Source organism: Cavia porcellus, unplaced genomic scaffold (genome assembly GCF_034190915.1).
Source record: "Cavia porcellus strain 051 isolate PalLab524CR breed Dunkin Hartley unplaced genomic scaffold, mCavPor4.1 scaffold_27, whole genome shotgun sequence".
NCBI lineage: Eukaryota > Metazoa > Chordata > Mammalia > Rodentia > Caviidae > Cavia > Cavia porcellus.
In genome coordinates this window covers 9,197,138-9,341,316 of record NW_026947510.1, presented here as the reverse complement: position 1 = coordinate 9,341,316, position 144,179 = coordinate 9,197,138, and the positions used below count along the sequence as shown (strand labels likewise).

Genomic DNA, 144,179 nt, shown 5'->3' with positions numbered 1-144,179 from the left:
CAATAAAAACAAAACAATGAATGCAATACAGGACTTCAAAACAAAATAATAGTAATTCCAAAATGGGTACCATAAAATATCTTATCACTGCATTAGCCATCAGATATAATAAAACCAACTAAGATTAAACAATAAAACCCAAAGAAATAAAACAATGAGAATGATACAGGACTTCAAAACAGATAATAGAGAATTAACAAGGTTACCACCTTCAGAAAGAGATCCCCATAGATGCCACACTGCACACTGCCATCCTCCAAGTAGATGGTCAGACTATGGCTTTAGGCCTGCAAAGTCAGTGAAACCATAAACACGACAATTGATAAGCTGTATTTCACCTCATTAGCTATCATCACAGCTGTGTCCCCCTGGACCAGCTGGATGCCCACAGAGGGTGGGTTGGGGGGATGTTGGCTCTTCTCGTCTCCCTGACCACATGCTGCAAGGGGCTGGTGTCTGGCTCTCCCCCGTCAGCCATGCATGTTGCCAACCCACAGGAGGTCTTAGCTTCTTGTTGACTTCTTGTTCTGTCCCCTCACCCCTGCAGTCTGTGAATGGCACTGACTTACAGAAAGGGCTGGTATCTGACTCTCCCCTGGTCAACCCACACATGGTGCCAACCTACACATCATTTTAAAAGTTCTATTCTTCTCACACTGAAATTCAGTGTTGTTCGTAGTTTATAACCTCCTCATGCTTAACCTGATCCTTTTTCTTTGCCTGTTACTCACTAAGACCTAATAAAGCTCACTTCATCAGTGTTTAGGAAGTAATGTGTCTTTCACTTATTTAGGCAGTTGAGGAGTATTTTTTGAATATTACTGTGGTCCAAAGTTACTCTGACTATATAATTTCATACTAATTGTGTTAAGATACACAGTCTTTAATTGATATACGCCATCATTTTCCTAAGAAGAACAGTTTTAAACCTAATTTTCTGTTTCTTTAAATTGGATCAGTGATCTTTATGCAATTTAATGTATTCACTGAGGCAGTTTGTTTAGATGAAATTGATATGGCTTCATAAATAATGTGGTTAAACTGGGTGTAGCAGTGCATGCCAGTAATCGTAGCACTCAGGGGGCTGAGGCAAGAGGATCATTGCAAGTTCAACACCAGCCTGGGCTTCAAAATGAGCTCAAGATCAGCCTAAACTGCACAGTGAGATACTGTCTATAAATAAATAAATAAAGTGGTTTTGATTTACATTCCCATCTCCAGACATATAAACAATCTAGTCTTTTATATGTGTTAAGTAAAAACAAAAATGAGCTTAAAGTTTCAAATTCCTAGCTCCAGAGATGCATAATTGCATAAATGCTTCTAATGTGTCCTGACAGAGAACTTTCTTGCCCTTTAGCTATAGGACTTAAGGTGTGGAAACCCAGAGAGAAGCCCTCATGTGACTGAGCAAATTACTATAAAGTTTAGCACTCAGCATGGACAGGTTTCTAATCAAAAGACTGGGATTCCATGGCTTTGGATGAGAATGTTTGGGAGGAACTGGAAGAACTTGGGGAAACTGAACTAAATACTGACATTAATTTACCAGAGGAAGAGATTTCTCAGTCCTCAATGCTAGAGAAATTGCCATGCTCGCCCTCTGTGTTCTATCAATTCTGCCTGGTCTATCAGTTCTGCTTGAGAAAACTACTTCTGCATTGGAAACAGTAATACCCTTCACTGACACAGTTACTGAGCAAGAAAATGCCAGCCAAAGTATCTGAGAACTCACCCTTGTTGTCCACCCATACAATCAAGCTTCAATCTCAGAAGGCTCTTAAAGGTGAGGTACATAGAGTTGTTGTTCATGAGGAGATAGGCTGTACTCCCAGATTTCACTGTGGGATAATGGAGGAAGAGACATAAACTTGGACCAAAGTGAGTTTCTTTATATGGGCCCACTAAGGGGATATCCTGAAGTTAACACCACAGCTTATGAGTTTAAAAAATGTTTCCAACAGTTTATTGGTTGGTTGCTGAAATAAGAATAAAAATGACCCCTACTGAAGCAGAAATCCTGACCTATCTGCAGCCATTTTGTTAAATAAAGTGGTCTACTAGTGTCAATAAAGTTTCCTTTTTTCTCCTGAGCTCCTGGCTACTGTTGACTCAATTTTTCCTGTAATATTGTTAGTTGGAAATTCCTGATATTCCTTGGATTGTTGCTGATGAGAGTATTCAAAGGCTAAGAGAAACAGGCAGGGTGGAGTGCCCTTTCCAGCTCAGACTTAATCATCTATCCTGAGAAGGCCTAGAGAATCTTCAGGAGTCTAGTGGACGGGGACACATAGTTATTCCTTCTAACACAAGCCTAAATTATTGCATCGAGCCTCATCTGCAACCAAGAAAGAGGTATAACACCTTTTGGACCTATTTGCATTTTCCTCACTTTGGTGTGTAATTTATAAAAATCTCCAAATATGCTAGTTTTGAGTGATGCTAAGATGAAGAGGCTGCTGTGCAGGTTGCTTTCCTACTTGGGCCAAACAGCCCAGCAGATCCATGGTACTTGAAACATACAGTGGCACACAGGGAAGCTCTTGGGAGCTGCTGGTAGGACACACATCTGAATCACAGTGGAGACTTTTGGGACATTGCAGCCCATCCCTAACATCATCTGCAAACAACTACTCTCCCTTGAAGTAGTGGTTCCTTGCCCACTACTTAGTGGAAACTGAATGTTTGTATTTTTTGTTTTTGTTTTGAGACAGGATCTCACTCTGTAATCCAGGCTGGCCTTGAGCTCACTGTGTAGCTGAGGCTGAATTTATGGTAATCCTCATGCCTCTCAGCCTCCTGAGCCCTGGAATTATAGGAGTGTGCCACCCGCACCCTGCCAGAAACTGAATGTTTGACCATTGTGTACCAGTCCCTAAGCTATCCATCAGTAACTGGGTACGTACTGTCTGCCCACCAAGTCATAGTGTTAGACATGTGTGGCAACAGCCTATCCTCAAACAAAAGTGGTATATACATGATCGGGCCAAAGCAGATCCTGTCAATACACAGTATAAAGGAATGCCCCATGCCTAGAGTTCCTACTCCATTTATAGTGCCTTCTGTCCCCAGCATGCACCTGTGGCTTCACTGAGTGAACCCTATGATCAGCTGATAGAGGAAGAGAAGTCTAGGAGATGCAGTCTTGCAGATGGTTCTGAACATTCTGCAGGCAGTGCCCAAAAATGGATAGCACCTTTCCATGACAGGCCTAAGGACAGTGGTGAGGGAAATCCTGCACACTTAAGACCCTCAGGTCATCCATCTGATGACAGACGTTCTGGGTGGGGGCGCGCAAACATGTGACTATATGTCAATTCATGGGCTGTAGCCAGTGAGCTGCTTGATGGTCAGGGACTTGGAAGGAATGTGATAAGAAATTTGGTGACAAGGAAATTTGGGGAAGAGGTATGTGGATGGACCTATGTGGTGAAATGATGCAAAGATATTTTTGCCCCATGTAAATGCTCACAAAATGATCGCCTCTGCAGAAGAGGACTTTAATCAGTTGTATAAGGCAGCCCCTTCCGTGGGTAGCAGTCTACTGCCTTCCTCAGCCAACACCCTAACTGGCCAATGAACAAAGAGCCCATGGTGTCAAGGATGGAGTATGTGCATGGGCTCAGCAATACCGGCTTTCACCAAGGCTGACCTGACTACTGCACTGCTAGATGCTTGATCTGCCAGTACCAGAGACTACCTGTGAGCCCTGGATAAAGCCCCACTGCCCTGAGGCCTGAGGCCGGCTGACCATTTGATCACATTAGACCACTTTTGTCATGGGAAGGTTATCCCTGTGTCCTTGCTGAAACAGTCACTTAACCCACGTGTGGATTTTCTTTATCTGCACATAATGCTCTGTCAACGTTGCTGTTGATGGACTTACAGAAGACCATCCATCAGGATGGCATTCCACACAGCATAGCTTCCGACCAGGAAATACACTTCACGGGCAAGAATGTGTGGCAAAGAGCTCAGGCTCATAGAATTTATTCGTCTTACCATGTTTCCCATCTTCTAATAGCAGCTGGATTGATAAGAGTGGTGGAATAGCCACTAGGCAATGCAACTACAGAGCCAGCAGGGTGGCAGTAACAGAAGGCTGTAGGTGCCTTAAATCAGCAACCAATATATGGCACTGTTTCTTTTATGGGCATGATTCATGAGTCCAGAAATCAAGGATTGGGATCCTGGATTTCTCTAGATTTGCAATCACAGAAAATCTGTTAAAAATGCCAATTCAAGACCACAGAACTGACATACACACTGAATTCCACAGAACTGCATACACACTGAAACTTAACTTTTTTTTTTTTTAGAGGAGCTTTAATGTGTGCCAGTCACCTTCTCCACTGCTGGGACAAAGCACGTGAAACACACAACTGAAAGGAGAAATGGGTTGCTTAGGCTGTTTTGGTGATTCAATCCACGCAGAGCTACCTGCAAGGCACAGGGTTTTGGAAGGGCATGGCAGAACACAGCTGCTTACCTCTAAAAACCAGGAGGCAAAGAGAGACCTGAAAAACCAGAGACAGAAAAAGGCCAGAGCAAAAATGTGAAAGTCAGGGTCGCCGAGCAGATCCCCAGCACCAGCTCCTCTGCCACAGTTTGGGCCGCCAGGTGCAGAGGGTGAGGGAGCCCCACACTGGGGTTCAGGGGCTAGAAGTGGCCCCACCCCACTGCTTCATCCGGGAGCGCCCAAGCCCCTGCCAGTTATCCCTTAGTCTCCTGGCCTCCGGCCTCCGGATAGCTCCCAGCGCTAGGTCTCTGCCACACCTTAGCTGGCCACGGCCAGCGCTCAGGTACCCTGCCCACCGTGCTTCCCAGCCAATCACATATCGCCGCCGCTGTGACCTCCAACCACAACTCCTAGCAACACGCCCAAAGCAGCTGCCCAGCTTTTCCTGCAGTCGGAGTTCGGAGTTGACCTGTCATTCACATTGCCCGTGTGTTATGTGTGTGTGCGTGCCTCTTCTTTTTGCTTCCTGAGGACTGAACTTCTCATTGAGCAACAGCCACAGCGCTTGTGTATTTGGAAACTGGGTCTATGTTGTGCCAGCTGGGCTGGAACTTGCCATGCCCCTCCCCAGCCTCCTACAAGCCGCTGGATTCTCAGCTGTGCGCCGCCACACCTGCCTCATGCCTCACTCTGAAAGTGATTCTGTGCCAGGGATGCCCACCTACTTCAAAAGAAAGAGGGTTGAAATTTAAAAGAAATACATCCATACACAGTGGTCCCTAAACTGAACAGAATGTGACTGTTAAAGCAGTTTTCCTTTCTGTTGGCAGTTTCTCCGCTCCTTGGGTGAACTGTATTATAACTTTACGGACTTTCAGAACTGTTGCATAACTAAGGGTCCTTTGAAATGTGACACTTTGGGCCAGGCATAGTAACACAGGCCTGTCACAGCAGCTACTCAGCAAGAACTTTGCAAGTTCCAGTTCAGCATGGTCAGTTTTGCAAGATACTGTCTAGAAAGCAAAGACCACAAAAAGCAAAGGGCTGAGAATGTAGCTCAGAGCTTACCTGGACAACAGAAAAGAAAAAATAACTGGTGACTCTTGTGATGAGCAGTGGCCACCACTGTGCCCTGCACTGGACACTGGCCTGTCACTCTGACTGAGCTACACACACTCCATGTCTGACAGCGCTGAAACACAGGAAGCCCCACACTGAAGCCATCACCTGGTTCTGCTCTCTAGCCATTTCCACTTCTCAGCTAGTGGCAACGGCAGCTTTCCTTGTGTGCAGTTCAAAATCACGAAGTGCAAGTTCTTACCCTTTGTGTATTTATTGTATGTATTATTTCATTCATTCATTCAAGACAGAATCTCCTTATGTAGCCCCGAACTCACAGGGCCTGCCTGCCTCCATCTCTCAAGTGCTGAGATTACAGGCGTATGCCACCAAGGCGGCTCTTTTTGTTTTTTGGCAGTTCTGGGGATTGATCAGAAGGGATGTTTTTGGGTTTAATATTATCTCTCAAGACAGGGTCTTGGTAAATTTCCCAGAATGACCCTGCACTTGTGATCTTTCTGCCTTACCTCCACCCCCTCAGTAGCTGGGATAACCAGCTGGGATGCCACGCTTGGCATTCCAGCCACCTTTATTGTCTCAGCTGCCACTCTCAAGTCATACTGAGGTGCTGGCTATATTCTAACCATTTATGTGTACACACAGAATTTGTAGAATCACTTTTTGTATGTACCCTTAGGAACAAAAACATTTCTCATTTGGACAATTATCTTTGTGTGGCCCTATAAATCACAGCACCTGGCTGAGGAATACTGCCCACCTGAGCAGTGCAGTACTGCTCAGAACTGAAGGATGTATGCTAACATATCACACACACTTCCGCTTGCCTGGTATTTCTCCCACTGTAGGTGCACTTATTTGGGGACTACTTATACCTGCATCTAAAACTATCAAGAAATCACAGATGTTGACAAGAAGTGACCTGGACAGTGTTAAAGGCAGCAAAGACTGAGTTTACTCAGCAGTGTTGACAAAGGAAGGACTTCAGCGTGGATCTGAGCCCAGCTGTGCATACAGAAAAGTAAATGTGGAAATTTATATCCAGGGGTCAGTGACTGGACAGCTTCTAAGAGGAGACCTCCAGTTCAAGGTGTCTTTTACTGAACTAACAGGGTAGCATCCAGCAAAGGCTTTACCACATTCTTACATTTGTGGGTACACTATGAAAGCTGGTATTGAAGAAGTCTGGAGCTTTGATCAAGGGCTTTCCTACATCCTTTCCATTTGTAGGGTCTCTCCCCAGCATGGACTCTCTGGTGTTGAGTAAGGCTTGAACTTTGATTAAAGGCTTGCCCACATTCTGCACATTTGTACGGTTTCTGACCAGTGTGAACTCTCTGGTGCTGAATAAGCCTAGACCTTCGATCAAAGGCTTTGCCACATTCTGCACACTTGTGGGGTTTCTTGCTAGTATGAACTCTCTGGTGCTGAATAGGGCTTGAGCTTTGGTCAAAGGTCTTGCCACATACCACACATTTGTGGGGTTTCTGCCCAGTGTGAATTCCCTGGTATTGAAGAAGTCTGGAGCTTCGATTAAAGGTTTTCCCACACTCTGCACATTTGTAGGGTTTCTCCCCAGTATGACCTCTCTGGTGTCGAGTTAGGTTTGTGCTTCCAACAAAGGTTTTACTACATTTCTCACATTTATAGGGTCTCTGGCCAGTATGAAGTCTTTGGTGTTGAATAAGCCTAGACCTTCGATCAAAGGCTTTGCCACATTCTGCACACTTGTAGGGTTTCTCGCTGGTATGGAGTCTCTGGTGTTGAATAAGCCTAGACCTTTGATCAAAGGCTTTGCCACATTCTGCACACTTGTGGGGTTTCTCACCAGTATGAAGTCTCTGGTGTTGAATAAGCCTAGACCTTCGATCAAAGGCTTTGCCACATTCTGCACACTTGTGGGGTTTCTTGCTGGTATGAACTCTCTGGTGCTGAATAGGGCTTGAGCTTTGGTCAAAGGTCTTGCCACATACCACATATTTGTGGGGTTTCTGCCCAGTGTGAATTCTCTGGTGTTGAAGAAGTCTGGAGCTTCGATCAAAGGTTTTCCCACACTCTGCACATTTGTAGGGTTTCTCCCCAGTATGACCTCTCTGGTGTCGAGTTAGGCTTGTGCTTCCAACAAAGGTTTTACCACATTTCTCACGTTTATAGAGTCTCTCGCCAGTATGAAGTCTTTGGTGTTGAATAAGCCTAGACCTTCGATCAAAGGCTTTGCCACATTCTGCACACTTGTGGGGTTTCTTGCCAGTATGGACTCTCTGGTGTTGAATAAGCCTAGACTTTCGATCAAAGGCTTTGCCACATTCTGCACACTTGTAGGGTTTCTCACCAGTACGGACTGTCTGGTGTCGAATAAGCCTAGACCTTCGATCAAAGGCTTTGCCACATTCTGCACACTTGTGGGGTTTCTCGCCAGTATGGAGTCTCTGGTGTTGAATAAGCCTAGACTTCCGATCAAAGGCTTTGCCACATTCTGCACACTTGTGGGGTTTCTCACCAGTATGGAGTCTCTGGTGTTGAATAAGCCTAGACTTTCGATCAAAGTCTTTGCCACATTCTGCACACTTGTAGGGTTTCTCGCCAGTATGGAGTCTCTGGTGTTGAATAAGCCCAGACCTTCGATCAAAGTCTTTGCCACATTCTGCACACTTGTGGGGTTTCTTGCCAGTATGGAGTCTCTGGTGTTTAGTAAGTCTGCAGCCGCAGTTAAAGGCTTTGCCACACTCCTCACTTTTGTAGGGTTTCTCCCTGGTGTGCACTATCATATGCTTTGTCAGGGATGGGCCTCTACTAAAGGCTTTGCCACATTCTTTACACTTGTGGGGTGTCTTGACAGTATCAGTTTTCTGATGTTCAGAGTATTTTGAATGAGACTTCACAACAGCTGAGACAGAAGAAAGTGATTATTATACCAAGAAAGTGAGGATTGCAGTACCCCATACAGCCAACTAGAGAGACTCTAAGGTTTAAGACAAGACACAGGTAAATCTTTTTAATGGGAAAACTACACACAAATCTAGAAAAGACATGTATTCTAGTCCAATGGATTGTTCCTTAACCTATACAGATTGGGACAAATTACTGCTTTGCAAATTGCTATTTACTGACAATAAACATCATGATGATTGGAAATATATATATGACAGATGACTAACTCTAGCTAATTAACCCAATAAATATAAGCATAATTTGTATAATTACCATCTTGTGCTTGCAACAGCACCTATATTTTATAGCACTTTTCAAGAACACAGTATATTAACTATAATCATCACGCTATGCAGTGTATCTCCTGGACTTCTTATGACAAGTTAACTGAAGTTCTGCTGCTTTCCATCAACACCATCACAACTCTCCCCTTAGCTACCACTTCATATATCTGAGGTCAATTTCTGTAGCTCAACATATTAACAAGATGCCAAGTTGACTATGTGTGTCTGGCTTGTTTCACTTCACTACAAGGATTGCATTACCCACGCTGAATGACATGGCAAGGCTTTTGTAACATGTCTTTATACATTCTAGTATTGATGAGAATTGGATTGAGTTCGTGTATTGAATAATGATACAGCACACCTGGCAGTGGAAATATTTCTTCAATATACTCATTTAATTCCCTTTGGCTTCACAGCCCACCATGGAATTACTGGGTCGTGTGATTGCTCCATTCTTCTTTTTTGTGGGGCTGGAGATCCAACCCAGAGCCTCACATACGCTAGGTAAGTGCTCTGAAGCTGAACTACCTCCCTACCACTATTTCCAAGGTCTTTCATTCTGTTTTCCATGCTAACTTCACTGATCTACAGCAAGAGGGCTGTAACGGAACAGACAACACACGTTACACAGCCTAATCAGGATAACAAAACATGAGATGGTAACCAAGCAAAAGATCTGCATTATCTAAAAATTCAAAACAAGCATGTTGAAGATTCCCGATTAGATCAACAAAACATAGAAAACTGAACCAAGACAATGAGACTATTAGCAAAGACATAAAAACTAGAAATGCTGTGGCTGAAGAATTCAATGAGAAATAATGCCTGAGAAATCCTCAAATATGAGGCAACAAAGGGACTGAAATTTAACAAGCTCAATTATCTCTCACTGGGATAAACAAGATGAGATTTAAACTAATGTGCATGAAAAGCAAAGTGTCAAAAGTCACAGAACCACCCTGAGAGCATTAGGAAAAGTAAAGTGTTACTTACAGAGCTTCTCCTGCATGATTTCCAGGTGATTTCTCAGCAGAAATCTTGAAATCCAGAAAAGATCAGGAAAGTGCTGAACAAATAAAAACTACCAACCCAGAATGCTGCAGCCAGCAAATGTACTAATAATTTTGTACCACTGAGTGAAGGTGCCTGAGACACCTTTAAGTCTGCTATGCAGTTTGAGAGGTGAAAGCATAAAAAACCATCACAGATGTCTGCTGGAAGGTGGTGTACAGTGCAAGCATGGCTGTGACCCAAAGCCACTGATATAACACTGAGAGATGCAGAGAGTGATGATACAGAGCTGAATTTTACCAGTTTAAAATAACCCCTAAATTTAAAGTACTTTCATAGAACCCCCATGCTAATGACACAGACAGACCCCTGTAAGATAATAGGAAATGAGACAGGGGTCAAGGTGCATCTCTACAGAAGTGACACAAAATTAAAGCAATAAGAAAAATGAGGAAAAATAGAAAACAATTAACAAAGGGGCAATATGAATTTCTTCCCTTTCAGTAATTTCTTTAAATACAAGTGATTCAACTCCTAATCAAAACAATAAAGTAGCTAATAACAATGAAGCTAAAAGACTCCAAATATATGCTCTCAACTGGAGATTCTTTTTACATCTAAGAACCCTAAAAGAACAGATATGTAAAGTTATATTATATAGAAAACTGATCAAAAGAGAGCAGAGTGAAGTTATAATTCTACAAAAGCACATTTTAAAACAAAACTGTCATATGAGATGAAATGTTAATTTAGGTAAAAAATTCTCACATCAGATAAAGGATGTCATATAAAGATAAAACTGCCACCCAATTATAATAACCTAAAACCATTACTAATCTGTCTGAAGAAACATACTCTAAAAAGTGAAAAATAGAAAATAGGATTAAGAGAGAGACAGACAAAGTGACAAAGATACAGACAGAGAGAGGATGAAATCCTGAATAAACACTGAGGCACTACTTCTAAAAATCTTTCTTTTCAGCTCTAACTACACACACACGAAGCATGGGCACTTTGAATACTGACACTCGGTGCACAAAGGAAAATTTCACACACACATCCACTGTAATTCCTGAAGCACTAGGATGAGACAACTCTAGTTACTAAATACGTAAGTGGCATTAGAGCAACTTCTTAATGAGCTCATTAACAGCAAAATCTGCAGAAACACAAAGGACAGGATCAGGATAGGGACACATAAGCAGGGGTAGAGCAATCAGATTGGGCAGCATCTGCAGGAGCAGAGAATGTGGCTGTCATCATCAATGTCCTGGTAATCACTACAGGGAGAAGCCTTGGCGGATGTCACAGGAGAGGGCCATCTGTGACAGCAAAAGCGATCAACCTTGGCTTCTGAAGTCATTTCCAGAGCTACATTCACAGAGTTAAGCCTGGCTTCAGGGCCACCATAGCCAAGGCGGTGGTAGCAGGGAGGGAGGTATTGAGGCACTGGAGGAAAGCAGGACACTGAGGCTCGATGGCAGAGAAGCCAGACACAGGAAATGCACAGCTCAGAACAGGGGGTTTAGAGAGAGAGGTCAGGTGCTTCTCGACAGGAAGTCTGCTCACCCCAGGCACCCTGAGGAAGGAAGCAGCACCTTGGCTGCAGCCAGGCTGCTGCAACAGCTCCCAGCCCTTCTACTCCCACCAGGGGGAGGAACACAGCGGATGAGACATTCACCAACCAGCACAGCAGACAGTGACAATGGTGAACACTGTACAGAGAAACTCTGTAGGTGCTGGGAAGTTGCAAACCAACACACTGCCCTGATGCAGGACCTGATCTGAGATTTGTGGAACTGTGTGAGCCAGCACTACTACAAGGAACAGGGGAGAGGAGATCAGACAGCTCCCCAAACAAACACTGTCCATCGCCCCCAAATATTAGCAGTGCTGTGACCACAGGACACTTGTGGTAGCCCATCACCCATGTGCATCACTGCAGGAACCCCAAACACCTGTTGCAGGATGCCGAGGGGCCACCAAGTTTGTCAGTGGGGAGCGATGCTGTGGGGACAGTCAATGAGAGAGGGCCATGGCAGAAGACAGAATGGTGCTCTAAGCAGATGGTGGTGGTGGTGGGGAACTGTAAAGGCAACTGCAGGATTTGCCAGGCAGGGAAAGGAGTGGGGACTAAGGAGAACTAGGCGGAAGTCAGGGAGGAGTGGACACTGGTGGCAGCTGCACCACTCCCTTCTCTTCCTGAATGACTGAGGTGGCAGGACCTGGGGCTAAAGGCAAAGGGTCACAGCAACTGTTCCCGGGGTGCGGCCCTCTGGATGGACAAGACTCCCGCTCACACAGGACACAGCAAGCCACAGGGTGGGGTGGCATGTGTGCGTGCGTGTCAGAGACCTGGGAGTGAACTCAAGCCTGCACCTCAAATGCAACTGTGAGGATGCTTTGACTGTGTATTTTTGCAACCCATGAGTTTCTTTTGTGCATCTTCTCTTTTCTTGCACTCTTTTTTATCCATCCTCTTCTCTTCTCATCCCTTTTTCTCTCTTCCTCCCTCCATTCATCTGGCAAATACAGTAGGTGACAGTAAGAATGAAGCAGTGCTTTCGGCTTCATAGTATCTTCCAGGGCAAGTCAGGGCAGCGCTCACCAAAACTGTACCTACAGGCTCCAAACTCAAGCCAATCTAGTCTGACCTTTTCACAGTTCCCTTAACCTCCAAGTACACCGCCCGGGTCCCTTCATCTTCTTCCACAAACATTCTCTCAAGCCTGCACACCAGCCCTTCACTCCAACAATAATAATTCCAACAGATTTCAACTGTTTCTCATCTACTGACTTTCTCTTTTATTTCCTTTTTTCTTTCCCCTCCATCTACACCTCAACGTACTTGTTAGTAATGCTACATTAGTCTGTCTGAGGCATTAGTCTGTTTGAGGTTGAAGTTGTTAAAACCTTTTAACACATGATTACCTATGGTTGGATCCATCTGATGATATATAACTGGTAAGGATCAATGATTGTGTCTGATACTATTATAAACTAAGTAGGCTTAGAGGTAGATAAATATCCAAATGTAATCAAAGCCAAGATTGCATCACTGGAATTTACATAGCAACTAAACAGATCTCTAAATCAGCAGCAAAGCTGCCTAATTAATCCTGAAGCCTTAGCACATCAAAATATGGGCCAACAAGGTGATAAATGCACGCCAAACTCCTGACCTCCCAAAAGCTGCTCCAAAGGGCATCAATGGGAAACAAATGAAATATCAATAGGTTGAATTATAAGAAGCCATAGAAGAAAAAAAGAAAGAAAGAAAAACATTAATAACAGCTCTAGAAGGCAGAACTGATGTACTCAGAGCTACCTTAAATAGTTCAAAGAGCAAAACGAAAGACAATAGGACAAGGACAATAGACAAAGGAAATAGGGAGACAGGTCTCTTACAGATGGAAAATGAGGATGCAGGGTGGACTGGGGTGGAAAGAAAAGGGCAAGAGGAAATGAAAAATTGTGTTACTGCCCACGAAGCACCTCCCCATGATGAATGTAATTATGTGCAGCATATATGTACTAAGAAACATTAAAAATGCTTGTGTGTGCTGCTTCACCCACTCCTTCCTACCTGGAGGTGTGGCTGCTCTCTTTTGTGTCTGTAAAGTCCAAGGATCTTTGCTTTGCTCCAAACAAATGATCAGATGGGGCTTAGAGACAGCGAGACCTGTTTTATACCAAATGGAACATGACACAAGTTGAGATTCTCCAACAACTATTAAAATGCTTCTCCTCCTGCTGTACTCAGGAGAAAAGGAAAGACAGTATGAAAAATTCTAGAAAATTATTTCTCTAAATGCTGTTTTCCAAAAGAGCTATTAGATTATACAGCAAGCATTTCACTTTGACATCCTGAGCTCAACTTTCAACTACTACTAAATCAAAGCCATGGGACAGAGAATGGCCTTTAAGATATAGGTCACAACATGTTGTGCCAGTGAACTTGCAAAATGACCACTAATCTAGCATAAGGGGTACATGACACCTCAAGAAATGGGGCAGGCTATACACCAAAATGAACAGCATGAACATCCTGTCTGTATCAAGCAACTTCTATTTTCTTTGAGAACTGGAATCTAAAATTCATTTACTAAAAGCAGAAGCTCCCAAGAAATGGTTCCAAAGAGAAGGAAATTAAATGTCAATAGTGAATCAGGACCTCTGCAGGGAATCTTCTCACCCAAGGAGGAAATGTTTCTGTAGTTCTCTAACATCACATCCCTATACAGAGTTCTCTGAACAGGGTCCAGGCATTCCCACTCCTCCAGAGAGAAATTAATGACCACGTCTCTGAATGTCAACAGCGCCTGAAAAAAAAAAGAAAGAAGAGAATAGCACACTGACCATGCAGTCACTGACAGAGCTCTTCATTTAACCCAATGTGAAATGAGAGATTGGCTTCTGACACAAATATGAGACACTAATTATTCAATAAAACACTTTAAAAACCCAGTCATGTTCTCTAAGATAGTACCTAAACCTCAGTAGAGTGTATATAAAAGACCCTTGAAACCAGGGTAGACACGACACTTTTAAGAAAATATAAAGTAAACTTAAGGCTCCGATGCAAGATAATACACTTTTTAGTGTGGTATTTATATTAAACAAGATAATCTATGTCTATTACTCAGGTGGAAAAGTCATGGTGAATCAGAAAGGTATTTCCAAATTTTATTGCTACAGCCCAGACTTAAGAGATATTATTAAATGCAGGTTGGATTGCTCTGGGGTGGGGCTTGAATTTCTGAATACACAGCAAGCTCAATAGCAATGCAAGGTCAGTGGTCTGGAAGACACTCTTGAACAGGTAAAGAGGCAGAGCATCATGTAAGAATTCTTAAGTAAGTGTACCTGAACCTTACGAAATGTATAGGATTTAATAACACAAGGAGTACAACAATGTTTTTGAACATAACAGTCAGAATTCTATTTTTTCTCATAACAATGCAGAGATACAAGAAAATCTGTAAGAATAGTAACAACATCATTTTTTCTTTTTTTTTTTCTGGTGGCTACCAGGAATTGAACTCAGGACCTTGCACTTGCCAGGCAGGTGCTGTGCCACTGAGCTAAATCCCCAGGCCCGTTTTTCCTCTTTGACGACAATGTTTTGTTAAACATCCTGTAAATGATAGAGCCATAGTTATATACACAAATTTATTTTATAAAAGGAACACACAGTCCAGAAGAACATGTCAGTGATAAAAGGTTCTTCCGGGCCTTCATAACTGGGATGAAGAATGGAAACATAATAACATGGTAGTGATACAAAATTGATCAAGTGTTATTTGTTTTATGCATACATAAAATGTTAACCATACAATAAAAACAGGATCTTTGATGTCAATGAAATACAGAAATATAGTCAATTACATGAAGCTTTAAAGTTTATTTGGGTATGAGGCTGTATTGAGACACTATAAAGACACTAAATTCAAGGACAGAAGCTAAAATAAAAGCTACACTGTAGCTGGGCATGGTGGCATATATCAGCTCAGCACTCAGGAGGTGGAGGCAGGAGGATCACCATGAGTGCGAGGCTAGCCTGGGCTACTTAGTGAGTTGAAGGCCAGTCTAAACTACATTGTGAGACCCTGTCTCAAAAAAAAAAAAAAAAAAAAAAAAAAAAAAGATACATTTTAAGTTTGATGGTTTACTGAACCTTTTTCCTTTCATTTATGATTTGAGTTATAATTCTGAAATTTAAGACTCTGTGAAATATGTTTTTCTTATTTTCTTTTGCTGAATATAATAGGAAGTAATAAAGAGGTGTAGGTGCCATGAAAGTGGGATAAAATTAAAACTTAAAGACTAAGTAATGCACCAGTATCTTCAATAAACCAATGTAAGAGCCTGCACCGTCAGAAGCACACTACAAGAGAAGTTTAAAAGAAAATAGCTTCCACATTAAATGACGATTCACGCAGGTTATTAACTACTGATAAAGAAGAAACCAGTTAGCTTTATACTGCAGAATCTGGCTGACAGCATTTTAACCAAGAGAACAAAGTTAAATCAGCCATAAGAGGACAAACGGGGATTCAGTGTGAGTGCACAGAAATGCTGTGATGTTAGTGGCTAAAACCAAACAAAAAAGAGAAGCATGATCTCAATCTCCTGGTAAAGAGCGTCACGTAAAGTTCCAGCTGTGCATGTCTCCTACAGTCCGTGAAAGCAGAGAGAATAACTTGTGATTTCTTCCCTTTTCAGAACTTCCCGAGTTATTCTGGGCAAATGAACACTCGTCCTGTTTAAATGTGAATCGCGTTCATTCCTGTGTGAACCCAGCTGTCCGGGAGCATCATCGGGAAGGAAGAAAAACACTGCGCGTTTCCTTCCTGCAGCGATATTCAAAGGTCCTTCCAACCCTCAGCGGGTGTCCAGATACCAACCTCTTCCAGGCTCATTCTCAGAAAGAAATCATTTCCGATACCGAAGGTTAGTTATTCAGCCCAAGAACTGTGTGTGGTAGCAAAAGACCGAAATGGAAGAAGGGAGGGAAGGCTCCGAATGTACAGGAGAATGTAGAGGAGTTAACTCAGTATCCTAAGAACAAATGTAAATAAGCTGGCTGGGAAAAACCTCTGCTAAGCAAGAGGATGAAAGCCAGAGTAGTCCGCTGTGCTCATTCTAAGGGTCTGAAGGCCCTGTCCTGCAACACATTTACCTGAGAAAAAGCTATTTCTTCCTTCTTCTCTTCGCTGGGGATCCCCCTCAGGACAGAGGAGTCCTGTAACCAAAGCTGCACTAGAATCTGCCCGTGGAGACCTCAGAGCACACGGCTTCAAGGTCCTCCCTGCAGCGGCCTGAGGTTGGGGGAAGTTTACAAGGGCCTCTCTACCGCTTATCTTTGTTCACACAGTTTTAAATAAGAAAGTTTCCCGTGTAAAGAGTCCAGTGAAGATAATGAAAGAAACTCAGTTTTCATGTCTGAAGGAGATATCAACCTTGTAAGGTATGCTGCATTTCCTCTCTCCAGAGGAAAAGTCAAACTATCTCCCCTTTTAGGTAACACATACACCAGTTCATTGACATTTCCACGTTAAGAAAGAACCACACAAAACAGTAAGTCACATGTGAACGTGTATAGGATCTGACAAGTACTGTCCTACAGGATTTCGTATTAATCTCCAATGTCCAGATAGGGATAGAGGACAGATTGTCAGGAATGTTTAAAAAAAAGAAACTGAAACTCATTAGCTCATCTACTACTCATTTTTGAGAAAATGTACACACTTTTCAAGAACTTTAATGGAAGGGAGATTCCGCTCCTCACAAAACTAAGCCCCGGAAATTCACCTGAAATCTCCTCCTGGATATGAGCACAACATGAGCCACAGTAATTTGGGAGAGAAAAATGGCGCATGATATACTACAGAGCTATAGTAACAAAAACAAAGAATAGAAAGCCAGGGGATGGGGCATGAGGAGGTGTACCCCGAAAAATAAGTAATAAAGCATGTGGGGACCAGCCATATTCGAGGTCTTTATACTGACCGTTCATATTTTAGGCCTTTGTCCAGTCTTACAGCTAGTATTAAATGCCCCTTTTATACAGATGTCATGTACACATGGTACAGCACATGTAAACATGTGTTGCAAAGAAAACATGTTGAAATTGTGAGAAAACAAAAATTTACAGAGGCACAAAAAATTCGTAACATATAGAATGAATGCAGATAGCAAAACTCATTGTGATAAAGACCACTGTACACAAATGTAATCTATAATATACTACAGTTTTCAACAAGCTTTTTTAAAAATTAATTTTATTGGTACACATTTGACACCCATAATAACACCCATCCTATTGTAGCAAATTCAACAAGCTTTCTTTGTAATTTTTTTAAAGCTTTCATTTTAGTAGATGGTACCAAAACACGAAAAACAAAAATTATCTAGGAAGTTAAAGACATACAGTAAAACCATCAGTTGCAAGTAACAAATACCTCTAATAAATTTTAACCTGATGAACGAGCAGCATCTTGCAGTATGAGCAGTATGTGATGCTGAACAGCACATGCTCACAACGGAGCCAATGACCCATCTCTGTCTCTCTCTCACTTTTGGGTTATGGATGATCAACTCCTGAAATCAAGAGGTTATGGAGGAGATCTCTTCTGCAGAGAAGGAGAAAAAGGCAGAGGATTTCCTCACTTCAAACGAGATTAGCAAGATGTGTAAAATGTGCAAAATAGTGTAAAATATTGTAGAGAAGCACCACCTGCCTAAAGCTGTAGCAGGGTGAGTGATGAATCTGTTTAACTCCAGTGCAAAGTCGAATTTCTGCAAAACTTTCCAAAGGAGTCAAAAGCAAGTGCCATTGGATAGGTTCCTCATTAAAGTTGCACAAAACGAAAAAGATTCCACTGAGCTAATAAACAGCAGTGATTCTGTTAGTGATAATGAAAGGTGTCTCACACAAAACCCTCTACTCCCATCTTCTTTAACCAGCCATGAAAGTTTTCAAAGATAAGTGCAGGTTAATTTAGTTTTCTTCATATTTTATATTATATGAGAGTATTGTAATCACTTTTACTTTTATTTATTTACATTTTATCTTTTATGGGGTGGTACCTGAAATCGAACTCAGGACTTTGCACTTGCCAAGTAGGTGCTGCACCACTGAGCTATATCCCTAGCCCTGTACTCATTATTACATAAACAGTATTTTGGGGATTGTGGAACGAATCATTTGAGTTTCTATTATTTCTTGTGGGGAAATCTGCTTTGATATACAAGTGCTTTGAATGACAAGCATGTTTCCAGAACAAATTATGCTCACAAACCAAGGTTTCCTTGTATATGGAATCACCCAAAGAACTTCTAAATTTTAAGAGTAACAATAACTACCATTATTGACACTAATGTATGTTATAAAACTATAGCACTATAAAAATAAAGACTAAGAAATTAAAACAGAAAATCACTAATAGATGAATCACATGGATGTAAGAACTGTCTCAATTGTTAAGAGCAAAATGCAAAAGGTATATATACCCACATATATCAAAGATAACATTTATTATAAAGGAATTAAATAGTCCCATCCATTCCTGGCACCAAGGAACAGATGTATGGAACACAAGTTTTGCACAGGATGGAGGAGTGGAGCGGTGGTGCAGGATGATTCAAGTGCATTACATTCATTCTGCACCTTATTTCTACTATTCCTACATTATACTATATCATAAAATAATCACACATCTCATCATAATACAGAATCAGTGTTTTTCTGTAACTAAATGGTCCCATGTGGGGGAAATGAGATATGTGTCTTAATTATATTCACATTTCAGGAGAAAATACCTGACACCTACAAGTTAGAGGAGGAAAGGTTTATTTCGTTCATAATCAGCTGGCTCCAAGGCAGGGCAGCGTGGCAGAGGAGAATCAGCTCATAGCACAGCTGGAAGCAGAGCTAAATCAAGGGAGGAGGAGGGGATACACTGTTCCAGGCCAGGTCCTGTGACTCACCTCTGCCCACCAGCTTCACCTCCCAACATCACATTCATCAACAAAACCCATCCAGTGATGAGAATCACATACCCATGATCCAAGCTCCTCCAAAAGCCACACCTGTGAGCACACAAGGATTTCGGGGGTTGCCTAAAGTCAAACCATAACAAGTGACACTCAAAGGGTGCTGCTATATCCAGTCCACTAAGTAATTTCATTGCAGAAGACTCTGCTTTTCAGGGACAGGAGGATGGAAATGGAGCTGGCTTCTCAGTGCTTTTGTGGTGAGCTCAGAGTATTCCACCTTGACTTTAATCCAGAACATATGAAGATTTGAAGTTGTCTCAAACATACAGTACTTTTAAGGCCACTGTTAAGATTTTTCCTCAAGCAGTTGATCTTTTTCAGCACAGAATCTGGCTTATTCACAAATGGGTTACAGAGCCACTCCTCTCCAGTTTAGGGGTCTGTTGTGTTCAAACTCTTGAAGGATGAGATGGGTAATCATGAACCAAATCTCCCAAAATCTCTGTTAACATCTGAAACAACAAAAATCCCAGTGTTTACTCTTAAGTCCTATAATTCTTTTGACTTTGAATGCAGCCACTTATCTGCCAACTGGAACACAGATGTCACTCTCCCGTGAAGTGACAGGTGGATTTTGTTGAGGAGGTTAACATGTCATACAAGTAGGTAAGTTTTGTGACCCATTCGGTGTCACTGAAATGTGCTAGCAGTGGTGACAGTCTTCTTAGAAGACATCTCTGGAATGGCTCTTGTAACTCAAGTTCTGTCTGGTGATTTACCTTTAGGAAGCCACCTCACTTCTGTGTATCTGGAAGGCATTTACATTCTGCGTTCATCTCTTCAAAGAACTACAGGAAGAGATGCAAGTTAAGGGCACATATTTTAATGTGGTTGGTAATTTCAATCACCTCCTGTAAAATGTTAAGTTCAGATGATAGTTTTTCACTACCAGCATTCTATGACTGGCAGAGTGGGTAGAGTTACATATAGATTGATCTCCTTGACCTGAGCAGCGAAGCCAGAAGTCATCCAGCCACAGCACTGCTCCATCTGAGCATACACAGACACAAAATGACCAGTTCAGTTCTGCTGGTATGGACTTATTCAAAGACTTAAATTGTATTGGCTGGCAAGAAAAATGCACATAATGTATCTTCATGCACATCCTTCTCAATAACAAATCACACAAATCACTGTGGCAAACAGATGTGTCAACCTGGATTGTGTACCACAGTGACTCATCAATCCTCTAACAACTGCGCCTCAATATCCTTTACTACCTCATCATTTTATCCAGCTGTGGTACTAGCTGAAAAAGGAACACATCTCACCTTTTGAACTGCAGCCTCCCTAAAAGTCTGTGCCAAATGTCCTCAGCAGTGGACAGAATCAACTGTTCATCAACAGGTTTGCTTTGGCAACACCAACACAACCAATAAAAAGAATGCTGTCAGTGCAGGCACATCTGAGGACGTTGTGGCCTTCAATAATTGCTTCTCTTATTCCTGTTCACGTTTTCTTTTTCATTTAAAAAACTCCAAAGGCTCATCCTTTAATGCGGGATAGTTGCCCTGCATGTGGTGGGTGGCATTACTGGACAGCAAGTCACCACATACTATACACAGCATGCTGGAAGAATGTGAGTCACTTGGTGCAATGAACCTCTAATTTTAGTAGATCTCTTAGCATTTTCTTTTAACTGTAGTTTTCTTTGGTTGGCAGTTTTAAGAGCCTTTTGTTGTTTTGTCGCTGGGTTTTTCCCCTTTTCCAAAGCAGCTCTCTAGTGATGTTTATTTCTTACTCAATTTGTTAAGGATTACTTACGTGCTTCGCAAACTGTGAGACAAGTACACAGTGCAGGAAAAGAGGCACAGGTGGAAGTAGTAAATAAATAATAGGTAGGTCCCACATGGAAAAAAGTATCAGAATCTAATTCAAAGATCCTACCAGAAACAGCCTGTCACTTGCTGCTCACTGATGGGGTTTGATGAGCCTGCAGGCAAGTGACTCTTTATGGTCTCTGTGCAGTCAGCCCTCTCTAATAATACTTGGCTATATTAGCAGCCCTTTCTCAATGCTGGCATCATATCAGGTGTTAAGACTCTCATAAGGAGCATATAAACTTGATGCCTATCGTATGCAATTCACAGAAGGGTTTTCCTTCCTATGAGAATGTGATGCAGTCCCTGACAGGAGGCAGAGGTCAGGAGTAATGTGGGTGATTGGAGGGTGGCTGTAATTACAAATGAAGCTTTGCTCATTTTCTACCTGTTCACCTCCTGTTGTGTGACTCATGTTCCTACAGGTCATGGACCAGTACCTGTGGACTAAACAACCCAATTATAAGGCAAGTGGTAGAGCTGGTGGCCTACCATGGGTGAAGTCCTGGTTTAACCAAAGCTCCAGGAAAGAACAGATGTTCAGGGAGAATGATATTGGGAATTCTGACTCTTCCTCCATCCACAGACATCATGAATGACCATCTACTCATACTTCAGGACCCTCTGAGGTAAAGTCATACCTGAGTCAAGAAACTTCTCTACACTGCAATTCAGAAACCATCTACAACAAACACCAAGGCACACTGGGCATAGATCCTACCTTTCACAATGTGCCATGTAACTGGAGAAGGGTTTCCAACATCTCACATCACCCTGAGGACAAAAAGACTGAGACCATTCACATAGCACTCAAACGCTAAAGTTTTGTATGGTTTGGCTTTTAATTCACCTACACAGCTAGGAGAGAACAATACTAGGTTTACACACACCTCAAAAAGCCAAAGGAAAAATGGTGGTTTCATGTGGTTACCTAAGCACTTGCACAAGCCTCATCCCTTGGGTAAGGACAGGAACCGGGTTAAAGTAGCAGGTTCCAGTTTCTCCTGGAGGGGGTTTTCCTGCCTGTGTTGCTGGCTGCTGTTGCTCACAGTTAGGCCCTGGTCAAGCCTACATCGGGAGTCAGTAGCACAAAATCAGTGGACATCTAGCAGTCTGAGTGGAGCGTAGCTCTTCCTCTAGGTTCAAATGCCTCCTGGACAGAGTCCGTCAATGGACAGAGTACCAGTGCCATAGTCTGACACTGTCAGAGGCCACTGCAGAGAAGAGATTCCTGGGCCCTTAACCTATTACTCATTAAAAGTATAATATGTGTTTTCATCTAAGATGCACAAGGACTTATAAGAGATTTTGCCAAAAACTCACTTTTATGTGGCCCTACAGATGCCCAATAGGTACCTACAAGGAACAAAGGATGACCTTCAGTTTCTATCATTTATTATCTTAAGACTTGGAATACACTATCTTAATAATTTTTCAAAATACACCAAAACGAGGTTTATTCTGCCTAAATTTACCCGGTCTACCTCATTTATTTCCAAAATTAAGGACATCATAAGAGTAACTAAATATGCAAGATTTACAGAGTGCCAATTTTACAACACGCACTTGCAGGCCCTCCCTGGAGTGAGGCCTAGACCCATCCAGCCATTGTCCCAAGCCCTGGGTCACCTTGGATCCCCAGAGAGCCTCACACACTATAATACCATCATTTTCAGGTAATAAAATTACCCTCCTGCCATGAGGATTCCTCCATAACTACAAATGAGGACTGAAATAATGACCAACCAGGCCCCAGACCACCACAGCACCTCTCAGCCTGATGCCCCTCTTCTATGGAGGGCGAGGCCAGTCCTCTTCCTCAGTAAGTCCCTCCAGCTACTCACACTCAAGTCCTCCTTTTATCTTCCCTTTAATTCAAGATCTGACTGCAATTCACACTGTCAATTTGTTTAAATATTCAGGGTCACTAAAGCAAGGGCTCAAATTAACTATCAACACTAATTTTAACATCTTCCTTTCAGGGGGTGACATCTTACACTTCCAAGCACAGGACACGGGAAGTGTGTAAGTGCCCACAGATCACAAACAAGAGCTTCTGATGGGTGTTCTGAGGGATCAAGCTCCAGTGGTAGTGGTAGTGCACAGAGGAGATTAAAGACCACAGATCCCTGTGCACGCCTGTGCAGTGTCCCAGTTAGTACCCAGTAGCCTGGATTCTAACAGACTTGCATCAGGAACTGAATGCACCAAACAGCAAACCTCCTGCACCTGGGTACAGGTGTAAGCTGAATGGTTATCTTAAAGCTGAAACATAACGAGTGCTCAAGAGGTCACAGATACAGGAAACCCTTGTGCAGTACAAATTTATTACAGCATTTTTGAAATAGTACAGATGGTCTCTGAAAGCTAAAGATAGAATTACGAGATTCAGCAATCAGTTCTGGGTGTGAGTGGAAGTAGAAATCAGTATGACAAAGCCATGGCCACACTCCCACCTTCACTGTAGGTGAGACACAGAAACGCACCAGGTGCATTTAGATGAAGATTAGCACAGTGTTGCTCCCAGTCCCAGGGCACCCAGCTCCCAGAGGGTTCCCACTCACACCTCAGGCTGCTGCTGAAGGAAAGGACCAGGGGCTGATGTTCATTAGACACCCAAGGGACAGGGACATGGCAGCTGTGGGCACCTGCTGTCAGCCTCTGAGGTCAAGCAGTCCTGAAACCCAGTTAAATACTGGGATGAGTGGCTGAGGACACATCATCCAGTAAAATTCCTAGCGGGAGCTCGACCCAAAGACTTCTGGTCAGAGGTGTCTGCAAAGGGAAGGCAAAAGAGGCACGAAGATTTTCTCAGGAGGCATCAACTGCTTCTTTTCTGCTTTCCTCCCATGTGAAATGTTCAAAATCAGAAAACTTAAAATATGCCCTGGACCGGGGCAGAGTGGTATCTGCCTGTGATCTCGGTTCTCTGAGCGGCCAAGGCACAAAGAGTGCAAGTTTTCGCTCAGCCCAAGCAATTTAGCAACTTAAGACTCTTTCTCAAAAAATAAGATAAAAGCCGGGGATATAGCTCAGTGGCATAAGTGCCTGCCTGACAAGCGCGAGGTCGTGAGTTCAATCCCCGGTACAATAATAATAATAAGTGGAAAGAGCAGCTCAGTGGCGGAGCACTACAGAGTTTGAGCCCCAGTAGAAGGCTGGGGGAGAGGGGAGTGCATCTTGGAGGAAAAGGACAAAACACTTGGTAGTCTTAAAATAAAGGCAGGGACCACCTGGTGGAACGCGCCATGCAGCCAGGCGGCTGGACCTGCCGGCAGAGTTTAGGGGAACCTGCAGCTCGGGCAGGGCTAGGCAGAGCCCCCTCCAGATCTCAAGCTCCCCTGCTTCCACTCAGGAAATCAAGTGGTCGGGACGCTCCCCAAGACCCTCGCGCAGCCGGGCTGGGGACTAGGGCTGGGGCCAAATCACCCCCGTTTTCAGGGAACCAAGCAGAGGACCCTGGGTGAGGCCTTGGCTACAGATGGCCTGGTCCCGCCACATCAGTTCGGACGGCTCCTAAACAGCCACGCCCCCTATTCTTAAGGCCACCCCAAGCTCACCATTTCCATGCCCCAGTGACCGGGGGTCCTCTTGTGGATCTCCCACCACGCAAAGGTGACAGCTGCCTGGCTGTGGCACAGCCATCCGGTACTCCCAAGAAGACAGAGCCAGAAGCCCTGGCTGGCATTGTGCTCCCCGACGCAGAAGCCTGCTAACTGGGAGAGCACACCCCCTTCAGTCTGTATGCGCTCCTGATTGGGTAATTCTCATCCTCAGGCTCGCCGGTGCCGTGATTGACAGCAGATGGCACCAACCCCCACGGTTGAATGAGACCACAGAGCAAATTCTTAGCTCCAGCTTCTCCCACCCGGTGCTGTAATTGAACCCAGGGCTTCCAAGGGGGAGCTACTTTGAAACTGGGCTTCCCCATATGGAGGGAAACGGCCACACTGAGAAGACACTGATATTTACCTTGTATATAACACTATGTCGATTCAGAAACTGTGTGTGTGTGTGTGTGTGTGTGTGTGTGCGCGCGCGCATCATTTAGAGATGGAAAGAATGTAACGATAATTATTTTAAAACCTCACTTAAACCAGTTGTGGTATCACAGGCCTGTAATCCCAGCATTCTGGGAGGCTGAGGCAGGAGGATCACAGTTTGAACTCAGCCTGAGCAATTTAGAGTCACTTTGCCTCCAAAAAGAGCTGGGGATGTAGCTCAGTGGGTTCAATCTCCAATGCTGCACGTACACACACACACACACACACACACACACACACACACACACACACACGTTAAATTTTACTTTAGTTTTACACTCTCTAGCCTTGTGAGGAAGTAACTTCAGCGTTCAAAAGGGAAGCATGCTCCTTCGACAGTAGTATCTAATCCCAATAAAATGAGAGAAAAAAGTGTAATTTAAAATTCCCAAGAATTTATGTCGAAACTTTTTTTTTTTTTTTTTTTTTGCACTAGTTATTTAACACTCTCCAGTGTAAGTCTCCACACATCTCAGTTCCCAGTGGCCACATTCCTGGCTTGAAAGCTATGATTCCTTTACCTTTCATAGGGAAAACACCTGAATACCTCTCATGCCAAAGGTGGGAAAACACCCCTCCTTGTGCATCTTTTTTTGCAGGCCCAAGAAGAGGACAAAATAGCCCTGAGAGAGGAAATAGTTCCAACTCCTGCTGGCATAGAATCAACCCCCTGGCAGAGATCACAGCAAACAAGGTCAACAGGTACACAGGAAGAGGGAGCATCCTGTTGCTCAGATTTTAAATAGATCAATAGGCTAACGTGTTTGGCAGTTTATCCTTGGACCTAATGATCACACTATGGATGTTGGTTTCTTCCTGTATTGTGGGTTCTGTGTGACTTGAAGCACTAACTGTATGTCTGCACATCTCCATGTGCTTCTGCATAACAATATTATTTCACATGAGATCCTACTTTAAATTAGAGAAAAAGGAAATCAATGCTAATAGGGAGTCTACTGTTTGCCATGTAACTTGTAACAAGCACATCACTGGATTCTGCATCCTATCTGTAGTGGATATATTGTAATTTTCAGTTGTATGCTACTGAGTAACAAACATTTCCAAGACTCATTAGCTCCTTCCTGCTCAACTGGACTCTCCATGGGGCCTGTCCTTAGCTGAAAGGCAACAAGGTAATTCAGCTCTGGTGGCTATGCACTGGGGTGCTGCTTCCTTCTCCTCCTTGACCACTCAAACTCCAGTAGATTACCATGGGCATATTCTCATGGAGGTGGACAGTTCTGAAAGCAAAAGCAAAAACATTCAAAACCTTGGCAGTCATAAGTACCAACCAAGTCCACTTTTAGAATCACAGTGCTATTCAAGGTATAGCAAATTCCGACAATCTGGGAACAGATTCTGTTTCTGGATGAGAGCATCACTAAAACCACATTTCTGAAATCAAGACTACAGGGAGGGATGAAGAGCTGCTGACATTTTTATACTCAGCATCATTGTGCCTTTTCTTGGGGATGAGGTTTTATGTGACTGTTCAAGACCAGCAACTTTCCAAAATTCCACAGTTATTAAGCAGCTGGGCTAGAACTCAGGATCAGTTCTTCCTAAACTAGAGCCCACACATGTCCACTAGACCTCATGACCCACACAAGTTCCCTTGTCTTTTAGGTGTAGGTCAGTGGCACTTACATAAAAGCAGGATTTGGGTCCATCTCGTACCTGTCACCTTTGGGATCTGCTTGAGACAATGACTGAAGCATCTGGTAAAGACTTGGAACAATTTGGGGGAATGGCTGAGGACTGAAATTAGGAAGTCAAGGGCTAATAATACATTTTTATCACTCATTGAAACTATATAAATCACTTGAAGCTATGTAAATCACTCCTGTATGTGCAAATTCTTTTCATTTCTTTTGGTATTTGTAGCTTATTTATGCATAATTTCCAACAAAAATGAAGTGAAATTACTATGCCTAAAACCATGTCTTACTGTGTGTCTTAGTTTTCTGTCATTGCTGAAACAAAATATGTGATGCCCAAAATTAAGCAAGGAAAGATTTATTTAGCTCAGTTTATGAAGATTTCAGTGCATACTCAGCTGGCTGCAAGGCAGGGTGGCATAGTTGATGGACAACCAACAGTTCGTGGGAGATATCAAAAGTAGTAAGATCCAAAACTGGGGAAGAGCAAGCCTAGATGGGTGGGGGTAGCACTTATACCTTTAATCTCAGCATGAGACCATGAACCAATCACAAACTCTAGATTCAGCTGCTTCTAAAAGGCCCGCCCCCCATGACTTCCTGAGGCTTTGGAGGACATCCAGACACAAATTATCACACCTTGAAGACAAGTGAAATATACAGGCCCCGCATAGACACCTAGGCTTTGATATATTTAAAGATCTCTTGGTGAACATAGTATAAAGTACAGACCAAACACCATGGCCTTAACTAACATCTTTTCTGAACTATCTGCAAGTTGTTTCTTCAGTGAGTGTAAAAACTTTTGTTGCTGCAAACGATTGCTGCTGCTTACCAGCTTTCCGTACTTAGCATTCTTTTCTGGGCCTAAACTTGGCTACTCATTTTGTCTCTGGTTTGGCCCTGTTCCACAAGGGCCCTTGCTATTTGTTCAGTGACGTGTGCTATGGGTTCTGGCTTCAGGCACTACCATTGTGGGAGAGCACTTTCCCAGAAAACCTGCTTCCTAGCATATTAAATCCATACCAGTCATCAAATTGAAGTGAAAATTGATGGATCTTGGGAGCTTAATGAAAGTTTAAGACATGAATAAATACCTCAAAAAATTAAAATCCACCAAAGGAAGATACAAATGACCATGCCATGGCACAGTCCAGAATTTTGCTGTGATTCTGAGTCTCAGGATTTTAGTGTAAATATTTAATATTCAAACATTTTTATTGCTATATAACATGCATACAGAAATACATGCACAAAATATTTATGTAAAGTTCAATAAATTATTACAAAATGAATACACTTGTACAGCCAAAAAATAGAACCAGCCTCTCATGCTCTCCATAATCACTTCCTCCCTCCTGCCTTCCCAAATACAGTGAAGATAAGGACTAACATTGTAGATCAACTTTGTCTTCTTATAAAATTGTTATATTACTGAGGTTGCACATTTGTTCTTTCATTCTGACAATTGCCCTTAACCCATGACATAACAGACACTTTCAAGTCTTTGCCTGCCATTTTCAGCATACTGTAATCCTGGACATAATTTGATGCCTGATTTTGACCTTATGCATTATCTTATCACACTCATTCTGCCATAACAAAAGCTTGAGATTGAGTCATTTATAAGCGACAGAAATTTATCCTTGGAGTGTAGAGGCTGGAAGTCCAGGATCAAGGTATTCATTGATGTGACATCTGGCGAAGCTCAGATCTGCTTCCGAGAACCTTCTTGCTGCATCACAGACAGCAGAAGCCAGCAGACTCCAGAGAGCCTGGGTTTCGGGTTCCCTTCTGTCCCTCATGGCTGACTCCTCACCTGAATGCCAAAGGCTTAATCCTTTGGCAGTGAGGATTATATTGAAGCATGCATTCTGGAGAAGATACAAATAGTCACACTATAAAATATTCAGTGGTGGAGGAATCTTCCTCTGACTCTCTGAGTTCTAAGGTAATTAAAACCTAGCATTGAGATCTTGGCCAATGAAAATTTATCTCTGTGCTTTTATGTTGTATGTTAAGAGTAGAGATGACAGGCCAATCCCCACTCCATTAGGCGAGTTCTCAGAATAAAGCAGGGCAGCCATCATCATAGGTGAGACACTGAGAGGGTGTGACACTGACAGGCACAGTGAATTAGATCCTGCACTCCACCCAGCACATTTTCCACCTGCCCACACAAGGGTCCCTAAGGTCTGGCTCTCTGCCCATGCCAGCAAGCCACACAGATCTAGATGCCTGAACTGAGCTGATGTCCTCCACCACAGCCTTCCATCACAGCCACTGCAGTGCAGCGATAATTGTTATGGTTCCATGGTTTCTGCAGGTAACCAGAGATGAACTTTCTGGCTGTGTCAGATTTCTGGGTAGGAAAGGAGTCTGGGACGCCCAGATTTTTGGGAAGGCAGTACTAGAAGGAAAGGAAAGGACCCCACACTATCTTCCCTCATAGTCAGGTTTCTTTGACTTCATATCTCTTCTAGGCTCTTCCTTGGTTGATGTAACAGTTTGAAGGAGACTCCACTTTCACCCTCATGATCCAACAATATTCCAAAATCCCCAACCTCTAAACACCAGGCATTTGAGGATGCCTGGTCTCACTTGCTCTCAGCAAATTTTTCCAGAAAGTTATCCAGCTCCTTCTCTAGAGAAAGTACTTTTAACTTTTATGCTGAGAGAAATCTTGGTAGACCAGTAACATTTTAGTGAACTTTGCCACTTGAAATAATTTTGCTTGGCATAAAAGCAAACTGCATTCTTCTGACTAATTGTAGTTAGAATAAGCACTAAGATAACTGATGCACAACTATCACAGTGTTGCAGAACTGGTACCAAAAGGAAGATACTCTGTACCAGGCAGTAGAAGGGCACAGTTTATGATGCCTGCAGGCTGACAGGGATCATTCCTGAAGCATCAGCCTCTAGCTGCAGTTAGGCTAGGGTTTATATACAGCCCATAAGCAGGAAGTACAGAAGCAGACAGTGTGGGAGTTTAGGTCAAAAGCCTTAGGCATCATTTACTAAGCAGGCAACTCTTGGGACAGGTTCGCAGGGCAGAACATGCTTACAGGCTTAGGAAGTACAGGTGGTGCAGTGGGGTGTGGGCAGCCTTATTTGCATTTATAGTTTTTGTACAGAATGAGTATGACCTTGTTGTATTTGCCATAATGAGCACATCCTATGGGCTTGTTGCATTAATCAGACACTGGAAGCTTAAAGTTTTAAATTTCTATTATAACACCACTGGAGAAGGAAATCCAACAGCTGCCTTCTTTCATCTCCAAAATAATAAAGTAGTGTGACTATGATGTGGACCTATATGAAATGGCATCTGTAAATGGTGCTGAAACCAAGATACTAAGATTCCTGTCTCATCCTAGACTTGGAAAATTCTTTAAAAAGTCCTAAAAGACCGAGATCTCTTCTCCCAACATATGCATCCGTGCTTCACATATAGTGTATACACTCCTCCCAGGTAGGCATAGATTTCTGCAACAGATTTGGCCTTTTAACATTAATATTGAGACAATCAGACATTGCCCAGCCTTTAGATGGGTGAGCTGGCACCTTCTCCTGCCTCAGGATTCCTAAGCTCAGTGTCGAAGTGTCTTATGCCAATTTTTCCCTTCACTTTCAGAGATATTCGCCTTGCCCCAACTGCACTGAACAAACCAACTGCATTGAACAAGCCAATTGCATGGAACAAGCCTATTATACCAGCGCATCTGTATTTTCAGTGTAACATGATGTCACTATCAAACTAAACATTTTTTGATAATCTATGACCAGTTGTTTAGAGTGACATAAAATGACAAAATGTATCAAATATTCTTGTACCTCAAAATGAGATATCTCAGACTAGAATAATATGGCTGTGAGTCTAGTTTGGAGACAACTGTCTTCACTACGGCAGTGTTTCTAACAAGGGCAGCTCTCAGAATGCAGTCCTTCTTGACTTCTTGACCTTCAAAGGCCTGGTTGTTTGCACTGCATATATTCATATCATAACTTTATGCCATTGGCATTTAAATTTTATTGGTTTTTGGCGGTAGTCTTTGTTTTTTCATTCTTGTCTTTAGTACATTTTGTGGCTGTTGGTGAGCATATAAAATATGGCAAGAAAATGAGAGGGCCAACTTTCAACCAAATGTATATTTTGAGATGGCCCAAATCAAGACTTACTGTTTTCATGGTCTTGGTTTTGGTTTTGTGTTTTTATGAGGGGGAATTGTCAATGGCCTCAAGCCCATAATCGTACTACTTCAGTCTCCTAAGTAGCTAGGCTTCCAAGTGTACATTAACATGCCAAGATCTAAGGTTTTATATTTAGGGTGTGCTGCTGAGATTTTCCCAGTGACTCTAATAGAATACATAGCCTATTTCGATCATGAGTTCAGCAGAAAGAAGAGATGGGGGCCTAGAGGTTACTTGCACTCACCAATCACTCTGCGATAGTCATCTGAAGAAGCCAGTACGTGACTCAGTGAGGATGTGAGGACAGTGAATATCATAAAACTACATCTGATGAGAGCTGGTAAGCAGGTGAAACCCAGAAGTACTGGAATTTGAAAGATAAGTCACAGAGGAATGGTGAGGTATGCCTGTAATTACAGCACTTGGGAGGCTAAGGTGGGAGGATGGCCATGAGTTCAAGGCCAGCCTGACCTATACAGTGAGTTCAATGCCAGCCTGGACTATATAGTAAGACCCTATGTTTAAAAAACGTAAATTAATTGAAACAACATTATTCCAGCTCAGAGCATACAGCAACTCAAAGGCAGAGAGGGAATTTTTCCTCTTGCTAACAGGAAAAACACAGCACTCTTCTGTGAGCACTGGCTGCAGTTGAAGACAGAGATACAGCCCATACTAAGCAAGCATATTGAACAGAGCATACTGTTCACAGCATATTGAACAGAGATGAACTTATACAACTTACCAAAATTTAACCAAGACAATAGAAAAAACCTTGAACAGACCAATAACAGGTGACAGAATTGATTTAGTAATACAACTTGACCAACAAGAAAAGCCCAGGACCTGATGGGTTCACCATGGACTTTTACCCGAACCTCAGAAGAGATTTAATGCACATACTCCTCAAACTTTTCTATGACATTGAAAAGAAAAGAATATTGTCAGATGTATTCCATAAGCCAGCATTATTCTGATAGTCAAACTGGATAAGAAGTCAATAAATACAGAAAACTGTGGGCCAATTTCTTTGATGAAGGAATATACAACAATACTCAATAAGATGCTCACAAACAGAATGCAATAAATCATTTAGAAGATCATACATCATAAACAGGTTGGCTTTATCCCATGGATGGAAGGACAGTGCAACATACCTAAATCAATACATGCAAAACACTACATAAATAGAATTAAATATAAAATTACATGATTATCTCAGTAGATGCAGAAAATGTATTTAACAAAATCCAATAATTATTCATGATGAAAAAAACCTGTGATGAAAATAAGTACAGGGCTGGTGGAAGCCATGCAGGTTCTGAGAGGAGAAACAAGAGGCCAATTTGCCCTTCCTGTGAGCCAACTGGCACATGGGCAGGGAGACAAGAACATTGCCCACTCCAGCCTCCTCCGTGTAAGCAACCAACTTACAGAAGAACACAGGCTGGGTTGTTAGCAATTGAGCTACAAAAACAACTTAATGCTTGTGCTGTCTGACTTTTCAGGCCTACAGTCAGGAGTCTGAGAATTATTGGGAGGATAACAATATGCAATATAGCAGGTATGGGGGATTTCCTTCTGTCTTGTCTTTGAAATCCAATATTGTTCTCACTATTTTGTTCCATTTTATTGTTCTGTTTTATTCAATATTCTATTTTGATTGGTTTTATTATGTTCTGTTTTGATTTTATTACATCTGATGGTATGGGCAGCAATTTTGAACATAACAAGAGGCATTATATTAGCAATTGTTGATTTCCTATTATCTTGTTTTGAAATCCTGTATTACTTTCACTGTTACATTGTTTTATTTTGTTTGGTTTAAAATAAAATTCAATACGAAAAATAGGTACAGAAGGAACTTACCTCAGACTTTTAAAAGACATTTGTGACAAACCTACCAGTAATATACTAAACAGAGAGACATTGAAAGGATTTCTTCTAAAATCAAGAGTGACATAAGGATGATCACACTCACTAGTCTTCTTTAATGTAGGATGCAAAAGCTTAGCCAAGCAATCAAGCAAGAGAAAAAACTAAAAAAGACAGAAATAGAAAGGGAAGATGTCAACCTATCTTCATTTACAGATGGTATGATTTTTTGCATAGAAACTCAAAATCTCCACCAGAAGACCTTTACAGTTAGTAAACAAATTCAGCAAAGTGGCAGGATACAAAATAAACAGATAAAAATCATTAGCATTCCTGTACAACAATAGTGAAACCAAGAAAACAATCAGGTTAGGGTCTAACCAAGCAGGTGAAATGAAAACTTATTTTATAATGAAAACTGTAACACTCTAAAGAAAGACTGAAAAGGACACTAGAAAATGGAATGCCATGCCCTGTTCCTAGATAGAGAGAATCAATATCGAAATGCCCTCAAATGAATACACACTTCCCAGATGCAGAAATACAAACAGAAAATAAATATATGAAAAAAATGCTCAGCATCATTGGTCATTTGAGAGATGCAAATTAAAACACTGAGATTCCACCTTACCTTGGAAAGAAGGGCTGCTTTCAAGAAAACAACCAATAACAAATGCCGTCACAAAGAGATTGTAACTGAAAAAGAACCCTTCTCCACTCTTGATGGGAGTGCAGACTGTAAATCAATGTGTAGATTTCTCAAAAAATTAGGGTTGGAGCCCTACCTAATCCAGCTATTCCCCTGCTGGTAACTTCCCAGAAGAATTAAAAACATTGTACCACAGCATTTTGTGTGTATCCATGTTTACACAGCACAATCTGTAACAGCTAGATCTTGGAAACAACTCAAATGCCCATCAATTGAGGAAGAGATAAAAAAGATGTGGTCATTTTATACAATGGAGTACTATTCAGCCACAAAGAAGGATAAACTGGAAACTTTTATATGTGTTTCTTTTTTTTTTTTTTTGCAAAAAACACATGTTATTAGCATATACTCAAAATTAACAATACTGACATGATTAAAATTTTTTTAAATCAGCAATAAAAATAAAATTAAATGCTAATTTGTTATTAAAATAACATAAGAATCAATAATAGTATAACAGAAACAATAGAAAATAGATTTTCAATAACAACATAGACAGAAATACAAAATGCTGACATACAGTAAATATCTACTAAAAACAACTTTGGCAATAAAAATAATTCACCAATATTCTCACAGAATCAACTAAATATCTAAGAGTCATTAGAAATTAATAGTAATATTAAAACAAAATCAGAAGGAAAGAGAAAGTGAATGAAATAAAATTTGAAATATAGAGCAAAGGAACATGAGGAGAAAAAGATGACATAAAAATTTAATGAAAGAGTAAAAGAAAGTTAACAGAATTAGGTAAAAGTAACAAATAAAACACAAAAAAGGAAACTGGAAAAGTATAATAATAAACAGCAAAAGAAAAAAAGGAACAAAAATAAAAAGGGAAATGAATTCAAGAATTTCTTGAGTGCTTTCTTTCATGTGGATGGAGACAGTGAGTCATGAGGCGTGCCTATTTCATTTCTAGACCTATTTTTTAGCATAAGTGTCAAATACTGCTCCACTCTTCTTGCTTGGTATGGTTAGTTATTAGTGTACTGTATGCCTCAGGGCCGCATTCACTCCAGGGGCTTCCAAGTTTTGTGGCCCTCCATTTGTCCCAAGTCACTGCTATCCTTGGCTAGCATTATGGCCTGTAAACTCCTAAGTTAAAAGTTTTCTTTGATCATCAGTGGGAAACTTTTATATGTGAATGGATGCAATTTGAGACCATACTTATGAGTGAAATAAACAAGATGCACATGTGCAAACATCATATTGTTTCCCCAGTGTGAGAAGCTGAAAGAATAATAAGATCCAAAATGTAAAACAGATATTGTAAAATGAGAAGAAACTATTCAAAAGGAAAGAGGAACTGGGATGGGGGAAAGGGAAAAGCAATATATATTGAAAAGTTTGTGCTAATATTATTTGGACAATTAAATGCCTATATCATTTTTTGTCTTGCTAATTCATTTTTAAAACTTTTTAATTCCTTTTTTATTTTAAAGATGGTAAAACTAAACATAACAAAACAGAACAAAGTAGATCAGAAGGAAACAATGTAAGTGACACAATTTCAAAGCAAGATAGCAGGATATCTACCATGGCTACCGTAATGTCTTTTGTTTTCTTCCAAAGAGTGTCCATATCTTCACACACAATGAACTCATACAAAATAAAATAGTATTAAACTGATCAGCACAGAGTGATGAAGGCATTATAGGCCTTCAAAACCAGACAATAGGAAAATCAACAATGACTGCCATAATGTCTCTTGTTCTCGTTCAAATTAGCTGTCCATACCTTCATGTAATGTTGAAATTGAACAATACAAAACAGACTAAAACCACTCTGAACAAAGAATAATAGCATTACTGGATTTCACAGCATGACTGTAGGAAATTAACAATGGATACCATAATGTCTGTTTTTTTTTTCAAAGTAGCTGTTCATTTCATCATGCATAATATAATCAATTTTCATAAACTTGTTTAGGGGAAATTCTATGCATGTATAAGCCTCCACATGTATACCTATCCTTTCTGTATTAGAGGGAAAACCAAACCAAAACAAATTACTACAAAAACATGAAACAAAAAAGACAAATGAGTAACAATAACAAGGAACCTAAAACAATGACGATATAGGCCTTCAAAACAAGGCAGGAGGAGCATAACTAGGGTGATTATTTTACATAATGATCTTCAAGAGTTCCTCAGATCACCAGACACTAACATACAAAATTGTTCCAATACTATCAATGTTAGCTGTTTTGTTCCAAGAACTTGTGGAATTTGTTGCACAATCATCTTTGCTATCCTAAATGTGTTTATACAATTTGAGATATTTTTTCTTTTCTCTTACTTTTTCTTTTTACTCTTTTTCCCTGAGATATTATTTTTTCCGTTTTGAGCAGATTCTTATCCTTTCATTAAATTTATTGAAGATTTTGTATTTTATGTACTCTTACCATTTCTTATACTTGGGAGACAATATGGTATAAACGAATGTGAGTTTGATTTATTTCACTTATGAGTATGGTCTCAAGTTGCAACCATTTATAAATATCTCAATGTGATCATCCTTTATAGCTAAGTAGTACTCCATTGTATAAAAATATCACATCTTTTTTATCCATTCCTCAGTTGATGGGTATTTAGGTTGTTTCCAAGATCTGGCTATTACAAATTGTGCTGCTGTAAATGTTGGTGCACATATATCACTGTGGTATGATGTTTTCAGTTCTTCTGGGAATATGCCTACAAGTGGAATAGCTGGGTTAAATGGGACTTCCAGTCCTAGCTTTTTGAGGAATCTCCAGACTGACCTCCACAAAGGCTGCACCAGTCTACACTCCCACCAACAGTGTAGGAGAATTCCTTTTTCCCCACAGCCTCTCCAGCATTTGTTGTTGGTAGTTTTCTTGATCCTGGCCATTATTTCAAGGAGTGAGATGGAATTTCAGTGTGGTTTTAATTTGCAAATGCCCAATGATGGCGAACATTTTTTCATGTATTTATTTGCTGTTTGTATTTCTTTATCTGAGAACTATGTATTCATCTCAGATGCCCATTTTTGGGTTGGGTCTTTGAATTTCAGGGGTCTGATTTTTTTAGTTCTTTATATGTTCTAGACAGAAGTCCTTTGTCTGAGGGACAGTTGACTAAGTTTTTTTTTTATCAATTTGTGGGTTTTCTTTTGCTATGCTAGAAATTTCTTTTGACATGCAGAAACACTTTAATAAGACACGATCCCAGTTATTGATTCTGGGAAGTGTTTCCCATGTGGTTTGATTCCTGTTCATAAATTCTCTACCTACCCCTATGTCTTCAAGATGTCTACCTACTTTGTATTCCAACAGATATAGTATTTCTGTTTTAATATTTAGATCTTTGATCCATTTAGATTTTAGTTTAGTACATGGTGATAAGCATGGGTCTGGTTTTAGTTTTTGGCATATGGAGAGCCAATTTTAACAGCAACTTTTAATAAAGAGACTATCTTTCTTCCAGTGAACATTTTTGGCACCTTTATCAAAGATAAGGTGGCTGAGTATGTTTGTACTTTTAGTTGTATCTTCTAATCTATTCCATTGATCTTCAGGTCTGTTTTTATTCCAGTACCATGTTGATTTTATTATAGTAGCTTTGTAGTATAACTTCAAGTCAGGGGTTGTGATGCCTCCTGCCTTGCCTTTGTTGCTCAGAATTGTCTTTGCTATTCGAGGTCTTTTCTGGTTCCAGATGAATTTTGGTAGTGATTTCTCTAGATCTGTGAGGTATGTTAGTATTACTTTGAATGGAATTGCATTAAATCTTTATAACAATTTTGGGAGAATGGCCATTTTCACAATTGTTTTTCCTATCCATAAACAAGGGATGTCTTATCATTTTCTGAGGTCCTCTTCAATTTCTTTTTCAGGGTATTATAATTTTCCCTTAATAGATCTTTTACTTCTTTTGTTAGATTGATTTCTAAGTATTTCATTTTTTTGGATGTTCTTGTGAAGGGTGTGGCTTCTCTCATTTCTCACTCAGTGATTTTGTTGTTTGTGTAAAAGAATGCTATTGATTTTTGAGTGTTGACTTTATATCCAGCTACCTTACTGAATTTATTTATTACAACCAGAAGTCTTTCAATGGAGATTTTGGAGTCTTCTATGTAGAATATCATGTCATCTGCAAATAGTGATAATTTAACTTATTTTCTTTCTACCCTTACTCTTTTTATTTCTCTTGTCTAATTGCTCTGGCTAGTATTTCCAGCACTATGTTGAATAGGAATAGTGATAATGGATATCCTTGTCTCATGCCTGATTTTAGATTAAATGCTTTCAATGTTTGGCTAATTAGTATGATGCTGACTATTGGTTTGTCATAAATGGCTTTTATCATATTGAGGTAAAGACCATCTACTCTAATTTTCTGTAAGGTTCTTACCATGAGTAAGTGTTGGAACTTATCAAAAGTTTTTTTCTGCATCTATAGAAATGATCATGTGATTCTTACTTTTTTCTCTATTGTAATGGTGGATTATATTTATTGATTTGCATATTTTGAACCATCCCTGCATGCCTGAGATGAATTCCACTTGGTCATGGTGTATAATCTTGCTGATGATTTGCTGCACTGTGTTCATCAAAATTATATTGAGAATTTTTGCATCTATGTTTATTAGGGAGATTGGCCTTAGTTGTCTTTTTTTAGTTGTGTCTTTCTCAGGTTTTGGTATCAGAGTAATATTTGCTTCCAGGAATGAGTTAGAGTAAGGAGTTTAGCATTAAGTCTTCTTTGAATTTATTGTAGAATTCTGCAGTGAATCACTCTGGACCTGGGCTTTTCTTTGTTGTAAGGATTTAATTACATTTTCAAGTTCATTAATTGAAATTATTAAGTAGTTTTATATCTTCTTGATCCAGCTTTGGTAATATATGTTTCTAGGAATCTGTCCATTTCATCTGTGTTACTAAGCCTATGAGAGTACAGGTTTTTGAAATAAGTATTGATGATCTTCTGTATTTCCACAGGGCCTGTAGTGATTTCACCCTTTTCATTCTTCATTGCATGAATTTGAGTTTTTTTATTTCCTCTTTTTAGTAAGGTTGGCTAGGGGCTTTTCAATTCTATTTGTTCTTTCAAAGAACCAACTCTTTGATTCATTGATTCTTTGGATTGTTTTCTTAGTCTCTATTGCATTGATTTCTGCTCTGATCTTTATAATTTCATCTTTTGGCTTGGTGCTTGACTTGCTCTTCTTTTTCTAGATGTTTGACGTATTCCATCAGGTTGTTTATTTGTGTTCATTCTGTTTTCCTGATGTGGGAATTCACTGCATTACATTTTCCTCTGAGGACTGCTTTAATTGCATCCCATAGGTTCCAGTAAGTTGTATTTATATTTCCATTTGCCTGTAGATATTAATTTCTTCTTTAATTTCCTGTCACCTACTGATTGCTCAGGAGTGTATTATTCAATTTCTATGTGTTTGCGGGATTTTTGCAGTTTCTTTCATCATTAATTTCTAGTTTCATGGAATTATGATCCAGTAACATGCATGGGATAATTTGAATTCTTTTGCATTTACTTAAGCATGTTCTGTGATCTAGAATATGGCCCTCCCTGACCCTGGGGGAGCCTCCCTAGGACAGCAGGACACCAGTCAGGTGAATCTTTCCCCTCCTCCTCCTCCTCCTCCTCCTCCTCCTCCTCCTCTTCAATCTCACTCCCATTTGATCTCAGCTCCTTGCACACACAGCCTTCCCAGGCTGTGCACCTTGCCTCTCCCCTCCTACTCAGTGTACTAGTGACCTTGCCTCCTCCCCTCCCCTCCAGCTCCATAGACAAAGGGCTGCAAGGTGACTTAGGGAGGCTTCCTTCCATGTGGCTCATCCTCCATTATCAGGACATACACATCCACAGGAAGACTCATGGTTCTGCGCTAAAAATTCAAGATGTGTGAAATGGATGCTCATTTGGAAACATAGCAGATGGTGGTGGCCATGGTCACACCACCCTCCTCTGCAGTAGACCCCACGGCAACTCTTCCGGTCTTCCCTCTGCTTCATACCTCACCTTCCTGATCCTCTCCTCTCCTCCCTACAGTTAAGCCCTGAAACTTAAAAAAATGACATCATCAAGACACACCTCAATCTCAGGAAGTACCAGGACTCCTCAGCCTCCTTGAATGTAATCCAGATCTCTGTTGTCCAATATTTAACACTGCAGTCACCTTGTGCTGGTGGTGCCCTCAGGCTGGCAGGCTGCAGGAGGCAGCCTCTGATTCCCCTCTACACAGCCTTTCAGCCCATCTTCCATTGCTGGCAGGTCCTGGATTGGTGCAGGAACTGGAGAGGAGGCCCTAGGACTAGGCTGGCAGAATGTCCTGGGAGTCTCAGTGCTGGAAGGCAGGATGTGCCAGGAATTGCAGGACTAGGATGGCAGGATGTATTAGAGATATCAGGGCTACGATGGCAGGATATGCTACAGATGGGAATGGGCTCAGGGAGTCTCTGCCACCATGATGTTCTGATGGCTTCAGCCCCCAGAGAAGGGACCAGTGCAGGCTGGGGGCAGGCTCAGTGGTCTTCCTACTTGGGAAGGGACATGTAGGGGCAGCATCTGTGGAAGATGGTGACATTTCTTCATCATCTGAATCTTCCGCTGGATGCAGAAGCTTTCCCAGAAATCTGAAGCCAAGCTCCTGGCATGTGTGGTTCTGTGGCAGCAGGACAGTCACTAACCGGTGATTAAATTTCTTGGGTCTCACCAAGTCAGTTAGCTTCAGTGGGCTGTACCCTGTCCTGGTCATCATGCTCAGGACTGTGGTCTTTGTGGGCTTGAGGAGCAGTTTAGAAAGACAACTACACGAAGGTGCACCCCAGAACAACTGGTGCTGCAAACAGTCGGGGACTGGGTCCTCACTTTTTTGCTCAGGCACTAGAAAAAGTTTTGAGCAACCTAAAGCTAAAATAGTATGTAGATGATATTCTAGTTTCAGCTCAACTTAGGAACTATCTAACCATAACATTGTACAAACCCTTAACATTCTAGTTTAGAAGGAATATAAACTCTCCAAAGAAAAAAGGTGCAGATATCCTTCTAAACAGTTCAATATTGGTGTTTATTCTCATGCAGCTGTGTGGGGACTGGATCTACACTATGTGTGATCTTCAGTCATGCCACTAAACAACAGCTTTGTTCCTTCCTGGGAATAGCAGGCTTTTGTAGGATCTATGTACCTAATTTTGGACTAATGGCAAAGCCTTTGCATGAGGCAGTTAAAGGCCTGAGTCTGTACCTCTAGAGTGAACAAAAGTGACTGACATTGCTTTCATGAAATTAAAGAATGCCCATACTCAGGTTCTAGCATTAGGAATAACTGACTTTAAAAAAAAGCTCTTCCTTCTCTATCAATCAGAAAAGAGAAGAGTTTCTTCAGGGACTTGATCCAAAGGCTGTGACCAGTGGCAAAGAAATTAGATGGGATGGATGTACTAACAGAAAAAGCTAAATTAACCTTGGGACAGAGTTGTGACTCCCTATCTGGTCAGAGCTACTCTGGAGACAAAAGGTTACTTGTGGCTAACAAGGGAAGGGATTATTGAATATCTGTCTATGCTCTTAAATGCCCTGAGATTATTACAAAAAGTTGCACTAGTGTTAGCCCTGCTTCACTGATGCTTATAAGACTAAATGGTTAGGCACTCCTGTGAACAAGTAATCTCTCAGAGAAGCAGCCCACATCAGTGTCCTGCCCCATCAACATCCTGAGGAATCATGGTGCACTGATGGAAGTAACTTTACCTAAGAAGGAAATCAAAGGCAGGTTATGGAGTTGCCAGATCAAAACAGGTAACTGCAGCTAAACTTCTTCCCCAGGAACTTCTGCCCAAAAGGCAGAGCTAGTATCACTACTCAGGCACTAAAATTAGGAAAAGAGTCTACACAGACTGCAGGTATGCCTTTATGGTACTAAATGCCCATGCATAAATATGGAGGGAAAGAGGCTTGCAGACAAAGAATCATCTATAAAACACACTCAGGAAATCCTACAACTCCCAGAAGCAGTCCATCTTTGCAGACAGGTCACAGACAGGTCACAGTGATACACTGTAAATGACACCAGAGGGAAATGTCTGAAAATTGCCCTAGGAAATGAAAAGGTGGCAGGGAGACAAATAGGGGAGCCCTACAACCCAATAAGACTCTATCCTTATTCCTAGTTGCTGAAGAGTCATTGTCTAGACTCCCCGAGAGGACCAGAGAGCCTGCCACCTACTAGGAGGACTGAGAAGCCTGCTGCCTGCAGTGGCACTTTTCTTTCTGGGGAGAATATCACTGATTTGGATGTGGGGTCCAGGTTCCTTCCCAGCCAGGAGGTAACCACACTGGGTAGCAAGACATACTCTTGAGCCCCTGAATTCTCCTTTGGCCAAAATTCTCAAGGCCCCCAGGGAATGTTTGAGGTCTCAAGATTATCTTATTCAAGATGTTTGCTGGGGAAGCCAGGACCCAGATTTCCCTAGACCACCAGGGCAGTGTGCAAGACATGGTGGTGCTTATACCAAGTACACAGTGGCATCTTGAGGTGCTGGCATCCAGGGGAGGAATTCTAGGAATTCTGGGAAAGCAATGCCCAAAGAAGCTGATTGGTTTGCACCAAAGGCCTTCTAGGAGAACTGGGGAGTTTACTACCCACAGTGACTCTTTTCTGCCCAGGTAAAAGATCAGTGATTTGGGGGGGGGTCCAGTTTTTTCCCAGCCAGGAGGTAACTACACTAAGTAGCACATGATACTGTTTTGCACCATGAAGTCTCCTTGGGTCAAAAAATACTATGACCTCTAGGGTATGTCTGGGGCCCAGGATATTATTCAAGAAGGATAGATGCTAGAGGATCCTGGGCCCAACTTTCTCTGACTAAAGGGGCAATGTAGGAGATCTTCTGGCAGTCATGTACACAGGGACCTCACAGGTTTTATCATGAAAGCTCAAGCTAATTTTTAAAACAAATAAAAAATGTAATGATTGGAAGCTGAGAAGATGGCAGATCAATAAGCAGCAAAATAAAAAGCCTCTTTGAGAGAAACAGCTCAAATGCTGGAATATAGCATCCTGGAGAAGACCAGATGGAAGGAGATAAATTCTCTTGACCCAAGAAGAAACTAAAGTGGAAACAAAAAAAAAAAAAAAAAAAAAAAAAAAAAAAAAAAAAAAAAAAAAAAGAAAGAAAGAAAAAGAAAAAAATGTGGACCGAAGACCATAGCCAGACATGCTCTCACTGGAGCTGGTCCCACTGTGTGTAAAATATCACTGGAATCCAAAAAGGCATGATCATGGTGAAGCTGGGGATTGGCAAACCCAAGGGCCTTGGCGGGAGGATGCAGTCATGGAAGGGAGTGGTAGACTGGAGAACTGCATCAGCTTGTGGGTGAGTGTGGGGAACTCAGTCCTCCCACAGGAGTGGGTGATTGGCCAGGTGACATTTTGGAGTCAGGCAGGAAGCCCAGAATCAGAACTGCAGTGGCTCCAGTCAGCCACTCTTTGTACAGAGCAGATTGGTGACAACTGGTTGGAATTAGTCCTGCCCCTGTGCATGATCCAATGGCCAAGATCGAGATTTCCTTGAAGCTATCCCTAACTGGCCCTGGCCACATGGCACACACTAATGTGGGGAAGACTCCCAGTAGTTGACTATCTCAGAAGGGAGGGACCACCCTGCCCCACCCATGGTTGTATTCTAGCAGTCAACAGACAGCAGAGGGCAGCAATCCCTAGCCAGCATGCTTCAGAGAAAATATAACCAACACAGGAAGTGCCCTCACTATTCACTTTTCTGGAAGAAACCAGAAACATGACAAGAGGAAGAAACAAAAGGAAGTCTCCAGCCTCCAACCTAAGCAATAATGGCCCAGAAGAGGTAAACACAAAAGAGATCAGGGGTTGCACACTTACAGTTTCTGAAGAAACATAATCTGACATAAAGAAATATCTTTGTGAAATTATAAAAGAATTTAATGCAGAAATACTAATATAAGTAAAAGAAGATATAAGAAAAATAATAAAAGAAATGCTAAGCTCCTCTCAAGAAGACACAGATGGAAGAATGGAGGAACACAGAAAAAGTAGGGAAACCTTCAATGAAGAATATAAAAACATCTAGAATACATGAAACAGATTCAAAGAGATTACCAGGAAATTAAAAATTCCATTGAAAGCTGGCAAAACTGCTTGAAAGAAACTAAAGATGGACTTGAAGACAGGTTTGCAACTTGTGATCATGAAAGAAAAGATCTCCTAAAAACAACAAGGAACCAGGAAGTAACAATACAAAGGCAAGAAGATGACAAGAGGATCTATAACTTAAGAATAAAAAATGTGAGTGAAGAAGCAGGGGTAAACACAAATGAAATAAAAAAGCTATTTATAGAAATAATTAGAAAAAATTCCCAAGCACAGGAAAAGGAAATGATATTCAGATATATGAGGCATACAGAACTCCAGCTAGCTATAACCAAAATAGATCTACACTTGATTACATATAATAATCAAGATGCCAGAAATTCATCACAAGAACAGAATATTAAAAGATGTCAGAGAAAAGAAACAGATCACCTATAAAGGAAAACTCATCAGAATCACAACAGACTTCTCAACACAAGCCATCAGATCAAGAAGAGCTTGGTATTCCAAGCTCTGAAAGAAAATAATTTCTAGCTTAGCCTGACATACACTTCAAAATTGCATTTCAAAAGTAATGGAGAAAAAAGATGTTTCCATGAAAAAGAGGAACTGGGGGAGTTCATGACCACCAATTCAACCCCACAAAAAATACTGAAGGACATTCTAGAGAGAGAGAAAAAAGACCATGGCTTCAGGAAGAGCAGCAGAGGGGACTCACTGGACAGGGCAGATACTGGAATGAAGGCAAAAAGTAGACAAACAATGGCAGAAAAATAGCATGGCAGAGATGAGGCAGGGATGGTTGGCCACAGTCACTAACATGGATGGCCTTGATACACTAAGTTAGAAAAACAGGCAGAGTGGACCAGGAGATAGTGTCCATCAAGATGCTCTATATAAGAAATATAATTAATCTGAAAGAAAGTTTATAGACTGAAAAGTCAAAGATGAGAAAACAATGCTCTATGTGACAGGGAACCAAAAAAGTGGAAGTAGCTTGCCCTTCAGCTGCAGTTTGGTTGGAAAGATTTAACACTTTTATACAATTGAGAAATACTCACTATGAGGAAGGAAAAGCTTGAGGCTCTTATAAGTAAATGGATACAACATGAGACCAAGCTCAGGGGTAAAAAGATTCAGCACCACTTAGGTAAATAGCAGGTTGCCCCCTAATCTAAAAACTAAAGGAGTTAGTGGAATACAAAATGTACAATGCACCCTGTGAAAGTGAAAAGGGAGGAATTGTCTAAAAAGGGAAGGCAGGGGACATTTGTTAATCTTGTATCATGATTAGAAACCCATATTGTTTGCATCGCTTTGTTCAGTTTGGTTATATTCTGTTACAGTTTGTCTTCTTGTACTAGATTTGATAGCATGGACAGCTATCTCAAAGATAGCAGTATATACTAGAGTAACCATTTTTAATTTCCTATTAACTTAATCTGCAGCTCTGTATGATTTCACTGTCTTGTTTTGACTGATTTTATTTGAATCTATTTTGTTTGATTGCTGTCATCTTGAGTGATTTTATTCAAATCTGTTATGTTTGATAGTATCAAGTCTGAGAGTATAGGCAACTCCTCTGAGGACAATAAGATTCACTATGATACCCATTCTGGTTTGACTATTACCTTCTTTTGAAGTCCTATAATATCTCCAATATATTGATTCTGTTCTGTGTTGCTATGCTCAATTTTATTGTGCCTGATGACATGGGAAATTCTACTGAAAATAACAAGAGACATCATGGTAACCATTGTAGATCACCTTGAATTTTGGGTTTAAGTAATGTCCTATGTCCATCCTTTTGTTTTGACTCATCCCATTTTGTTATTTTTCATTTGGTTTTATTCTCTTCAAAATAAATTTTAAAAATGTAATCACTGAGATTGAAAACTCCAAATGCTGTTTATAAGAAGAGCTAAACCAATACTTACATAAATGGAGGGCCATGTTACAGTTATATAATGTACAGAGTGGTAAAAAAAACCAGAAAATATCAGGTGTAGTTGAGACACAGAGATGAAATAAATAATCCCAACATATACTTATCCAGATTTCCAAAGATAGACAGTAAATGGGATGAAACAGAGAAAGTACAAAAATGAAGTGGCTGAAACTTTCCCCAATGAGGAAAGAAATGAACCTTAGTTGTCAGTGCATGCCAAATACCAAACATAATGAACAGAAACGAAATTCACATGGAATGCAATGAAAACCCAGCAAACCAATGATGAAGTCATCTCAAATACATACAGCAAGCCTGGCAAGTTTCTTATAAAGGAAACACAATTCAACAAACCACAGAGTTTTCAAAAGTATAGTAATGGCGGACAACTATAGACGGCTATCCTCAAGGGATAAAAGCAAACAACTCTTACCTTATGTATGTATTTTGTTTTTCTTTAACTAACATTTATATGACACTCACCTCAAAAGGCATTTCAAAAATTAACTAATTTAACTGTCATAATTTAATACTCAAAATAATTGCATAAAAGGAATAATGTTTTCATTTTATAGGTGAGAAAACTTAAGAGTATTGGGATTAAAGTACTATTCTCAAAGTCCCATCACTAGAAAAAACTCAAAATTCAGATTTTATTTTAGCAAAATTATTACTTAAGAATAATGTAAAGCACATTTACTTTATGAATGTTTAGTGATCATAAAAATTCCTCATTGGAATGATTTTATAAAAAGATATGATCAAAAAAGTAAAAATTAAATACAAAAAGGAGGAACAGTAGGAATGGTAACTATGCAAACTTTAATGATAAAAACCAAAATAAACATGAAGATTAATTTAGGAATCATACAAACAACAAAGAACAAACACAATCACTGTTTATTCTGGTATGACATTACAGATAAAAGCAGTAAGTTTTCAGATAAATATAACATTTCCAAATGTGTAGGGATCTAACATACAATATAGCAATATGTAAAAGCAATGTCTGATATAGAAAAATCTAAGGGTCGGGGATATAGGTCAGTGGCACAGCCCCTGTCTGGCACACCTAAGGGCCTGAGTCCGAGTCCCAGTATCCTCCCTATAAATCTAGTACTTAGAAACAACTAATGAGTCTAGGAAGAAAAATAATAGGAACCATTAAATATATTAAAATTGAATACTTATGAAAATATTATATATCAAAATACATACGAATCTTAGATGGAAATTATATAGCACTAAATGCTATCTTAGAAAGCATTAAAAATTTGAAAAATAATGAATTAACTACCAAACTCAAAGAGTTAGGAAAAAAAAACAATAAATGAAAGGTGATCACTGTACAACTCCCAATGTAGTAAATGACTACAAGAAGTTTCAATGACTATGTAGCCGTTAAGTAAAAGGGTAACAGATGATTACATTGACACAGGGCAACTTAGAGTCTATACATTACTCACTGTGACAGTCTTACTCCCCTGATCCATTCTAACAATGCTCTTAAAAGTTACCCACTTTTGATACGGTGCAGTAAAAAATTGACAGCATTAGTTTGAAGTTATTTTTGTAAGCGTTTTGGTAACTATTTCATTCAAATTAATATAAACACTTATATACAAACTTCAAAATTACAGAACATTTTCAAGAAAAAGAAAAAAAGCCTCAAAATCTAGAGTATTACACAACCCAAACTGGAAAATAATCATGCTTGTTTGTAAAATTGAATATATTGAAGGAAAACTGAGCCAGTTTCTCCAACATATTAATATTAAGAGGGGAAAAAAACTAAGAGGAACGTTCCACATTCTTATATTTTGTAGAGAAATGTCATATACTGTCAATTATTGAATTGTGGCCTGAAACTAACTTTAAAAAGCACATGGAATTCAATGGAGAAGAGTGAAGATAGATATTATTTTAGGAAATTATTATTGTTACATGTAATGCATCATCCATACCCCTGCATATAAGGGCACAATTCATAGTAACTAAATCTGATGGTGGCTGTTGTACTCCACGGTTGTGCACAGAACAATTAGAATCAGGACATGGAGTTTATGTTATTTTATGATGGTCACCCAGAGTTAACACAAGAAAACGTAGGAAATCTATCCACAACAATAAAGACATAGTGTTGTGCCAAGGGCCTGAATCCCACAGCAATGTCCCACATGAGTCCAGATGAAGACCCAGAGCTCATGACAATGCCTCCCAGAAGTCCATCTGGAGGTCTAGAGCCCACCAGAAGGATTTACGCCAGTCTCTTTTATGGATCCGTGTTGGGAAGGCCCGAGGTCAGTGGTGGAAGCTAGGAAGTCTATGCCAGCAGGGTGAAGGAGCTGTGCTGATAGGCTGATGGTTCTACACTGGAGCCAAGAAGTCACACTCAAAAAAAAAAAAAAAAAAAAAAAAAAAAAAAAAAAAAAAAAGACCGGGGATGTCTTGAAAAGCACCACAGCCATCCTCAGTGACACAGAGGCTCTGAGCTCCCGTGACAACAAGCACAGTCAAGTACATGCCAGGAAGCCAGTGTGACAAGTTCATCCTGGAGATTAAGTGACATACGTCTTCCCCTCCAGAGCCAGGAAGCAATGCTCTATGTAAGGACCAGAGTTTCTCCAGGAGACCCAGCAGCTCAAACAGCAACACATAGGAGGTCCCACAATGCCTCCACGCCTCAATGCCTCCTTCTACTTCTCCATGTCTCTATGATGGCAACTTTCCTCAGGTGGAACATCTTACATTCAGCAACATGGTGATTTAATTCTGCTGGTGTTAAATTGACCACCAGTTTTTAATCTATAACAGTGGCCAAAAACATGTTAATGGGAGTAGAGGGGAAGGGGGAAAAATAGAGATGTGATATAAATATGTATCAAATGTGCACAATGAATGTTATCATTATGTCCTGAAAACAAGTACTAATGGTTCTGTTTTGCTGTATTTAATCTTACCCTCTTTAAGATAAAAAAACAAGTGTGTAGGACTGATAACCATATTACTAAGTTCTTGTTGGATGCTTGAGCAGAACTGTTTGCAGTGTCATTGTTTGACTATCACTTTGTATGCTTTAATTTTGTAATTCAAGCAACTATTTCTAAGATGACGGTATGTAATTTATCAACTGGTGATTTCTTACTGTTTATTTTTCTGAAATTCTGTATTGTTTCTACCCTTTTTATCTTTTTTTCCTTTAAATAAAAAAGTAATGTTGTAGTAATACAGAAAAATGTTTTAATTTTTAGAGATGCACATTGAAATGATTAGTGGTAAATATTTATATCTGTAGTCTATATTTTAAAATGTACTAAAATGAGATGAAACTCCCCAATAAGGAAGGAAATGAATCCCTAGTTGTCAATGCACACCAAGTACCAAACATAATAAATAAAAACAAAACTCACATGGAATAAGATTTACTTACTAAATATGTGACAAATTTATTAGATTCCTCAGTTTGTTTTTTTCATGTTTGAGCTTTTTATAATACTATATTTGAAAAACAAAAAAATCAAGAAAATGGAAGCAGTCTTGAGACTTTGCTATAATTTGCTTTGGAAAGTACTATGGTGAGCCAGGTCTCCGTCTGTCCATTTATCTGTATACGCCCTAGTCCAACCTAAGCCTGCTTTTTAAAGCTCAAAATCCACGAAATGTCCAGGGCAGAAGCCACTCCTTCTTCAGCAGACATGGTCTTCTCCCTGGGCAGCAATCATGCTGATGATCATGACACTAACTGAAACAGGAACTTACTGATCAGACACTTCCTTGTCTGTGTGTTAGTAGCAAACCTACCATTTTGCAATGTTAGGCAAGCACTTTAGTACTAAAGCTATAGTGCCAGATCTTTCTAGTTTTTATCTTGAGATAGGTTCTTACTAAGTTACTGAGGCTGGGTTTGAGCTTATTCCAACAACAACTCTGAAACAAGTGAATCTGAATAACTTCAATTTTTCCATTGTTATAGAAAATATCTGAGCTAAATCAACTTCAGAAAAAGAAAATATTTATTTTGACTTACAGTTGAAGAGGCTCTAGTAGTCCTGTAGTGTTTGGATCTTTGGTAAAGCAGCACATCATGGCAGGAGCATGTAGCAAAGCAAACTGCTCATCTCATGGCCGTGTATCAATAGAATGGACTGGGGTCCCAGTGACCTTCAAGGACACACTCTCAATGACCTAAGCACCTCTCCATGGGCCATGCCTCTTAAAGGTTCTATCACCTTCCAACAACAAGTCTTCAGCATGTGTGCTACTGGAGGACATTTAAAATCCTAATTAAGAAAATTCAGACAATTATGGGGATAATCTGGGATGAAATTAAAGGTCGTCTCAGTTAAGAAAACTGATTTTTGTATTAAGTTTGGTTAATGCTCAGTTCAAAATGTACTGAAATTTTTTTTCTTGTTGTCCAAGTCCATCAAGTTTCTAAGATTAGCACGAAAGAAACTGCTTTATTCCCCATCCACAATACAGAAATTTAACATTATATTGCTAAAAATTACAAATCTGAAGTCCATATGCATTTACTAGGGCCTCAATCTGTTCAATAGAGATGGAATAGGAGCTATGAGGGACTTCAGATGGATATAGCCCCACAAAATCCATAAGCATCAACACAGAACCTGAGCATTAAAGTCAAATGTACTACAGAGGTCTAAGAAAATGTTAGCCTTCATATGAAACATGGGACAAGCAGTGGATAATGATTAATTTACTTCAACTTTATTGATCTTTTTCTTTCCTTTTGCCTTTGCTTTGGTGACTAGTACCTCCTTTGTGACATTGAATAGAAGTGATTATATGTGAGTATCCTTCTCTTCTTGTCAGTCTAAACAAAAAAGTCTTCCAAATTTCTTAAGTATAATGCTGGCAAATGTTCTTTAAATTTTGGTGCTTGTGAAATAGGAGGCAGAGTTTTCATCTAGATTCTTCTCAATGATCCAGTAAATGTATCCATCCCCAAACTACTGTAAATTATTAGTGATTAAAGTCTACAAATATTCCTTTCTACAATTACCCTGGACCAAATTACCTCATAGGCAATCAGAGGTAATACTTGACTATCTGTTTTGTAAGTACTATTAATCTAAGACAAAGTATGAAAGTCAAAAATTCTTTTTGGCAGCAGCTCCAAACAACAAACAAGGCAATAAAAATTTATTTCTTGCAGTGATCAAAACAAAGGAAGCTCTAAGTCAGAATTACTAACAGCAGAGATTCAGAGAAAGACTAACACTCTGTCTACATCAGACCTCCATTTAAGAAATGTGATTAGAATATGGGATGGAAATACCTGTTCACAGTTCTCTGTCTATGTGTGACTCTCACAGATAACTCATTTGTGCTCACAGTATGGAAGGTGACTTTCAACAAGAGCCAGCATATCAGGCAGAACTGAAATACATGTTATGACCTATTTTTGGAAATCATTTATCATTACTTGTACAATAGTGTGTTGGCAACATAGTCCAGCTGTTTTCAAAATTTTAAGGGCATTAATATGAAGAGACATGAATCATTAGGTGCTATATTGAAGGCTACTGGCTACCACAATCCATCCTTAGACCTACACTGATTCAAGGCCCTCCTGCATAAAAAATTATACTATACACTGTCCAAAGACTCCAAAATTCATACCATAAAGTGTCAGCGTTCTTCTAGCCAGTAAATCAGACACAAGTGCAGATCATCTTCCTCATTCTACAAATTGACCTCCTGAGATTCCTGCCAGAAATAATACTACTTTTTATTATCTTATTTGTAAATCTCCAAGTCTTACCTATTCAACTTCTAAAATGTGAAATATGCCCCTTTATGAAATTACCACTGCTACTGCTCTAATTAAGCCCTAAGCATCTTTTCATAGACCACTGCAGTCACTTTCTAACTGGTTTAGTCACTTACAGACTCTCTTATCTTAAATCACTGTCTTCAATGCTTCCTGCCAGTTCTCACAAAAAATACAAACATGATCTTTTCACTCCATGGCTTAAGAAACTTTACTAGCTTCTGTTATCTTGAATGGTTTTATTGTTTACAGCAAGGTAGTATTGAGCACAGAGATTAAGGTCATAGACCTTGGAATCAAACAATGTTTTCAGCCCTGCATAATCAGCCAAGCATCAAAGAGATTGACTCTATCCACTTTATTCATTCTATCATAGTTGAGAATACAAAAGAACATGGTTAATTGTATATGATGGTGCTATTCACTGGTATATGAAGAACTAAGAATGAAGCAGGTTTTGTGGAAAAGGATGCAGTTGACTTAGCACAGATGTAGTTTAAGGTTCCCGTGAACAACGAAGTATGCAAATATTAGAAGCTTTCTTAATACCTTGCAAGTTGGAATTTGCTGTTCTCATTCTATAATATTAACCCAAGGGATAAATAGCAAATAATTTCTTTTATAATGTTTTAGTGAAGAACAATGCTAAGTTTTTGACTCCATATTCTTTCTCACAATTCTTTACTCCAATAATTTCCATATATTTTAAATATAAGACAGTCACTATTTAGCACCATAGAAGGGACAGGATCTGGAGTAAATTTTAAGAAATTACTTGAATTTATTCATGTTGATTTGCAGATGAGAAAAATAAACTCTGCCTAGTTAAAGTGATATACCCATAGTTACAGTGCATAAGAAGCAATATTCAGACTAATTTCATTAAAAAGTTTATTCTACTACCCACTGATTTCTCTAGCAGCATTTTTCAGAACATAACCTCTGTGAATCCAGTGAACAAAATTAGAGGTGTGACTTTTAACATTGGCTACCATTTGCATTACTGGAGAGTTGCAGTGAACAATTTGTTTACTTAATCTAGAATTTAATGGCAGAAAATCTTTTCCACTACATATTAGTGTCAGCGGGAAATATTCTGGGAAATGATGCACCATGATATACTTGAGTCTGACCAGGGTGGACTTGATGTGGTCAGTAGAATTATCTTGATGGGTCAGAATTAGAATGATGCAAAAGATGTTCATTAATTTTGACAGGTTTGTGCTGTTATTGCAAATAGGTTGTATAAATGAGTTTTATTAATAATATGAGGATAAGTCTTTCTCAAGTAAGAAGGGGATCAACAGATGGAGAAGGGATGGGGAAGTGTTGAAAAAGAACTGAGATGTGTTATGTGCATGCATCAATTCCCCCCAATGAATATAATCTTTATATACAGCAAAAATACTAATAAAAATAAAAACTGAAGAAAAAAAATACTATACACGTGTTTAATGAGCTGCCTAGAACTTACTGATTATTGCAGGATGGGAGTTTGAAAGATTTGATTTCTCCTACATAAGGAGGTAATGCAAATCTGTATTCTAAATCAAGGGTTGAGGGCTTCCAACTGGAGAACTGTGGTAGCTGTTAGGAACTGGATTAAAAAGCTGCTATATTTTCATTTTGTAGGAAATCAGGGGGCAAGAGAGGAAAATAAATAGCATTAGGGTTTAATAATAAGTAATTTTGTTGCTGTTAAGTGGTACATAACTGTAAAATTACTAAGAAAATGTTAAGTGGATGTTAATTTTCAATTCTACTATAAAAGAAAATTCACAATTTAAATATTATAATAATTAAGCCAATGAATAATTTAACATCACATATTTCTTGTTAAAACTGTCCTGTTAATTAAAAAACTAAAACAAAACAAATAAGGAATATAATGGAAAGATGGAAAGGCCAGCCACAGAGATGTCTACTCAAGATTTTGGCCAGCTTCACTTTAGCTACAAATTATGAAAAATCACAAACCAATAACCTTTCTGTTTTTAAAAATATTTGTGCAAAGTACAAATTTTCTCTGTATCTATACAGATAACCAAATCTATAACTGTGTACATTAATGGAAAGAAAACAAATAATATACAGTATAACATACCATTTCTATTTCCATACATTAATTCAAAGAATAGATGAACACCTCTCAATTTACAGGTCTGCCACTTATGGGCTCTATGAATATGGCTTCCTCATCTTTCAGAATGTGAATTACAGAAATTGGCACCAGTATGTAAATTTAGACATTTGAAGAGAAACAGTCAGTACTATATCCCCTGATCTTATTGTGTTGAAAGTACAGTAAAAAGAATTATTTTTCCTTGTACTGAGGATGAACCAGTGCCTTCACACTAAATGATACCTCCAGTTACCGCGCTTTAAAAAAAAAAATGTTGATATAGTCTCACTAGATTGCTAAATGGCCTAAGAAGGGCTCAAAGATGTGACGTTTCTGACTGTTAGGATGACAACCTGTAACATGGGGTCACACTGACAATGAAGCTTTTAACTTTCAGTATATACAAGTTTTGTTCTTTCACCAAGTCCTTACTGAGACACACTGTGGTTCAAAGCTCTATGCTACAGCCAGGCATAAGACAAATCCTTGACATCCATGTTAGTGTCTCAGGAGAAAAGTAAATAATTCTTTGCAAATGCAAGATTTACAATTGTCATAAGAAGGTTAGAGATAAGTACTATTAAACTCATAAATGATATTAGATTTAGTTTTATTACAATGTGTCATACATGCTCTACCTTGAAGAATAGCTAAGATTTAATATGTACTGTGGGATAAAAGGATTCTACAGAGAATAAAAATGAAGAAAGTTATGGATATAGTATGGGCATTTAAAGAAATTACCTTGAACTATTGTAAAGGGTGCTAAAATCGAAAATAAAGTATAAATTCCTTTTATTTGTAACATAGATGGCTTTAAAGATTATTTTAATTAGCTAATCATTCCTTTACATAAAACTGTATTTGAAATACACTCAGGAACTACATATTTCGAACTATCCTAAAATACAAGTGACTAAAATTCATGTTTTAAAAAGTCAGAAAGCGTTAGTCTTGTACAAAATTGCCACAAAGTGCCTTCTTCAGGTAAGAAAATATCCCCTTTTCATTAATATTTTCCATATGCTAGAAAGTATACTGAATTCTTTACATACGTTTATTTATCCACTTATTTCATATAACATATGAGATACCTTATCCCTATTTTAAAAAGTAAAAAGCTAAGATGGAATCTAGGTATGCTGCTAGTAAGTGCAAAAGCCAACATCTGCTTGGGCGCCTGACAACTATCCTGCATCCCAAGGTAATATGATTTACAAGGAGCATAAATGTCTCCACTTTCCAGAAACAAAAAGTTTAAAATGCCAGGTTTTAACCTGTTTTGCATAAATAGAAGCTTTCATACAAATTAAACTGAATACTTGTCAATGAATGAAACAAGGTCTTTAAGTACATGAGTTTCCCCCAAATTAGGGAGGAAAATAATAACCAATTTGCAAACAGGTTGTTTTGAGTGTGTTAAACACAAACATTTTTATTTTTGTGTAACAACTGACAGAGCCATTTCTAATGCACGAATCACCTTTCTCAGGTGTCTGCAAGGACGAGGTAAGTAGCTCGACTTTCTGATTTTTTCAGGCAAACAGGCCCACTTCACAGCAACTCGCTATACAGGTGAAAATAAATACCTGCACAAGACCCCACCAGTGCCTTACAGTTCTGCATCGTTAACATAAATTTTAAGGAATAGGCACAGCTTCAAAGCCTTAGAGCTTTAACCTCAGAGCCTCCAGCTGAAACCAAAGAAGTGGCCGGGACGGGAGCTCGTCTGGGACAGGTGTTTCAGAGAGATAGAAATACTACAACATCTTATAACTTACTCTCCTGGAAAAAACAACACAACACAACACAACACAACACAACACAACACAACACAACACAACACAACACAACACAACAAAAAAAACAGCAAACCAAACCAAACCAAAAACAGCCTCCTTCGTACTCCTTTAGGACTCACACACTCTTACTTCCGCTTCCGGGGAGGAACTTCCGGTCCCTAGTGGGCAAGGGACGAATCTAGAGATGAGCCGGAAATTGCCCTACTTCCGGTAGGGAAACTTAGCTTCAGCCTTGACCGGCTTGACAGACCCGGTTCCTGGTTTTGCGCTCCCTGCGTTTACCTTGCTCCTGTCTAACCTTGAAACTCATTTGCTACCGCCGTCCCGCAGCTTCTGTCTCCGAACTCGCCCCTTCCCTATGTTCCGGGGCACGAGTCCTGACAGCGAAGACCCGCCCGCCGGTTCCCCATCATGTCCGAAGTGACTAAAGAGCTGATGGAGCTGGTGTGGGGCACCAAGAGCAGCCCTGGGCTCTCGGATACCATCTTCTGCCGCTGGACGCAAGGTACCCTAGCTGAGCTGTCACCTGTCTTGCGAGAGTCAGTAGCGCCTATCGCTGCACACCCTCGCGTGCCCTGTGTTCTGGCCCGGTCCCCGTGCACAGCGCTGGAACTGGATTTTCTAGAAACGCCCTGTCTGCTTCGGGGTGGGGGTGGGGCGGAGGTGGGGTGGCCTGGCAGGAGCCTGGTCACAGCCACCCACCGCTGTCTCCATGCCACCTTGCAGCTGCGGACAAGGGTGGGGGTCGATGCCAGGGCTGGCCTGCAGCTGACAACGAAGGTGTGTCCCCTGCTCCCGGGCAGTTTCCCAGCCAGTGCTGCTGTGGCCGCCTGGACCTTTACTCCCTAATACTTTTATGTGATCTGCTCAAGATTTTGTCTGTTTTTACGTGGGAAAGAAGTCCACTGGAAGGTCAAGATGGCCCAGCCGAAAGCAGCTTTATTTGTCTTGTAGTTATGTGGTTCGGTGTGGCAGCTTAAGTACAAGTGTAAGATTAATTGCTACAAAGTGATCTCCTGGCCTCAAGCTTCCGGGTTCTGAGATAATATGTTAGTATCTGATACTATTTAAAAGAAATAACAGGCACAGTACTTCTTGTGCCTGCGTAGTATTACCCATACAGGATATATTATTAATGATAAAAATAGGAAAGTAAAATAATCATTTATTGAATTTCTTCACTGTTCCAGGCTCCATGCTAGGCATTTTGTACTAGTAACTGCCCAAGTTTTTAAGTTTCTATAGTAAAATGTAACTAACACATTCTTAAGGTAATTTTAAAATATGGTAAAGGTAAGAGCATACCTTTGGAGTCAGAAAGATCACTAATGTATGTATGTACTCGTGCTCGCAAGGAGTTGAGGTAATTTTTTCGGGTAATATTTAGAAATCCCCATTTCAAAATGTGTTATTTTGTAACAGAAACTCAGGATTTAGGTAATCCCGTCTCTTCTTGTAGCTATGTCAACCTCAAAAGCTAGTAAAATTAGAATAATGATTCATTAGAGTCAGTCGGACTGTTTAGTACATTACTTTTGTCTTCCTAATGAGAAAAGTGAGTTGTGGAGGTTAAATGACTGGACCAAAGATGCACAAATGTATTGGGCTAGAAATGTATTCCAAGTCTCTCACTTCCAAGTCTAGTTCTGTTTTCATTATTTTGCTTTGAATTTCCAAACTTTTTAGTTTGGCTCTTTTCACACATTTGGCAAACTAATATTTTCTAAACTCTTAGACATATGCATTTGCAGATTTTAAAAGTTATCTCTTTGGTTTATTTATTCACTATTAGTGAACAATTCTAAATACACAAACTGAAGGATTAAGAAATGTTTGACTTTCATTGCAATCAGTCAAGATTCATTACACATTTAACAATATAGCGTAAGTTAATATCATTTCCATTTGTATTATACAAATTCAAGGAAAACTTTTAGGCAATTCGAGTAAGAGCACAATTTTTTTGTATTAGGTATTTACTTGGGTTCTAGGTTCACATTATTTAATTTTAAGGTCACATAAATACATTTAGCTGATTAGTGCAATAGTAAATGCTTGGCAAATGATAGTTATTGCTATATTAATTTAAAAAACATTTAGCTGTGAACTAAATTTAGTCAAAGATCACGTGACTACCCTGACAGTTGCAAGATATGATTATTTTCTGGATAATCATTATTCTGAAAAAAAACCTTTATCATGACATATTAGAATGCTTTTCCTACTGCCCTTTATTAATGTGAAAGTTTTAAATATTAGTTGAATGAATACCATTTCAAAATAAAGGACCCCCCCCCCCCCCCCCCCCCCGCCTTGTTATATTATAGATGTATGATTCTTCCTGATCTTACACTGGTCAAGATTTTAAGGCAAAAACTTTTTTTAAATTATCACCTCTGACTCAGAAGGTTATACTTTTAATTGATATCAGTATGTTGAGTGTTGTATTCATTCCTTTATCTTTAGAGGGCATTGAAAAATACTGCTGTGGCAATCACTTGAGATTGTGGGAACAAGCACAAGACATTGCTTTGCTGCATTAGTCATGTGACATCAAGTCTAGCTTTAGTTTGTAATCAATAACTGCTTGAATTCACAACTGCAGTTTTAGAAGCAAGATATAGGTGTGAAATATTTAGAGTAAATGAAAGATTTTACTGCAGATCTTTCGTTCTGTATAATAAATTACATTTATTGGTTAAATTAAATTATTTTGATATATTTGTTTAAATAAGCTGCAACAGTGGCACATAGTAATTGTTTTAAAATTGATTTGACAATTTTAGAGAATTCTGCAAACCTTTGTGTTTAAAAAGAAGTGGAGTGGGTGTTTTGCTTGGTGTTTTGTTTTTGCCAGATTTCATTTCATTTTACAGTTTATTTATTTATTTTTTTTTTTTTGACACAAAGTCTCACTGTGTAGTTCAGGGTGGCCATGAGCTCCAAGTAATCAATCCTCCTGTGTCAGCCTGTCCAGTACTGGGATTACAGACATGTGGAATCATGCCTGACTTGCTAGTTTTTATTTTGAAGATGATAAAACACTTAAGGGCTTGAAGTTGGTTCTCCTGTCCCCAATCTAGTGCTCAGAAAGCATTGGTGGAGGATCACTACATATTAGATGCCAGTCTGGGCCACATACTGAGTTCAAGGCCAGCCTCAACTTCTTTGTAGTAAGACTGTCTCTCCAAAAAACAAAAATGAATAATAGAATTTAACTTGTAACTTTATTGTCTCCTCCATGTTTCATCCTGCTCAGTTGCCTTAGAAGTTTTTAAAGCCAAGCATATATTTTTTCACTTTCTTAGTGTATTAGTGCCACATACTTTCCAGTGATAGCGAACCTACCACATGCAACAGTGGGATGTTTGTTATCATTGGGAGCTCCAAAAGATTCATCATCACTCACCTATGTCAAGGTTTAAGTGCACAGTTGAAACTTGATTAAGTGGAAGACAACAAACAGTATAGTGCACATGAAGCATAGATGATACTGAGAAGGTGTAGGGATAGGGTATTCGGGGGTGGAGTCATCTGTCTGCGTGGGTTCACTTTGGGGATGAGATTTGAGCAGACACTTGGAGTGAGTGATCCTGCAGGCACCTGAACAAGATTAGAGTGGCTGGAGACTGGGAGGGAAGGGGAGAGTAACACATGATGTGAATCAAGTCACGTTAGGCTTCTAGACCATTCCAAGGACTTCTGCTTTTACTCTGAATGAAGTGGGAACCCTTGGAATGATTTGGAACAAGACCTGTCAACCTTTTAAAGGACTGATTTGGTTGCTCTTTTTAAGGTTAAGCTATAGTAGACTAAATATGGCAGTAAAATCAAATGAGAGACCATTGCAGTAATTCGGGAGAAATGACGATGGTTTGCATGAGAACAGTAGTAGTGAGGTGGCAGAAAATGATCAGACTAACCACATGCCTGCAGAAACAAAATAAGAACCATCTAGATCTAACAGATGTAGTGTCAATCTTATAAATGAAAGCATTTAATTTACTGAAACTCACTCTTTTCAGTAATGATTGTGTAGCTCTATTGTATTGCTGCTATTGCAGACCTTTTTTTTTCTTTCTTAATGCTCCTTGATCTGGTTGCAGCAAAAACAGGCCCAGACAGTATGAGGATGGCTTTTCCAAAAGTTTACTTATAAAAACCTGTGAAGGTTGTAGTTTGCCAATTCCCTAATCTGGATTATAGATTTTGTGAGCCATTTTTCCATCTTTCATGCTTTGAGTTATTTTCCTGTTGCACCTAAAGATTAACCAGAAGGAGAAAAACTGAGTTTTGCTATTTAGGATTTGTTTGGTAGGGCACAGTGTTGTGGTTCAAGAGCAGTAAGCCAAGGCTATATTGATTGAAATGAAAGTTTTAGATTTTTATTATAGATGCTATTCTTAATTACATGATATATAAAATGAGATTACTTAACAGTGATGTAAAAGTGAAGGATTAATTCAGGATGTAGGTATAAAATGTATTTTTTGTGGGTTTGTTTTGGTACCAGGGATCGAACTCACAATCTTGCGCTTGCCAAGCAGGCACTAATGTCACTAAGCTAAACCTCCAGCCCTAAAATGTATTTACGAGTTACTTCACTTGGGTTAAAGTTTTGAAGGTATATTTGGGCATTTATGTGATGCAATTTGGCATTATGTCAAAAATGATATACACTATCATTAATTTTTCTTTCAAAGTGAGGGTAGTAATGCAGATTTTCAAAGATTTTTTTTGTTGTTAGAAGCCTTCTTTGTCTCTCAAGTGTACTTTTTCTTTTCTCTAAAATGTAATTTTCCTGACAACCAAGTTTATAAAATTCAGATTGTAAGCATACATGACAAAGTTAATTCCATGGTACTTCTAATACATAACATTTTTATTCAAAGACTTAAAAATAGGTATAATAAAGCATGTGTATTATGCTTAACAATTTTGAAAATTTTATTTAATCCTTACAACAACTCTGAACGATGTCAAAGGACAAGTGTAGTTATTCTCACTTTAGGAGATAAGGAAAATACAGCTCAGTTCAATTGTGTGAGTCAGTCAACATCATTTAAATTGCAGTAGGCAAACCAATCTTTCCCCTTGCCTGTGTTTACATGGAGTGCTACACTAGTTATCAAACTGGTTTGAGTAATGTATATATATTTAGTGAGAGATGAAAATAAAGGAGTACAGAATGGCAAAGAAGTTTATGGCTCGTACTTTTCTTTGGTCTATAGTATGGTTAGGATCATTTGTGAGAATGGGCAATATGAAATCTAATCAGAGAAAATCAACCATTTTGTGGTGAGTTAGTTATTTTTAAAACTAGAAAATAATTGAAGTATGAAAATACTTGACAACAATATTTCTGTCCTAAGCAATTTAAACTCAAGTTAATTAAAAAAAATAATAACAGGAGAAGCCTACTTCCCATAGTCCCTTTTTAGTATAGAATACTTAATTTCCATTTGACTGACTTTATTTAATTTTATGCTGCAGTAGTCTTTGTCATAATCAATTAGCATTCATACGTTTGTACGAGAATTAAACAAAACTTGATATAAAGCTTATCTGCATAGAATTCTCTCCATGAGGTTCTAATATGCAAAATATAAAAACAACCCACTGTGTTGTAGTTCTAACTATAACTATATTCATCCATGGATCTTGAAAATTGTGTTCCATCATTAGAATTTTTCAGGAGGGCTATAATCCATTACTAATTCACATTTATTGCACATGCCAGAAGTTTGGCAGAGCCTGGTTTCTCCTCTGCACTCATGTACTTACTCATGGCCCTCATTTCCACTGAGCAAACAGAAGGCCTCTAGCCTTCACCCCTGGCTCCTAGGTTGGACTTCAGATTTTATTGTCTTAATGTGATGATAGCATTGTTAGTTGTCACTTGTCCTTATTAAATTTGTTCCATCCACCTTATCTATTTCTAAGCCTTGCATTTACTCTGTCTGACTCTCAGTCTACTGTGTATTGCTGGGGAAAATTGAGCCCAGACTCAAAAATGCAATTAAAATGGAACTGAGCCCTCAGTGGTTCTCTTAGCTCTTATCTTTGTCAGGTTTACATATGCTTTTCAGGATTAGCATCCTCATTTATTTACCCTGCACATTTCCTCACTCTTAGGAAGTAATATCTATTTATTTCCTCTTTGCCTATCTACTTAGAAGCCTTTAAAAATTACATCTTAGAGCTGATATGGGGCTCTAAGATCAGTGGCTTTCAAGTTTTGAACACATGCCCTCATTATGCTTTTAAAAATGAAGAGTTTCAATATGAAAAAAATGCATAATCAGTGTGAGACCCATGGCATTGCTTTGCATTTTTGAAGATCTTAGTCTAGCTGTTAACTACATTTTCCATTTCCTCTCCATTCAGTTTGTTGCAATATGTTGTTTTGATTGATGTATATGGAGAGAGTCTAGTCTCACCCAGATAACTAACTGAAAAATGCTGCTGAAAAGCCCTTTCAAGTAATGGGATATTCTTCTTTGGTACCACAGTAGAACTTGACAGATGATAAAGTCTTTGAAGTTGGTTGCAATGTGAAATTTGAAGGCACATCATTGACTTTCTCTTACTGTGTTAAATTTAAACCCCTTGGTCTAGCTTGTACTTTGAATGGACTCATCTATACTTTAATTTGTACAGCAGGCATTGGTCATGTGGAAACTTTGCCCACTGGATTATGACAGTTTTCTAAATCTAAAGTATAATACAATATCAGAAGTCACATTTGTTACTCAGAAAAATCTTTGAGCATTGAGAAACTGTCAAACTTACAGTAATGGATACAGGTTTTCTAGTTTATTGCTTCAAAACTTGAAATCTTACCACAAGCAAAAACATGGCCTGTTATTTGCTTTCCCATATCATCCTTACTTACTTAATTTATTTCTGAGACAATGTTTGCAAGATACTCAAATCTGGATAATTATATTTTATTGGTAGTTCTCCAGAGTAAAACAAAAATCAAAAACTAATACTCTGTTTTATAAAGCACACAGTTTAATTGGCAACTTAAAGATTACGCCTGTGCTTTTACCAAACGTTAGTATTAACCAGTAATGGCAAACCCTTTAGACGTTTCTGTGGTAACAGCCGGCCATGGTACATGTACCATAGGTTTGCCACCACTGCTATAAGCCATCAAGCTGTTGTTTGTAGCAGAAGTGGGTCATGAGTGGTTTGTCAAGGGCAAGATTTAGTAAAGTCGGCAGTTTTTACTGTATCAGTAAGGGCTTACTTAAAGAATGTGTGGGGGTGACTGGGTAGTGGGTTCTTTTCCCATATATATTGTTATTTTTCTTCTCATTTTTTATAATTCACACCTTTCAGTCCATACAAATAATATTTCCTTGTCCATTTTTGCTTCAAGTTATCAACGTTTGTCTTTTCTGCCAAGTTTGTTAAATTGTTCACTTTTACTATTTCTCCTATTCTGAATCATACTTCTATCTTTAAAGTTTGGCTAGTCTCTCCACTCTAAATGTCATTTTTTCTTTTCTCTCTTTTAAAAATATTTCTAGTGACATGCTTAATCCAACAGTTACATCTTTACTTAGGTGCACTTATAACAATTGATTATTCTTTCCTTCTGGTTGTTCCTTTGTAGAACCCTAGTTAATATATTTTTCCCTCCTTTATTTTTCTAATCTCTGTCATTGTCCTGTCATCTGCTGACTCAGCCTCTGCTTATTTTTTTAGTGTTCCTAACGTTGTTATCTTTTTGTGCATGTTCTTAATTTACTTTAACTGACATATTTCAGATGAATCAAATTGCTGTTTCTAGTCCTAACTCTTCCACTAAGTTCAGGACCCATACCTCGCACTTCTAAATTGTTGCCTCCCAGGTTTTGAACCTGTATTTGGCATTCCATGACACAAACATTCTGTAAAATTGCATTTGGCATTCTGTGAAAAAAAACTTAAGGCGTTAATGAAACAATGACTTTACAACACACTAACTGAAAGCAGTGTTCGGTGAAACAGGCAAGATAACCTATAAGGCGAGGTAAATAATGAGTAAGTAACAACATATGTACATGATGATGAATACTGATTGTGATGGGAGATAACTTAGATAGGTTTGTCCAAAAATATCTGAGATAGGAACACCTACAGTGAGTCCTCAAGAATTAGAAAGACTCATATGAAGAGAATAGTGGAAAGAACATATGATGTATAGAAGTGCCAGCATCGAAGCCACAAGACAAGACCTTGGGGGGGGGGAGAAAAAAGAAAAGACCTTGGGATGTCCTAAGGACCTAAGGTCATTATAGATAATGAGAGTAAAAGTTAACTGAGGGTGAGCTGAATTGATAACAGTGTCTTTTGATCATGAAAAAGGAGTTTAGCTTTATTTTAATTACATTGAAAAGCCACTGAGATGTTTTAAGTTGTGAAAAAAATCAATTTTTATTTCTCAGATATTCTGGATATACTGATGAATAGATGGGAGATAAGAGAGATGTGGGGAGAAACTGGATCATCTGGTTCGGAAGTCATAACAGATGATGGTTGCTTGAACTATTAGGTGAACTAAACATGGGATGTAAATGGACTTGGACAGGCTATATTTTGTAGCTTTGAACCATGATGACCTTGTCTTAGAGTGAAGCTTAGAAGACAAATTAGAACTTTTCAGAGGAAAAGGTTAGCAGGTGTTTCAAACTGAAGGAACATCATTCACAAAGGGCAAGAGACCTGAGAAAAACAGTATTTGAAGACCTGAAAGAAACTCAGCACACGTGAGGGGAATGACAGAGTAAAGTGTTTGAGAGACCTACAGGGCAGATGGTACAGGGCTGTGTTAGGAAATTCAGACTCTGTCCATGCTGAAAGGTGTCATCTGGGTTGTATTTCTGATTACCCAATTATAACCAGTAACAGAAAGCCAGGAGTTGATGAACTTATAGGGAGAATAGATAGAGTGAAAGCAGTGTACCTCTTAATGCAGAGAAACATTGGCATTTAAAAGCTCATCAACAATAGAAAGGGACACCTTGGAACAAAAAGAACCAAAATCCAAGGGGTATGTGATTTTTAGAAGTGATTGTCAGCATTTCAGGTGATTTTTTTGAGAGGTTAAAGACTTCAAAGTAGACTGAATTGATCATTGATGGACTTGGGTAAGAATGAATTTGATGTAGTCATGGATTGAAAAACTGTATGTTGAAAAAATAAGACAAAGAAGTTGAATTTAGGGTATATGGATGACTAGGGGGATTTTGAGAGGGCAAGAATAAGAGCATTGGTTGAGGTTTTTGATGGAATCTTCAGGAATATTTTTAAGACACGTTTGATGTATGATTAAACGGTATGTGGAAAAAAAGTTGAAGGAAAAGAAAAGAAGTAAGATGGGATGAGATCTTCTATAGATAGCATTGCTTATCTCTATCTGAAAACTTCAGAGGCAGCTTTAATGTCGTCTTCACCAAGGCATTGGCCCCACTTATACGTATTAACCAAATCTTAATTTTGCCTCAGAAATACAGTTTGACAGTGAGTTTTCCTCTCCTCACTAAGTAGCTTTGATTAGATTGACAGTATCTCTGTAGGACTCTTGAAACAAGGCTCTTCCTTTTATGGTTCTTTAAAACAAAAAAAATCCATGTGATCATCTGGCTACTATGGTGGAATCATAGTTTGGCCCTTGCAGATGTGCCTCTTGCCATCTTTCCCTCCTCCTATTTACTCTCACTTCTGTACTACTCTCATCTTATCTTATAGCTGCATTAAAATTTCCTCTGATTCTTCCATTCTCTCTGCTCCTACAAACTTTTTTGCTTTAATAAAGATACTTTCTTTACCTGAATTTCCTTTACCTCCCCTCACTTCTTTGGCAAACTCCTATTCAGTACCAGGCTCACAGTTATGTGTTATGACTTGGCAGACGAAGTCACTCCTTGCTGTGTCCACCACACTGTCTTCGTCTTTCTGTTACAGCATTAACTTATTCCTTCGTTTTAGTACTGATCTGTTTGTCTTCAACTGGACCATTAGCTCCTATAGACCAGGAACTGTGACATCCATGCATGATGGTTAAAATAGCTGTTGTTGATTAACTATTTTGTGACTGAGTGACTAAATTACAATCTTCAATGAAATTTGATAGATTTCTAGCTTGTTGACATTTAAAATGATGATTTAAGAATAAGAGCACTGAGGCCTAGGAAGGAAACATGATTGCCCCAAGGTTATGCACATAATAATTCAATTCTTCTGAATTTTTACTTGGCTTTCTGAGGATCTTCTACTAGTTGCTATCAGTCAGTACTGGTTGGATGATATTTCATGTAACATAGAGCCAATTTAAGGGCTTTTATCTTCTGCAGTGCCATTTAATTTTTAACTTACAGAATGTGACTCAAAGATGGAAGTGAAAAAAGTTACTATGTGGAAAAAGTCTTGAAATGCTGTTTGAATTCAGTAGGCTATCTAGTTTTCTTTACAGCAAATTAAATTATCAGAAGTCATACTTAGGTGTTGGGGGTATAGCTCAGTGGCAGAGCACATGTTTAAAAGCTCTCAATTCCATACCCAAATGAGTGAATGAATAAATGAAATAAGTGTCCTTTTATTCTGTCTACACTATTATGCTAGATGGTCTGTATATGTAGAACCTTGTATGCATTTCTGTGGACCTATTTATGTGCACACACTTCTTGCATTTTGGAAAGGCAAACATTAGTGCAACAGTTAACAGTCACTGTTCCTGATGATTTGTAGATTATTTTGCTATTGTGATAAGTGATCCTTCTCAAAGCAGAGTATGTAAAAAATTCTTTTAGCTGCTACTTGAATTATATTTTTAATCTTTGCTACTTGCTTTTATTTTTAGGGTTTGTGTTTAGTGAATCAGAGGGATCTGCATTAGAACAGTTTGAAGGTGGCCCCTGTGCTGTTATTGCACCTGTTCAGGTAACATAGACCACTTTACCAACTCCTTAGAGGCACAATTCAAATGCTTTATACTTGGCTGTTTTCTGATGTCTGTATTCTGTAAACCCATGAGACTCAGTCAGTTAATTTTTTTAAATGTAAATTGCCATACATATCCAAAATTAAAATGCATTTAAAACATGCACAATAGTAGCCTTTTGAAGTATTTTTTTCAAAGAAAAACAGTAGGGATTCCCTGACTTAAGAAAATTAGAAATTACTGGTCTTGTCCTCTTTTCTAAAACAAAGATCCTATTGAGTAATAACATTTTATGTGCTGGATAGGTACAATTATATTAATTATACTGTTGTCACTTGTCCTTTCTATAAAAAAGATTTACCTAAAACAATGAAGATGAATTAATGTTTTTGTGGTATGAAAGTTGACAATGAGTTAATATTTTGCACATATGTAATATAAGCTGACATTATGTAGTGTTTTAGATTGTAGCTTTGGGCTTCATACGTAGAATTAGCAACCAATTTCAAAGAGAATTTCAAAACTAAAAGTTTTGTTGCACAAAAGATGAGGTTTACTTAAAGTTTGATTTTGAATCTTGATGTTTTTAATTATAGACTGATATGCTATAATCTTGCATTATTAAAATCAAGAATTTTCACTTTACTGCTTTGTTTGCAATGTCTGAACAGCAGTGTAATATTAGAACTATTATAAAAGAAGCTGTGATTTATATATTTTAATCGTCATAGTTTGAACATACATATTTAATGTGATACAATATTTATTATTCATTAAGCATTAAAAATACATTTCTGAACCTTTAGCTGAAAGTAAATTTGTCTTGTAAATATTATACCCATATATACTTACGTTATTAAATTGAAAATGTATTTCTCTAAGAGAAAAAAATCTTGCAATTGATTTCAAAATACATACTTTATAGGTCGTTATTTTAAAGAGTAAGATTGAATTTATTATGAAGTGTCATAAATGCCATCAGTATGACTAGTTGGCAATTCGAGGAAAAAATGAATTTAGTTCATCCCATACCATGTACCAGATATGTGCTTGGACTATTCAAACCACAGGAAACAAAAAAATGAATGGATTGTCAACATCTTAAGAAAAGTTTTCTTTAAGCTGAAAAAATACTTGCAGTTAGCCAGATGTAGTAGTACATTCCTACAATTTTAGCCTTCTAAGGAGGCTGAGGCAGGAGGATTATAAATTCTAGCCTAGGAAATTTAGTGACTTAGCAAATCTCTGTCTCAAAATAAAGGGATTGATGATATAGCTCAGTGCAGATTCCCTGGGTTCAATCTCCAATATCACCACACACACAAAGAATCATTTTAATGACTATTAGCAATAAGAGGATATTGTTTTTCTTATGCAAGTAATTCATACAAATTGATAGAAGACCCCAGGTGGTGAAATGGACATAAATATGTCGTTCTGACAACTGGAGTAGTGTTAAACAATGAAAGAATCAAGTCAGTAACTCCCACAAAGACTCCAAGAAAGTAAAAATAAAACTGTAGCTAGTCTCCTTCTTATTAAAAAAAAATTTAAGTGTATTTTCTTTGATTTTGGGAAAGAATTTTACATTATAATTAGAACTGTATACTAGTACAGATTTTTTTGATGAAAAAATTGTACTTATTACAAGAATTCGTCCTAAAGAAATAATTCATTTAGAAAAAAGCTATTCAAGAATAAGTTTATAGACTGTTTTTAGAAGCCAAAACATGCAAATCTGATATACAGTAATATAATTAAACATGAAAATGTAAGTATATTTCAATAGCTTAGTAGTAGTAGACAATAGTGGTTAAGAATTATAATTATTAAATTTCTTAGGAAAACAAAGTGGAAATTTAATAAAATACATGCACTGTGATTTTTCCTTGTGCAAATAAGTATGAAAAAAAGTGGTTGTATTAAGGACAGAAAAATATATATTCTTATCCCATTTCCAAATTTTGTAAGATACTTAGTTGTATTACTCATTTTTATGGTGCTGGTTGTTTTGAAGAAAAATCAGGAGCGCTTACTGTAGTGTTTGTAGGCTTTACTTCTATGTGAATATGATAAAACATTAATTTTTTAAAAAATTCTGTGAATTGATAATTAGATACCAGGTGCTGTATTGAATGCATTGTATGAATTGTCTCATATGTACCTCTCTGCACTCCTTTAAAATTTGTACTATTATTATTTATAGTTAATGTAACTAGAATTCAAACCAAGGTCTGTCTCACTTAAAACAGTCCTCTTAATCTGTGCTCTCTTGTGCTTTCAGCCACCCATAAGAATCAATTTAGTAACCTGTTTTTCTTGAGTCTGTCCTCAGAGGTTCACATTCAGTAGGTGGAGGCCAGGAGTCTATATTTTAAATGAATGAGTTGGGTGGACTGCACTTTGGGAAGCAAACATTGTACTGAACAGGATTCTGTTGACTAACTCCAGTAACAATGAGATGACTTACTAAAGGGAAGATAAGGGATTGGTTTGTGTTTTCTTTTGTCTTCATAGCATTATGAGTTAAAGTTCACCATTCTTCATGATAAAAAGTGATGATCCCAATAGTCTTTTACTATGTATCAAAGCTAAGAAACACATTTATATTGTTTCCTTTTTAACCCAAGAAGTGTAAGAGACATGCAGATTTATTTCAATTCCATAAGGCGTTCACTTTTTGAGTGGAGCAATAACATCCTGAAATTTCTAGTTAAGTGTCTTAATTCCTTGGGTCATTTCTTCCACTTAAGGATGATTGCTTTTATGGTTCTAGGATAGTTTATAGTAGTGTATTCTGAGTAAATAATTATTATGGATACTGTCAAATGTGAAGAAAAAAACATTTGAAATTTGTGTAAAATTCAAAATTAAAACATAAGAAAGGAGGTGCATATTCATTTTTTTTTAAAGAATGAGATATGTTTGTAATGCATTCTAATCCTTGCTTTAATTGTGTAAAGGCATTTCTTTTGAAGAAGCTCCTGTTTTCTTCTGAGAAGTCATCTTGGCGGGATTGCTCAGGTATAATTACAGCTGTCTTATAAAACTTTTACCGCATTCTCTATTTTAAAGGTGTTCTATGAAACATTCATTGTTAATTACTTTCTTAAGATAAAAATATTTAAACTATCAGATTTTTTTTCTGAGTTTTCTTTTTAAATGTTTCAGAAAGTTTTATGATTTATAATTACAAGTTTTAAGATGTTTATTTCCAAATTTGGTTTTTCTATAATTAAAGGAAAACCTTTTGGCCTCTTGTTAAAATGTACACTTCCTTGAACTTTTAGGTGCTAGCATATTTTAAAGAATAGATATTTATGGGAAGTTTATTTTAATTATCTCTGATCATAAGCTCAGAATTATCTTTTCACTCCTGCATATTTTAACGTAACGCATTATATAGTACAAATACTGCAAATCTGAACTGAATTACAAATGAAGCTGTTACACTGTCCACAACCTAAGTCAGATACATGGTGCTACCTGATAATAACAGACATTGCTTTCTACTTGACAGTTTACAGAGCTCTTTCCTTCATTTACACTATTTCACGTGAACCTCAAAATAACTTCTGAAAGAAGGTAGGGTATATCCCAATTTTGTAGGTAAGGACATAACAGCTTCCCTTCTGAACCATGATCGTAGAACCTACCAATGATTTTAATTTAAGCAATAAGGTAGCATACTCATATCGTTTTTATTAACATATAATCTACCAAAATACAAATTTTTTTGTAAAACTGTTGAATGGAATTTTATCAGTATAACTGTATTCTTAAACTTTATCTTTTTTTTTTTTTTCTTTCTTTTTTTTTGGTACCAGTGATTGAACTCATGACCAGGTACTTTTAAGGCAGGCGATTATGCTGCTGAACTAAATCCCTAGCCTTAAAATGTATATTTCTTACAGAGAGGTATACTCACCTTGATAAAAATCTATAAAGCATTGCCATAAATGTCATGGTAATTACAAATGGTGCTTATAAATGGCACAAATGGTGCCTTTAAAGAATTTTTAATCCATTATCAGAGACAGAAACCTGTTTATGTCAAAAATATTGCATAGTACTTGTCCTGTACTAGAAACTTCCAGGAAATAATATTAATTCTAGAGAATAACACTACCTGTAAAAAGGAGAGGGGCTAAAATTCAGAGAGAAATGGTCAACTAAACGTGGTGCCCCAGGGTTATAATCCTAGCCATTCAAGAGACTGAGGTAAGAAGATCACACGTTTGAGGCCATTGTAAGATCCGGTCAATCAGTGGATGGAGGGATAGAACTTGGAATGTAGTTCAGTGGTAGTGACCTTGAGACTCAAAGCTCAGTGAGCCCTACTACTGCAGAATAGAAAAAAGAAAAGAAAGGAAAAAAGAAAAAAGGTCTGAGTATGCTATTTTCAAAAGAATTCAAATGCTCAAATTATTGTAATACAGTGTCAGTAGTTTCTGTATTACTTGGTGGAGTCTGCAATACTTATGATGGTCTCTACAAATGAAATGGTTTGTGGTCTTAGATGTGCTGAAGATGTATCATCTCGTTCTTGTGGGACAGATGGATCAAAGACATTAGAATTCAGAAGTGGGGGAAATAAATGTCTCAACAGCGTTGGTGTTGTACTTGGTTCTGCAATAAAGAAAACCTCATGGTTTAAATGCTAAGTTTGCAGCTTAAGATAGGGATGATCAATATCAGATTATTCCAAATACCATATTCATTCTTTCTCATAGTGTTTAATTCTGCATGTAGTAGGATTCTTTTTCTAACCAATGGCAGTATATAAAGTGGTGGTGTTTTAGTTCTAAAGCACACTGTTTTCACAAAGTGTATATTCTGATCTGTTGTTTATGGATTTTCCCCTACTTAAAATGATCAATTTTCATCATTAAATCAAGATGTTCTCAATATTGTTATTCATGGCAGAATTGTTTATCAAAGAAGCCATTATGACTTCTACTTTGGTTGTTTTTAGAGGAAGAGCAGAAGGAACTCCTTTGTCACACCTTATGTGATATTTTAGAAAGCACTTGCTGTGACAACTCTGCATCGTACTGCTTGGTTTCCTGGCTGAGAGGAAGGACAGCGGAGGGAACTGCTAGTATTTCTGGGAGTCCTGCAGAGTCTAGTTGCCAAGTGGAACACTCTTGTAAGATATGTTTTTATTTCACAAAATGAATTCGTGTCCTTTTGTTTTAGTAAACTACTGAACATTTTGAAGAGAAAATATTTTTAAATTTTATAAAATTTTTCTAGCATATGCTGAATTAATGACTTAATAATTTCTATTTCTGCTTCATTTATCTTAATTACTAGAAGATACTACATGTTTCAAAAGAAGATACATGCTTATCTCTTAAAATAGACTTTTAAAAAGTTCTATGTTTTGCTTGATAACAATGTTTTAACTTTTAGAACTCTTTAGAAAATTTTAATAACTATATTTTAGTTTTGAATTTAATTTTTTTATTATTGGAAATAAAAGGGACTTTTGACATCAGTAAATTTCTTAAGTAGTTGCTTTCTAGAGCAAAGATGGGAACATTTTTCTTAATTATGCGTGACATTTTTATTCCTGAATTTGTTGGACATTGTCATATATGTGAATTATTTTAAGGTAATTTGAATTACAATTTAATTATGCCTTAAGTTTTATACCTTGATTGAAGACTTTTTTCTTTAAAATAACTTAAATAATAGTTATTCTCATTAATGAAAATTTATACATTCTACTTTAATCTTTGAAAATCCTTAAGTAATTGAATAAAATCTGCCAGCACATACTAGCAAAATGGAGACTTCTGGTAGTATGGAAGAGTTGTTTTTCTGACTTGTTTTTAAAGAATAATCGTGGTAGTCAGTGATTTTTGACAGTTGGTAGTCCTACGTGCTCATAATGAAAAAGTGACCTATTCTACTTAAAGTGCATTTCATTTATTATCATCTCTGTAAAAGTTTTTTTTTTTTTTTAATTGGATGTCTGATTTTTAGAAAGTGCAGTTGGATTGCTTGTAATAGGCATCTTGCTTTCCGTACGGGATTTTCTATAAGTGCCACTGGCTCCCTGGGCTGAACTATCCCACATTGCCTTGTCTCTTGTTCTCCTACCTCTGCATTTAAATGCTTAAGCCTGGCAAATTCTAATACTGTGTGTGCAAGAAATAATTTTTAAAACTTAATCGAATGATGTTTCTTCTCAGACCTTAACATTGCTTTTCAAAAATAATTTATTATTTTAGAATTGATAATGACATTTGAAGGCAAGTAGAAAATATATACAAGGATGACAGTAAAACACATCATAATGTGGATTTTAAAATATTTTCCAAGTTTTTCTAGATTGTATGTAAGCATGTTTAATAGTTCCATTTAAGATACTAAAATTTTAAGAGAGGAGCAATTGAACTATTTAAAAGGTATTTTAAAGACTATATACTTAAAACCAATCTATATATTGATCTGTGAAAAATAGATCTTTTTATGTAACATTTTCCATTGGACTCTGAATAGTATATCGTGTACTTACTGTGGAGTTATCTGTATTTTCTATAAGTGATAAACTGGCCTGTATTAAATGCCCCCATAATCCTTTACATTTGTTAACTTCTGTAAGTAATTTAGATGGGCATATTATATTGAGTTCCCCTCCAAAAATCATGGTGTAGTAATTTTCCAGTTTATTTTGTGTTCCATTTTAAAAGTTGACCTGCCATAACACCATATTTGAAACCTGTTTTTAACATGCTGTTAACTGAAAAAAATGGGATTTTACCTTAGATCTTAGTAATGAACTGAACTTACATTAAAATTTTTATTCCATATAACAATCTATTTTACTTGTTCTTTCTTTTATTCCCAGCTATGTTCTTTTTCTTGTGTTTTATTTTCCACCATCTCTGCCTGCTAAGCTTTTTATTTTGCTTGCCTCTTCTCTCTTAATTATTCTCTTTATGTCTGTTTTCATGGTACTCTTAGTGAAAATGTTGAGATAATGAAACATTGCAAAACAGTATAATTTAGAAAAGATTAGACAGAATTTTTATTTTATGCTGAAAATTTAAATGTCAAGCGTTTCCCTTCATGAATGTTACATTTTGCACAAACAATTTCATTGGCTTATGTGGTGTGTATATTTTTGGCTTGTTGGTAATGCACACTCGTTTGCAGTAGTGAATACTTGGATTTAATTTCAGTTTGTTTCCCCCATTAAAGAAAAGATTATTTAAATTAATCATTTGGACTTTTAAAGATTTTAAATAGTAATTTGACAATTTGAAGATCAAAACTAACCTTTGAATCTCTAGCATAATGTGACATTTTAAATTGTAAGTAGAAAATTTTTACTATAATTCCTAATGAATTGATTTCCTTAACTTAGTGAGCATTTATATTTCAAAATTTAAGATTTGTATAATATAACATATTGTTGGTTGTCATAAAGTAGACATTTTGACTGGCATATTTTATAAGATTTTATCTTCTGAGAGCCAGGACTGACTTTCAGTGTCAGTACTGTTCTTTATCACTGTGCGGGCTTCTTCTCTGAGCCTCAAGTTCTTCTGCTGTAAAATGGAGCTAAAGAGGAGTAAATGAAATCAGACCTGCACAGCATTTACAAAAAGGGTCTGGAACTAGTGAAGTTCTCAATAAACATCATCTTTAATTAAAATGCTTCTCTTATTTTCTTAAATTTTTACAATTCACATTTGTACTATATTAGCAACAATATGTTGCTGGAAAGTTCTTCGCAGTTACACAAATGAAAGAGGAAACAAACTTAACGCTGTTGTTGAGCCTGTGTAGTTTCAGTGCTATGCCTTTTTATACACATTTGTTTGATAATGAAGCAGTAAACCCAGAGGGTTTATATTATAAAGGAAGAAGATTGGCTATGATGAGTTTACTTTATTTAAAAGTGCCAGACACGTGTCAGTGATGTGTCAATCATTTCTCCTCTCATAAACTGTCCTAGCATACCTGAACTGAAAAGAAATGTTGGTTCTTCAGTAACCCTGCTACATTCTCAGTAGTATATCCATTTTGGTTATAACCATGGTAATTAAGATATTGAAATATATATTCATGTTATAGTAAAGTTAAAAATAAACTGAGAATTTTAAGGGAGGAAATAGGGAAAGTTTTGATTGCTTGAAAGTATTTACAGCCTGCTGTGTGTATCTTGTGTCATTTATTTGCCGTGTGTAGTGCTGAAAAGTGTCTTTTATGTATAGCTGCCTTGGCTGTCGAAGAGCTTGGCTTTGAGCGATTTCATGCATTAATTCAGTAAGTAACATTGGAACATTTAAAATACTTACCTTGTGGACACATTGCCATTTTGAATCTTTCATACTATAGAAAGGCTCTTAGATTTATGAAGCACCTGAATTTTAAAACCCTTGCTTGAGGATTAATTTGCTTTCAAATTAAAAAAATAAAATTATGTATATTTAATTTCATCCTAAATTAATTACCCAAGAACACTTTTAAAGAAACATTAAAATCCTGTTCATCATTACAATGACAAAAAAGCATTTTAGCTTGATGTTTTTTCTGTCCTGGGTGACTATAAATGTATCGGCTGGGATAAACATTAAAATTACTTTTTATTTCCCAAAATGTGCTTTCTTTCATTTTTGTTAAAAGTGACCATGTTTTCAATGGAGCATTTATTTTTATTCCAAACTAAAAGGTAAGGATGACTATGTTGTTAGAATTATAGGTGGCACTTGTTTTGAAATGTTGACATTAGTTTCTCTAAGAGAAGCCACAAATACATAAGATAGCATGAGCAGTCAGATATTTGAAAATACTTTTCAGACTTTAAAAGATAAAGTTTTCTCTTGTTAAACACTTCTTTGAAGAGGGTCACTCTTTCCTTAAAACGGTATATTACTGAAGAATTTCTTGACCCGAAGCATTTCTCTTACGAGACGAAGAGCTCCCTGCCAAGTAGCCTTTCTCTTAACAGTGAACATTGTTTACGGTGGTAGTTGTCAGAGCTGTAGTTTTTGCTTTTAGTGATTACATTTGTATTTGAAAATTTGAGACGCTTTCAAAAATTTCTTATTTCTGTTAGTGCATAAGATAATTTAAATTTTTCCCATTTATGAGTGTTACATACCGTATTATATATTAATACTTAATTCCTTTTTTCTCCCTCAGAAAACAATCATTCAGAAGTTTATCAGAATTAAAAGATGCTGTTTTGGACCAGTATTCCATGTGGGGAAACAAATTTGGAGTACTGCTGTTTCTGTATTCTGTATTATTGACAAAGGTCTGTTTTGGCAGTTTTTTCTGCCCTTTGTTAATTTAGTGTGTTTTTTCTGCTGTGTTGTGAAGAGTAATTGTATTTCTTTCACTGTTTCTAAAACTCAGAATAAAAGTCTCTTTAACAAGAAGGAACTGACACCTTTTTCCTCTCCCTTCCCTTATTACCTAACCCCTTTCCATGATACTTTCACCTTTGTTCTTCTGGACTATGAGTTTATCAATAAAATTCTAATTTCAAAATGTTGCCACTTGTTTTAAATTTTATTTTCTTTGACCATAGCAATGTCTGGAGCTTAAACTCAACTGTTTCAGAGAACACTTTCTAATCCCCAGTCTTTTTTTTTTTCACCTTTTTTTTGTCTTTTTCCTTTTTATCGGTACGAGGGATCGAACTCACGACTGCCTGCTTGTAAGGCAGGCGCTTATGCCGCTGAGCTAAATCCCCAGCCCCTTGTTTCACTTTTTTGATAAATGGTTCGCTCATAATTCATATTCTCTCTCTGTCTCTCATTTTACAACATTGTTGCTTTTTTCAATAGCCTCATTTCCTTTTTTATTTGTATCTTTTCTATTCTCCTCTGAATTTTAGTGTTCCAGAAATTTCCTTCTCTGGGCTCTGTATACTTCTTTGTTATGTATGTTTCATTCTGTCATATCTTTCACTCATCATATGACTGACTTCACTGTATACGCTTTCAGTCCTACCCTTTTCCCTCAAATACTGATCCTGCATCTCTCGTAATCTGTTAGGCTCAGTTGAATACTGTCTGAAATCAGACTTTTTCCTTTGACAAATATTTATTGAGCACTGACTGCATGTTAAGAATTGTGCTTATCATATGAGATATATTTTCTAATGTTTCCTATTTGGTATTGCTCAAAAATGATAATGTTAATAATTGCCACCATTATGGTACTTTTGGTGTTCGTGGGCTTTTTAAATATAGGAGGAACAATGGGAGAGTAGAAGATGTGCCTACGTTTGTTGAGTAAAATCAAGGACACACTTTATGTGGTAGCAGCCATTTGATAAATTAGACTTGATGAATGAATAAGTTTTGTATATGGAAAAGAAGTAGAATTGTCGTAGGAGTGAGAAGACCAAGTCTTAAGGCATAAAGAATTGGGGTGTACCCAGGTTTGCGGATGGTAAATAATTCAGTATTATCACAAGATAATACTTTAGAAGGACAATTGTAAAAGATGAAACTAGACTCAAAGAAGTCTCAGAATATATCCTTATACATTGTGCACAAAGTTCTTTAAGTTTCATGCGCTCAAGATTAGAATAGAATAAAAATTTGAAGAAGGGAGTAACAAGATCTTTCTGTTGATAAAATATACCTTAAACTAGGGTACTAATTTGGAATAAAGAGACTTGGTGTCTGGAATAAGTGTAGAGTCAAGAAAAGCAGATACTGCCTTAGGTAAATCTGAACTGTGTTAGTGACTGAAATCAAGAAGAGAAACATTTAGAAATATAAATAAGAAAAAGTACATATTCATTTGGATTATTAAATATAAATAAGCAGGTGAAAGAACCTGAAGCGCTTGGTACCTGGGTATATGTTGAGAATAGCAGTGATAGTGGCTTTGGATGATTGTTACCTCAGGATTTCTTCATGCCTGTTCATTTCCTCCGTTTTTTTTTAATGTTTGAAACATTTGCTCCCCGCTTTTTGTTGTCCTGGAAGGCCAAGAAATCATCCGGATGTTTATCCTGGAGTTGCTCTTTGGAATGACCCTCCTTCCTCCCCAGTGGTTGTGTCCCTTCTTCCTGCCGCTCATTTTGGCTTCACCACAGTTTGCTTTGTGCTGTTCTTTTCAAGGATGGAAAGTGCAAGATTGTGTACGCTGCTTACCCCAGCAATATTTAGGCAGTGTTCAAGTATTTTCATTGTTGCATAACCAACTATTTAATCCTTAGAATAAAAGCAGCAGTGGAAAGGAATAGCATAACGGATGTCCGTTCCATCTAGGTCATTTTAGAGTTGGTGAAGTTAAAATACCTAGATTTTCTTGCACTCATTCATTATCCAGAATTTGAATGTCCCATGGGGGTTAAAATTTATTAGGAAGCTTGTTTTCAAGAAAAGAAACTTCTTGCCCTACTAATTTATGTCTTACATGGTCAGTACACATTTGAATTAACAATATTTGAAAGAAAGCACAATTAGTAGTAAACTTTCTGTTTTCTTACATACCAGTTACACCTTTTGTGTGTTTACATTTATGTTTGTCAGCACTGTCTTGTGTATGTATCTGCTTATAACTTGGTTTTTAAATGAACTAAAATACAATCAATTGCCTTAGCAGATACATTACATTGATTTAATTTATCCCAAAGTTAAATGACTACTTAACTTTGATATTACGTACTTTTCTCTTTCCTCTTGAAAGTTAAATATCTCTTTCTACTCCTTTAACCAATATTGCACTTACTACCCTTGTGTCTGTTATTGTTCTTTATGAAGAGCCCATGAAAAACAATAAAATACATACTTTGAGGAACTGGTTCTTACACTTATGTCAAATGTACCCATACTTAAAAGTTGCTTAGATAATTATGTTTCATACATTTCCATTTTGTACTCCATAATTCTACTTTAAATCAATGCTTGCTTTCTTCAGGGTATTGAAAACATAAAAAATGAAATTGAAGATGCAACTGAACCTTTAATAGATCCTGTGTATGGACATGGCAGGTAACTAACTAAAATCTATTCTCTTTTTGATGGCTTTAGTTTTAGAACTTGACTTGATAATCCTCAAAAAACTAAATAATGAAAATTCCAATTGACCCACTATCCCCTTTCTAGGTATCTTAAGATAATCATATTACAGGGATACATGGATACCCATACGTATAGCAGTGCAGTTCATAATAGCTAGAACTTGGTAACAGCATATATTTCTATCAGCAGGTGAATGGTAAGGAAAATGTGTTATTTATATGTAGTGGACTATTTTGCCATGAAGAAAGAAAAACTTGAGTCATTTTTAGGAAATTGGATACAATTTGAGAATATAATGTTAAGTGAAATAAGTCAGACACACAAGCTTAAATAATGCATGATTTCTTTTATATAAGAAACTCAAAATAAAATATACCAATAAAGTACAAAATAGAAGACATAGTACATAAATAGGAATTAGGGAGACGTTCAAATAACTCCCTAAAGTATCTATTCTGTTGTTTCAAAATACTGTGTATATTTATTTGTTTCATTTATACTATGCGTTTCTCTTAGTTCACTGAAAAAAATTGTTTTGCTAGTATTATCTGTTTTTTCTTGGTAAGAGAGAGTTTTTTTGTCTATGCCTTGTAGTCTGAGTAACTACTTTAAAGGTAATGATAAACCATGTATTAACTATTGCTAAAAAAAAGAGGGTAAAGCACAAGTGAGTCAGGTTGTTTTGCCTGCCAGTACGATTGAGAACGTAATGTGCATAGGTTTGAGTATCTTGTGCTTTATGCATTGCTTGCTTCATGCATTAAATGTTAATTTCCAGTTTAAGTTTGTGTATGCATTGAACTTAATCTGATATTTTCAAGTGATAATGGGGAAGTATTCTAAAAGTTGCTTTATATTTCACTTATGAAATTGTTTAAAAGATAAAATTATTTCAAATGGAAAGTATGTGCTTAACTGATTTTTAAATATTTTCCTCTCTAAAAGGAAAAAAATTTTCCTCTGGGGTCATTGTCTCTCTCAAGCCTGTTATAACTTATTTTTTATCAAAATTAATAGAACAGAGATAGTTAGCATACTCTTATTGATGAGCCCTTTTTAAATTTGCTTATCTTCCATAAAAAACAAAACATGCTATTAATAATTATGTATATATTTGAAAAGCTGATCATACATATTAAATAAATTATCAAAACATTTTTTCATTCTTTAAATATGGCAACTTAAAGTTGTATGATTATATAAAATAGGTGTATAACAGTATATAAAATGAAAAATATAAGTTTTCCCTTTTGTTTCTTAACATAATTTAATGTAAAAAGGCATTGCTTTAATGCCTTACTACAGGAATCGCTTAAGCGCTGTTTTATTCATCTTCTAATTACTTGTTAATTTTTATTAATAGCCAAAGTTTAATTAACCTCCTACTGACGGGGCATGCCGTTTCCAATGTATGGGATGGTGATAGAGAATGCTCAGGAATGCGTAAGTATATTTTTTGTTGTGGTTTTGTTCCTGGAGACAGGTTCTCACTAAGTTGGCCAGACTGGCCTTGAACTTGCTATATTCCTGGTTCAGCCTCCCAGAGTGCTGGGACTACAAATGTATATTCCATGCCTGGCTTGTGTTGTGGTTATGTCTTTTAAGGTTACTATTTCATTAGAATAAAATTGATTATATTACTTTTGAATGCTGTACTTTAGAATTTAAAGTAAGTGTTTTCTAATAGAAACAGTTTTCAAGGTGCCATAATATCAAGAGCATGAATTTTTAGGGCCAGGCAAGCTTGGGTTCCATTCCCAAGTATACTAAACTTTCCAAGCCTTTTGTTTTCTTTAGTATGGTATTAGGAATTTTAGTTCTTAATATCTCTATGAAGCATAATCAGTCTCTTAAAATAATAAGCATAGTGCATATTTATCCAGGGACAGTCTGGAGTTTGTGACAAAAATTACAAAGACAATGATTTGAGACATTTGCATAGAGAAGATAGTGAGGTTTCCTGTGTTTATTTTAACATGCATAGTTTTCTTTAAAATGGTGGGCAAATTTAATATCAACTGAGACTTGCAAACAACTAACTTTCATCACCACTTTCTGGTCTTAGTTATTTCTTTTCTGTAACTTTGTATTTTGCTATGAATATTGCAGAAAAACATAGTAGCCATTCCATTTAATTAAGGAGAGCTGATACAGAACAGCTCTCCTAGAAGGAATAAAATTCCTTCTGGCTATTCCTGGGTCAGTCTAAATTTATTTCTTTATTTGCTCAGCCCATGGTGACTACTGTGTATCTCCCACTGAAGTGTCTAGTATACACAGAGCTTCTGTAGTTCACAGGGAAAGTTATTCTGTAATTTTTTGCTAATTCATAATTAGATAAAAACCATCATAAAACCACAGAATAAATATGTCTAAGAAAATACTCTTTTCTTCCATTTAATTGATTCTTGATCTGAAATTTGACTGTTTCTCAAAATTTAGAAATACGTATAATAAGCAGAAATAAAGAATAAAATATTAAGAAAAAAATTAGTAAAAATTATGAAACTTAAGTTACAAAGCACTGTAGTGCTATCCAACTATTTTACTGAATCAGAAGTTTAAGAACTAACTTCTGTCTCTGTGTCAGTTAATATATGCAAAATTACTCACTTTAGTGATAAAGTTAGAATGAGAACCTTATTTGGCCTGTTTCTGGTAAAGGTCATAATTTAAGCAGTGTAATTCACGAGCAAAGGAAAGCAAAACAGAAAAACCCCAGGTTATCCTGCTTTGTTTTGTGTAACTAAGCACATTCTATTCTTGAAATTTTATTATGATTCATAGCTGAAAGACTCGGATCTTGGACTCTCAGTTTCTCTTGAGTATTATGCAGGTTTCTTTGTTCTCTCCCCTGTCATCCCTCTTTCTTCTTTCACTGGTTTCCGGGCTGCAGTGTATCATTTCAAATGATTAAGGAAGCAATATCTGTTTCTTGGTTCTCTACCCTTGTGTCCTCTGTCCCTCCGGCCTACTCCTGTGTGTCAGGGCCCTAACTCAGGCACATTAGTCTGGCACATGTTACTAGTTGTTGTGGTCCATTTTTATATTCATCATGGGTTTCTGTCAAGCTTGTCCAGTTCCCAAAATACATTTCTGCTTTCTTCTGCACACATCTCATAGGCTTATGGGCTTACTGCCCTTATAGAATGTTAGTCAATTATTAAGTTTTGGTTCTCAATAGATACAAATTCATACTTTTTTGTTTTTTGAAATATTGTTACTTGAAAAAATACATTAACCGGATCTAGATTGCCAGATAAAACATGAATCTTCCTGTTAAATTTGAGTTTCAGATTATAAAAGCAATGTTTTTAGTATAATTATGTCCTATACAATATTTCCAAACATTAAAAGTTGAAACTTATGTTTAACTGTGCTGAATATCATAATTTTTTATTTGTTAAATTTAACAGCCCTAACTGGTTGCCTAGTTTAGTAATCTTCTCAAGAATGTGAAAGACAGCTGGTAGGTGGGGTTTTTTCTTTTTCTTTTTTTTTTTTTTTTTTCATTTTATTTAAAGAGAAAAAGGAAAAAAAAAACCAAAAAAGGATACAAGTAATACAGAATTTTAAAAAAAATGAGCAGTAAGAAATCGCTCGTTAATAGATTACATATTGTCATCTTAGAAATATTTGTTCAAGTTACCAAATTAAAGCATATAATGTGGACATTCAAACAGTGAGACTGCAAACAGTTCAGTGATCCAACAAAACTCAGTAATATGGTTATCTATCTTATACACTTAAAAATACGTGCAGTTATATCCTTTAGAGCACTTTCTTTTCCTCTCTTTTTTACAATAACAATTACACATTTTGGGTTTTATTACTCCCACAGTTCTTATGACTTTTTTTTTTGAAGAGAATAAAACCAAATGTGACATAACAAAACAGAGTCAATCAAAATAAAAAGATGGACACAGTACATAATGTGAAAACAGAATACAAGGTTATCAACAATGGTTACCCTAATGCCTCTTGCTATTTTAAAAAGAATTGCCTATATCATCAGTTATAATAAAATTGAACAAAACAGTACAGAACAAAACCAATAAAACCAAAACATTGGAGACATTACAGGACTTCAAACCCAGGATGGGCATCATAGTGAATTTTATTGTCTTCAAAGTAGTTGCCTATACCCTCAACCTTGATACTATCAAGCAAAACAGAATAGAGTAAAATCAGTCAAAACAAGATGGTGAGAGCAATACAGGGCTTCAAATCAAGTTAATAGGAAGTCAAAGTGGTTACTATAAACCTGCTATTTTTTTATTTTTTCCCTTAATTAAAAAAATAAAAATAAATAATATAAAAGGAGATTGAGATAAAAGAAGACAAAACAACACAACAGCACAGGTCAGAACATAACAATTTAAGCAACATAGTGTTTCACCATAAGATTTCCCGTCATAACAGTAGTTACCATAGTGTCTCTTTCCTTGAAATATTTCAGTATAACTCGGTATACTGTAACATCAAACATATCAAGACAATGTAAAACCATTCAAGAGAATGACAGTATTACAGGGTATTTAGAACCACCTAACAGAAAACGAACAATGGTTCCTATATTATCTCCTTGTCTATAAAAGTTTTTGTTTGTACTATCACATATAATAAAATCCAATAAGATACAACATATTAAGACTGATGGAGACAGAAGAACAGAAGCTTGATGGGACTTCATAACAAGATGATATTAAATCGGCACTAGCTATTATGATGTCTTGTTGTCTTCAAAATAGCTGTTCCTACCATCATAGACAATAAAATCAAACAGCCCAGAATAAAACCATTCCAATTAATGAATGAAAACATTATAAGGCTTCAAAGCAATACAGTGGAGAATCATGATTTCCACATACTTTTATGTATTGTTATCATTTCTTACACTAGGGAAACTATTCAGTATTTATACATGTGGGTTTGATGTATTTCACTTATGAGTATGGTCTCAAGCTGTGCCCATTTATTTATAAATATCTCAATGTGATCATTCTTTATAGTTGAGTAGTACTCCATTGTATAAAAATACCACAGCTTTTTTATCTATTCCTCAGTTGATGGACACTTAGGTTGTTTCCAAGATCTGGCTATTACAAATTGTGCTGCTGTAGGTAGGTGGGTTTTTAAAGCTCACTATCAAACATAAATTTCATGCCTCAAATTGCAGACACCTTTACCTAATGTGAGATACTGAAGCTTATTTCAGTATCTTACTGCTTTCTATTTTTGTTCTAATAGTCTTGTAAAGTCTTTTTTTTTTTTCATTTTTAATTGTAGATTTCTCTTCCTGCTTACTCCATTTCATCCTAGCTTGTTTTTCAGCCTTTAAAAACTACTTGCTATTTGCCTTTTTAAAAAACCTTTGTTTAGGCCCATCCTAAGTCTGAAGTCCCACATTATATCCCTCTTCTCTTCACCTGTCCATTCCCTTAGTGTCCATTTTATATACCATTTCTAATGAGCACAGCTTCTGGTTCTCACAGTTGAATGCAGTGTTAATCTGAGCAGTTTTCTTTCCTAGCACTTAGCACGTCCTCCCTTTTTCCTTAGGTGTGCATCAGTGGCGTTCCCTTCTCTTACTCTGTGTCAGTAAAGTTCCTTTAAAGAATATGACCGTCATCTTCCCAGTTGTAGTTTGCATTCCCGAACTGTGCTTAGCGTTGTTCTTTACAGTACTCAGGGCTCAGGATATGCTTGTTAAATAAATTCAGAGCAAAAAATAATTTAGAACAGTTTCTTGTTTTCCTGGTCAGTGTCCAGTTGGAAGGGTGAAAGAAGGACTCGTGTAGACAAGCTGACGGGTAGGGTGGGAAGGAGAAAAGACTATACCACAGCAAAACCAAGTGTGGAGAATATAAAGCAAAGGGTATTGCTAGGCTACACCACCAGATTAGATAGAATTTCTAAAATGTACTCCTAATCTTAGAAAGGTGAACTCATAAAAACTGAGTAAAATGATGGTTACTAGGGATGGAGGGAGTTGGAGATGTTTGTTGGGTCAAATGATACAAAATTTCTGGTAGAAAAGAGAAGTAGGTTTCAGAGATCTGTTCTACAAAGTATTGCACGGACGACTATTGAATATCACTGAGACAGATTTTAAGTGTTCTCACTATAAAAATAAGTACAAGAGGTACATACATTAATCAGCTTGATTTAATCATTCCACAGGATATGTATTTTCAGGCATCATCAATATATGTATCACTCATCAATAAAAATTCAAAGCTAACCATAGATGTTATAGTTAGACCAAAGAATACTCTGGTGCTGTTTTGTAGTACTCTAATATACGATAATCCTAAAATTCAATCAAATAATTTGAGTCTTGATGCTTTTGTAACTTTTATAAGATAAATATTGGTAGTACAAATAAAAATATATCTAGAATAGACTAGAATTTTCTGCAAGTGAAGAGTAAGTAGACTATAGATTGAGAATGTCTCAATACAGATAAACCCTTCATATGTAGTGTGTGAGAGTATTACATCCTCACTGTATTCCAGTTTAAGTATAAAAAATTTTTTAAATAACTTGTTTGTTTTGTTTGTTTGGTACCAAGAATTGAACTCATAACCTTATGCTTTCCAAACAGGTTCTTAAGCCACTGAGCTAAATCCCCGGCCCTAAAATAATTTTTTAATACTAAACTTATCCAAATTATCCAAAGAGATTAATTTTAAGTATATGTTGTTAAGGAAATAGATATAGTACATTTTTAAACATTGACATCCAAACTAGATATTTAGGCATCTGATTACTGATATAATCCAAGTAATTCATCATGCTAAATTTATGAAAAGCCAGTTTGCTGTATTTAATAACATGATATTACTGTTGTAGATGTTTGTTTAAATCAAAGTAGATGGTGTAGTATCTGATTGTAACACTAGGTGGCGGTAATTGATTTTAGAAATTATGAACTCTTGGTCATATACTCTTTATATTTATTGAGGATCCTAAAGAAGTTTTACTTATGGATCATAAGCCAACAGTGATCAATATTTTTCATGTGAGAAACTGTAAAAATTTAAAAATGAATGCTAATTCATTTTAAAATAAAATTATATGCCTGCTACTTCTCCATATAAGTAACTTTCTCTACACGTTGTCCTGTCTTTTCAATCTCCATGACATTAGCTCTCATCTATCTTGGCTTTTGTCTGAAAAATTCAACATATGAAGTGTTACAATGAACACAACACACTGTAATACATGTATAAGTAACTGATCACTGATATACTAAGTCAAGAGGAGTTTCTCCAGAGTTCTCTTAAGTTTTTTTAAGCTCATAGTTCTGGGTAGAAATAAAAATTGTGGTATACAATAAGTATATGTGCATATACATATATATATATATATACACACACACACGTATACATGTATGCATCTAGGTACCTTTTAGATTATATACTGACTACTGTTTGGTTTTTTGTTTGATTTTTGCAGAACTTCTTGGTATACGTGAGCAAGCAGCTGTGGGATTCTTAACATTAATGGAAGCTTTAAGATACTGTAAGGTAAATTCATTTTAAAAGTACTTTGGATGGCTTTTATTCACATCTCCACTGTGGTGGGTACGGTTTTTTTTTTTTTTCCATGATGACACATTTTAACTAGTGACTATTGTTGTATGCCTTTCTCATCACTTCCTTCCTGATCTCCCACCCTAAGGATAGTTAAGCCGACTGACCATGCTGCATTTCGTGTGAGTAGAATAGGTGACAGAAGGCACAGAAATAAAAATAGGGTAATTATTGAATTATTATTATTATTGAAAAGCTGAAGGAAAAGCACGTTTTTCACTAAAAAAGAATATGCTTAGTTTTTTGAGGGATCTCCACACTGGTTTTCTTAGTGGTTGCATCAGTCTACACTCTCACCAACAGTAGAGAAGGGTTCCTTTTTCCTCACAGCCCCTCCAGCATTTGTTATTGGCTAATTTCTTGGTAATAGCCATTCTTTCTGGGGTGAGATGAAATCGTAGTGCAGTTTTCATTTGCATTTCTTGAATGACCAGCGATGTTAAACATTTTTTCATGTATTTATTTGCCATTTTACATCATCTGAGAAGTTTCTATTTCAGATGCCCATTTTTGGATTGGGTGTATACATCTGGGGGGGTCTGATTTTTTTTTTAAATTTCTTTATGTATTCTAGATAGTAGACTTTTGAGGAACAGCTGGAAAAATTTTTTTCTCACAGTGAGTTGTCTGTTACCTCTGTGATTCTCTTGCTGTGCAAAAGCTTTTTAATAAGATGAGATCACAGTTGTTGATGCTCTGTGATAGTGATTGGTGTTTTGTATGTAAAGTCTTGGCCTACATCAGTGTCTTCAAGAATTCTACGTATTCTGACTTCCAGTGCATTTAGTGTTTCTGCTTTAATATTCAGATCCCTGGTCCATTTCAATTTTAGTTTAGTGCGTGGTGGAAGATATGGGTTTAGGTTTAATCTTTAACATGTGGAAAGTTGGTTTTTCTAGCACCATTTATTAAAGACGGTGAAGATTTTCAGCTCCTTTGTCAAAGATAAAGTAGCTGAATGTGTTTGGAATTGTTTCTGCATCTTCTAATATTTTCTATTGATCCTTGGGTCCTTTTTTTTTTTTTTTTTTTTTACCATTACCACACTTTTTATTACAATAGCTTTGTAGTATAATTTCAAGTCAGAGATTGTGGTGCTTCCTTCCTTGTCTTTGTTGCGCAGAATTGTCTTTGCTATTCTAGGTCTGTTCTGGTTCCAAATGAATTTTAGGAATGTTTTCTCTTAATTCTGTTTGATTAGAATTGTATTAAATCTGTATAACAGTTTTGGAAGTATTGCCACTTTTAATATATTGACTTTTTCCCTATCATAGCGAAAAGGGATATCTTTCCATTTTCTGATAACCTCTTTAGGCACCTTTTTCAGAGTACTGTAGTTTTCAGTGCAGAGGTCCTCTACATCCTTTGCTAGATTGATTCCTAGGTACTTCATTTTTTTGGATGCTATTGTAAAAAGTATCATTTCCTTGATTTTTCTCTCAATGAGTTTCTTAATCATGTATTCAGGAATGCTATTATTTTTGAGTGTTGACTTTGTATCTGCTAAGCTACTGGATTTGGTTATTATTAGTATCTAGTACTAGAGATTCCATTGACTGAACTATTTCACTTATCTTTGCATCTTTCCAAGAGAATTAAAAGCATCATACCATAGTGATATTTGTACACCCTTGTTTGTAGTGGCACAGTTTATAATAGCTAAATTTGGGAAATAGCCCAAATCCCTATTTATTGATTAATGGATAAAGAAGATGTGGTTTTTTTTTACACAACGAAGTACTACTCTGCCATAAATAAGGATAAGTTTGAGACATTTTAGCTAAATGGATGTACCTTGAATCCATACTACTAAGGGAAATAAAGCGAATACACATGTGTAAGTACTACGTTGTTTCTCTGTGTGAGCCACTGAAAGTGTAAATATGGGCCAAGTGTTTAAGAGATTTGGGAAACAAAGAAAATATTGAAATGGAAAGGAGAACTACAGAGGAGGGAAGGGGAAAGATTGGAAGAGAAAAAAATGATGAGAGAAGAAACATGGAAACAAAAGTTTTGTAAATGAGGAAGAGGATTGAAGGGAGGGCGGGGGGATAGGAAACAAAAATAATCAAGTTGTAGCCTGGACAGATCCAGATTCTCTATAATGATTGCTGTCATTAAACATTAAAGTATAGAATAAGTTCTATACTTTAAAATTTAAAAAAATTCTTACAGCTCCCTCCAAAAAAGAGAATATATTTTATCAAAGCAACCAGTAAAATTAGTCTAAAATAATTTTCTAAGTATCTGCAATTCTAGCTTTTATCTTTTCCATCTCAACAGTGATTTTACACACAATTCCAAACATTTCACATTAAACTCTTTAGTATAAGTGCTAGAGTTAGGAAATGCTCACTGTTGCTATGCATTTAATTGCCATCCTACACAATCTGAAATGGCCATGGAATATGCCAAGTAGTTTTAAATGTGATTTAAATCTTCAGCCGTTGATGCTATAATTTTGGAGAAAGGAAGAAGAGTTATAATTTTGTTTTTCCATTTTAAAGGAGTTCCAAATAAATAAATAAAGGAGTTCCATTACTGTGGTTCTGGTAGTGGTGATTATTTTTAGTAACTTCAGCATTGTCATGTATCTGTGTCTATATGCATGCATGTGTGCACGTATGAATGTATGTATTTTAGTAGTGGTGGTGTTATTGTTGCTTGCCAAATAGCGTTTCTCTTTTTTGGCAACATGTAGATAGGTGACATAGGTGTGGTAATCAAGCAAGATTCATCCTGACCTTACTCTTTGGTCGTGATCATGTGGTTAAACAGTAGCACCTCCTTTATTTTCTGTTGTTTCAGTTATACAAACTAAGCTACTCAGACATCCTGGCAACCAAAGAATCAAACTATTCATTTACCCCCACCATGCATGTTCCTCTATCCTAAAAGGAAGTATATGTTTAACTGCCTCTGTGTGTGTGTGTGTGTGTGACAGACAGAAAGAGATAGAGACAGGGAGGAGGGGAGGGGAAGGAAGAGGACCGAGAAGAGAGAGAGAAAGCATATATACCCGTGTGATTTGGAGGAGGCTGTGTGATGGGGAGTCCATAGTTTGAAATCTTTAGCATGTAGCTCATAAGATATGATGATCTGAATCCTGTCTTTTGGGACGCATTGTTCTCTTCCTTCCTGTGGCCCAGCCCCTCTCACGTCCTGTCCCTTTCCTTTACTTGCCCAGCTCTTTTTCCTTTGTACCTGAACAGCTGCTCTTTAAGTGATTGACTCTTTCTCCTCTTCACCTTGTGCTTCAGATTGTGTCTGAAAGATTCCTTCCTTGACATTCCCTCAGTTATTTTTTTTTTTTAATGTTCTTTCATAGGCATAACTACTCTGTCGTGATCTTTTTAGTTGCTTTTTAAAAATCTTTCTGTATCTCTTATTGTCCCTAAAGGAATATAGACTCTTTGTTTGAAGAAAGGGATATTGTCTTGCAGGATCCATATTAGGTGCCCAGTAAATATTCGTTCAGTGAATGAATGGACAATTTTTCCAGAATTATAAGGTTTTCCTAAATGTTTGTGGTTGCTTTTTTTTTTAGGTAGAACAGAAGAATGTGATTTCTCACCAGAATCTTAGTAGGAAGTTAATAGCTGCTACACTATATTTATTTGTTTATGTATTGGTGTAATGTTCTAGCAGTTACATGTTTGTTTTCTAATAAGATAAAACATTTTTTTTAGTGGCAGAGTGCAGTGCACTGATACATGGGTAATGGAAAGGTAGAGAAGACTGCCAGGCAAGGTCACACAGTGGTTATATCTGGAACAGAGTAATAGTCAGCTCGAGCACTCGGGGCCTTTGAAAGTAGCATGGAGTTAGCTAGGTTTCCTTTGCTCCTGTGAAGCAGCTAATTTGAATGATTTCTGTAGCTCTGACCCTACGGGCTTCCCCTAGTTGTCTGGTATATCGGGCAATTTAAGATTGTGAGAGATCTGTAAGTGAAGTTATTGGTATGTGAATTTAATTGCTATCCTTTTTAAGGAGACTGACTAGTTTTGGCCAGGACCTCAGAATTGACTCAACATTAAAAAAGAAAAAAAGAACAGAAAAGAAAGAAAGAAAAAAACTATATTAGACCATGATGTCACATGTTTATAAATTCTCATAATCTATGTACAGTTCCTTTTCAACAGGAGCTATGGCATAAGGAAAATAATTACGCTTGTGGTATTTTTGTAAACCTGAACACATTTCCTCACTTGCATGATAGTGTAGTACATTGCTTTTTAAGAATGAAATTAAATTGTGCATATTATTTTACCATACACTCATTAATATAAATTAAGCACTACTACCATACACACAAAGCTCAACAACGAAGGAGGTGATTCTTGGTGCTTTTTACTGTGCACTTTTAAGAAACTAAATTTCTAACTCATATAAAATTCACTATTTTAACATACACAGTTTATTGGGTGTTAGTATATTCATAAAGCTGCAGGCAGCCATTTGAGTTGTCTAATTCTAGCATGTTTTCCTTACCTCCGAAAGAAGCTGTAATTCCATTAGATGCCTCTAATTTAGTGCCTGACAGCTACTATTCTGCTTTGTATCCATACAGTTCTCTATTTCCTCAGTAGTTCATATAAAGGAAATCTTGGAATATATAACCTTTGTGTCTGACCTCTTAACCTAGCTTGATATTTTCAGTCTTCATCCATGTTTTAACATGTATTAGTATTTCCTTTTTATAATCAAGTAACATTGCTGTTTAATATACAGATTTTGTTTATCCATTCATCAATTGATGGATGTTTAGGTTTCTATTTCTTAACTATTCTGCATAATGCTGCCATAAACATCATGTACATTTTTGTAAGCATGTTGTTATTTCTCTTTAGTTTATGCCTAGGAGTAAAATGACTTGATCTTATGACAGTTCTGTATTTAGCTTTTCAAGAAATTGTCAAATTGTTTTTCAAAGTAATTATATTTGTGCACTCAGTTTTTTTATTGTAAAACATTTTGTTAAATCAACCTTCACTTTTGTTCAATTCTCAGTATAAAATCTTGCCTCTTTTTTTACGTCTAGCTTATTTTAAATTCATTCTCTCTCTTTCTCTCTCCCCCAATCTTCCTCTCCCTCTCCTTTTGCCTCTCTTTCTCTCCCCCACTCCCTCCTGAGAGAGAAGGAAACAGTATCTAAATGGTTTTCCCATAGACAGCAGACAACAGCTAGGTTCTTATCTTGTGTATTTCTCAGGTTTCTTTTATATAACTTGAAAGATTTGCACTGCTTACAGCTTAGACTCTAAAACTGATGAAAGCTTTTCTTTTTCCTTTAGTTTTTACTTTATGTTCTTCTGTGCTGTTCCCAAATTATGCTTCTTATTTTACTGACTCGTTATTTTCATGTTAGCTCACCTAACTTACCCCTCCTATTATAAGACAAACACCAATTTTTCCCACCCACGAATACAAAAGAGTGCATATTTTCCACTTCCCTCTTAGAAGAATATGCTGTCAGGGCCGTGGTCATGAATGAAACAGGGGTGACTGGCTGATCAGGAAAGAATAATTGGCCATGAGCACTGCAAATAGTTATTGGAATTTCCCAGTGACAGTCTGTGTAGGGAAAGAAATTCAGCAATTTGATTGAAAGATAGTTGTTTCTAAGTAGAGCTTTCTGTCATAATATGAGCATGGTATTGATTGTGTGGACAAGATTATGTAGGTCCATTTTATTTGTTGACTATTAAACTTTCTTAGTCTCACATAAATAATACTTTCAAGTTTTTGGTTATTGTAGTGTTTATATACATATATAATCATGAAGGCAGGCTTTGATATGACTTTTTAATAGACTTTTAGAAAGACTATTGAAGTTCAAAATCTTAACTCTTCTATAATGAAAAGTCAAATGACAGAATTCTTTCATATTCTTAAATGTTTCAGGTGGTATCTTTTTTATAAGAGATTTTCGTATTAACCTAGAATCACAAAAAGAATGGTCTTAATTTTGTCTTTGTACATCTTCTTAATTTATAATGGTTTTCCTTATAAAGTATCCAGTTTATGGCTTTGGGTTTGAGGTATCAAGTTGAAATTAGAAAAGTGATCATTGTGTCATGTTAGTGAAGCCTGATACTGTTCAAATGTACAAGTAGAATGTAAGATTAGAAATATTGCTTTTATTTTTATGTTTAAAATTTGATCTCTCTGGGTAAAGTACTCTTTCACAATATATTATATTTAAATATAATTTGGTCATTTCAGTTGTGTTTCACATATTTGTGGGCAAATATTTAAAAGACAATACAAATATTTCATTTATTCGTTTTGCTACATTTTTTTCTAGGTTGGATCTTACTTGAAATCTCCAAAGTTCCCTATTTGGATTGTTGGCAGTGAAACTCACCTCACCGTGTTTTTTGCCAAGGTATGCTTATAAAACGATTATATTTACAGTATGACGTCAGGTGAACAAGGACTAGAAGTCCACATGTAGTATGAATCTTTCAGCAATTGTCATCTATTCCTGATAATAAATGAGTTGTTCCTAAAAACTAAAAAGCAACACTAACAAACAACATTGTACTATTTATTGCTCTAAGTCTGGAATGATTTCAGTAAAATGTCATTATTTTTTCCATAAATCACTTGTATTATGAAGGAATCAATTGAGTTTAAGTTTTTGTTTGCTTTTTTTATTAGGATAAAAATCTAACATATGTGACAAAATATTTAAATTACAACATCTGCTTGAAATACAGTTCTAAATGTATTAAAAATTTCTGTGGTATTAAAGCCAAACTAAGGCTCTTTTGAGATTATTTCCTACAATTGTAATATGTACTTGCTTATCATATTAAACGAGATGAACTACATTTAAAAGTTTATCAAAATTCATATGAGAATTTCTAAAGTTATTTCAAAATTTTGTTAATTATATGCAAAATTTTTCCACAGTTGAGTGGTTCCGAGTTTTGGTATGAGATACACTTCATTTAATTCTCGGCTTGCTGTTTACTAACACCTCTTAGTGTGTTTGCTTATGTCTCTACCTTGGGAGTTAATAACAGTCCCTAGTTCTTAGAGTTGTTGTCAGGCTTAAATGTAAAATATTTAGCAGTGTCTAGTACAAATTAAATGCTCAGTAAATCTTAGCTGTTATCATGTTTTTTACATTATTCAATTCCCATTTATCAAGCACATCTGTTATCACAGGGCAAAAACATTAGATGTGGAATTAAAAGGGAGAAGTATAAAACCGTATTTTTGAAGTTTCTTAATTCTGACATACCTTTTTGATTATTCTGTGAGCTTTAGAATGTGTTTGTCCATGTTCTTTTTTTTAGCAAGTGTGAACTGTATAAATTGTACCAAAGTCTGAGTTGATGAAAGCTAAATTTTATGGATATAGTTCATTATATAATTTTACTTGTATTGTGCTAGAAAAACTCCAGCTAGTAGATTACAACAAGATACATATATATTGTCTTTTCTGTAAAAACAGGGAAAGTTCTAAGCATAACTCTAAAAGTACGGACCTTACTAAAATGTTACTTTTAATCTGAAAGCTTTTGCTGTTTATTTCCTTCCAAAGTAGGGAGGAAGAAGTTAAAAGCCAAATATGAGCTACAGAAAGGGAAAAGAAAATCAGTTTCAGTTCACATACAAATACATTTCAAGCCTATTGTTTCAGTTGCCAACCCTGTTTATTTTCAATAGGAAAACTAGTAAGTTGTATAAGTTTTTATTTTTAATTTCTTAAAAACTAGTTTTATTTAAATAAAGGTTTTAAATACATTAATAATATAAAAACTTTTAGTTGTTTGCTGTGCAACATTTAGAACTTTTGAATTCATAGAGATTTTTTGAAGCTTATTTTGTAGTTTCAGAATCTGGTATAAAGTGAACCCCATTTGGTACAGGATTCATTAGTTGAATGAATAAAACTTTTGCACAAAATTCCCTCACATGAGTTCTAGTGATACCAGTATGCCCTGAAAATATTTTTTCATGACTCATTCTGAAGTTCTTAAAAAGCATAGGCATTTTTGTTGTGGTATAATTTGTATTGTTTAAACTTGTAATCTTTAGAAAGATTAAGAATATTTTCCCTCTGAAATAAGCACAAAACCAGAAGATAAGTGGTAAACAAGTCTGATAATAGCATTTGCTGGATCCAATTTTAGATGTCTTTAAATACAAAACATTCTTCAGCATATAGAAAGAACTGGAAATTTTATTGATCTTGGAATTATAATAAAAACCATTCATTGTTTGGGCCTTCTTTAATGTTTCTACATTTGACGAATTATTTAGCCATGGGTTTGTTTTTGTTTTGAGTTTTTATTTGTTTTTGGTGGATTTGTTTATTCTATTATATGCTCCATGGCCCAAAACAAGCAACTTGGTTTTCCCTTCAGCAGCTTATTGTAAATATTGATGTCTTTTTCTATGAAACTGTTTTATATGTTTATATTTTATGTGCTGACTTCTTTGTACTGGTTACAATTAAGTTAAAAGCATAAAAAAAGCATATTGTCTGTTGATAGTTTTCAAAGTAATCTATAATTTAGCTTTGGAGAGCAGTGAAAATTTTTAGACACTGAAGATGATAAGTTTTAACCACTTTCATTTAGTCTTATTCGCTTATCAGGGCTATTTATATGCACTTATGGGCTTAGAGTTTGTGCCTCACATTATAGCAGATGTTATGAATATAGTGGTGCTCATAAACAGGAATAGTTCTTGTTCTTACAGAGTGTACATTCTTGTGAAGGATGGCATTGCTCAAATGATCAGTTAGAGTATTACAGCTGTGATGACCACCGTCTTAGTTGCTGTTTTGTTGAGTCAAAGTAACGCTCACAAGTGAAAGGAGGGAAGGTTTTTTGGCTCATAGTTTTTAGAGGTTTCAGTTCCTAATCAGCTGGCTCCACAGTAGGGTGGACTGGCAAAAGGCCCCAGAGAGGAGAAACCATTCGTGGCATGGCAGACAGAAGGCAGCCAGCAGCAGCAATAGTCTTTCATCTTTTATTCCATCCAGGCTGCAGACTTTTTGGATCATGCCACCCACAACTGGGGTGAGGCTTCTGTTTTTACTAAATCCATTCAGCTACACCCAGAACTATGCTAATTCCAGTTAGTGGGCTAATTTAGCACCACACACCTCTAATCCTAGTATCATATGCCAAAACCAGCTAGCTCCAAAACGCCCAACCTATGAGCACATGAGACTTTGGAGAGACATCTAGATACAAGCCAGAACAACTACTGATAAAGCACAGTCTGTAATGCTGCAAATATTTATCCTAGCTGTAGAAACTTGAGATGTTTCCTTGAAGAATCAAAGTTAAAAATGAGCACTGAAGCATCAGTAAGAATAAGCTAGGGGAGAAGGGAGTGCATTCTCTACATCGGTAAAAGAGAGCAAACAGACACCTGTACAGGACAGGACTGTGGTGGGAGCAGACAGCAGCAGTACCCAGAATGGAAGGCCCTGGTCTGAGGTGAGCCCGGACAAATGGGTACACATTTCTCCTTAACCTAAGAGCAGTGGCAACCACTAGCTCTGGTAAAAATTAGAGATAGAAAGGAAAGAAACAGAAATTCACATTTTGAAAAAGTCACTCTGACTGATTGTGGAAATAGACGTATTGAGGACTAGCCTAAAGGACAAGTAAACAAAATTTTTGTCACATTTCAGGTAAACAAGAGTATACTTTGGTCCAGTGTAATGATGTAGAGAGGAACACAGTACCTGAGTTAGTTTTCTCCCTGATGTAAAATGACAGGGCTTGGCACTGCATAGGGTTTTGTAAATGAGGTGTAGGAATCTCTAGTGAGATGCATGTTGGCATCTCAGTTGGCACTCAGAGCTTGAGAAACATGTGTACATAACAGTTACGCTATTGTTAAATGGATCCACTCGTGAGTTTAGCATTATGTGTACTTCACATAACGGGGTCTGGGGAGAGCTACAGCTGCTCTGACGTTCCTTTTTTCTTTTATTTCCCTTAGAAGAGTAGTGATAGGAGAATATCTATCATTGTAGATGATACATTGTTTTTTATTGAAATTTAGTGCCAGTAAGAGTTATCAGAATTCATTTGATCCAAACTCCCTTTATATTTCAAAAGCAAACAGCCTGTGAAGGAATGAAAACTTCTAACATTTTATGGCTAGGAAAGTAGCCTCCCAAGTGCTGGAATTACAGCCAAGATAAAATAGAATATTATAATATTAACCAGAAGCTGTATTGAATTTAACCTACTTAGAGTGAAAAGATATATACAAGCAAATAAACATAAAAAATTGCTAGTAATATTTAAGCCAAATAATTGATAAGGAATAATTACAGTATTTCCAAAAAATTATGGGGGATTGAAATTTATGGAACTAGATTTTGCTTTACTAAAATGACAAAATTGCCATTATATTATAGATGTAGAATGAAAACCAAATTAAGCATTTCTAGGGACTTAGTTTTAGTTTTAATTTTATTTTATATGTTCTGTATACATGTCATTAAATTTTCATGGAAATTAAAGCTTTATTAGACCCTGATAATAAAGAGAAAAAGCAGAAATGTGATTTTTTCACCCTGAAAATTATTTTGAACCAAAATTATAAGTAATATTAACTACATAGGAGAAGTAGGCTAAAACACAAATAGAGTTTTTATCAAATAAACAGTAGCAGTTTTGATTTGTTTTTCTCAAAAGTGTATCTTTTAAGTCAATGACATTCTAAAATATATTGAGTTTTTAAAAGTATATTTAAACTTTTTTATCAGTATATATTTGATGTAGAGAATAATTACATTAGGGAAAGGCAACAGAAAAGAATTGACATGTATTGTGTACATATACAAACTCCCCACATACATCAGATTAAGAATTGTTTGTATTTGTTTTGTGCCAAAGAATATTACTTTCTATTTTTCACCAATATCCTCACATAGCCTCTTGGCTAAAAATATTCCAGTGTCAAATGATTAGTGGCTTTAATTTATTCTTCCCAATTTTGTAAGTGTACCATTTCCCAAATAGATACTGATATGTTTATGTATAAGATAAACAAAGGCTGACCAACATTTAAGATTTTAGTGTGTGTCATTTCCTAGAAAAAAATCTTTCAAATTTCAACTTCATTTTGATTGTATAATACTTTCATTCAAATTTAATTTCTTACTTTGGGTTTTCTTAATTTCTTCTTTATCCTTTATATTTCCAACCATTTTTCCTTTAGAAGTGGAAGCTATTTTCCCATGCTGACTTGTGTTATCAAAATAATGATAGTTAGTTATGGGAAGTGACCCATTTAGTTAGTATTGTTTTATAACAGCATGACTTTTCCAGTTGCAAGACGAGTATACGTATGCTGCTTTATTTTATTTTATTACCGATTTTTGTTGTTTGAGACAGGTTCTCGCTATGCAGTTCAGGCTGGTCTTGAAATCATTATGTACCCCAAGTGGCCTTTGAACACACAGCCACCTAAGTACTGGAATTACAGGCATGTGCCACCATTCCTGACTTGCTTCATTTTAAAATACGTAAAGTTATCATACAAACATAAGATTTGAATGGTTTCATCACCTAAATAATAATAATTATCCTTTTGAATAATTCCAGAGATGCTCTTTTCAGCTTTTTTTCTCTAAAAGTAGATCCAGTTAAATTTCTGTAGTGTAGTTGTTTATATCTCTAGCATTTGACCTCAGTTTCTGATTGCTATTGATTTTTATAGCATTTATTGTATGTTATATTTACAGGTAACTCATGTTCAAATTGTTATTATTTCTGATTTATCTTGAAGGGAAATCATGGTATACAGTTTTCCTTCTAACAGAATGATACTGGTTTGATAGTGCACAGTGGAAAAATTAGATGTGCATAGTGGAAAAATTAAGATTTTAAGTAAAGTGAGGGAGTAGGGGAAATAATAGTATCCCATTAATTGTAAACAATTATTGATGTTATTTTTACTTCAGCCAGATAATCATGTATGTTATTTAACTACCTGAGCCACAGAAGGAATTAGAGATATAGTAAATCTCTTTAGCTGAAATTCGGCAATAATGTAAACTGCAAAATTAGTCTTAAGCCATAAGTAGTTTTCCAGACTGAGCACTATTTGGTAAGTATTTGAAAGTACATTACACTTAATGTGGTGCCTTTTATACACATATGCTAGTGCTTATCACCATCTAAACTATCACTATTTTTAAAGTGTACTAAAATGTAAAATTTCCTCTTGAATGTAATATGAGAAAGGGTGACTTAGAAAACCCTGCTTCTTTTGGTGACTCACTAAAATATCACTTATACTATTTCAGTCTATGAATTTCTCTGAAATTGCTATTTTCTACTTTCTTTCAGGTTGCATTTCTCCTAAATTACTCATCTGGTGTCAATAAGTTGTTTTTATTTTAAGTAGAAAAAGTAGATGTGTGCAAACCCATTAAATGATCTTCAAAAATGTCAAAGTACTTTAATCTTGCATCATCATACTTGAGTTTTTTACTTAGCAGGCTCCATCTTAACAATACTATAAATATTTGATTTTTTACTTGGGTCCCTTTTACATAAAAAACAGGAAAACAAATTGATTTGGTCAGGATCACAAAGCTAGATATTGACAAATGTTAGGTAAGATTAGATTCAGTGACTTCTTACTCAGAACCCTTCTATTGCTCTAACAAAGAGAGACTGACCACTGAACTCAGCAATTAGAAATGTACTAGCTCGTTAGTAGCAGGGATTACTTGGATATCATTTATGGGCAATGGAACAAGATACATGATGAGTTGGTTGATGGAATCTTAATTATGAAGACTGAGAGCAAGAAACTAGAGGAGTTTTCTTTAGGCACATTGATCAGACCAAGCGAAAAGGTTGAGACCACAACCACAATTTGGGGTATCTATTTTCAAACACCTCAAGTAATACCCCAGTGAGATTTATAAATCCTACCCACTTGGACAATGATTCTGTTTATACTTGATTCTCTTTATACTTTGGTTCCTAAATCTTTCATTTTTTAGATGCTATTGTGAAAGATGAGGTTTCCTTAATTTCCTTTGCAGTGAGTGTTATTTGAATGTAGGGATGCTATTGATTTTTGATTGTTGACTTTGTATCCAGCTGCATGACTACATTTGATTATTAAATCTAGAAGTCCTTTGGTGGGGTTTTTGGGATCTTTTATGTAGAATATCATGTCACCCACAAATAATTTAATTTCTGCCTTTCGTATCGTTGTTCCTTTTATTTCTCTCTTTTGTCTAATTGCTCCATCTAATGTTCCAGAACTGTATTGAAAAGGAGTGGTGATTGTGGGCATCTTTGTCTTGTTTCTGACTTTAGAGTGAATGTTTTCTGTTTTTGACCTTTAAGCATGATGTTGGCTATTGATTTATCATAGATGATTTTTATCAGATTGAGATAAAGACCCAGTATTCCAGTTCTATGTAGCATTTTTATCATGAATGGATGTTGGACTTTGTCAAATACTTTTTATGTGTCTACGAGGTAACCATGTGGTTTTGGTCCTTGGTTCTGTTGATATAGTTTATTGCATTTATTCTCAAGTACTGCTAAGAATGTAAATTGGTGCAACCACTATAGAAATCAGTTGTGGAGACTCCTTGAAAGTTATTGCTTTAAGTTCTGTTTGACCCAGCTGTTCCCCTTCTTGATATCTTCCTGAAAAAATTAAAAGCATCATACCACAGTGATATGTGCAAACTTATGTTTATAGCAGCACAGTTTGTGATAGCTAAGTCTTGGAAATAGTCCAGATGTCCATGGAAGATAAGTGGTAAAGAAGATGTGCTTCTTTTATAGAAGTACTATTCAGCCACAAAGACGAATAAGCTTAAGATATTTCTACTTAAATGGACGCACTTGAAGACTGTACTCCTAAGTGAAATAAATTGGACATGTTTAAACACATGTTTAAATACCACATTATTTCCCTGATGTGAGAAACTGAAAGTGTAAGTAGGGACCAAAATGAATAATAGGTATTTTGCATTGGGAAGAAAATGTTCAAATGGCAAAGGGAACAAGGGACAGAGGAGGAAAAGAATAAAAGAGAATAGAAAGGAAAAGATGGAAATAAGGCTTTTGTAAGTAAGGAGGAAAAGAAGGGTCGAAGGGGGAGGGAAAGGGATTGAGAAAAAAAGAATCAAAATATATTATGTACAGGTACAAATTCCCTGTAATAAATGTGACCATTATTTATATCTGAAATGTACCAATCAAATTAACCACAACAATAACAACAAAGAATTTTGTAGGTCTGTGACATACTTAGTGTGGATATATTGGCTCCCAGAGTTCCATGTGTTAGAAGCAAAGTGTCTGTGTGTGGCAGTGTGGACAAACAGTATAACCTTTAAGAGGTAGGGCCTGTCCAGAAGTCATTTGTTCTCTGGGGGCTTTACCCTTGGAAGAGATGAAGGTAATCTTCCAGGCCCTCACTTGCCCTCACAAGAGTAAGCTGTCACAAAATAAGGCCGTATTACCTGTTTAATTACATCTACATACATCTTTTTCCCTTTCACCTCATCTACCATCTCACGTACAGACGAAGCAGCCCTTACCAGAGGCCAGATGGAGCACCTGAACTTGGACTTTGAATCTCCAAAACTGTGGGCCAAATAATTTTTTTCACAGAGTTCCCAGCCGTAAGCACTTTGTTATAGCTACAGAAAATGACTGACAGTCTCTAAGCTTATGAATCAAGAAAAGCAATTAGTATAAATCATCTTTTATGGAAGGAAATAGGGAAAAACTAGCTTTTTTATTTCATTTGATCAACTAAAACGCCCACATTATTTAGGAGAACAGCTTTAAGTATTAATGTATAGTATTTAAGTATTTATAAATAAGCCTTGTTAAACTATCTGCTCTAATATATTTAACATTTCATAGTCTGAGAATAGATAAGAAAATTGCATTGAAATAACCCGAACTATTTCAGTCTTCCTTTTGAAGGGAGCAGTTTACTTTCAGGACTTCTAAGAATAATGGTATATTTCCTTCACAGATACTACTTCATTTTTGAGATCTTCAGTGGCCTAGAACTTAGCATTTCAGTTGAACTATTTTACCTAGAGAGAATTATCAAAGACATTTTAAAGGCTTGGATAGTATTTTTCACAAGTCACCTTTAGTTTTGAATCAGTGGTAAAAATAAATTTAGTAATTATATGAACAGGCTATAAAATTTCAGATAATATCTTATATATTTGAATTTTCTTTTATGTGATACTAGGAATTGAACCCAGAGCCTCCTAGGTACTAACTAAGCAATCTAATACTAAGCTATGTCCCCAGCCCTTTTTTTATTTCTGAGACAAGGTCTCAGTAAATTATCCAAGCTTACTTTCAACTTGCCATCCTCCTGTTTTGGTTGACTGAGTAGCTACAATTATAGGTGTGTGTCATTATGCAGTTTTCTATCTTTATATGAAGACATTTTTTCTAAAGTTTTAAAGTCAGTGGCCATGTCTTGCAAATCATATTTTCTACCTACTATAGAGAAACCAGTCTTTTTTAAAATCTAAACTTCAGCCTCTGAAACAAGAAAACTGATATTGTACTCAGTGACACACTATCTTAGGAAGTCGGCTTGTGAGAAATGCATATATGCCATCCTATGTGAATGGGCATTTTATAGTCAGTAATCAGGGATTATCACGGAATCTAACTGCAGGAACCTCATAGGAACTGTAAAGTCATCAAGCAGCAAATTCCCACAGACCTTTCTAAAAAAAAAAGGCTGTGGGTGAGGTGAAATGTAGTGAATAAATGGGCCTCTTCACAGAAGGAAACTTAACTCCTATTAAGTAGGTTGGGGAACTTTCCAAACAGGTCATCTGAGCCTGGAAGAACAAAACTTTAGCTCTGTGTATGGGGAGCAACGTACCTTGTAGGCATAGGTCTTGAGAAGTTTTGTCATGGTACTTTACATGAAGGGAGTTGACAACTTGTACACCTGCATAAGTATAAAGAAATATATATTTAAAAGTGGATGTTTAACTTAGAACTTGTGTTTAAATTTATCCTTTTAAATTGCTTTTCATTAATTTTAAAAGATAAAACTAGGTATTATTAAAACAAGGATGTACTATTAACTATTATAATGTGGTAAATTTTTTTTTAAGGAGTTTGGTCTTTTCATGATACATAGCTCTACATTTTAAAAACTCAAATTTTGCCAAGGATTTAGCTGAGTGGTTTAAGTGCTTGCCTGTCAAGCATGAGGTCATGAGTTCAATCCCCGGTACCAAAAGAAAAAAAAAAAAAAACCTCAAATTTTACCAGATTCCTCTTTTTCTCTTCTCTGACCATCATTTTCCCTGTTGATTCTTTGTCTTTTATTTTGGGGTCTTAAGAGTAAAACATCTGACCCACTTTCATAAATTCCCCTTTGCAAACTAGTAATGAATTTAATTTGCAATGTAAAGTCGAGATGAAACCTTTAAATTTGAAAATGATACTTTTCATATTAAAATTATATGTATAAATGGTGGGCAAAATAATCATCTTTTTATCTGGATTGTGCATTTGAACCTCAATGTGGAGTGACAGCTGCTGAATGAATATGAAAATAATTGGATCCTACCTGTAGCATCTAGTTTCATCTTGAGAAGATCAGTGACCAGTTCCCTTGTAATCCATTTCAAACTGTGTTCTGAAGTTGGGATAAGTTTCACATCCTTTTTCTGTGACCTCTTACTGTGGTTACAAAATGCTCTTCGTGAACCGTCACCTTTTGACCTTTTGTATATAATAAAGCAGTTTTCCTTTTGGAACATATGAAAACACATTACCATTTACACTCAGAACATACAGAGAATCTGAATTTAATGTGAAGGAGAAATAGAACATTTAACTGTTCCTGTGTGAGCTGACAGTGCTCATAACAGTGGTATCCATTACTAGGAGTCTAGATGGAATCTGCAGAGCAGCCTGCTTGGTGCATCACTGGTGTGACATTAGGAAGAACACTGCAGTTAGTCTCAGAGTCCTTTGTATTGGTCATTTGAAAATTGCACAGATCTACTTTAGCAAAAACAGATGCTTTATTTCTTTTATTGTAACAAGAAAATGCAGTCAAGCATTTTGTAAGTTTTTTTCCTACAGCTTCATGCAGTTTAGTCATCCTATGTGTTGATTTTAACTAAATTTTAAAGTTTGTATATATATTTAGATTTCATGCTGTGTCTGTTATAAAAGGAAATGGATTTAAGAGACTAAAGTATTTGTTTTAAAAAGCAAAAGATTTATACAATCTGAAGAGAAACCAGAGTATAATAAGTGTTCTTAACATAAGAATAACACAACAAAAGTATTGAAGTTAATCTTATCTAAAAGACTTGGTCCATGACTCCTCTCTCTGAGGTCTGGGGTGAGCCCCTTCTGAATGCACCGTTCTCTTGCCTGAGGGAAAAGAGTGAGACTTCTGGAATAGCCAGGTGGAAGCACTTGCAGCTTTTGCTAGGAGGTCGCATCCCAGCTTTTCAGTTGTGTTTCTCTGGCTGAATGTGATGTTAGTGGGACTAATAAGCAAAACCTTGCCACAAAAAATATGCTTCAGGACCTCAGCGGTGGACAGGATTATATAATCCTTTAAATCCTTCCTTTGAAAGGAAGAGAGGAGCTGAGGACGGTAATGCCACTACTACGAAAGATTACTATGTATCCAGCCAGATACATATTCTGATGATCTTGTCTCTACTTAGAAATAAAGAGCAAGCTTTCAACTATCAGAGTTATTAACCCTTGACCCAGGTATGTATCTATATTAATTTCTACCATCTATAAAACCCAAATATGTTTTATTCTTACAATGTGGATATTCCTATGCCTAGAGTAGTGGCTTATGTTAGCTGTCTTCTTAAAGAAATATAGTACTTAAAATGCTAGCAGCTCTTCTTAACTAGGTTCTTCATCTAAATGAGAAAACCTAGAAAGTGATTTGAAGGATTTGTCTCAGTCCTCCCAGTATGGAGGCCCATAAGTGATAGATAGCCTTCTAGATGTATGGCAGAGTCATTTTACCAAAGTGGACATTTTCGATCCTTTGGCAAAAACTGGTTGAGAAAGGTTGTGGAAAGATTATTAAAGTGAGTTTTACAGTTCTGATAATGGGGAGAAAAGCAAGCCTACTCAATATTAATTTTAATAATTATGCTGTAAGAGTAGCCCTCAGAGACATTTCTCCCTCCTGCCCTATATTTACTTGTATGTTTAGGGTTTGTTTTTCTGGAAGAGGAGCTTCAAATGGCCCTTCTTTGTTTCTACCATAGGCTCTGCGGATAGAGCACACATTGCTGCCGCACAGCGATGGGCTGCTTTGCATATGGCCTGGGGCTGCACATCGCGTGGAGTAAGAGGTGCACAGGCCACCTCTTACTCACTCACAAGTGACATTACATATTTTGACAGTATCTGATAATTGACTTGACATCTATTTCTTAGCAATTTCCAAATCAGTTTTATAAGTGCAGTGGTATCTTGGTGATTGTCCCTAATTGGTTCTCAGAGGCACAATAAGTAGCAAAAAACGATGAGTACCAGTCTAATTGTTTTGGCTGGAGACTGTAACAAAGCACAAGGCAGTTGACACCAACATGTTCTAGCTTGCACATTGAGTACCAGAGGATGAGTACTAGGACAAACAGCTCTGAGTTTGATCTCCAGCTCCACAGAAACAAATGCAAAAAGGCGTAGAGTACCAAATTGGAAGAGCTTCACCGTAGTCAAGTATCAAGGTGGTGGTCAAAAAGTTAGTGTAACACAGATGATAAAGTGATTTTAAATAAAGTTTTACTTAAAATTTAAGTTGTATGCCATTTAACTGTCACTTTTTGGAGAGGCACTTGTTAACTATAAAACACAGGCTGCAGTGTCATTCTTGCAGTTGGGTAAGTCATTTGGTAAGCCTCTTGGTAGTTAATTATTCGTGACAGCTCTTGACAGTGATGAACAGAATAATGAATGGATTTTAAAGGCCTTTTAGAGTAGTGAACTGCTTATATCTAGCCAACACAGAACTTTTATTCAGTACAGGTTTAAAAGGGTAGCTAATGTTACATTTTAAAAGGTTTATGGTGATCAGTGCTGACGTTACAGAAAGAGCTATGTGGAAAAGGTGTGCAGTTCATGATTGTAGGTGATCAGATAGTCGCATTGCTGCTTGCCCCTACAGCCCTTTTCAGTACCACTTTACCAACCCGTAAAGGAAGGTGAGACTAGATAATTTTAAAAACCATATTGTGTATTAACCCCTGTTGAACAGAAAACTGGTTAAATTGAAAGTGTTTGATAGTCTCTGTAAAGCACCCAGTAAATGTAGAGAGTGATTGATAGTAAGTCAGAGCTTAAATAGCTTGCTAAAACAGTACTTAGATATTCAACTCTTATCATTCAGATGTTTTTGTACTGAAGATGTCTAAGAGTTTCAGCGGAAACTCTTATCTACTCACTGAACGTTTTTCCTAAATGGTACTACCAGAAATGAAGAAAAGACAAGTAACCCTACTAATTTGAATAATTAAAATGACATCATTAGAATCTTTTTACTTAATTATAGTTCAGTGTTGTTTGGGAGGTGCAAAAGGTTAATCTATCTTTTATTTTTCATTTTAAAAGATGATTTTTTTTCTAATTTTTTAAGAGAAAAAAAGACACAGAGAAGCGAAAAGCAAGAGACAAACAATAGCAACAACAATCCCAAAAAATAACAATACAGGTTTTCAAAACAAGATGATAGGAATTTAATAGTGCTTGTAATATTGCATATGGTTACCTTCAAAAGCGTTGCTTAGATTACCAGATACAGACATGTAAAATTGATCTAATCATGTGAGTATTAGTTGTTCTTTTCCAAGAACTAATACAATTAGTAGATTTTTTAAAATTGTACATGTTTGCAATACATAATGCTTACATTCCCTGTAGGATTCAGTACATGTACATAATACACCTTAATTCTTAAATTTTAATAATTATGAAAATATAGTTACATATTTTCCTCTTTGATTTATTGAGTTTTGACCTCAAATTCACGAAGTCTTTGCCATCTAATAGGGTTGACTCTGTTTTTGTGTGTGTGTGGGGGGGGGTGTGGTTAGATTGGGAAAACATACTGAATATGAAATCTAAACCCTATATTACTCTTAAAATAGAATCCTGAAAATGGAAAATCTGAGGAATAGAATTGTCTTCCTATTATTCTTTATACTACTTACTACATGAAAGCTCTGTTTTACTTCTTTTAATCAAATAATTTCTTTTATATGTAATAAGAAAAATAATGGAAGTTATAATACTCTACCTGAAATATTTTGCCTTAGGATTATAAAATATTGTCAGTTAAGTAGAATTCTATATTTTTGTTCAACTTTGCTATGCAAAATATGAGAGTTTTAAATCTATGTATTACAAATTTACTACATGGGTCATTCTATCATAGATCCTTAGTTGTGATATTTATCCAGAAATCCTAACATCTATTCTAAAAAGATAATTGAAAAAGAAAACAGTAGGATTCTGAAGACTTAGGGAGCTAAAACTTATTTAGAAATGTTTTACTTTTAAGATTTGACAATGATAAAGGAATAAAAATGACCCTCATGTTAACAAGTGGTCCCTGAGTCTGAGAGCTGACACTGCAATCTTAAATTTGACAAAGATAGAGAGCAAAGGCTATCTTGGTGATGGATTAGGAAAAAAAAAAAAAAAGAGACTTTTAAGAAATAACATTTGACATAGGTTAAATAAGCAAGCATAACTCAATCTGGCAATATCCACCAAAGTTACAATCACGGTCTTCCTTTACCCCAGCAGCCGCACTATGTTGATCTAACCTACAATGGCAAATGTGTGAAATTACATAGTCATGTTTATTTGATGCAATTTTGTGCATAGTACCAAAAGATTAGATACAGTCTAGTATATAGCAGTAAGAGATTGGGTCACAAAATTAGGCATTGAAAGGTAAATCAAAAGTGTGTATGTCACTTGACATGTATTATCAGCAAAATAGCATTACAGTGCAAGAAAGGGAGTTAATGAGAAACAACTGTACGTTACTGAAATTTACTGTAAATTATCAGATTGTCTTTATCACCTGTTTGATTAGAATACATAAAAATGTATAAGGGGTTTTATAAGTTGTCCTGTTTTGATTTGTGAATTTTATCATAAAAACTGAATAAGCTATTAAAGTCCTTGGGAAGCTGTTCCTGGTGGTCAGTAAACATTATTCTAATCTATTCTTACAGTTTATTCATTCTTCTGTAATCAAGCTAAGGATGGTTGATTAGGACAAAAGTTAGCACATTCCTTACAAAAATATTTTTCAATAGGAGAAAAGCATTTTAAATTTCATTTAACATTTATAAAGTACTTCAAAATCATAGGAGAGGATACTTGGAAACTGTTTTGCATGCATCAGATTGCCTGCGTGCATGCAATTGTAAAGGCTCAGACTAAAGCTTTGACCAGAAATAAGCAAAGAGAATCTAGACTTTATATTCATGTAAGTCAAATAGACTTCTAATGGCTTAGAGAGCAGTAATAAAGCTTTGTGAAGAATCAAAGATAACACTGAATTTTTATGCTATTGAATTTTGATAAAGTGATGTTCTTATTGTGATAAAGAAATTAGTCATCATAATATTTTTTTCTGCCTGAGGAAGTTTCCTTTAAGAAAAAATAAAAATGCTGGACATACAAGCTTGATTGATGAATTTTTGGTTAGGTGTGCTAAATCTTGCTTATTAAAGTGATAAATTCCAAATGTGTTAATATGTGTAATTGTCTTTATTATCCTTTGCTATAAAAATCATTACTATCCTTTTGAGTATTTTTATTTATTTATTTATTTAGATACCGGGAATTGAACTTATGACCTCAGGCTTGCCTGGCAAGCGCTTATGCCGCTGAGCTAAATCCCCCTTTTGAGTATTTGAAAGCTATCGATACATTTTAAGTTCTATTTCTCAACTGTACAATAATGAGAATATATAAAAAAAAACATTTTTCAGACTTCATTATAAGAATTTGTGTAATGATAAGATTTTCCAAGTGTCATGAAGTTTCACATTTAATTCTCATAACATTTTGTTGTGGTGGCAGTGGTAGTATTCCCATTTTCACATGTCAAATAAAGGCCTAGCGAGTTTATGACCTACAATAGAAATGTAGCTCTTAAGTCTTTTGACTCCAAATGTGATCATGTCTTCACTCTACCCTAGTGTGTTATATTTAATGTCTTAATATTGTAGTTGCTTGACAGCAGGCATTTTATCTTTTCAGGATATGGCTTTAGTTGCTCCTGAAGCTCCTTCAGAACAAGCTAGGAGAGTTTTTCAAACCTATGATCCAGAAGGTAAAAGATGCATTAACTCTGTTTTATGTCTTTATGTATTTGAAATATGTTTATACTTAGTTGAGCTTTATACAGAAGACTTACGAATTGCTGAATGAAGTGAAAGTTGCAGTTTTTGAAGATTTTAAAAGGGATTTTAAAATGGAAAGCAAAAAAAAAAAAAAAAAGACACATTATGTGCATATCACTGTGGTGTAAGATTTTGTGTTTCTTAGGCTCCTGACATGAAAAGATTTTGTGTTTCTTGGGCTCCGGAAGTGATAATTTTCAAACAACTTAAAAAAGTAATGTTTTTCCCTGTTTGGTATTAAGTATTAGGATTGAGACTCAAATATATGGTTTTCTTTAGTTATTTAAATGAGTATTAAACAGACCTAGGTTATTACTGGGTGATTGTGCTAGAATAAGGATGTGGAAGTATATCAACTTTATCATTCTGTTTCGAACTTGTTATTTACTCTACCAAAGTGTAATTTGGGTAAGTTCAATTCACTTTATGAACAATTCGTGTGTGTGTGTGTGTACACTTAATGTATATATATAAACTAAACATATATATATAAGTTTAGTTTAAGACATTTCATATTTTAAATGCCTCTTTACTGTCACCTGAGTTGTTTTGATCACCTTTATGTTCATTTACTTAAGGAATAGTTATGCCTTGACTATCACAGCCAACTCACTAACTTTTCAAATAAAACTTAAAAATTAATGCCCTAGGTTCCGTTGTAGATTACCATGCACAATTCAAAGCTGTAGAGTAGGTGAAACAACTTCGTGAACTTTCAAATTGAATCAGAATTTTATAGATACAGTTTTTTTCTGTCTTGAAGCTTTTTGGAATCTGTCATTTCTTCTCTGAAAATTTGAATCCTGAAGATTCTAGGAATATATTATTGCTCACATCACATATAAACAGTATATTAGGCTAGTTATTTTTTTGGTCTGTAAAGCTGTTTTCTTAACTATCAAATGAAAATAGCTGTACATGATTCTTAGACTCATTATAAAGATCAAATGAATAATGTTACGGGAAACATAACATTCTAATGTCAGTGGATATTTTATAAGCGTGTCCTCATCTATCCAAGGGAATTGTTGCTCGTACTGATTTGGTGACTCTAGAGTTGTGTTCCTTTCTTCTTTTTTTACGCCTTTTCCTTTACGAAGAAAATTCTTTTTTCTCAGAATTAATAACCTTTTAAACTTTTGGAAGTGTTCCATTCTTATTCTTTAGATAAGAAGTTAAAGGGATTTACGCACTCACATTTCCCACCTTGAATGATGTTAGCCTTATAATGCACCAACTTTGAACGAGAATCATTGCTACGTGTAGCACACTGAATTATACCATGGAAAGCAACTACTTATAATCATTCTCTTGCTACTTGCAATGTTTTGATGGAAAAGATAGAAAAGCATTCTATCTCCCAATTTTTTAAATTTATTTCAAGCTAAGCACCAAATCTAATGAAAGATGAGCTTCAAAGCAGTAACTAATATAAAAATGAAATTTAATATAAAAATGAATACAAAATACATTTAATATAAAATGAAATACAAAAATATAAATAAGATTGAAAGAAATACTGGAAATAAATTGAACATAAATTGGAAGGTTATGAAACCTTGTGGAGGGAAAGTCACATTTGGTGTGTGGAAGTGAAGAGAAAGTGCTACATCTCTGAATATATGCAGGAGATAACAGTTTGTAGCTCAGAAAAGTCTATAACATAACCTGAGTACAAAAAAAGGTAGACGTATTACAGTGTTGCTAGAGGCAAGAGGTTATTGGAATAACTAAAGAATATAATGACAATAAATATTTTGATTTCTGTTTTAACACACTGTATTTCAGGAGACGAGTTGAGCGGTTTTGTGTGGTGTTAAAGATATATATGTTATTTTCTGTCATCTCTTTTAAAAATTTTTATTAGTGCGTGTTGCAATATATAATAATTACATTCATTGTGGGAAGCTGATACCTGTACCTGATGCATTTTAATACTTTTTCTCTCTTTCCCTTTCTTTCTCATCCCCCTCCCTCTATTAGTTCCCTTTGTGAAACTTCCATCTCCTGACTTCCTATTTTTCATCTTTCATTTTGTTCTTTAATTTCTTTATGCTTTGGTTTTACCATATAAAAGAAACCACAGTCTTTAGATTTCTGTGTCTAATTTTTTTCACTTCATATTATAGCCTCAAGGTATTTCCATTTTCCTACAAATGACTCAAACTTATCCTTTTTTATGACAGAATAGTACTCCATTGTGTATAAACACTGCATTTTCTTTATTCATCTGTTGATGGAAATACAGGTCATTTCCAAGATTTAATTGTGCTACTATAAACATGGTATGCATTGTATCACTATAATATGATATCTTTAATTCTTTCATGAGGAAACCTAGAAGGGAAATGTCTGGGTCAAATAGAATTTCTAGTTTTAGTTTTTTAAGGAATTTCCATCCTAATTTCCCTGGTGTTTGTACTAGTTTACATTTCCATCAGCAGTGTGAGGGGTTCCTTTTCCCGATTGTTTCACCTGTATTGACTCTATTCTGAGTTCTCAGTGGTGGCCATTCTCTCAGGGGTAATATGGGATCTCAGTGTTTTTTAATGGCCAGAGATGTTGAACATGTCTTCATGTATTTATTAGCCGTGTGTACTTACTCTTCTGAGAAGGATCTACTCATGTTAGTTGCCCTTTTTTTTTTTAAATGTGCCTGATTCATCTGGCTTCCTTTTCGAAGCTTTTCTACATCTCTCATTCCAGTGGAGCATACCAGCTCAAAGTCCTGCACACAAACATAAATGCCTACTTTCATTCAGTACTCTAGGGTGATGTGTTTCTACCCCTGCTGACAGCGATCTGCCTTCAAAGCAAAGAGTATTCATAGAGGAGATCTGAACTTTAAAATGCTTGTTAGAAGTCTAGATGAAAAATACTCCTTGATAATTAAAAGATATCAGGACTTGAGATTTTTTATATTAGGAGTATTTGTCATAGGTAGGTTTGGATATTTGCTTTTTGCAAATATTTGAATCATTCATGAAGCAGCAGGCTTGTACAATTCATCTTCTTTTACCAATTTACAGAGTTCTTACAATGCCAATACTAAATCACAAATTTTAAACAGTGACAGTTTTTCCAAATTGAGTCCATGATAGGTACAATATGAAAATTTTCTGTTCCTACTAGAGAAAGAAAGTTATTCATTGAATAAAATGATTTTCATCTACAAAGTTTTACGTATGTCAGCATAGCAGGGCTATAAACTGAATTATTATTAAAAAGAGTGCAGGCATAATTTGTTCAGCTACCTCAGAATACATTCCTTTTTCATGATTTCTCATGCAGATAAATTTCACTCTCATCTGACTGTCATGGCTAATGGTTTAGCTATTTGTTAGAAACAGACAGATTAGAAGCTGAAATAAGGTTTTTAGTCTTTTCAGTCATTTTCAGGTTAATCTGCTCATCACCAGTGTGTTTTTTTCTCAAACATAGCATACTTTGTTTCAAGATATAAGCAAATCAAGTCTTCTCAGAACAGCTGATACACCAACAGTGCTTATTAGTTTTCTGAGTATTTCTGGTCTCCATTTAGTAAAGGCTGGTATGGGGACCACTGTCCTTTACACCTCCTCTCACAAGTACTTACAGCTGATTACTGAACCAGAGAGGTCAAGTTCTGGAACCTATGAGCATTTGTGTCTTTATCTTGCTCCTCATGCCACCTTAGCTCCCCTACTGGGTATTCCTCATGGTTCTGAGAGTTGGGTGGTCCTGTAACAGCAGGGTTACACATGCCTTAGGCATGTTGAGAATTCAGTTAACGGGCTTGTTCCAGCAGGCTAGCCACCTATTATAGCATTGCCTGTAGGGGCCATTTTGTTCATGTTCTAAAGAAATCACTTAGTGTTGACCTCTTGGAACATACACCTGGTTTATAAGAGGGATTTGTATACAGTAGTAACAGTGACTGGTGTTTGTATGGAACATCACTGTTTATAAAGTGCTTTTCTTCCATCATCTCATTAAACTTCACTGTAAATCTGGGAGATAGGGATTCTTATTGTTGTTTTATTCTTAGGAAAACCAATTTTTAATAATGAGTCATTTCCCCAGAGCTATATATGTAGTTATGAGAAGCTAGAGTAGGATTCTAGTGTTCCGCTAGAAAATCAAGTGCTCTGTCCCCTTCTCTACTACCAGTGTCTTTTGTAAAGGCTAAAGACATAGACCAGCACCTTTTAATCTTTCTAAATTTGACTTTACTTTGAACTGTCATTCTGAATTTAGTGGAATAAAGATTTGATATTGATTCTCATTTACGTGAGTAATTATAGTAATCTCCATTTCAGATTCTTTAGGCTGTTATGAGCTAGTTTAAGTATGTCAAGCATACTTATAAAGTCAAAAATACACTTTTGAAGTGTTAGTTTCTCATTTGGAATACTACCAAAATTTTTATTTTAACAGGACCTTGATACATCACTTTAATTACTTGGTTTGGTTTATGAGTAATTTTAGCTCAAGAAATGAAAATAAACACTAGTGTGCTTGGAGCCTAAAAAAGAATCAGGTATCTGGCTAATGTGAAGTGTTATATTTTTGAGACAGTTATTTCTCTCTTTCTCTCTGTCTGTCTCTCTCTCTCTCAGGGAAAATTTTTTAATACTTGATTTGTACTCAAGTATATATAAGAATTTTTGTAAAATAACAGGAAGAATTGGTATGTAAGTAAATTAATTAATATGAAAGACACTGTATCTCACAGGAGTTTTGTAGAGCTTCCTAAAGAACATTGTAATATCAGGTAGATACACATGATAACCCATAAACATAAAAACCTTCTCAAATAATTGCTCTTGACTGCTGGTGGACAAAAAAGATTGTACTACATTTGGAGATTATGGACTTTTAACTGTGACTTAACTAAGCAAAATAAGTAATTCTTCCACCTTTAGACTCCTCAAAATTCAGCTCACAAAGCTTGAATGTTTTCACAAGGGCCTTCAAATTCTTTATCTCTTTATCTCAAATTATGGGAATTTAATAAATTGGAATTACTACTTAAAAATTACACATTTTGGGGTCTGGGGATTTAGCTCAGTGGCATAGCATCTGCCTAGCAAGTGTAAGGTCCTGAGTTCAATTCCTGGTAACCACCCCTCAAAGAAAATTGTATGTTTTTAATTATCATAAGTGATTCATGACATTTTAGTCCAGACAAATCTGTCTCAAAATGGGTAAACTCAAGTGCCTACAATATTTGAGGCCAGGAAAGACCTTTGTACTATACAACTTCTCCATTTCCTTCATGATAGAGAGAGGGTACAATTGCATGTCCTGAACAAGCAACTGCACACTTTATTCTGTAATTTAGTTACAGGACCAGGACTTCTACACATTTTGTTTGCCTTGGCAAGATTTTTTTAATCCATGTAATCTCTGAAAAGACATTGTGTTGGGTGCTTATTTAAGAATGAGTAAATGGATACGGGAACCTGGGTACTGTACATTTAAGGGAATGAACAACTTACTTGTTTGAAAGTAAGATATTTTGTGTGTCTTATACCGTTGTGTCAGTCAGCGTTTGCGCCGCTTGCCAATGCTGTTCCCTCAGCCAGCCTCCAAAAAAAAAACTTTTCTTAAAAAGTCACCATCAACATTTGATTCCATTCTGTATTTCAACTTTCAACTTTGATATTTTCTGATTAAATATATGGCTTCTTAAATCCCCAAGGCTGTTGGATCTTTTCTTGCTCTTATGTTGTCAGTTATGTAAATAAACAGTGGATCACTATGTGACTTCATGACATAAGTAATGTAACAAAATTTGTCACAAAAAAATTCTTTTCACTTAATTTCATAATGGGAATTTAAACAGATATGGTTTGTAGGGCATGATGATACATGTCTGTAATTTCAGCACTCAGGAATCTGAGGCAAGAAGATCACCATGAGTTCAAGGCTAGCCTGGGCTGTGAAGTGAGTGCAAGGCCAGCCTAAAAGATATAGTGAAACCCTGCCTCAAACAAGACCAAAACACAAAAACGCAAAATAGTGCCAGGTACTCAGTTATTATACCTTTAGGTAAAAAGCACAGATTTGTAAGGTGCTTATGGAAGTAATTTGACTTTAAAGTTTCATTGCAGTTCTGTGGTAAAAGTTATATGATTGATTTTTTTAATGTGAAATTTCCCTTGAAAATAAATTTTTGCCTATCTGTATATCTAAGAAAACCAGTATGAGAATACCTAAAAATAATATGCATTGTACTGTTGATATGCAAAGTACTATTGTGTGAAATAAATTTTTATTTCAATTTTTCTGACTTTTTTTCTTTCCCAGATAATGGATTCATACCAGATTCACTTCTGGAAGATGTGATGAAAGCTTTGGACCTTGTTTCAGATCCTGAATAGTAAGCTAAATGAAAAAGAGTTCGTTAAATCTAGGACATAGATATATTTATAACTTTTAACCTAAACCTGTATTCACAAAGTAATAGCAAATTATGCAAAATAAAGATATAGGAGGAAATCAGCCTAATCTGCCCTGGTACCAGAGATGTTAAGATATTTACAGTGAATGTTGTTTCCCACCATGCACTTTTTTTCTTGCTTTTTAAAAAGTACTAAATATACCTTTTTCTATTAATTTTAAATACGGTTTTTCTTTCTGCAAAGACTTTCATTTTTTAAGATTTAATGTATTTTTTTTTTCAGCTATTGATATATCTAATGATAGTTCTGGGTAATATAAATGCACTATTGCTGGTTGTGCTGCTTAAGTAACCAGCAGGCATTCAGTTTTCCCTCTTAAAGATGTCTAAAGACACCAAGCATTTCCAGATGATTGAATTAAGTGTTCTGAGCATGGGATCACCTTAGTATGTCACAGAACATAGATCCTTAGCACTACCTTGATATTTTGACATTGTCTTCATTCTTCACTGTAATGTTTCATACACACACTGTTACTTTGTAACTTCCTCCATTGATTTAGGATTTCTTTTTTTTTTTCCTCCTTTTGGCCATACTCCAGATTGAAGCCACTCTTTATACAGCACTGCATCCTGGCTCTTTTTGTTTGACATAGGGTCTTGCTAAGTGGCCCAGAGGGACTTGAATTTGCAGTCTTCCTACCTCAGCCTCTCATAGTGGTGGAATTAGAGGTGTGCATCACTGCAGCTGGACAACTTAATTTCTTTATTATCCGTCAGAAAATATTTATTAAAGATGATACATGAATTTATTGAAAATAAAAATAAAGGATCTGTACTAACTTATCCAATTTTTCTGCACAATTTTATTTTTGCAGCTTTTTTTTCTGACAGCAAACTAGCTTATGATCACAGTGAATCCAACAAAAACACTGTGAAACACCACACAGTTTTTAGAATTTGGTCTTATTCTGTTTTTAAATGAGTTCAGGTATGGGTTTTTGAATTTTCAGTAATTGGACATAAAAGTGATTTTCAGCTACAAGATAAAAAAAGTCAGAAACAACTGGACTAGTCCAATAAATTGTGACCTAGTAATTGCTGTTTCTTCAGATCAGATTTGCAAGGAGAACCATCTTTGCTGTTACTCACAAGTGAATCAACTTTATAGTTTTAATAATTCTGCAAATTGGATGATGACAAAGAAAAACACTTTTTTTTTGTTTTTGCTGAAGAGGTTTTTTTATTGTTCTTGTTTTGTCAGAATATATAAGATTCTTAAATCACAGTACAATTGATTTATTCAGATTGTAATTTGAGAAATAGCTGAAAGATTATGCTGAACTATTTACTCATAGTTTGGCGTACTCACTTTTTAAAAATGTGATAGCCCATAAACCAGATCATTTGCAAGATTAAATAAGTAGAGCAAATGTAGTACAACTTTCTTTCATTTGTTCTGTATATAAGCCCTGGGCCAGGCCTAGCTCACACCCGCAAGCCTGTGCTGCCTCTCAACATAGTATTCCAGCTAGAGATAGGAGGTCCTGGTGGTGGGAACATGCGAGCCCATACAGGCCTTTCCCTGCTGATACTGTGTCACATGGCAGGATGAGGCTGCCTAGTGGGAGCTCCTACAGCCTTCAGAAAGCTTTAGTGATACAAAGCTCACCTTACAAGGATGGCTTAGCCTCCCTTTATGAAAGATACCCCAGGTAGCTCACCCAGACTGAGTACAGGCCAGGAAAGGGGCAAGACTCCCCCCCTACCAACTCTGAGAATGGTCCCCAGACAGAGTCCTGCCTGGCAGGTGATACTGTGACCCTAACTGTGTCTGGCGCCCCTGCTGCCCACTCTTGAGACCCTGAGTGAGCCTTGGAAGGAGTCTAGACTCATCTTTGACTGGAACGGAAGGGGAAAGTTGGTTAACTAAGATCTTAATCCCCCAAGTCATGGCTTTGCTTGCTGCATAATCTCAGTTTCACGTAACATTTCTAGTTGGAAAGAACATGGAGAAAAACCTTTGAAAAGACTATTTTCATTTGTAAAACCCTCTCAACTGCAGTCTGCTTTACTCGGCCTTCTTTCCAGGCAGACATAACAACACTGATGGCTTGATGTCCTTATTCAGGCAGGCTGGTCAGAACTCTGGCCGCTTCAGGCTGTGCTGGGCCGATGGAGGGCCTGTGCTGATAAACTGGAGCACTAAGGGAACTGTCATCCTTCCCTTCACCTTAGACTGGCTAAGGATGTTAAGCCTGTGTCTCGTGTAGTTTTTGAAAGTAAGTTTTTTAAGAGATAGTCTGATATACCACTACCTGTTGGCATACTTCTTTTTCTTCTTCGACTTTAAAATAAACTTAAATTGGATGTTTCATTTGGCTGATAAGTTCTGGCATACCTATGATGATGCTAACGGGATTTGCCTTTGGAAGGCTACAAGCTTGGGTTATAAGCCTTGGTTTTTACATTACTTTACCTAATAAGGAACAATATTCTGAAGTCATCGTCATGATTTTAAATTTTAAATAGTAACAGATTACATGGGTTTAAAAATAACCAAGTTTTGGCAAATTTAATGTCATTCCTATGTATTTGTCATTAAAGATCTAAAAAGAACAGCTCTTAGGATTTTTGGCAGCAAATGTGTTATAGTACCAGTAATTTAATCATAAAAGGAAAAAAAAAAGTTTTTTTCTCCCTTGCTGTCTACTGTTTTTCTTTTTTCTTCCCATAGTATAAACCTCATGAAGAATAAATTAGATCCAGAAGGATTAGGAATCATATTACTGGGTCCATTTCTTCAAGAATTTTTTCCTGATCAGGTAACAGAATTGATGCATGTATTGCTTGTTTTGGGATGATCACCTGTTTTTAAGATATCCTAACATGCAAATAAGAGATTGAAAAGCCACTGTTTCGTAATGCCCTTCTATGCAGAGAAGTCTGAAGGGCATGTGTGCACCAGCACAGCGGCGATGGAGGGGTGTACAGGGCCAGCAGGGAGTGGTGCATATGCCAACATTTATACATAATATTACTTTTGTAAAACAAGAATGAAATTCAGAAATACATAGAATGGAAAGATTCTCCATTCCCTCCCCGTGTTCATTCTCTTAGGTAGCTCTTGTAAATAGACTGGTATGTATCTTTTTAGAATATTTTAAATACAGGAAAAATAGTAAGAATGCTTGTAGGTAGTGGTAACTCCTACTAGTGAACCTCATTTCTAGCAGAATTTCTGAACAGAAGAAAACTTACGTTTGTGTGAAACTGCTCTTGGGACATTTTCTATATGGCTTTGATAGCTCAGTTATTAAGAATCCATATTTAAACCCATACTTAAATCCATAAAACCATTGAGTCTAGTGGTGGCAAGCCATTCCTGTATCCTACTCCTCCCTTTGTTTCTTACCTAAGTGAAGTACATTACCATTGAACTGAATTGTTTAGCTAAATATATTGTGGTCATTTCATCAGATAGCAGCATAGTTTAATGTTCATTGTTTCAATGGAAATGCCAAAATCCATTCTACCTCTACTATAAAAGAAATATTACATGTAGAAAACCATTTTAAAAAGTATAGAAAACATCAAGATATAGTTATTAAATTCCATGATATTATTAATGTAATATCTAGATTTAAATAATCTTTATCAGAGTAGACAGTATTAATCATGCTCAATCTTTATAAAAAAAAGGATGCATAGTTTCTAAGCTTGTATCTAATTGTTGTCATTTTGAATAAAATAAGATAAAATTCAAAAATGAACTGAGATTATAACAATATCAGCAATTGGACTTTTTGAAACTTTGGTAGATGCTTTTTATTTTTGGCAAGACTTTGAAAAGTACTTAGGAAATTTAATGTGAGATCATAACCAGTTCTTTTAACTCTGCTGTTCCCTATGGTAGTACAAGAGCGTTCTAGTTCCCCTCTGTTTTGCATAGAACAGATTTTCTTAACCATCTTGCTTGTTCCCTTTGAGTTCCTCTCTTCCAGTGTGCTTATTTCTTCTTATTCTGAACATATTCTCCATCTGAACCTGACTTGTTCATTGCCCCTGTGTAGTTCACGCCCAGTCCTTACCCAGACTGTTTCATCCTGCTCTTAGTTTCCTTTAGAGCAATGTGTGGTTTCCAATAGTTTGTTAGAAATATAAATTCTTAAGCTTCTCTCCAGACCTAATGAATCAGGAGGTTTGGAGGTGGGTTTAGCAGTCTGTCTTCAGAGCACTGCCATGACTCTGTTGGGAAGCCCAGTTTGAGAACAGCTGCTCTAGAGAGTGATCTGTCCCATCTCCATCTGTGTCCATCCTGTGAGATCTCAGATGCCTTCTGCAATACCCATCTTGTCTAGCATGGCCTACACCCCTGATAGCCTCTATCTGTGTAGTCACAAATGCATAGTATCTCTGTCCCTCATTTTGGTCATTATTCATATAATGCCTTGCACCTAACAGATCAGTATAGTAGGAACTCAGTAAACATTTCCTTAACCAGGCAAGAATAATTGAAATAAATTTGCAAAACTAGTCAGAAGGACAGCCAATAACATACTTCACTTCCATCAGCTTTACAGGTGCTTCAGGTAGATGCAGTAGAAGAACGCTTTTCTGTTACGAGGTAGCCACTACCGCTGGGATTGGGGGTAGTGAGAATACTCAAACTTTTCAAGGCATTTTCTTTATAATGAGAAACCTGCAGGAGCAGCTGCCGTTTATTAAACAGCTACTACACACCACGCACTATATGCCCTATCTATTATGGAGTACAATTGTTTGCCTCAATATAACAGTGAAGAAAGGAAGATTAGAGAACTTAAAAGTTGCTTCAAGATCAAAGAACTAACCCTTAAATAGTTGCTCCAGGACTCCACCATAGGCCTATCTAACCTGAGTCTCAGCACTTTACCACTGTGTTACTCTTCCATTTGTTGGTGTTTCTGTATTTCATGCCAAGTGTTAGTTATTGAAGCTAGAGAAAAGTATATTTGATCATAATAAAAATTTCTCACATTAGAATAGTTCTAAAAATCCAGATCCAAATTACTCATCTAAATAGCTAATTGAATTGACTCATGTTTATGGCTAAGAAAATAATCATCAAATAAATTATCAATTTTTCTGCTTTGTGTATTTTGAAAAGGATACAAAACAAATGTAAGAGCACTTGGGCTTTAGTTGGGAATACAAAATAGAAGTTTTATAAAAATATTAAAAATTTAAACAGTTTTCCAAAATAATACAGTTGATACAAATAGTATATTGTTCTCAAATTAATTATTCAGACAACTTTTATTTATAAAACTTCCAAATTAGTCAAGAAGCTAACTGATGTGTTCAGGAAAAACTGTGCATTAAAAGTAAGGAGGAAGGAGAGGGATTTTAGAGAGGAGTAGAAAGATCATGCATGTGCAAAAGACTAACTAAAGGCCTTTTCATGGGAAAATGAATCATGGGTTTATCTAAAACAGAATTCAGAATTCAGAAAGTAGAGTAGTTGAAGATAAGACTGAAAAGGTAGTTTAAGTCTTGCACTATTTTAGGATTCTGAATTGCAAATCACGGGAACCCAGCCTCAACTGGCTTGAATTGGGGTGGGGGGAGATAGAAAGATGGGCAAGGGTAGCTCAGAGAAATGAAAGAAGCCAGCCCTAGATAGTGTCACATGTACATCCCCATATGAGGTATGAAAGGAAGACAAGGGCTAGAGGCACACAAGACAGTGCCCTGGGCCCTGAAGAAAATCACGGGGACACAGGTACCTGCAGGGGGCCAGCCCATCAGTGACGCTGAATGCTGCAGAGAGGTGCACTCCGTCTTTATCTAGTTGAAAATCAAGGTTAGAGCAGTAAGCCTAATGTGATCAGTTTTTCTGCCAATTTAGTAGGACAGTGGTTTTTAGGATGTCTTTCCTTTATTGAATATCATTCACATCTTTTTACACTAATAAAAAGTTAACAGTATTCAAAGGTACTTTTTGGAACACAGATCTTAATTCAGTATTGTATAATAAACAGGAAGTTACTGTGCATATATATTTAATCTAAGTATAAATCATACTACTGTTCTTTCATATTTATTGAGAGTAATAATTTATTGACACAGAAAAAACTGAGATATATTATAGAAAATAGTGTTTTAAAATGTTGTCCTTTAAAAAAATTAAAGTAACACATGCTCAGTTATAAACAAGTGCAGAAAAGCTCATAATGAAAGTCAGCAGGGCCCTGCTTTCCAGCCTTTTCTGCAGAAGCAGCTACTTCAGGTTTAGGTTTTCTGGTGGTTAATTCCATCTAAGTCTCTTGCTTTACCAAATTCTTTCCCAAAAAGAGGGTAAAGGTTTAAGAAACTTTTAACATTTATTGCTCATTAGAAATTGCCTGATACAAAGATAAAATTTTAATTTTAATAGTACTTTATTTATAATAGGGCTCCAGTGGTCCAGAATCTTTTACTGTCTACCACTACAATGGATTGAAGCAATCAAATTATAATGAAAAGGTATGATAATTCACATAGTAACTTATCTTCCACTGGGTTGATGAAATAAATATACAAGTATGTAGCAATGACTCATTCCCATACAATTGCTATCTAAGGAGATTATCCAAGCCTGTCTTTACTGTCACAACGTATTTTTGAATTGGTCAGATTGCATTTTGAGCAAGAGAAGATACTCCATGTTGGGGGGCAATAAATTCACTCAGACAAAACAATTATATCTACATTCATATTGTTACTCTTGAACATGTGTGTATCTATAAATCAACCTTTATGATTAGTCCAATGAAAGCTGACACTGATCCACTTAACATACAGAAAAGTAATGGAGAGTCTGCTTGAGAATTTTATAGAATAAAATAAATTTAATGAAGATTTATTGATCATTTACTTGAAATTGCTTAAGTACTTTGTTTTGTCCTATGTTGCACACCATACTATGAAGTAAGTATCTCTGTATATTCCCATTTTACAGAGTAGGTCAAGCAACCTGGAAGTAGCAAAGATAGCATTAAAACAGGAAGTCTGGCTCACAGCCTGTATTTTTTTCCCCAGTTATTACTTTCCCTTTGTAGATTATGGACAGGGCTATAGTGACTCATTTCCAGATGTACTTACCTCATATAAAGCAGAATCTTTGTGTCACCTCTTCACTATTTCTGGATGAAATACCAGCTTTATATATATCATATATATATGATGTGTCTGTTATTTTTACATCTAATTCAAGTAACAATATTCATGTAGCTAATTTTACAGGAATATGCTTTAATTTGATATATATTGCTGGTTTCATAAGTACCTGAATTGAAGGATGCTTGCAGAAAATAATTATAATTTAAATTAAACATATGTTTTTAAGTTGAAAGAAATCTAAAAGACTAAAATTTCCTTTGATATTCATAGCAAAATGTAATTGATAAGTCCTATAAGCTCAAAATTTTTTCACAAAAATGTAATTTATTGGTACGTGTAGCCGAGAAAAAAAAATTGTCTATGAGAAAACTTGGATGCTATAAATATGTGTTAATAAAGGTTTTATCTAGACTTTGAAGTTTCCCATAGCTTGGAGTAGGTACTTTATAGTCACTAAACAGTTACTCACTTACACAATGCAAGGTAGCCAGTCAAATATTATCCATATTTTACAGATGAGGCATCTGAGACAGGGCGATTAAGTGACTCACCCAGAGTCTCACAGCAAGTCATTGACAGAGCAGGGGTTGGAACTGAGTTCCTGATTCCCAGTCCTGTCCTTGTCTGATTGGCCACGCTACCTGTCTATAGTAAGTTTTCAAATCGTGCTTGTGACAAGCATCTGGCAAACTAATAAAAAGATCAGAATTCAAAACAATATTAGCAAGGGAAGAGTACATAAAGCAAAGCAGGTATGTCATTAAATTGCAGAAATAAAATGGTAGGAAGTTACTAAGGAGCCAGAAACATGATCAAGCGCATAGTAAGGTACAATTTAAGACCTCCTAGGAAACAGAACAAAGAGGACCACTGAGCCTAAGCCACAGCCCCTGGCAGCCACCGGAGGAGGTCATTGTCCTGAGAGCAGGCACTTCTGTCTAGTGCTGAGTGCAATGGAAGTTGTTTTTGTTGTTTGTTTTTTAGAAAATTAGGCCCTGTCTTACTCAGGTGTAAAAACTTGAGTTACATTTCTTATGTACAACTTTTCAGAAAAGCATTTTTGTTTTGAGGAATTGAAAAGTGAGAGTTGTAGTTTGAGTAGTAAATTTATTTCGTCAAAATTAGCCAAAATAAAAGTGCAGAACAATGTGTTTCACGTTCAGCAGTGTCTTTAAACTGTCTTAAGTAGGAGATTTAGGAAACCAAATTATCTGACCTAGTAAAATGCTCTACTTCTGCCATCTGATTTTTTTTTTTTTTAACAGGAATTCTTATTTAAGGCTGGTTTTTTTTTTTTTTTTTTTTTTTTTTTTGCCTTCTTAGTCAAGTAGTTTACTGTGTGTGGGAAGAACACAATTACAATCACATATCAGCCATCAAATGTATACAAGTTTTACATTGTAAGAAGGCAGTCTTTGTCCATTCATTTTAAATTCTACTTAGAATTTCCCTTGGTACTAAAAAGAATGACAGAGTACTTTACCGTACACAGTGAACCCTTGGTAAGGAATTAGGGGTTTTCTGGCATGTCATGTCATAAATATTTATTTTCTTTTAAAGAAATCAGAATAAGTTTTTTTTTTTCTGGTATTTGCCCATCTATATTTTGTGTGATCATTACATGTCATAGCTAATATGATTAGCTTGATCCATCAGCCTCTTGTGTTTTGCTTCTGTGCTGACATCCCCCTTTCCCCCCATAATTTTTCATGTAGTACAAGTACATGCATGAGCTGTGTTTCAGAAATATCTAGTGTAGTAATAGCCAATGTCACTGACAGATATGCCAGTTGTCTTCAGCTTTGAAAATTCAATCTTTAAGTTGAAAGGAGAAAAAACCCCCCTCAGAATATGTAAAAGCAATTATTCTATTTCTGCTTATTTCTACTTCTATTATAGATATCTATTCCATGAGGTTGCGTGTGTGTCCAAGGGCCAAGTATGGTAGTACTAGAAACCGCATAAATGTGATATGTAAATTTAACATTAAAATTTCTTATAAATAGCATGGTTTGAAAAGTAATTTTTTTCTTATCTGAAACTACTTGTGTTTTGTGATTTACATTTACTTTTTAAAAAATCCTATTGAATTCTAAAAATTACCTGGTCAGCTAGCAATTAAAATTTGTCACCATCTCATCCTTGAAATTCACTCTCATGTTAGTAGCAGATATTCTTGCTCATAATTTCTGTCCAAAGAAAGTTTGATATGAAGCTCCGCACAAAATAGCATGCAGTAAGTTGACAGCCTATAAAAATTATATTTCACATAAGAATTTGCTAAAATTATTGCTTGACTTTGATACCTTTCCCCCCCCCAACAGGTAATGTATGTAGAAGGAACTGCAGTTATTATGGGTTTTGAAGAACCCAGGCTGCAGACAGACGACACTCCTATTAAACGCTGTCTCCAGACCAAATGGCCATACATTGAATTGCTTTGGACCACAGATCGCTCTCCTTCCCTGAACTGATTTGCCTAAGTACTGATAAGGTCGTAATAACAGATGTGCAGAGGGATTCCAGACTAGCAAATGGCTAAATTCAGCTAAACAGTGGTGTCATTGATTAACTGTAACAATAACTAAAAACACATTTTTCAGTGTTTACGATATATTTAAATTATTTGTTTTAAAGCTTTATTTTAAAAGTTACACTATTTTAGCCCTTGGTGTGAATTTTACTAGCAAAATTAAGCTTTAATCAAAATCCATCTTTTGCAGTCAGATAACTTGGTCATTTACTTATCAAATACTTAAAGCACCAAAACACTGTAGCATTTTTATAATAAATATGAAAATCACTATTTTTCAGTTTTCACTTTTGGCTTTTATTTCATTTGGCAATATTTTGTTGTTTGAATAATTCTGGCTTATATCAGCTCCACATTGAAATGTAGAAGAATTGAATTTATTCTTTTTTAAACTCTGCTTTCCATTAGATACATTAATAAATAACAAATTATCAGCCCATTTCCTTTAAAAATTGGCTTGACTCTGGCATGTTTACAAAACATAGAAACTGTATGGGAGCTTCCCATTTATTCACAGGTATATAGGGTGTATTTATTTTTTAAATGATAGAAAAGAGAATCTCTTCAATAGTCTTGACACTGTTAGCTTTCTCTGTATTGCCAAATACACGTTTCCAAATTCATTCCAACAGCCCTGTAATTACGCCAACTTTCTTGTGTATTTATAAATGTGATGAATGCATGAGAACATCTGTTATTACATTAGTATACTGCATTATTTATTATGATCCTAATTGATAGTCTAAATAAAGACTTTTTTCTTTAACTCTATCCTTGCATTTTTACATTAGTGGCTCAAGATAAACATTTTTAAATAGTCTGCCCAGGGACCTGAGAGTACAAAACGTTCCAGATAGACTCCAAAGGCCTTGACAAGGAGACCAAGACTTACGCTGACCTAAGAGCTCTGCCAGCTCCACAGCCAGGAGCACCAGAGCCCAGGGGCAGCAGTCTAGACCAGAGACAGAGATCCAGGAGCCCCGTCCTGCTTCCCGTAGAGTAATGGTTGCTTTATCCCAGTAGATGGGTTGCCCAGCAATTTAAAATTTAAATAACCAGAAATGTATTCTTTCCTTTACTTGGGAAGAGGCAATTATTTAATATGCTCTTTAATACTTCATAACTAAACTTTACTTTCAGCAATGATTTCTTGTGTGAATCTCTGAAGTTTCATTAAAATAGATTTTAGCATGGGGAAAAGTGACATAGATTTTATGTCTAACTTTTGGTGACATTATGTTCCAGGAATATACTACTAGCTGAAAATGATATTTGGCCTCATCTTGGCTGCTTCCAAAAGTGTATAATACACATTTTGCTAGAAGTAATTTCTATTTCCCTTGCTCCAGAACTGACATACACACAGACACACACACAAAATCCCTGTATTTGTTAAAAAAATGCAGTCCATTGATTAAGAACTTTCACTCCAAGAAAACCATCCTAGTTGACCTCACTGGCAAATGTTTCCAAACACATTGATAGTAATAATAAAATAATAATAATAATAATAATGCCAACTTTAAACAAATGCTGCCAGGAAATAGGAAAAACTTTTAAATTCACGATTTATTTTATGAATCCAGAGTGACTCTCATACAGTAGCAAAACTTGACAGAAGAGAATGATTATTTCCCATGATCATGGACACAAGGTACTACACAAAGATGAAATGCATGAAAATTACACATATCTATGCGTGTTTCACATTAAGAAAAAGAAAAATTTCGAATTATCTCAACAATGAAAAGAATTTGATTTAAAAATTCATGATTTTAAGGAATTTCAATAAATAAAAAGGGAAACTTTAATGTAATAAAGTCTGTTTACAAAAAAGGTACAATAATAAGTGCTTCCCCCCAAATTCAGAAGCGAAAGATATGAGCTTTCATTTCTGTACAGCATTATCCCCAGATATCACAGACAGTACAGTAAAGAGCCAGAAGTAATTGGAAAGAGAAAAGGTAGTGTCACTCATAGGTAATGATCATAGATAATCTACTTGTACAAAAGACAAACATTTAGCATTCTTAAGTGCATTCAGTCAGTAGGTCAGTATTTGAAAATATTTTACAGTCACAAAACAGACAATTAGAAATAGTTTTTTAAAAATCATTGTCAGTAGCATCAAAAAAACATTAATTACCTACAAAATGTGCCAATAAAAGAGGCGCACATTGCTATACTGAAGATAGCATTGCTGAAGGGTGCAGCAAGAGATAAATGGAGAAAGATGCATGTTCCAAGAATTACAGAGCCAGTTCTCCCCAAATTAAAGTGTAATTAAGGTTAGAAACAGATTCACAAACACATCCAATTCTCAACAAAGGCTGTGCAACAATTTTATCTGGCATCCTCAGATCATGGCTTAAGAGCTACATGTGGCTGCGAACAGCTTGTGATGCACCCTCACAAAATGGTAAAGTGATATGTTTACTGTAATTTTTTGTATTTTTATGATAATTTTGCAGTGCTTGGGTCCCACTGTGCAGGTGACAAGGAGCAAAGAGCACATGTCATGCTAACTCTGCCTCCCATGCCTGCCACACACTGTGATCAACACCTTTCTGTATCAGGTATTACAAGTGCTTGTGCCACTTGGCAATGGAACAGTGATTACCAGTGCTGTTATTTCAGCCTACCTCATGTGTGTGTCTGTGAAGACAGGTGCTTATTGTTATTAATCAGTTATGTAAGTTTTCTTAATTACTAAGCTTGGGAACCACTTCTATCAAACCACATATTGATGCAGTAGTTTCACGAAAGCAAGGGTAAATATCCCACTTAGGTTTATGTTGCCTTCCTTTTAATGTTATAATAAAACTATATAAAAGGAAGTTTTCTTGCTTATATATATTAACTATATTATATATTGTATATGCATCCTAAGACTATTCCTCTTCAGTTAGAGCAGCCAAGGCAAGCCAAGGTTGTACTACCATGTTACAGAAGGTTGGTCTGGTCCAGTGATGGCAAACGTATGGCATGATGTTGCACTGGGATGTTTGCATCATTGAAAGGTCTAAAATTAATCTATTCAGCAGATAGAGTTTGTCAGTATTTTTAAAAATAGATCTTTTCATTTTATACACAAAAATTAATTGAAATGGAAACAAACCTAATGTGAAATATAAAACCATAGACTTCTAGAGGTGAATGCAGGGCAATATTTTTGTGACTGTAATAGTCAGGAATTTCTTTAAAAGGAAACAATTTAATTAAGCAGAAAAAGATATCTGCATTATGTGTGTGCATGTGTATGTGTGTTAAAAGGATTTTATCCAGAATTTGTAAAGAACTCCTATTAAAGAAAAATAACAACTAAATTTAAAAATGGGCCAGGGAGTTGAATCTGCCCTCACACCTGCCCAGCCTCCTGTGAATCATGGTGAGCATGAGAACAGTCAGCACGGACCATACCTTCTACGATTCAGCAGCTTGCATAACATGGCATGATGAGGCCTGGCTGCCTGTTCCCAAAACACATTTGAGTGAGTGATTTGCTTAAATATCTACTCTCTCATATATTAAACTAAATGAGGACTCTACAAAAAAAGAAAAACTATAGACCAGTATCCTTAATGAACATAGTTGTATAAATCTACAGTAAGCTTGTTGCAAACAAATTCAACAACATATCAAAAGGAAAAAAAAACAAAAACAAAAACAAAAAAAAAATGACCAAGTTGGTTTCTGTCCAGGGATGGTTTTACATGTATAAATCAAAAAGCATAATAAACCACACAGAATCAAGGATTAAAATCCTATCATCATCCTAAAGCCTTTTACAAAATCCAACATCATTTCATGGTAAAACGTGTGGTGAAAATAGGTATAAAAAGACTACACCTCAAACTGAGAAGGGCCACATGACAGCCTCACACCCAACATTATACTGAATGGGGAAAGGTAAAACAATTGTCTTTAAACTAGAATAAGGCAATGGTATGCAGACTTAGTATTCCTTTCAGTGTAGTATTGCAACATTAACCACAGCAAGCAGGAGAAAGAAAAGAAATACAAATAGGAAAGGGAGAAGTCAAATTATGTTCATAGATCCAAGGAACTAATATTGTTAAAATTACCATATCGCCAAAGCAATACACATTTAATGTAACCTCTATGAAAATTTTTAACAATCTGCTTCACAAAACTAGAAAAAGTAATCTAAACTTCATATGAAATCAAAGATCTAGAAAAACCAAAGCCACCCTGAGCAAAAAGAGCAGTGCTAGAAGCAGAGTATCGGATTTCAAATTACACTAAAAAGACATAGTATCAAAAGCAATATGGTACTGGCACCAAGCATTATTGGAGTAAAGCAGAGATGTAGAACAAACCAGATGACTGCATAGGTTTTTGGTGTGCGTGCGTGCGTGTGTGTGTGTTTTGTTCTGCTCTTTGGTTTTGTTGTTTGTTTGTTTTTACAAAGTGTCCAAAATAATATGCAGCAGAAAAGACCTTTTAAACAGAGAGTTTTGGAAAAACTAGACATCTCCAGTCAGAAGAGTTACCGGGATGGCTAGCTCTCACTTGGACTAAAATCAAATTAAAATGGACCAAAGACCTAGATACAAAACCAAAAACTACAAAACTGCTAGAAAATAATGTAGGGGAAGCTCTTGAAGCCATAGGCACAAGCAAAGACTTCCTGGATAGGAGTCCACAAGCAAGGGGATTCTACTGAGAACCAACAAACAAGATTACATCAAACTAAAAAGCTGCACAGCAAAGGAAACAGTAAAAGTACAAACTAAAACCTACTGAATGCGAGAAAATCTTTGTTAAGCTTCTGGTAGATGATTAATATGTAGATTATATAAAGAACTCAAAAGAATTAACCTCCCCAAAACAAATCTGTCACAGAATGGGCAAAGGAACTGAATAGGTACTTCTCAAAAGAAGGTAAATGTCCAATAGGAATATCAAAAATTTTCAGCATTTTTTTTCATTAGGAAAATTCAAATACAAATATTAGGGATTCCATTTTCATCCCAACCAGAATGACTTGTCATCAAGAGTACAAAAACTCATGAATTCTGGCAAAGATGTGAGGAGGTAGGAGTGGTGGCTCCTGTATGGTTGGTGGGAATGTAAGCTATCATAAACACTGCAAATCAGTATGGAGACTTTTCAAAAACTGAAAAACAGAAATACTGTGTGATCCAGCTGTACTTCTGAGTATATTCCCCAAAGAATTAAAGACAACGTAACTGTAGTGATAAATGCACACACATTTATAGTGGCACAATTCATAATAGCTAAGCTATGGGAACAACTTAGATGACTAAACAGATGACAAGATAAATAAAATCTAGTTTGCATACACAATGGAATATTATTCAGCCATAAAGATGAATAAAGTCATGATGCTTGCAGGAAAATGAATGGAACTTGCGACTGTAGTATTAAGCAAAATAAGTCAAACTCTGAAAGTTAACTATTGTATGGCTTCTCTTATTTGATAAGACTGAAAATTAATTAAAGGACAAATGGCAAAACTGGAAAGACTTTCAGAGCTGGGAAATGGGATTGGGCAAGGGGGAAAGTAAAGGAATCATGGGACTGAAAATGATGAAGGTATGTAAACGTGTCAAACTCAGAAAGAACCTCACCATTCTACTGTTTTAACGTGGACTAAAGATACAATTTGCAATTGCAATGTGCAATTTATAGCAATATCAAATTAATTGAAGAAAACCATTCATGGCACTGCTATATAATGTACTATTTATATCAGGTTATGCAATTTACAGCAATTTCCTAAGCATAAAACGTTTCTGTCTTATATTTTATTTAAGATACAATACCATTTTTTTTTTTGCTGAATTCCAAATCAGAGTTAATACTAAATATTTCTTCTGAAAGGCACTAATTCCTTCTATCAACACAATGGTTACATTATGCAACAATATTTTCTCTCCTGTCAATTACCCTTCTTTTCTTGTTCACACTAACTGATGTTGCATATTAAATCAATTGACTAATTCTAAACAAATATTTTGAGTGAAAAAGCAAATGTGTGTAATTCCCAGCTGTCTTATGGAGTTAAATTAAAACATTTTGTCTAGAAAGGCATCTAAAAATCTTGCTAAAATTTTATTAGGGGAAACATGGCATGTCAAAACCACACTGCTCTGGAAAAAGGGAAATAAAAACAGTTTCTTTTTATTTATTGTACTTCCTATATGGTCTAATTTGCTTCCACACTTTTTTTTTTTCCAAGAAAGCCAATGATTTAGCCCTTAAATCCTACCAGCATGTTACTTTTTTTCCCCAGAGTTTTGGAACCAGAAGTTAGCGTGATGCATACATCCATCAACAGCTACATATCCTTGTAAAGTTACTTCTCTTCTTTCTGAGAGCATAGAGATGTGGTTAGTTGTAGGAGCACTTGCCTATTACATGCAAGGCCTGAGGTTCCATCCCCAACACAAGGAATAAAAGTTATTCTTTTCACTTTCTCTGCAAAATGGGATACTGTAAGCTTTCTAAATACTGGGCATGGATTTTCTGGCTCAGGTATTCAACAAATGGTGAGTATTATAATCACTGTTATCAGTTATCAGTTTACTCAATTTCAAACAGTATTTCTGATCAATGACTCAACTAATAAAAAAAAAACCACCTTTCATCCTGACTATGAGGTATGTGTGTGAATGGAGAAGGGTGCACATGGTGCAGGGTACAGATGGTGTACAAACTATTGTGCAATAGACAAAAAGAATAACTATACTTAAAATAATCAGGCTCTCAAATAACACAGCTTCTTAGAGAACAGAGCCAATGGCAAACAGTTTTCACTTGTGAAACTCACTGAAAATGTTAATAATTGCTACAATTCATTGTTTTAATATCAGTTTATGAAACAAAACTAACTTTTTTATTAGTACATATTTGCAGTACATAATGACATAATGATTATAATTATAATGGGGAGTTCATACATGTCCGTAGTTTTTTTTTTCTTTTAATGCTTTTTTCTCTATTTTGTCATCCCCTACCCTTTCTCTCCCTCCAAAATTGGCCTCCTTTTCACTTGCAAAATTTCCATTCTCATCATTTTCTCCCTTCAATTCTTTTTTCTTTTTTTTTTCATTTTTAGTATAGAATTTATTGAGCATATTCATTTATATTTTTTTCCCATTTTTTTTATTTAAGGAGAAAAGAAAAAAAAACAGTGAAAGGGTACAAGTTATACAGATTTACAGAAGAAAAAAATGAACAGTAGGAAATCATTAGTTAATGGATTACATATTGCCATCTTAGAAATAATTGTTCAAGTCACAAAATTAAAGCTTGTAGAGTGGACATTCCAACAATGATACTGTAAACAGTTCTGTTCAATGATCCAATAAAACTCTGTGATATCATTTTCTATCTTATACACTTAAATATACATGCAGTTATATAGTTTAGAGCACTTTCTTTTCCTCTCTTTTGTACAATGACTATTACACATTTTGGGTTTCATTGCTCCCACGGTTCTTATTGCTTTTTTGGAAGAGAGTAAAACCAAATGAGACATAACAGAACAGAATCGGTCAAGTCAAAAGGGTGGACATAATAGATAATATAAGAACATAATACAAGGTGATCAACAATGGTTACCATAATGCCTCCCGCTATCTCTAATAGAATTGCCTATATCATTAGTTGTAATACAATTGAACAAAACAGTAAAGAACAAAACCGACAAAACCAAAACATTGGAGACATTGTAGGTCTTCAAAAGTAGATAAAAGTCAACTTCTTTTTTCATCTTCTTTCACACCCCTTTCTCCTCCTCCATTCATCTCTTGTTCCATTATTTGAAAAAATGCCTTTCTACTTAGTGTTTGTCTATCTTCTATTTTGTGTGAGAGAAAGAGTGGGCTAGAGGAGAGGAAGAGAGAGGGAGGGAGAGAAAGAGAAACTGGCTTATTTCAGTTAGTGTTATCTCAAATTGCGTGCACTTATTTATGAATGTCTCAAGTTTATCTTTATGGCAGGGTAGTGTTCCATAGTGTGTAAATGTCACATTTTCTTTATGTATTCATCTTTCATGGACATAAGGCTGCTTCTGAGATTTAGCTATTATGAATCGTGTTGTTATAAACATAGTTTACTGTAGTATGATGTCTTTATGAGGGGAAACTCTGGATCTAATGGAATTTCTAGAAATTTCTATTTGTATCCTGGCCTATATCCTTGTCCCACCTTGACCTATGTATAACACAGAAGAAGAATGTCTTCAAAAAAAGAAGGTCATAGAGGACGGAAGGAACGGCCAGAGCGATGCTGCCTCAGGCCAGGAGATGTTTTGAGATATCAGAATCTGAATTAGGCAAGGAACAATTGTTCTTAAGAAACTTTAAGGAGGGAGCAAAGATGGTGGATAGATAGCAGCTGGCTACAGAGGCTCCCTGAGATAGTCAACTTACAATTCAACATAATACAGCATGGGGAGCCCCCAACAGAGGGAGATGAATTTTCTCATCCTAAGAAGAAACTAAGGTGAGAATAACAATCAAACATACAGTCCTGGTGCTACTATTGTAACAGCTAAAGGTTCAGAGCTCCCGCTGCAGTGGGTGACTTGCAGAGCCATCCGAGGTTCTGCCACTTCAACTCACTGGAGGTGCAGTCACACTGAGGTCGGGGGTCCGCCAGCCAAACAGAGAGCTGAGCTGATGGGGAGTCTGTGTCGACCTGTGGTGAGTGATGGGAGTGGAGCCATTCCACAGAAAGGGGGGGCTCTGGCAGATGACATTCTGGGACCAGGCAGAACTAGCAAGTACAAGGGGCAGCAGTGACTTCAGTCCACTGTTCCCTTCCCAAATGGGATTGGTGGAGTGAGCTAGGCCTGGGTCACGTGACCTGGCCAAGACCCAATAGGCTATTCGAAATCAATTCCCTACGGCAGCGATGAACACTAATGCAGTGAAGCCTCACAAGTTTGACTGGCCTGGAGGGGAGGTGGCTCACAGTAATGCAATGCAGGCCACAGCAGCTTGATTGATCCAGAGGGGAGGGGCCAGCATATGCTTCCCCTGTTTGCAAATCACTAGCACACTGCAGTGGGAAGGATCACCTAGCCAGCTTGCTTCAGAGGAATTGTAACCAACAAAGAAAGAAACTGGGGCCTCCTGGAAGAAACAAAAAAGATGGGAAGAGGAAGCAACAAGAAAAAGTCCCCAGGTCCCAACCCTAAGAACAATGACCCAGGACAGGTAAATACAAAGGAGAATGAGAACAGCAAACATGCAATATCAGACACAGCACCAGTGGACATAAAGAGGTATCTTGGGGACTTATAAATGAGTTCAAAAGTGAAATATTTTGCCAAGTAAAGCAAGATATAAGAAGATTAATAAAAGAGATGCTAAGCTCCCCTCAAGCAGGCACAGATGGAAGAAGGGAGAAACTCAAAGGAGAGAACCATTTAATGAAGAATATTAAGAAAATATGGAACACATGAAGCAGATTCAAAGAGATTACCAGGAAGTTAAAAACTATGGAAAGATGGAAAATCTACTTGAAAGAAACAAAGGATAGATTATCCAAACTGGAGGACAGTTTTGCAATGTGGGATTATGAAAGTGAAAACATTTTAAAAATAATAAGGAAACAAGCAGTAACAATACAAAGGCTAGAAGACGACAAGAGGATCTATAACTTGAGAATAAAGAATGTGAATGAAGAAGCTGGGGTACAAACAAAGGAACTACAAAGGCTATTCACAGAAATAATTAAGGAAAACTTCCTGAACATAGGAAAAAGGAAATGATATTCTGATATATGAGGCATACAGAACTCCAGCCACCTACAATCAAAACAGAGTTACACCCAGGCATATAATAATCAAGATCCCAGAAATTTAATATAAGAACAGAATATTAAATGCTGTTAGAGACAAGAAACAGATAACCTATAAAGGAAGGCCCATCAGAATAATGGCAGACTTCTTGACACAAACCATCAAGTCAAGAAGAGCTTGAAGCGAAATATTCCAAGCCCTGAAAGAAAATAACCTCTAACCCAAATTGATATACCCTGATAAACTGTCTCTAGAAGTTTAGCAGGGTATATGGAGAAACAAGATGCTTCCAAGACAAAGAGGAACTTGGGAAATTCACAACCACCAATCCAACTCTACAGAGAATACTACAGGGTCCTAAAGAGAGAAAAGTACTAGGATTCCAGGAACAGTGGCAGAGAGGCCTCAATGAATGGAGTAGAAAACAGAATGAAGAAGATAAGCAGAGAACTGTTGGCAAAAAAAAAGCATAACAGAAATGAGACAGAGAAGGTTGGTTATAATCTCTAATATAGATGGCCTTGATTCACTAAATTAAAAAAAAAAGAACCACACATGGAGTAGATCAGGAGGCAGGGTCCACTGAGATGCTATTTATAGGAAATATAATTAATATGAAAAAGAGTACATGGACTGAAAAACAAATATGAGAAAACAATGCTCTATCTGACAGAGAATCTAAGAGTAACAGGGGCCAGTATTTGTGGATAGGTTGGAAAGACAGGCTTTAATAGATAAAGGAATACAATTAGAGATCAAGTCCAGGAGAGAGAAGGTTTGGAACCTTAGGTAAATAGCAGGTTGCCCCCCTCCCCCCAATTTAAAATCAAGGGTCTTGGTCAGACCCAAAAATGCACAGTGTACCCTGGGGAAGTGAAAGGGGAGGGAGAGTCTTAAAAAAGAGGGCAGAAGATATTGTTAATAGTGTATCAGGTTTTAAAACCCACATTACTCGCACCACTCTGCTTAGATAGATTTTATTCTCTTTTTTAATAGATTTTATTCTGTCCCAGAATAAATAATAAATCTACTTGCATTAGATTTGAGGGCACAGACAGCTATCCCAAAAACATTAGGATATAGCACAGTAATCATCTTTAATTTCCTATTATCTTAATCTGGAGCCCTGTATGACTTACATTGTTTTATCATGACTGATCTTAGTTAAATCTGGTTTGTTTGATTGCTGTTTGGTATCGACAGATTTTATTCAAAACTGATATGATCGATAGTATCAAGTCTGAGAGTATAGGCAACTACACTGAAGATGACAAGACTCACTATAATACACATTCTGGTTTGATAACTGCCTGTTTTTGAAGTTTTATACTAAATACAAAGTTGTGTTTTTATTGGTACTGTTATGTACTGATATATTCAATTATACTATGTCTGATGATATAGCCAATTCTATTGAAGAGAACAGGACACAACACAGGAACTATGGTAGAACTCTTTGTACAACAGTATTATATATCTTTTTCATTTCATGTGTTTATAGGAATATATTTTGTTTTGTCTTGCTTTGTTTTGTTTCTCTCTTTAATATAGAAAAGATAGAAATACATGTTAAGACTCATGCATGAGTAGAATCTATAAGCAGTTTATGAGAACTGATCTTATGACACATGATGAAATAAACAGATACTTTGAAGAAAAAGAGACATTAAAGTACCCAGTGCTGATCCTGGAGTGTCATAATGTGACACCCAGCAATAGTATTATTCTTTGTTCAGAGTGATATTAGCCTGCTTGAGTTTGTTCAATATCAACATAACTGAAGATATGGATAACTGCATGTATGTTTAAGTGTATAGGATTGATAATCATATTTCTAAGTTTTGTTGGATAGTTGAACAGAACTGATTGCAGTCTCACTGTTTGAATCCTCATTTTATATGCTACACTTTAGTATCTTGAATATCTTGAAGAGGACAATCTTTAGGGATCAACTAGTAATTTCTTACTGTTTATTTTTTTTGAAAGTATGTTTTATTTCTACCTGTTTTCTGTTTTGTTTAGTCTTTCTTTAAATAAAATGTAAAAAAAAAGATACTACAGTACCCAGTGCTGACCCCGGAGTGTCATGATGTGAAATCCAGCAATACTGTTATTCTTTGTTCAGAATGACTTTAGCCTGCTTTAGTTTGTTTAATCTCAGCGTAAATGAAGATATGGATAACTGCATGTATGTTTCAGTGTATATGATTGACAACCATATTACTAAGTTTTTGTTGGATAGCTGAACAGAACTGTTTGCAGTCTCGCTGTTAGAATTCCCACTTTATATGTTCCACTTTTGTATCTTGAACAACTATTTGTAAAAGGACAGTATGTAAACATCAACTAGTGATTTCTTACTGTTTATTTTTTCTCTGAATGTATGCATTATTTCTACCCAGTTTCTGTTTTGCTTAGTCTTCCTTTAAATAAAGTTAAAAAAAAAAAAGAAAGAAAGAATGTCTTCACTAAACTAAAAGTCAGGTAGAGGCACTCTGCTATCCAAAATCCTCCCAAGCTTGTCATACACATGGCCTCTATCTACTACCCTCACTTCCTCTTTGTCCCCATTTTTGATAACTAACCCACAAAAGCCCTCATATTTTCCAGCAGCAACTGGCCTCCATCTTCATTCCTCTTCTAGTCATTCTACATGTGCTTACCTCAGGACCTTTGCACTTGTTTTCCTCTTACTTAGACTCTATCCAAATCTTCCAATGCTCACTCCATGTTTTGGTTTTTTAGCATGGTCCTCAATTTGGTGATGCTGGAAAGTGAGGGGCCCATAGAATATGAGGCCTAGTCTAAGGCAGTTACATCTTCAAGGGAAGCTTTCTGATATGGGCAGAAAAGTGACAGATTCTAAAAAATTTTTAAAAAGCACTGAGCTCAGAGGCAACACTATTCCTGAGGGCAGTCAGGAAAGTGTGCACCAGGGACTGTAGAGAGTTATAAAGTAGCAAGCCGCAAGGGGAGGGGTCAGAGTCTTAGGATCAGTTTGTCTGTATAAAAGGAACCAGGGAGGCAGGAAGGGGGTTACTTGGTGGGTATGTTACAAGGTTGCAACTTAACTGGCAATTACACAAGTTTCATAAGAAGAGAACAAGTTATAATAAGTTTGGATTTTTGAGCTTATAACACTTTCCTTTGGGAAAAATTAATGTATTTTTCATGTGATCCTGCTTAGTTCTCACTATTGTTGCTATACAAACTCAAGATTGGCCTCTCTCTAACTTGGCATCCTGTCCCACCACTGTCATACTGTCTGCTACAAAGTCCTCCCCAAAGCCAAGTTGACACCAGAACTTGGAGATAAGTGAACTTTTCTTTATATACTGTCCAGCCTCAGGCATCTTGTTACAGCAATGGAAGATGGAACACTGAACCCTGATAACTGTCTTTGATCTTTCTTAGATCTCCAAATAAGCCAGTTCTGACCATACTATTTGAATTCTAGCTCCTCATTGAGGTTCTATAGCACTACATCTCTGCATTTTCTTAATTTTTCCATTTTGCTTTTGTCTACATCTAACATATTTTACTAAACGTGATAGAGTATATTGATAATCCCAATTAGCTGCTTCCCTGCCCAGTAAGGATTATTCCTATGACTTGCTTTGCCCAATATAACATGAGCAAAAGGGATACATAGGGCTCCCCAGCAGAAGCTGTAAGGACAGAGCAAGGCTGTCCACTTTCCTTTCCCCTTGGTTTGGAAACCAACTTGTCCCAGTAAGGGGTCTCTCCTATACTCTGTCATAAAGAGAAAACAGTAGCCAACCTATTGAGACCATGTAACACAACCATCCTTACTGCTTTCATAGATAGTTACCATATTATAATGCATTCTAATTCCTTGTTTTCCATGTTTTTAACTATGATATAGGCTTAATTAGAATAAGACTTGTTTACTACTTTCCTGTTCATTATTAAATCACCAGTGAGTAATACACTATGGGAACTCAGTAAGTATTTGCGGAATGAATTACTTGTCAAAATATGATTTTAAATAGTGATCAAGAAAAAGTAATGAAACTTTTTTGCACATATACTGCTGCAGAGTTATGCTCACACTAGTCAGGTACTTGCTGTATCAAAATACTGTGCAAACTTTGGTTACTATGCCTGTTATCATTATTGGTATGGCAGAGACTATATGTAACTATAATTGTGGTACAAATATTGAAGGTGTTTTGAGAATATGGAACTTAGTTGGGGCTGAGTCACTGGAAAAATGAAAATTTCTTAGTGGCCCTGCTTGTGCATAGGTATCAGTTGCTGGGAATTGAACTGAGGTTGCATCCTGAGTCATCAGTTCTGCTCTGTATGGACTTCTCCATGGATGCTTGGACATCTCCACAGCATAGAAACTGGATTCCAAAGAGGAGCATTTCAAGGAGACGAGTTCCAAAATGTAAAAGAAGGTAACCTCCACTTGTGTTTTATCTGCTGGTCCTTTGCCCAAAGTTAGGCCACATCACCAAGCTCAGGTCCAATAGGGAGATAGATGGCTACACCAGGGCATGTGCACCAGAGAGTGCAAGTCACTGGGGGGAGCCAAGGTCACAGTCCACTACAGCATCTCAGGCAGCACTGGCCCAAGTACCCACTCAGCACCCAGAACCTCAATCCTGTCACTTTATTCAACCCTAGACTAATACAGGCTTTGCAATCCATTTCACAAAGTTCAGATTTACAAATGAGAACATCAGTTTCTTAGTTTTTCATGAGAAATCTGCCTAAACCAAACTCAGTATCATATATACCCATGTACATGCAATAGGCCATGAAAGGGAGGAGGGTCACCAGGAGAACAAATTGCAAGTTGTTGGTCAGCAAAGAATCAGAAAAAAGGGAAGTGCATTGTCCAGAAACCATTCACAGTAAGCTAATAACATCTACTATGCTATGTTTGGAGTAAAAAATATGTCCACCTCAATCTCTGGGACTGGCTACTACAGTCAGTATAATAAGACTTTGTACAATGCTAGACAGCAAACCCGAATTTCACTCTCTGCATTTCTTCTTTGAAGAGTTAATATGGACCTGTGCAATTATTGTTTCAGAACTTAAATGCCTCCAAGTTACCAAGGCCACATCTTCCACTAGTTTAAGTTTAAATTGTTTACATTTAAATTGTTAATTTCTCGGTGAAATTCAAGAATACTGGCTTTTAAATAGCAAAATATTTATGGAACACCTAATCGTTGACTAGTTACTCTAGCAGGTAATCACATTCCATTTGTGATGTTTCTTGTTACTATTGTATCAGTGACACAGGAATCAAACTCATGACCTTGTGCTTGCCAGGCAGGCACTGTGCCACTGAACTATATTCTCAGTCTCACACATGCCTCCAATTCTTAAAAAGAGCTTACCCCATAAGGGAAGAAATTTGCCAACAAATGATTAGAAACATTGGCTCAGTATCGCTCATCACTATACTAGGAAAATATAGAAAAACTCAAGATGAAAAAACAAACAATGATGAGGGCCAAAAAGGACTCTAAAAAGCACAGGGATCAAAAGACAAACAGGACTTGGTGTGAGTACTATAGGATATGGTTTGAGAGGGCTTAGAGCAGTATAGAAAAAGAGGGAAGAAGTAAGTATGATTAAAAATTTTTTCAACTAGTTTTTTTTTCACAATTCTGGTTGCAATTAAGTTCATGAATGCAGGCACTGCTGTGTTTGAGTGAGGAAAGGGAACTTGAGAAAGGAAATTGTACTAAAATGGAAGGAAAAGGATGATGAGTTATTTGAAGGATGCATTGGGTTTCAAAACATTTACTTGTGTAAAAGTTATTTCTTTAAGATCTGAGTATGAGCCAGGCACTATTCTAAAAAACTTCACTGACAATAATGTTTAGTATCTGCCCTTGAGGAGCTAACGTTCTATGGAAAGGCACAGGCTGCAATCAGGTAAGTGAACAAGATAATTTGCAGTAGTAACCAGTCAGTGCAATGTAAAAGGTAAAAATAGGAAATGGGCTACAGAATGAATGGGGCTGATGGGCAGTTGGTAGATGCGTGGCCTCATGAGGTCGGGGAAGCCTGAGACTTGAATGATGAGAATGAGCCAGCTCACAAAGAAGGAAAGCATCCCAGGAATAGGAAAGAGGAAGTGGAAAGGCCCTGAAGGAGGAACCAGGTTTTCATCGAAAGGTGGAAACAAGGAGACAAGGGAAAGAGGTTAGTTTGGGAAAGGCAGGCAAAAGTCTGTTGATACAGGAGCTTTAGGTCATGGTGACAAGTTTGGGTTTTAGCCTCGCAGTGATGGGGCACCACTGGAAAAAATGAAACAAGAAAGTGTTGGGGTCTAATTAAAAGATCACTGGGATTGCGTTGTGTCCTAAAGGAGCAAAAATGAAGGAGACCATTAGAGAGATCACTGGGCCTGGATGATTGAAATGTTCACACATACACACTAATTTGCTTAGCCTAGAAGGGGAGGAGTAATCCAGGAGTATGGAAATACTCTTATTTAGTAACTAACAGAATGAAAGAGAGTCAACTCCTTGGACTTGTGTAGAGAACAACAGCAGATCCCAGAGAACTTTGTGCACAAACAGTGCCCATCACAGGGCCTTTTTTGTTGGTTTATCTAATCTGAGGCCCAAAAGAAAATTTCTGAAAACCAAGAGAAAGTTCCAAAGGTCTTCATGATACAGGAAAATGAGAGCTGGGCATAGGGCCAATGAAGTTTTTAAAAAATTCTTAGAAAACCTTAAAAAATGAGGTACTGTGACATACATGCCCATTAGTGTGGACAAAATCCAAAATGTGATAACACCAGCTGCTAGCCAGGATATAGAACAAGAAACCCTCCTGCTTTGATGATGGAAATACAAAATATTACAGCCAATTTAGATGATAATTTGATGGCTTACAAAACTACACTTTGCGTATCACAATGCTATGGCAACAAAAACACTGAAACAACACCCAGGATTTGGAGGTAGATTTATTTACATAGGTATATTTGATACTGGGTTTGGTATAGGCAGATTTCTCATGAAAAACTAAGAAACTGGTGTTCTCACTTGTAAATCTGGATTTTGTGAAATGGATTGCAAAGCAGTCTAGGCTTGAATAAAGTGACAGGATTGAGGTTCTGGGTGCTGAGTGGGTACTTGGGCCAGTGCTGCCTGAGATGCTGTAGTGGACTGTGACCTTGGCTCCCCCCCAGTGACTTGCACTCTCTGGTGCACATGCCCTGGTGTAGCCATCTCCCTTTTGGACCTGAGCTTGGTGATGTGGCCTAACTTTGGGCAAAGGAACAGCAGATAAAACACAAGTGGAGGTTGCCTTTTTGTACATTTTGGAACTCGTCTCCTTGAAACGCTCCTCTTTGGAATCCAGTTTCTATGCTGTGGAGATGTCCAAGAGTCCATGGAGAAGTCCATACAGAGCAGAACTGATGACTCAGGATGCAACCTCAGTGGAATTCTCAGCACCTGACCTCAAGAACAAAACGTCAGGCCTCTAAGGTCTGAGGAGGGAGATTTTTATGGAGATGTAGATGGAAGTATGGAGGTAGAGTACTTGACTCTCTTTGATTGGTTCTTACAATATGCATCATAGTGATTAGCTATGTGTCACAGTGACCAGGTGTTTCTAGGAGACAGTAGTAACAGGAACTGTGACAGGAACTATTACCTGGGCAACTAACAGGCAGCCTGAGGGATATTTTCTGCTACAACGTGAGATGACAATCACCCACCATAGTACTATTTGTTCAAATAAATTGAAAACATATCCACACAAAAAAAGCTGCATGTGGATATTTATAGCAGCTTTATTCGTGATTTCCGAAACTTGGATGTAATCAAGATGCCTTCCAGTACTTATGCTGGTTAACTTTTTGTCACTGAGGACAAATTCATGACATACTCAATTTAAAAGAGAAGTTTATTTGGGTACAATGTTTTAGGGATTTCAGTCCATAGTTTCCTGGCTCCAAGGCGGAAATACAGTGGGAAGGCACATGGGACAAAGCTGTGCAACTCAAAGCATCTAGGAAGCAGAGAAAGTGAGGGAAAGAGACAGAGAATAGATAAACCCTTCAGAAGCAATTGCCCTGTGAACTACTTCCTCTGTCTGGACGTTACTCCTAGCAGTCCACTCAGCTAATGAACTCCTTAGTAGATTAATCAATGATGAATCACCTTCCACCTCATGATCTAACCACTTTCCAAAAGCCCCACTTTTGAACACATAGATAACACATTTGGGGAACAGTTTTAATTCAACCCATAGCTGTAGGTAAATGGATGAACAAACTGGCACATCCAGATGATGGACTATTATTTGGTACTGAAAAAAGACATCAGCCATGAAAAGATATGGAGGACACTGAAATATAGATAACAAAGTGAAAAAGGCAAGCTGTATGATTCTACCTGTATGACCTTCTAGAAAAGACAAAACCAAAGATAGGAAAAAGATTAATGGTTGCCAAGGAAAGTTTGTAGGGGAGGGATGAATAGATGCAGAGAGGATATTTTATGGTAAATGAAATTGTTCTGTATGATACTACAGTGGTAGGTACATTTGTATAAACCCATGAAATATACAACAGCAAGAGCAAATTCTTGTGGAAACTATTCACTCTGGCTAATAAAGAAGTGTCTATACAGGTTCATCAATTATAACAAATGCTACACTGGTGGGGAGTTGTCTGATGGGGTAGGGGGTCATATGAGAATTTTCTATGCTTTCCTCTCAATTTTTTTGATGAAGTTAAAACTGCTCTAAAATCACATTTTATTAATTTTTAAAAATGGTATCTGTAGAGTGGTCAGACTGAGGAAAAAGAAAAAAATATTCAAGAAAAATAAGGACAGTTGTCACTATTTGTTAGCTGATCTCCATTCTTCCGGTTGCCAGAGCCAAAGCCACAGTGCTCACTCAGCCCTCTTCTTCCTGTGTATCCATCATTTAATTCACTCGCAAACACCATTGGCCATCTCTTCAAAATGCACCATGAGCCAATCACTGCTCTCCATCTTGACGATTCAGCCTCTCACTTTCTCAGATTATTACACAAGCTCCTGGAGACCCTTACATCTCCCTTTGAATCCCTAGGGTCTATCCTCAATATAAGAGAGGAGTTAACCTATTAAAAACTAAACTATGTCCTACCAAAATCATTTCTCTGCTCAAAATCCCTGAAGTCTTTCCATCTCACTTGGAGTAAAATCAACATCCTTACATGGCCAAAATGTCCCATATTTTTTGCTCTCTACTTGGCTCTATATGGTCCTTCCTGAATGCAATGTAATGCCACCTCCTTGCTCCTGGGCATAGCCTTTGAGCTTCTGCCTAGTTCTGCCAGTAATATTATTGGCCAGCACACCCACATGGCTTACTTCCTCATATAAGTGTTGTCTTGGTTACTTTTCTTTCTTTGCTGGGACAAAGTGCCAGACACCTAAAATTAAGGAAGGAAAGGTTTACTGAGCTCACCGTTTTGGAAGGTTTCAGTCTATAATCAGTTGGCTCCAAAACTGGATGTCATGGCACACAGGCAGTTAAGGCGGCAGAAGACAGCAAAACAACAAAAGCAAAAGGGCAAAAAGGGTGGAGATTTTGTGAGTGCTACACCTCCCCTGGAGCGGAAAGTGATCTATGTACAATGTAAGGGAGGAAAAGAGGCTTGCTCCCTGCCCCTGCCTTTTGCTCTGGTTGTTTTGCTGTCTTCTGCCATTTTCAAGTATTGCCCTTGTGCCGTGCCACCCTGCCTTGGAGCCAGCTGATTATGGACTGAAATCTCCACAAGCTGTAAGCTAAATAAACCTTTCCTTCCTTAATTTTTGGTGTCTGGTGAAAGAAAAGTAACAAGAGTCATTGAAAGACTCAGCAGTGAAAGAAAAGTAACAAGAAGTCATTGAAAAATAAGGTGAATGTTTAAGTCTTTAGAAAATATC

General features: G+C 36.7%; 2 protein-coding genes and 1 long non-coding RNA gene across 17 annotated transcripts; 1 reads left to right on the top strand and 2 right to left on the bottom strand.

Moving 5' to 3' along the window:
- Positions 1-6,468: 6,468 nt before the first annotated feature.
- LOC100725530 (zinc finger protein 420-like) lies at positions 6,469-24,868 on the bottom strand. Of its 8 annotated transcripts, none has more exons than XM_013144561.3 (5): positions 24,707-24,868; positions 19,330-19,778; positions 13,940-14,087; positions 13,352-13,447; positions 6,469-8,423 (listed from the first exon to the last, which is right to left on the bottom strand). In XM_013144561.3, exons 3-5 carry the CDS (start codon positions 13,992-13,994, stop codon positions 6,697-6,699), a joined length of 1,878 nt encoding a protein of 625 aa, XP_013000015.1. In that variant the 5' UTR covers positions 13,995-14,087; positions 19,330-19,778; positions 24,707-24,868; the 3' UTR covers positions 6,469-6,696. The 8 variants fall into 8 exon arrangements, with proteins under 8 accessions (XP_013000015.1, XP_063093934.1, XP_013000013.1 ...); XM_063237864.1 differs by having other exon boundaries at positions 13,961-14,087; XM_013144559.3 differs by lacking the exon at positions 19,330-19,778.
- Positions 24,869-46,571: 21,703 nt separating this feature from the next.
- LOC134473481 (uncharacterized) lies at positions 46,572-55,583 on the bottom strand. Its single transcript, XR_010043726.1, has 2 exons — positions 51,336-55,583; positions 46,572-49,969 (listed from the first exon to the last, which is right to left on the bottom strand). It is a non-coding gene; the product is annotated as an uncharacterized LOC134473481 (long non-coding RNA).
- A 39-nt stretch (positions 55,584-55,622) lies between these two features.
- On the top strand, positions 55,623-125,222 carry Mindy3 (MINDY lysine 48 deubiquitinase 3). 8 transcript variants are annotated; one of them, XR_001199582.3, is made up of 16 exons: positions 55,623-55,915; positions 66,263-66,342; positions 69,307-69,367; positions 71,319-71,492; positions 74,575-74,626; positions 75,506-75,620; positions 78,248-78,321; positions 79,715-79,794; positions 85,813-85,883; positions 92,257-92,337; positions 108,248-108,320; positions 114,682-114,754; positions 117,513-117,600; positions 121,211-121,282; positions 122,434-122,568; positions 124,243-125,222. XR_001199582.3 is itself a non-coding variant. In XM_003462768.5 (15 exons), the coding sequence occupies exons 1-15, from the start codon at positions 55,822-55,824 to the stop codon at positions 124,390-124,392; spliced, it is 1,338 nt and encodes a 445-aa protein (XP_003462816.1). In that variant the 5' UTR covers positions 55,626-55,821; the 3' UTR covers positions 124,393-125,222. The 8 variants fall into 8 exon arrangements, 7 of the variants coding, with proteins under 7 accessions (XP_013000017.1, XP_003462816.1, XP_063093933.1 ...); XM_003462768.5 differs by lacking the exon at positions 122,434-122,568 and having other exon boundaries at positions 55,626-55,915; XM_013144563.3 differs by lacking the exons at positions 121,211-121,282; positions 122,434-122,568.
- The last annotated feature ends 18,957 nt before the right edge of the window (positions 125,223-144,179 follow it).

What these genes read in the sequence shown, in the direction of transcription:
- Mindy3 (XM_003462768.5), top strand. Translation starts at nt 55,822, where the DNA reads ATGTCCGAAGTGACTAAAGAGCTGATGGAGCTGGTGTGGGGCACCAAG. An exon ending in TTGCCAAGTGGAACACTCTT is followed by an intron (nt 71,493 to 74,574) that starts GTAAGATATGTT and finishes TTTTATGTATAG; the next exon opens with CTGCCTTGGCTGTCGAAGAG. An exon ending in TAGAGAATGCTCAGGAATGC is followed by an intron (nt 79,795 to 85,812) that starts GTAAGTATATTT and finishes TGATTTTTGCAG; the next exon opens with AACTTCTTGGTATACGTGAG.
- LOC100725530 (XM_013144559.3), bottom strand. An exon ending in TGAGAAGATTCCCTGCAGAG is followed by an intron (nt 13,448 to 13,939) that starts GTCCTGATTCAC and finishes GGTATAAAACAG; the next exon opens with GTCTCGCTGTCTCTAAGCCC. An exon ending in GAGAGCAGCCACACCTCCAG is followed by an intron (nt 8,424 to 13,351) that starts GTAGGAAGGAGT and finishes CTTCTGTCTCAG; the next exon opens with CTGTTGTGAAGTCTCATTCA.